The sequence below is a fragment of the Anolis carolinensis genome, chromosome 4 (assembly GCF_035594765.1).
Source record: "Anolis carolinensis isolate JA03-04 chromosome 4, rAnoCar3.1.pri, whole genome shotgun sequence".
NCBI classification, from domain to species: Eukaryota; Metazoa; Chordata; class Lepidosauria; order Squamata; family Dactyloidae; genus Anolis; species Anolis carolinensis.
Window position 1 is genome coordinate 30,441,300 of NC_085844.1, and position 117,651 is coordinate 30,558,950.

The 117,651-nt window shown below is 40.2% G+C and overlaps 3 protein-coding genes and 1 long non-coding RNA gene across 5 annotated transcripts; 2 read left to right on the top strand and 2 right to left on the bottom strand.

The window, feature by feature from the left end:
• The first annotated feature begins 3,134 nt into the window (after positions 1-3,134).
• Positions 3,135-23,509, top strand: ccne2 (cyclin E2). 2 transcript variants are annotated; one of them, XM_062980164.1, is made up of 12 exons: positions 3,135-3,231; positions 7,211-7,248; positions 7,976-8,072; positions 8,291-8,341; positions 10,379-10,530; positions 12,755-12,890; positions 14,235-14,381; positions 16,078-16,173; positions 17,066-17,200; positions 19,549-19,660; positions 21,239-21,393; positions 22,486-23,509. In XM_062980164.1, exons 2-12 carry the CDS (start codon positions 7,235-7,237, stop codon positions 22,582-22,584), a joined length of 1,194 nt encoding a protein of 397 aa, XP_062836234.1. In that variant the 5' UTR covers positions 3,135-3,231; positions 7,211-7,234; the 3' UTR covers positions 22,585-23,509. The 2 variants fall into 2 exon arrangements, with proteins under 2 accessions (XP_062836234.1, XP_062836235.1); XM_062980165.1 differs by having other exon boundaries at positions 3,163-3,231; positions 7,979-8,072.
• Positions 23,443-51,965, bottom strand: ints8 (integrator complex subunit 8). Its single transcript, XM_062980162.1, has 28 exons — positions 51,820-51,965; positions 49,187-49,388; positions 47,036-47,210; positions 46,481-46,621; positions 44,915-44,986; positions 44,746-44,797; positions 43,214-43,396; positions 42,986-43,093; positions 41,271-41,420; positions 40,543-40,643; positions 35,521-35,662; positions 34,798-34,868; positions 33,996-34,171; positions 33,572-33,705; positions 33,380-33,490; positions 32,581-32,782; positions 31,428-31,549; positions 30,877-31,061; positions 30,121-30,154; positions 28,947-29,003; positions 28,795-28,856; positions 28,509-28,627; positions 27,794-27,897; positions 25,969-26,019; positions 25,631-25,704; positions 25,490-25,554; positions 24,247-24,290; positions 23,443-23,666 (listed from the first exon to the last, which is right to left on the bottom strand). Exons 2-28 carry the CDS (start codon positions 49,314-49,316, stop codon positions 23,550-23,552), a joined length of 2,982 nt encoding a protein of 993 aa, XP_062836232.1. The 5' UTR covers positions 49,317-49,388; positions 51,820-51,965; the 3' UTR covers positions 23,443-23,549.
• LOC134298819 (uncharacterized) lies at positions 51,921-55,935 on the top strand. The gene is made up of 2 exons (XR_010005910.1): positions 51,921-52,210; positions 54,567-55,935. It is a non-coding gene; the product is annotated as an uncharacterized LOC134298819 (long non-coding RNA).
• Positions 55,936-56,383: 448 nt separating this feature from the next.
• Positions 56,384-115,600, bottom strand: LOC100561036 (neural-cadherin). Its single transcript, XM_062979330.1, has 33 exons — positions 114,649-115,600; positions 103,200-103,394; positions 102,401-102,626; positions 101,004-101,208; positions 99,522-99,633; positions 91,984-92,233; positions 91,255-91,397; positions 90,758-90,930; positions 90,031-90,199; positions 88,630-88,800; positions 86,885-87,057; positions 86,628-86,795; positions 85,863-86,112; positions 83,745-83,872; positions 81,945-82,131; positions 80,711-80,854; positions 79,900-80,183; positions 77,965-79,582; positions 77,500-77,593; positions 76,204-76,388; positions 75,297-75,529; positions 73,440-73,717; positions 71,560-71,774; positions 70,580-70,707; positions 69,624-69,751; positions 68,720-68,843; positions 68,436-68,616; positions 67,060-67,226; positions 65,997-66,261; positions 64,610-64,790; positions 62,678-62,931; positions 60,158-60,312; positions 56,384-57,933 (listed from the first exon to the last, which is right to left on the bottom strand). The coding sequence occupies exons 1-33, from the start codon at positions 115,556-115,558 to the stop codon at positions 57,532-57,534; spliced, it is 8,496 nt and encodes a 2,831-aa protein (XP_062835400.1). The 5' UTR covers positions 115,559-115,600; the 3' UTR covers positions 56,384-57,531.
• Between the last annotated feature and the right edge of the window lie 2,051 nt (positions 115,601-117,651).

The following is a 117,651-nucleotide window of genomic DNA, read 5'->3' on the forward strand; positions in this document are numbered from 1 at the left end:
GCATTTGGCGTTTGACATTATGGGGCTCCCTAAAGCGGGCCCACATTTGAGCGTGGCTTATTGTGGGGTTGTTGTGAGAGACTCAGAATAACAAATGAATTTCAGAGGAGACACATTTCTTCCCCAAAGGGAGGCATAAAGCATTATGGCGGCTGTTTCACAAAGCCACGTTTCCTTAAGCTCCAGTTTGCCTTGGCTATTAAAAACACTATTTTTTGAGAGTCCCATTGGATTATTGCTTATGAGCCCCAAAGCCATGTTGGTTTCATAGAACCATAGGATTGGAAGAGACCTCAAGGATCATCCAGTCTGACCCCATTCTGCCATACAGCGAGGCACCATCAAAACCCTCTCGACAGATGGCCATCTAGCCTCTGCTTCAAAAAACAAACAAACAAAACTGCAGAGAAAGTTTTCAATATATGCCTAGAATTTGGGGCGACATTTCCAAGCATAGGAAGAACTTGAAATCAAAGTTTTGAGTCTTTTGTTTAAACATTGGGGAGCATTGGAGTGTATTGGGGTGCATTGCAATACATTGGGGTGCACTGAAGTATATTCGAGTACATTGACACTCATTGAGATACACTGAAGTCCACTGTGATACATTGGGGTGCACTGAGATACATTGAATACATTACAGTACATTGGGGTGCATTGGAGTACATTGGGGCGCATTGAAGTACATTGGGGCGCATTGGGGTACATTGAGGAACATTGGAATGTATTGGGGTGCATTGGAATACACTGGGGTGCACTGAAGTACATTTGAGTACATTGAAGTTCATTGAGATACATTGGGGGTGCACTGAGATACATTGAATACATTACAGTACATTGGGGCACATTGGGGTACATTGAAGTACATTGGAATGTATTGGGGTGCATTGGAATACACTGGGGGGCACTGAAATACATTTGAGTACATTGAAGTTCATTGAGATACATTGGGGGGGGGGCATTGGGGCCGCATTGGAGTACATTGGGGTGCCCTGAAGTATATTGGGATGCACTTAAGTACGCTGGGAAGCATTTGGAGTCCATTGGGGTACACTCAAGTACACTGGGATACACTAAAGTATATTGGGGTGCATTGGGATGCATTGAAGTACATTGAGAGCACTGTTGGGGGGCACTGGAATACATTTCAGTATACTGAAGTTCAACGAGATACATTGGGGTGCACCGAGGTACATTGAAGTACACTGGAGTGTGTTGGGGTGCAATGGAGTACATTAGGGTGCACTGAAGTACATTTGAGTACATTGAAGTTCATTGAGATATATTGGGAGTGCCTTGGGGCTGCACTGGAGTACACTGGGGTGCCCTGAGGTATATTGGGGCACACTGAAATACATTGAAGTACACTGGGGCTTATTGGAGTACATTGGAGTGACCTGAGATACATTGGGATGCACTGAAGTAATTTGGGAAGCATTGGAGTACACTGGGATGCCCTAAAGTACATTGGGGTGTATTGGGATGCACTGAAGTACATTGAGAACATTGGAGTCCATTGGGGTGCACTCAGGTACATTGAAGTACATTGGAGTGTGCTGGGGCACATTGGAGTACATTAGAGTGCACTGAAGTATATTGGGATGCACTGAAGTACATTTGAGTGCATTGAAGTTCATTGGGGCCGCATTGGAGTACATTGGGGTGCTCTGAAGTATATCGGAGCACATTGAAGTACATTGGGGATCATTGGAGTGCCCTGAGGTACATTGGGATGCACTTAAGTTCTTTGTGGAGCATTGGAGTCCATTCGGATAACCTGAAATACACTGGGATGCACTGAAGTACATTGGAGTACACTGGAGTGTATTGGAGTACATTCAAGTGTATTGAGGTTCACTGAGATACACTGGGGTGCACTGAGGTACACTGGAGTACGCTGGAATGCTTTGGGGTGCACTGAAGTACATTACAGTACACTGAAGTTCATTGAGATGCGTTGAGGTGCACTGAAGTACATTGGAGCACACTGGAATACATTGGGGAGCACTGAAGTACATTGAAGTACATTGGGATGCATTGGGATACATTGGAGTGTATTGGGGCTCATTAAAGTGCATTGGGGTGCATTGTGATACATTGGAGTGCATTGGGGCTCATTAAAGTGCATTGGGGTGCATTGTGGTACATTGGGATGCATTGAGGCTCATTAAAGTGCATTGGGGTGCATTGTGGTACATTGGGATGCATTGAGGCTCATTAAAGTTCATTGGGGTGCATTGTGGTACATTGGGATGCATTGAAGTACATTGGGGCTCCTTGAAATGTATTGGGGTGCATTGAAATACAGTGGAGTGCATTGAGGTGAAGCACATTGGGGCAGCCTGGAATACATTGGGGAGCATTGAAGTCCATTGGGGCGCATGGGAAGGTTTTGGGGCACACTGAGGTACAGTGAGATGGATTGAGGCACATGCAAGGGAAAAGATCCCCCCTCTTTCCCTCAGGTTTCCCTCCAAATCCCCCACAGAGACCCATTATTTGCAAAGGGCACACCCACAGCGTACCCCCACATTATAAAAGGGTCTGTATCCCTTTAAAAGGCGCTTCATGCAGTCATGCCGGCCACATGACCTTGGAGGCGTCTACGGACAACGCCGGCTCTTCGGCTTAGAAATGGAGATGAGCACCAACCCCCAGAGTCGGTCATGACTGGACTTAACGTCAGGGGAAACCTTTACCTTTTTATCCCTTTAAAAGTACCGCAGTGTACTTCAATGCACCCCAATTCCTCTCTCTGGCTCTTGGGATACATTGAGATTCATGGTTGGAAAGGAAGAGGGGCCTTGAAACTCCCTTTTCCCCCCAGGCCTCCCTCCAAAACCACCACATCCCCACAGACCCACTTCCCCCTCAACAACTTGAATTTAAAAGTCATTTAAAAGGGTTGATTCCCTTTTAAACCTTTTTAAGGAACCTCTTTATTTCACAAAGTGACAGCAGAGGGGAGTACAAGAAGTGCATTGGGGCGGGAAAGACTGCTGGTTGCGGCTTTGTGATGATGAGGATGATTATTTGTCGCGGCTTGTTGTGATTTGGAGCCGTTTTGGGGTCCCGCGGTCTCTCTCTGGGCGGGAGAAATCCTCAGCCCGGGAACTGACGGGAGGGATGAGCCTGCGCATGCGCACGGGGCGCGCTATATAGCCTCTTGGCGCCGGCGCCAGCTGAGGACAGTCCTGGGTTGGGCGGCAAGCGGCAGAGGAAGAGGCTGAGGTGCGCGCTTTTGGGGTGACCTTTGGGGGGATTTGGGGAGCGTGTCAAGGGCAGAGTGGGGGGCTCCACGGAGGAGACTAAGACCCGCCTTTGACTGCAGTCTCTTCCATTATTATGGGTTGGGATAATAGGGGTACCCCCTTTATTTCTTCTTAGGGGGGATGTCTGTCTATTTAGGGGTGTTCTCCAAAGTGGGGGTGAAGGTATTAACCTGGGGTTTTTTTTTTCTTCTCTTCGGAAAAGGAAGGAAGGAAGTTGGGAGGGAAGAAGGCGGGCTGCCCGCCTTCCACTTTGCCGGCTTTTTTCATTTTGGAGGGAGAATGCCTTGAATGGGGGGAAAAGGGGGAAAATAATGGGGTCCCCAACCCCATCCACCTTTGGGGGGCTCAATGGGGGGAAATGGAAAGGATTCTAAGCGGGAAAAGGGGGTGTCTACACTGTCTTCCCCCAAAAGAGGCAGCGATTACAGTCTAACCCCATTTCCCTCCCTTGATAATTTTGGGGTTCTTTTTTGGAGCATGATGTGATTTAAGGGGCGGCAGAAGACATCTCTATATCTGTGTGAGAATTGGGGGGGGGCTTAAGACCCCAATTTGGGGGTGACTTCGGGAAGCATGAACCTATCCTTCTTCCCCCCTCAAAAAGTGGGTGGATTAGGGGGTCACATATAAGAAGGACTTATGAGGTGAAATAGAAATATAGGTAGGAGGGAATAATTATCCCCTCTTGAACTAGAAGGTTTGAGATAAGGATAGGAAATAAATTGGGTTGCTTCGTCCCCCCTCCATTCAAAATCACCCCCTTTTGGGGTCACATATAAGAAAGACTTATGTGGTGAAATAGAAATATATGTGGGAGGGAGTAATTCTCCACACTTAAAGGTGGGAGATAGGGATAGGAAGAGAATTGGGTTGCTTCCCCCCCCCCCCCAAAATTAAAACCACCCCTATATTTATGGAGGGCAGATCAACATATAAGAAGGACTTATGGGGTGAAATAGAAATATAGGTGGGAGGGAGTAATTATCCCCTCTTGAGGGGAGCTAGAAGGTGGGAGATAGGGATAGGAAGAGAATTGGGTTGCTTCCCCCCCCCCCCAAAATTAAAACCACCCCTATATTTATGGAGGGCAGATCAACATATAAGAAGGACTTATGGGGTGAAATAGAAATATAGGTGGGAGGGAGTAATTATCCCCTCTTGAGGGGAGCTAGAAGGTGGGAGATAGGGATAGGAAGAGAATTGGGTTGCTTCCCCCCCCCAAATTAAAACCACCCCTATATTTATGGAGGGCAGATCAACATATAAGAAGGACTTATGGGGTGAAATAGAAATATAGGTGGGAGGGAGTAATTCTCCATACTTGAGAGGAGCTAGAAGGTGGGAGATAGGGATAGGAAGAGAATTGAGTTGCTTCCCCTCCCCCAAATCAAAATCGCCCCCATATTTATGTGGGGCAGATCAACATATAAGAAGGACTTATGGGGTGAAATAGAAATATAGGTGGGAGGGAGTAATTCTCCACACTTGAGGGGAGCTACAAGGTGGGAGATAGAGATAGGAAGAGAATTGGGTTGCTTCCCCCCCCCCAAATCAAAATGACCCCCATATTTATGGGGGGCAGATCAACATATAAGAAGGACTTATGGGGTGAAATAGAAATATAGGTGGGAGGGAGTAATTATCCCCCCTTGAGGGGAGCTAGAAGGTGGGAGATAGAGATAGGAAGCAAATTGTGTTGCTTCTTTCCCCCCCAATTCAAAAATCACCCGCATATTTAGTGGGGGGGCAGCTCAATTTCAGGGGCACTACTAGTCCATCTGTCTTTTTGGGACAGGTTTGCTTTGCTCTCTTTGGAGGAAAACCTAAGGGAAGGAGGGAACCTGGTTTCAAGTTCCCTTCTTCTCATTCCTTTGAAATTTCCTCTATATTGGGGTGCAAATAGAGCCTGCGCCCCAATATATAGGATGTATTTTCCCTTTTAAAGGGGCTGCTTCCCTTTTGCCCTCTTCCCCCATCTACTCACCCTAAATTCCTTTGTCCAAACATCATTTTACTTTTATACTCTCCTCTGTATATTGGGGTTCAGATAGAAGTGTACCCCAATATATAGGGTGTATATATCATTGCAGTACATTGGAGTGCCCTAAGGTATATTGGGATGCACTTAAGTCCTTTGGGGAGCACTGGAGTCCATTGAGGTACACTGAAATATGCTGGGATGCACTGAAGTACATTGTGAGCATTGGGCTCTATTGGGGTGCATTGGAGTACATTTGAGTATATTGAAGTTTATTAAGATACACTGAGGTACACTGAAGTACATTGGAGTGTGTTGGGGCGCATTGGAGTACATTGGGGTGCATTGAAGTACATTCGAGTACACTGAAGTTCATTGAGGTGCACTGAGGGACACTGGGATGCATTGTGGTTCATTGGAGTGTATATGGGGCTCATTAAAGTACATTGGAATGCATTGAAATACGTTGGGGCTCCTTGGAATGTATTGCGGTGCATTGAAATACATTGGAATGTATTGAAGTGGAGCACATTAGGGCACCCTGGAATATATTGGGGAGCTAGAAGGCAGGAGATAGAGCTAGAAAGCAAATGGAGTGCCTTCCCACAATTCAAAATCACCCCCCTATTTAGGGGGGCAGCTCAGTTTGGGGGGGCACTAGTCCAACTCTCCTTTTGGCCAGGTTTGGTTTGGTCTCTTTGGAAGAAAACTGGTTTCAAGTTCCCTCCTTCCCCTTCCTTTGCAATTTCTTCTATATTGGGGTGCAAATAGAGGCTGCACCCCAATATATAGGATGTATTTTCTCATTTTTTAAAAGGGGATTGCTTCCCCTTTTCCTTCCCCCCTCTACTCACCCCAAATCCCTTTGCCCAAGCATCCTTTTACTTTTATACTCCCCTCTGTATATTGGGGTTCAGATAGAAATTGTACTCCATTATATAAGGCAGGCCTGGGCAAACTTGGGCCCTCCAGGTGTTTTGGACTTCAACTCCCACAATCCCTAACAGCCGGCAGGGATTGTGGGAGTTGAAGTCCAAAACACCTGGAGGGCCCAAGTTTGCCCAGGCCTGCCTTATATAATGGAGTACATAGGCTGTTAGAAATTGTGGGAGTTGAAGTCCAAATCACCTGGAGGGCCCAAGTTTTCTCATGCCTGGTGTACATACACTCATAGTAGTGCCTTCAGCAAGTCCTGGAAAGTGGAACAAAATGGCTACTGCCTGATATTAAGAGGCAACAGATGGAACCTGAAAGTGACCAATACAATTGGCTTTCCCTATCAATGGTTTCTGTATTCACAGATCCAACCATCCATGGCTTGAAAATATTTTTCAAAAAATCCAATATATCTAGTTTTGACTTTGCCATTTTATATAAGGAACATTATTTCACTGTGCCATTTTATATAATAGGAATTTAATACTTTGGCATACAACGGATACCAATGGTCCACTCTATGTGTCTATAATGTGGGAATGACCTTACAGTTCATGTAAATATAAATGTGCAAACAAATGCTACCTTGGAAAATATCAAGGCAGTTCATAGTTATGGCCCTAATTTGGAAGGTTGTAGTTCTCTGTATTTCTGGTTCAATACCTGTATTGTAGGTGTGCAATATTTCTTTCAGAGGCCAGAAACTGACCAATATGGTTAGTTTGCCAAGGGGACTTCCTGTTTCAAGCAAAGAATGATCAAAAGATGATAGATGCCTGCCTCTCAATGGAGTGCTGATGTGCTAGAATACATTGTTGTGCTTTGATAGGATCTTCAGAAACTCACATTTGTATTTACCCTGAGTTCATGCATCAGCCCTTTTGTTCTTGGTCTCAGATTTTCCTGGAGCATTAGATGAAGGAATATGCAGCTGGTGTGTATACACAGGGGATTTTGCATCAATAGAGCTAAATAATACTTTGTATACACTTCAAGTTAATGTAAAATATTTTCCCATTTACAGGTGAGCATCTGGGATTTTAATACAATGTCAAGACGCAGGTAACATGCTGTTTCTCAAATATATTATAGTGTGTCTAATTACATCCTCAATACTTATGCATTTAATATCCTTCTTAACTTAGTTGTATACACTTCCACCCCATTAGTATATAAATATCTTTACTTGAAAATATGGAAAATATTAAGTGGGTTGTAGTCCATGACAATACATGCTATTTTACTGGTCAACACACATTTTGGTGCCTCAAATGTTAGCCCTGTTTGTGGGTATATCTGACCTGCTGATTCTAAAAAGGGCTCCAGTTTCCCCCTATCAGCTCTAGTTTTTGAGATACAGAACATATGCCACTATCAATCGCCATCTGCTCGCCCATAGAAAGCTATGATAACATATCTGAGAAACTAGAGCTGATGCAGTTCATCCAAAGTAGTTTTCTGAATTGGCACCCTAGATAAGGTTGTTTTATAGATTGTTACATGTGTGGTTGATTTGTATTATTTTTTAAATGTTGTGAGCCTCTTTGGGTCCCGTTTAAGGAGAAAAGCGGGATAAAAATAAAGATTTATATTATTATAACCCCAGGAACAAACCTAAAAACCAAGAAATCATGAATTTTCTTTTTGTTAGGCTTTGCTATCAAGTTGTTAGTTACAGAGTGCCATGGGATTCTTGTTTTAGATAGATAGATAGATAGATAGATAGATAGATAGATAGATAGTGTACAATACAGTCTTGATGAGAGAAAATATCTTTCCCTTTCTACAGCAGCCGTTTGCAAGCTAAACTACATCAGCCTTGCCAGGATACATCTCCACAAGAACTGCCAGCATCTCTTCACAATAGAAAAAGGAAAGCAATGCAAGTGAGTAGCAATTGTAAGAAGTTTCAGGAAGAATTCAATGTATAGTTGCGATTAAGAATATAAAATGCCTGATTCATTTCTCAGCCACAAACTCACTGTGCTTCCCAAGGTAAACTTTTAATCTGTTGACTTCCTCCTTTGAAGAGAATTTTTGTCTACAGTGCTGGCAATACTAAAGCTCTTCATAATCAGTGTACATCTATTTTTGCTTTCCAAAGGACCCCATGGGAAAGGAAGAAAACAGCATGAGACATCAATATGAAATTAAGGTAGGGCTGATCTGCATAAACATTCTCCTATAATTGCGTTCTCCAAGATGGGGACGCCTAAGACCCCTCTGGTTTGTTTATTTTTGTGGCCGTCATTATTTATAGAATTTGTGGACAACTTTTTCTGCAGACCAAAAATAGTATTTCCTTGAAGTTTCTATGAGTAGCAATTCTCAACAGCCCTGTGGACTATTTAAACACTACCGTATATACCAGACATGGGCAAACTTCGGCCCTCCGGGTGTTTTTGACTTCAACTCCCACAATTCTTAACAGCCGGTAGGCTGTTAGGAATTGTGGGAGTTGAAGTCCAAAACACCCGGAGGGCCAAAGTTGCCTGCCTGCTTTCTCCATTCTCCAGCTCAAATGGAACCTACTTCACAATGTTTCCATGGCAATTCTCCGGTAATGGTGGGTAGGCACTCTTAGTGGCTCTTTATTTCTTTTCTCCATTTCACTCAACGTTTCCCTCTCTTTCTTTCCTTCCTTCTTCCATTGCTTTTCTTCATACACCTTCACTCCTCTTCTTCCTTCATTCTTTTCCTTTCTCTTCTTTTTCTTTCTTCCCTCCCTTCACCCCTTCTTTCTTCTGTTATTTTTTCTCTCTCCTTTCTTTCCTCATATCTTTTCAGCTTTCGTTTCTCTTCCTTCCTACTCTATTTTCTTTCTTCCCCCTACCTTCCTTTATCTTGGTCAGATGTTTAATACAGTGTAGTCAATAAGGATTTATGCACTTATAACATCAACTATTTTTCTTCCACTTTAGTATGTAACTTCCAAGAGGCAGTAATATTATTGATTTCCTTACAATGTATTGAAAACTTTCTCAAATACGGAATAGAGAGAATGGTGTTGAAGGCTTTCATGGCAGGAATCACTGGGTTGCTGTGAGTTTTCTGGGCTGTCTGGCCATGTTCCAGAAGCATTCTCACCTGCTGTTTCACCCACATCTGTGGTAGGCATCCTCAGAGGTTGTGAGATCTGTTGGAAACGAGGCAAATGGGGTCTATATGTCTGTGGAATGTTCAGGGTGGGAGAAAGAGCTCTTGTCTATTTGAGGCATGTGTGAATGTTGCTATTGGCCAGCTTGATTAACATTGAATAGCCTGGCAGTTTCAAAGCTTGGCTGTTTCCTGCCTGGGGGAATCCAGGGTTGGGAGGTGTTAGCTGGCCTTGATTGTTTCTTGTCTGGCATTCCCCTGGTTTTGAGTGTTCTTTATTTACTGTCCTGGTTTTAGAGTTTTTTTTAATACTGGTAGCCAGTTTTTGTTTATTTTCATGTTTTCCTCCTTTTTGTTGAAATTGTCCACATACTTGTGAATTTGAGTGGCTTCTCTGTGTAGCGCCCAAACAAGTATCAAGGAGTGTGAAAGGCACTGCAGACTAACTCAACCAGAGAAGTCAGTCATAGCAGGGCACTTGATGAACCAGCCTGGACACAGCATATTATTTGGGAATACAGAAATGCTGGACCACTCCAACAACCACAATGTCAGACTACACAGAGAAGCCATTGAAATCCACAAGCACGTGGACAGTTTCAACAGAAAGGAAACAATGAAAACGAACAAAATCTGGCTACCAGTATTAAAAAACTCTAAAACCAGGCCAGTAAATAAAGAGCAACTCTCTGAAAACAGGAGAATTCCAGACATGAATCAATCAGTGACAGCTAACACATCCCAACAAAGGATTCCCCCAGGCGGGAAGTAGCCAGGCTTTGAAATTGCAAGACTATTGTTAATCAACATGGCCAATTGCAACATTCACACTTACTTCAAACAGACAAGAGTTCTTTCTCCCACCTTGAACATTTCACAGATATATAAACCTCACTTGCCTAGTTTCCAACAGACCTCACAATCTTTGGGGATGCCTGCCATAGATGTGGGTGAAACGTAAGGAGAGAATTCTTCTGGAACATGGCCATACAGCCAGAAAACACAGCAACCCAGAGGTAATGGTATTTATCATGAAGTTATCTTGTTTCCTATGTTCTTGTCCTTAATTACTTAGCTCTCAATATCTCATTTGTAGAGCTGTTGGCCCTCCACGATATCAGGTGGCATCTCCCCTTGTATAATAATAGAAACTCCTCACAAAGAAGCAACAACCACTGACTTCTCCAGATTCAAGCAATACAGATTTAGAAACCTCTTCATAAACCCATCGCCTTTACCAGAACTTAGGTAAGCTGTAATTAAAAGCGTTTGTTGTATTGCTATGCTGCACTGTATCAGTAGGATTAATTCCTTTATCTTTTACACTTGGAAAATGCAGAGGACCAATGCAATGAATAATGCAAGTGATTTTTGAGGGGTTTGTTTTTACCCATTCACTGCAGTGCTTTAGATATTTTCAAGGACAGTGTTGAAAAGATAATATAGTTGTGAAATCTTGATGGACAAATATGTCAGAGGCTCCTTTTTTGGAGGGTTTGAAATAGGCTGGATGGCCATTTGTCAGGAGTGCTTTGATTGCGCTTTTCTTGTATGGCAGAACTGCGTGACCTGTAGTCTCTTCCAACTCTTGTGATTCTAAGTTGCATTTTAGAAGATGATACTTATACATGTGTATTCATGTAAAATATTTTAAAAGATCATGGCCGCAATTCACCAAATAATCTTTTTTATACTGGTTTTAAACCACTTTGTTGGATGTGTTGCAATAGCAGATTCCCAGATTAGTTTAGTGTTTACACCTTTTTTGTTATTTAATATTTAATGTTTATTTTACTTAAGTGATCTTTGTCTTCACTGTTCTAATGTACAAATCCTATGTAAAATCATACTACATATTTTTGACATTAGTATTGAAATCTGAAATATATACAGAAAGTCTTTACTGTTGCTGTATAGCCTGTTTGATCTGTGTAACTTTGAAGAGAGATCTGGATTAATACATTTCATATGTGGTGAGCAGGAGGAGGAACATATGGCTCTCCAGATATGGTTGGACTGCAGCATCCATTGAATGTCTGGGTGGGGAAATGATTCGTCATTAATGATTTCCCCTCTCTGTGGAATGGGCCCTCATATCGAAATCCTTAATTTTGGCCCCCAACACTGCCTTCGACTTCTACATGAGGCTGATTTATACATGCATGAGTATATAAGGCAAATGTGAAATGAGAGATCTGTGACAGACTTTCCAAATTTAAAGCAGCCCAAGCTTCTGTCTAGATCAATGATTCTCAACCTGTGGATCCCCAGGTGTTTTGGCCTACAGCTCTCAGAAAGCCAGTTTACCAGCTGTTAGGATTTCTGGAAGACCAAAACATCTGGGGACCCACAGGTTGAGAACCACTGATCTAGATGGAAGCTGTTGGAGGTGGTCAAATATTAGGGAGGTGAAGCTCCTGTCAAAATTATAGATAATTTTGATGCCTATTATCAAGAATGATGGATGGCCTATTAAAAGGATTGACACCTGACAAAATGATTGATATCTGTCAAATTGAGCAACATGTCTGGAAATTCTAAGGCATGTGGATTGTGTGATTCCCTCCCCACTAACCCAGCCAATAGGAACTGGCATAGTTTCCTCAAATCCACGTCCAATCAAAGTATGTTTCCAATGTCATGTGCCCACTGTTTGGAACATGATCCTGAGAATCATGTGGGCCAAACTGCCCAATAAGAAGGCATCCCAGAGAGAAAGGTTGTGAAGAAATAAGGAGTCCAACAGTTCAGGGACCCTGGAATAAAGCCATGTTGGAAAATGAAAGACCATGTATTTCCCTCATTTGCAATCTCAAATTTTGTATCATTTAAAATAGTTTTACCAAGAGTGTGGATACTGTATCTCAGGTAGACCTACTTCCCACTCCACTCAAAGTTCCAATGGTCTTGCTAAAAAGAAGCAGATGCCGCCCCCCCCCCCTATTTAAACATCCTAAAATGGGGTGCATTTTAGGATTGTAAGTGTATCTTATGTATGTATGTTGGTGGAGGTGGTAATGAAATTAGGGTGTATCTTACAATCAGTGGCATCTTACACTCAAAGAAATACGGTCGTATAGCTTAGAATTGTATTCTACAGAAAAACTGATGCACAGCCATTTATATTTAATGTAACATAAAATCCACTATTTCCTATTTTTCCTTTTCTCTGAATTTTATACAGGGTCACCAACTTCCACAGTTATTGTAACTTATTTTACTTGGAAGGCAGCTACCAGTTTATTAAACAATATACTTAACTGGCTGACCATTGACATGAAAATCTGCATAAGCTCTAACTAGGGCTACTTTGTAAGGTTAAGATTATATAAACTAGGAAAAATACACTGCATCCACCAGATCAAAGTTTGTCAGAACAGTAATTTTTTGCCAAGTTGGTCTTGTTACTGTTATACTGACAAACATGGTTTTTTTTCCTGTACCAAAATTTAAATATCTCTTTTGGTTTCAGTTGGGGCAGTTCTAAAGATGTCTGGCTCAATATTCTCAAAAAAGAAAGCAAATATTCGCACTGCAAGCATTTTACCTCTCTACACACGAACCTGCAGCCACACATGAGATCAATCTTACTTGACTGGCTTCTGGAGGTAAGTACTGAAATGCGAATGTGATATGAGTTATACAAGAGGCCTCCCTCGGTCTTTTGTTTTCAGGGTGCCTTGCTGTACAATTTCCTGTCAATTGCAGATTTATTTAAATAGTTATTTTATTTATTTAAATAGCTTATTTTCATGTCAGGAGTGACTTCTGGTGTGAGAGAATTGGCTGTCTGCAAGGACGTTGCCCAGGGAACACCCGGATGTTTTACCATCCTGTGGGAGGCTTCTCTCATATCCTGAATGGGAAGCTGGAGCTGACAGAGAGGAGCTCACCCCACTCTCCGGATTCGAACCTTTCAGTCAGCAGGCCTGCTGGCACAAGGGTTTAACCCATTTCACCATCGGGTCTAAACCAACTCTAAAGGACAAAGTTATGCTAAACCAATTCTAAAGGGCAAACTTAAATTGAAGATTGTGAGACATCCCTTCTTATGGAAAGAAGTGGTCACATAGTGGGATTAATACTTTGGATAAATTGATGGGTCCAGAACAAAAATGTTTACCATTTTCAATATAACAGTGTACTTATCAACTATGAGTGCACTATGGCAATATATACCATTTAGTATCTATATTGATAATCGAATCTGCTATTGCTGCTGTGCTAGAAGCATTATTTATGATAATGATAATGATAATGATAATAATAATACTTTTTTTATACCCTGCCACCATCTCCCCCAAGGGGACTCAGGGCAGCTTTCATGAGGCAAAGTCTGAACAACATGATCAAATAAAAACAGCATACCTACAATTTACAATAGAACAAAAAAAACCCAGATGTATTATAATAATTAATAATATCAGTCAACCATCTGAATTTGTAAATGTTTGTTGGGAAACACTACTAATAGAATTGGAACTGAATAGTTTGTTCTATACTAATTGACTAATAGAATAATTTATTTAGTTGGCTGTATTGATCACCATTACATCTCTAGAGAGAAATTGTGCACTTCAGCAAAAGGTCTAATGCTGATAAAGCAAACTTCTGTCTTACAATGTTTTTACTTGGATGTATTACAAGGAATCAGTTTTGTACTGGAAATAACCATTGCTATTTGTAAACTTTAATTTTTTTATATAAAGTGTGGCTTCTGAAACTGGAAACATTTTGGAAGGATCACGAGTATCTCTTATGACAGAGATACGTTTTAGAAATCCTGCTGTGTATAAGCAGCATAATTTGTTTCATTTTCTTGTATTGTGTTCAAAACATTGGTTTAAAAATGTAAGCAAAGATAAACAAAGAATGAAAATGTTTCTGCTCTGTTGTTCAGGATATTGTTTCCAGTTTAGCGACTAAATAAAATGAAGTTCATTCTGTTACAGGTGTGTGAAGTATATACGCTCCACAGGGAAACTTTTTACTTGGCGCAAGACTTTTTTGACAGGTTCATGCTGACTCAAAAAAACATAAACAAAACAATGCTTCAGCTCATAGGAATTACAACACTCTTCATTGCTGCCAAGCTTGAAGTAAGTTGCTTTTTGTGTGTGTAGCGATTTCCACTTATATATCTGGCAGTGTAACCTTTTAAACCCTGTAACTGTGTTGAATTTACTGTTTTAATTTTAAGGATGTATAAATGATACCTTCATCCAGATGGGAAAAAGGCTTTAAGGGTAGTATACGCAGAAGCTGAATATTCAGCCCAATCCAATAAAAACATTTAACTCCAATACATATTTCCCAGACGTTCATTTGATGCAGCATCTAAGAAAATGTGGGAAGTTGACTTATTATTGAGCAGAGTCTGAACTGTTTTAAATTGCAATTCCTATACTTATAGTGGTTTTTGGCAGGTTAGCCTTGATTGCCATTGGAGAGGTGCAATGATATTTACTAGCTAAGCTTTTGTTAATCTTAACTCAAGTAATACAGGTTGAGAGATGGTGACTGACCTAAAATTTTTCCATCAAGCTTAATGGCTGAGTGGGATTCATTGCAGACTGCTCCTAATTGCACAGGAACTATGCAAAACATGACTTGCTACAATGCCTACAAGATATAAATAAATACTCTTGGTAGTTTAATACACACCTAACGATCTCATCTTAGTTATATGTGCCTTTCTGATTTCCAAACTCTGTGTTGCAACGCATGTGTTGGCTGCAGTGTTTAGGTGTGTCGCGTGGCCTCTGAGTCTATGTGAAATAAGCAATAAATCATATTAAAAATATATGAATTGAAAGGTTTTAATGAGATCTGTTGTGTCCCCATCAATTTTGTATTACAATTTATGTGTATGTATATATCTCATATAAGGGGGTTGTTTTAACCCAGGCATGGGCAGACTTCAGCCAGGTGTTTTAGACTTCAACTGCCACAATTCCTAACAGCCAGAATTATGTGAGTTGAAGTCCAAACACCTGGAGGGCCGAAGTTTGTCCATGCTTAGGATAGACTGAGCTTATTACTGCAATCCTGTCTAATTGTGGTTACTATTGGCATATTTGGTCTGAACTTCACTTTGTAACATATTGTGATTTGCATGGAAGCATCATTTCTGTGAACTGGTTCATATGTTGGGCAGGGTTTGAACCTTAGTTCATGTTTCTAAATATGACCGTACAGTTAATCACATGAAGAAGGGATTATATAAGTTATATAAGGCCCGGGGCTGTGGCGCAGGCTGGAGAGCAAGCCAGCTGCAACCAGCTGCAATGAATCACTCTGACCAGGAGGTCATGAGTTCGAGGCCCACTCAGAGCCTATGTTTGTCTTGTCTTTGTTCTATGTTAAAAGGCATTGAATGTTTGCCTATATGTGTAATGTGATCCGCCCTGAGTCCCCTTTGGGGTGAGAAGGGCGGAATATAAATGCTGTAAATAAATAAATAAATATAAATGAGTGCATGTGACCCAGCTCACAATATGTCAATGAATGATTGCTTGGACCTGAAAATAACATCTGAATTGGGCATCCAGTCTCTAACGTTGAATAATAACAACAACAACAACTTTATTTTTGTATCCCGCCTTCATCTCCCCGAAGGGACTCGAGGCAGCTAACATGGGGCCAAGGCCAGGCAATTACAATAAAGCACAATAGAATACATACATGAAAGCCATAACTGAGTAGGATTGATGAGTGCTCTATTCAGCAGTTTGTACATTCACTGTACTCTGTTATTAACACTTTATTTGGTCTTTCCTTCTTTCTTTTAACAAGGAGATCTATGCACCCAAATTACAGGAATTTGCTTACGTTACTGATGGTGCTTGCAGTGAAGAAGATATTGTAAGAATGGAACTCATTGTACTGAAGGTAAAAAATAAGGTGCTATTACTAGTGTTGCTCTAGGAATTGCTCTTTTGCCTTTTTAATAGGAATAAATGGAAGGATTGCTAGAGGCAAGCTCACATAGATTTGATCAATAGTATAAACATTTCCTAGGAAACCTCTTGCATGGCTTTATGGCAAAACTATTTTTGTTTTGATCTGTTAATGGGAACAATTGACCTGGAAAGGGATTCATTCTGAGAAATCGGAGCACTTGGATAGATTTCCTGAAGCAAGGGTTTTATCTTGCAAAACAACAGATGCAGAGATTACAAGTCTGTGTTGCATAAACAAAACATGAGGCTCATGCTTCATGCAACCCCTCTTCCTTCACAGCTTTACATGAAAAATCTTAATATGCTGGAAAAGGGCAAGAGTGGAAAAATCTCTGAATTGTCACCAGCATCATACAAAAACAGGTCTATTGCACTGGCTAATACCAAAGTTCACTGGGAGGAGAATATAAAATCATTTCAATTAGTCTGGAATATCAGCTTGCAAAATAATATTGTAGTACTGTATTTTAGAGATTAACTGAGAGAATGAAGCTATTAGCAGTGTACCTGATGGAGTAGATTAAGTCTGGATTTACAGAAGCCATATCATGCAGTTTGAACTGGACTGAACTGCTTTATATAGGTCAAAACTTGACCATATACGTAATTCAGTTTCAAACTGCATTATATGACAGTGTAGATCCAGCCTTAGTCTACAAAAGTTTATGCTATCAACTTTGTCTCTAGGGAGCTACAAAACCCTTTTGTATGCTACAGTTCAGTGAGAACAAGTTAACTTGACTTTCTATGATTGTAAATATTCAGCCGCTACATGTTTAACTACTGCATTATTCTAATGCCTTGGTTACGATGTTCTGCAGGCTCTAAAGTGGGAGCTGTGTCCAGAAACAATAGTCTCTTGGTTGAACCTTTATCTCCAAGTGGATGCAGTCAAAGACGCTCCAAAGGTGCTGCTACCTCAGTATTCTCAGGAAAAGTTTATTGAAATAGCACAGGTGAGTTCCTGTTCCAGTCTATATGGTGTATCATAGCATTAAGTGAGCAATGCAGATCAAGAGGAAAAGATCTTTTCTGCTTAGATCAGCTGCCGGTCAGAGCAGAGGCAGCTTCAATTTTTTAAAAAATACAATATGGGTCTCTGGGTGACATTGCAAAGTATGCTTCCAGCCACTTGCTGGAAATATATTAGGTTCTTGCTTAGACAACTGTCTATAGCTTTTCTTCTTATCCTGCACTCACTGTACGGCTTGGACTATGCCAATTTGTCTCTTAAGAGAACACTGTAATCTCATTGTTCTCAGGAACAACTGCTTGGAGTACAAAACATGTCGGTCACATTTATGTGAAGGACGTATGTCCATTTGAGAGGGACTCAATCTTTCTGATCACTTAATGCTCTTAATGCTTCAATTTCAAAATAATTAGTGTCCCTTTTTGCCCTTTACAGAAAGAACATTGTTTATATTTTAATTGATATATCTCTCTCTATAAGAGCTGCTGTGAAAACAAGTAGGGAATTGCTTTTGTGCTTAATGGTGGTGGTGGTAGTAGTAGTAGTAGTAGTAGTAATAATATTAATAATAATAGTTTGTTACTTGCCTCTTATCATGACTCAAGGTGGGGCTCAACACAGTTAAAACATTCAGTTCATTTTAACTATGACTTTTAAATCGCATTCTATGTTTATTGTGTTGGAATTTTGTCTCATGTGTTTTAATATGTGTATGTTTTAATGCATGCTTTTGTGGTTGCATTTTAACTATGTTTTAATATGTGATTTTATAGACATATTTAACTATGTTGTGCCTCATCTCGAGCTGAAAAGAAAGGCAGATAATAAATAATAACAAGAACCACTATTAATATTATTATGTATCATTTCTATAAAATACACATACAAGTGTGAATGCTTCAATTGGCCACCTTGATTATCATTGAATAGCTTTTCAGCTATTCTTCCAGGCAGTAAGCAGCCAGATCTTGAAGCTGAAAGGCTATTCACTGCAAATCAAGGTGGCCAATTGAAACATTCACACCTGCCTCTAACAGACAAGAGTTCTTTCTCCCACCATGAACATTCCACAGATATATAAACCCCACTGGCCTAGTTTCCAACATACCTCACAACTTGTGGGGATGCCTGCCATAGATGCAGGCAAAACATCAGGAAAGAATGCTTCTGGAACATGGCTATACAACCTGGAAAACTCACAGCAACCCACTTGTTCTGGCCATGAAAGCCTTCAACAACTGTCGTTTGTCACTGGCTCTTTTGGAATTCTAATAATAATAATAATAATAATAATAATAATAATAATAATAATAATAATAATAATCCTGCAAAGGTAATGGAAAATGAACACACAAAAATACTGTGGGACTTCCGAATCCAGACTGACAAAGTTTTGGAACACAACACACCAGACCTCATGGTTGTGGAAAAGAAAAAAGTTTGGATTATTGATGTCACCATACCAGGTGACAGTCGAATTGATGAAAAACAACAGAAAAAACTCAGCCGTTATCAGGATATCAAGATCGAACTGCAAAGGCTCTGGCATAAACCAGTAATCAGCACACTGGGTGCCGTGCCAAAAGATCTCAGTCGGCATTTGGAAACAATAAACATTGATAAAATTACGATCTGTCAACTGCAAAAGTCCACCTTACTGGGATTTGCACACATCATCCAAAAATGCATCACACAGTCCTAAACACTTGGGAAGTGTTCGACTTGTGATTTTGTAATACGAAATCCAGCATATATATCTCGTTTGCTGTGTCATACTAAGTCTTTGTGTCAATAATAATAATAATAATAATAATAATAATAATAATAATCTTTCTTACCTCTCGTGGCTCGAGGCAAGTTACAGAATAATTAAAACACATAAACATTGTAACAATACCACAAATACACATATTAAAATGTATTTCTATAAAGGATACATATTACAATGTTTAAAAGAAATAGTTGATCCCACGGCTGATATCTGCCTGCCCTTGCAATAATTTGGAGATGTTTAACCTGGTTATTAAAATCTGTTAACCTGGTTATTAAAATCAAGATTTAAAATCTTTTGATTTCAGCAGTCTTCAGGATAATTCTGCTTTAAAGGCTAAGATTTGCAGACTTGTGGGGAAAGCACAGTTTAATAGTTTAGTCAGCATGAGCTTTATCTTGCAGCTGCTATTTCTAGAGTGTGTAATTGATATATTTTTTGGGACTGTGAAATAAGGCTACAATGATTAGCTGAGTTATTTGGTGTTGCACTTGTTGGGATATTTAAATGGACTGGATATAACGTAGTTTCTAACTCCTTTATGTGATTTCTTTTTACAGCTTTTAGATATCTGTATTCTGGATGTCAATTCTCTGGATTTCCAGTATAGAATATTAGCAGCAGCTGCACTGTGTTATTATACCTCAATAGTAGTAGTCAATAAAGTTACAGGTATGGTGAAATGATATTCCTTGTACATTTCAGTTCTGTTTTAGCTCTTGTAAGTATGTCTGACTTGGTAATGCATGCATAGACATAACAAATGACAATAAAGTTTTGAAAACCAATAGAAATAGACCCTAAATAAAAGAGGTAAACTGAAGACCTGTAGGCTGAACCCAGCTCTCCATGTCATTTTATGTGGCATCTATCTCCTTCTATCTCCTTCTCCTGTTCTAATCACTGGAGAGTGGGGGGAGAAGTATTGCCATTTAGGCTGCTTGATTACAAATTCCGTACGGAAGCCGTTCAGCATTTTTGATGGACACAGAATGCTTGCATTCAGTTCAGTACTGTAGATGTAAGTTGCACATGCAAAGCTAATGTAAAAGTATGTTAACTGGCCATACAGAAATGCATGCATATTGGTTTGTGCAACACTAGTGGAGCCACTGCATATCCCCATGAATGTGGAGTTACACTCAAAAGGATTAAAGCCGTATTTGTATACCTTCCACTTCCTCACCTCTTCTGCATGCTCTTGTCACCTTACCTATTAGCAACTTAGCTTTAGTAATGTCTTCATCATTACTGGCCACTTCCTGTCACCTAAATATCCCTACCCCATTTCTTTTCAAAATGCTTTAAATATTTTCTAGTAACAGACAATATTAACATTGAATTGTGTGCGGTGAGGAAGGGGGTGGCACCAATTGATTGCTTTGGTTTCACTTCTTAAAATGTCTGATCTTTCTATTTTCCTGTGCTGTTTGTGTTTTAGCTTGGATGGCTTAATCCCAAGCTATTAGTAGAGTAGCCGATCTGAACATAGTTCTTGCTGAAATTCAGTCAATACAACAATGGACTGTGATCTGTTTTTTTACTCATGAGCCTGTTTTTCTAAGTTCCTTTATCTGTTAGGCAATTTTCTAAAACTACTGTATCCTAGAAAAAAGCATTATCAATCTATTTTTTCTTCCAGCTGCAGAAAAAGAGTTTGAGCAGAAATTAAATTATTCTTATAGTTCTGATTTGGACCGTCAACAAATTATTCCTGTCCTTATGCAAAAGTCCTTCCCTCTTCTAAATGTTTTTCCAGTATGTGCTCTGATCCCAGAAATGTCCTTTTGAAAAGAAGAGCAGCATTTTCTCTTTCTAGGTAGCTTTGTTGCTGGAATGAGTTGTGGCCAAATCTTGTTACCTTCATACCAACCATAAACTGGAAACCAAGGCCCTCGTCTACACTGACATATAAAGCAGTTTAACAGCATTATATGGTGGTGTAGATGGAGCCTGAATTGAAGGAGCTGAAAGTTGTACTAGGAACATCTAAAGAAAGAGCAAGGCCATATCCATGCAGTTCTTGAACTCATGCTCCTCTAAGTTGTGTCCATAAATGGCAAAGCATATTAAATCTGAAGTGGCAAATTTTTAGAAACGAAAAATAATGGTAAAATTCTATTTTGTATTAGCTGTTTTCTCATTGGGCTTTCAGAATATGAACCTTGGTCTCCTAGCATCCACAGCCTTCGTATGCCGTATGCTTCAGTTCAAATATCAACAAATAAAATTGCATTTTTTTCCTTTTAGGCTTGGAATGGGATAGCATTGCAGAATGTGTAGAATGGATGGAGCCATTTTTTCGGGTAGCAAAAAAATACCCGGTGAAATTGAAGAACTTCAAGAAGATTGCAGCCGAAGACAGACACAATATACAGACTCACATAAATTATTTGGATATGCTGGTAAGTGCCGTTCTTATCGCTCTGGGCTCTACATGAGCTTGGTTTCCATTGAAAATAATGTTCCTCAGCGTGAAGGGAGGCCGCTATGTCTAGTCCAACCACAGTGATCTGCATAGTTATCTGCAACTTGACAAACATATTTGTAAAAACCCAGCTGGCAAACTCCTATCTCTATAGCATTGGAGTGCAATTTGAAGTACAGTAGAGTCTCAATTATCCAACACTCACTTATCCAACATTCTGGATTATCCAACGCATTTTTGTAGTCAATGTTTTCAATATATCATGATATTTTGGTGCTAAATTCATAAATACAGTAATTACTACATAGCATTACTGTGTATTGAACTACTTTTTCTGCCAAATTTGTTGTCTAACATGATGTTTTGGTGCTTAATTTGTAAAATCATAAGCTAATTTGATGTTTAATAGGCTTTTCCTTAATACCTCCTTATTATCCAACATATTCGCTTATCCAACATTCTGCCAGCCCGTTTATGTTGGATAAGTGAGACTCTACTGTAATTCCTTGTTGGTTCTGTACCTTCAAGTTGCCTCTAATTTATGACAATGCTGTTTCGGGGTTTTCTGAGACTGGGTGTGTGATTTACTCACGATCACCCTCTCAGTGGTTTTCATGGCCAAGTAATAGCTCCAACTGTGGTCTTGAGTCATAGTCCAGCGCTCAAGCCACTATGCCATACTGTGGCTCGATAAGTAACCTAGCAATCAGCCAGCTCTGGACAAAATCTTTTTTTGTTTGCAGCACATGGTTTGTGCTAGGGAAAAGTACCTAATTTTTTTTAAAAGTATTTATTAGTGACCAGGTAAAGTAAGCGATGGCTGACTTGCCTAGCATCAGCTATCTGAATTGCTCATTGGGCAGTTTGCCCAAGCTCTTAACATACGCACAGTGTTCTTGATGTGATGACCTGAAATGATTATTATTGGGCCAAGGAACAATTGCTTCAAGGGTCTATAGGTTTACTTCTCTCCAATATAAATCTGAAGCACATTATAAATTGCCAATAGAATTGCAGATGTAGCAATGCACAAGTGGTTTTGCAGCACCGATTACTTTTCATTGAACAGGATGAAGTTCATTACGAAATAGAAGTTACAGGACCAAGCCAGCGATCGCCAGTGTCTACAGGAGGAATTATTACTCCGCCAAAGAGCTCTGAGAAGTGAAATGCAAGTATTCACAGATAACATGCTCAGTCCAGGAACTGTTTTAGACTTCTGAAAAAACACACATGGAACTTTTACACGCTGAGAAATGTGGAAGACTATGAAACAAGATCCAGATGCAACCGTCCTGTTCCTTCCAGTTTGCAGCTGAACCAGCTCTTCTCCCAAACCAGAACCGTGGAGCAGTTAAATCCACAACTATGAATCTTTAATCTCTTTGATTTTGAATTTGGTAAGGGGTGTTGGTTAAGTCTTAGTGTTTTAGCTGCATTGTAAGCTAAGCAATGCGTTTCCATAACATGACAAGAGAACTGGCGACACATCGGCCCATTTCTGTGTTGAAAAAGATCTGTGCAATCTAAATGAACAAACTTCCCTTAAGAGGTCAAATCTTGGCACAAAGCCCCATTATGAAATCTATAATGTTCATGTCAACCTTCCTGTTTCAGTACACAAACTTGTGTAGCTATGGAATGGAATGAAATTGACTTTATCTGCCATTACAAATGCATGAGGAGACTCTTAATGTGAGCTATAATCTTACAGGGCAAGAACTGCTCATAAGTGAAGAAAGTTCTTCTATGATACATACTGCCTTTTCTGACATGAGGTGCTACCATATTGTCTGTATGCAAACAAACGCCAACAATGCAAGGGGGGGAAAGTAAACAGCCAGAACTAAGAGCTAAGCTCTGCTGACAGTAGATCCCTGTTAATGCTAACAGACTTCATTCCACTTTGAAATGCATTACAAAAGGTAATATTGTTGGTGAAAAATACACCTTCAATATATACCTCTGTATAGTCTTGTAAAAATGGAGGAATTTTAAGTTTTCTATATAGGAAAATGCCACACAGTATGTTTATAAATATGTATTGTAAAAAAAGTGTCATGAGTTAAATAAAATATTGGGAGTATCTTGCAGCTGGTAATGTTCCATCTCACTATGCGATAACTTAATACACTAAAAGTACAGTTTTGCCATTGCTTGAAGAAACTTCTTCTTCCGTCTCTGAGCAGCCAGCTGTAGGACTTCTTCTGGATTACTAGAATTCAGCTCAGTCTGTCCAATAGCTTTAATCTAAATACAGAAACATATCAATATGAATTTGAATCTAACATTTAGAATCTGCATACTTTAAAGCAGCAACACAACAAACTATAAAAACTCCAGCCAAAGCAGTCATCTGGGGTAATTTCCACTGTTTTGGGAGGGCCCTAAGCCAGAAACAATCAAATCATAACAAGGCATCTAAAGGAAGAGCTAACCACAGTTCTGATTTTCCATAGCTCTTTGCAATAATTGTATACAGTGCCGGATTTCCTGGTTTATTGCCACAAAAAACAAAATCCTTTGCTGTCAAGCCACGCATGAGATTTTGGATGCCTCAATGAATGCTGTTTGACATTTATAATGCATTCAAAATCTCATTAAGAAGCTATGTTTTCAGGGTAGTGATAAACAGTTGTACAAGAGCTATAATGCATGTTTCCAAATAACCAATACAGCAAAGCTCTGCTGTATTAGTCTTTAAAAGGATTTCAGCCTAATGCACATTTTCAGTTACGCTATAAATGTCAGCCCTGTCCATCAACAAAAAAATTACACGAATAGTTGAGTGAAACCATGTTAGAAGTTTCTGAAACAGTTTTAAACTTACTGCTATTTGTCTCTTGTCTGATTCACCTCGCTTATGATGGAGATCTAAAATACTGTTAAGGAAAATTAGGGCAACCAAGAAGACTTAACAGTTTTCACATTAGGTAATCAGCATGAATGTCAGGTTTTCAGATCTTTTGTCCTCACATAAAGGCTTGAATCCTAACTTTTTACTCCATGAACAAAAAGGACAACTGCTGCATCTCTCTTGTTAGAAGCTGATTGTCAGAACCATATAACATCTTTTGCTTAATGTTACTTTATATACTTAGCTAAATGAAAGAGATGCTAAGAAAGTGATATTAGTATATTGTCAAGTTGTGCACCACAATAGTGCTAAGAGGGCCCAATCTGAATTGGTGTGTGATGACATTGGGACTAATGTTCAGATTGGAGAAAGGAAGGCTGAAGGGGGACATGACAGCCATGTTTAAATACTTGAAAGGATGCCACATTGAGCAGGGGGCAAGCTGGTTTTCTGCTGCTCTGGACACCAGGACACAATGAAGCAATGGACTGAAACTGCAGGAAGAGATTCCTCCTAAGAAGACATTAAGAAGGGCAGTGGAATTTGCTGCTTTGGATGTGGTGGAATCTCCTTTTCTGGAGGCTTTTAATCAAAGGTTTGATGGCCATCTGTCAGGGATGCTTTGTGTTGTCCTGTACAGCAGAATGGGGCTGGACTGGATGACCCTTAGAGTCTCTTCCAATTCTATAATTCAATGCATATCTGACACTTTGCCAGTTCTGTTATGCAGTTACTGAACAGAAGTTCTGCACTGGATACCGAACTGGTAAAACCTGTTATCTAATTCCCGTATGTATTTTAATACCATTAACAAAGACATAAGATGCCATTAGGATTCCAAACAAAGACTGACACATTCCCAATTTTAGGGAGAAGTAGAATACCAGCATGTAAGTATTACATGTCAATGAACACAGCAGTCGTGAACAGGCCATCCTACAGAAATATGCTTCATTGAAGATTTTTTTCCCACTGAGCAAAAGGATGCCAATATATTCATATATGGATTCTACCTTCCACACACTTCAGTAGGCAAGCACTATGCAAAACGGTCTGGCATACTCCATCCACAACAGAATGCCCCATATTTCCTTCAGCAAAGTATCTAAAAGACACAAAATGATTCTGCTGCACTTGTGATACTGTTATATTTCTTCACAATATAGCCTGGAGTTTTCAAGCCAGCCCCAATATCGTTCTTTGAATAAAAGGATACATGTTAAGTATTCCAAGATGGTAATATCCCAGATGTAGTCATAATAGGAGTCCATAGCATCATGGCTGAAAAAGAGGATTTCATTGTATGCAAATGTACTTACTCCACAGTGTGTTGAGAAAATATGAAAACTTTATTTACCTGTTTTGCTCCTGAAGTGCTTTAAATGCAGTTTTATAATCAACTTCTCGAAGGAACTGGCACAAAATTGCTACCTGGAAAAGAGAGAAACATGCCAATACAAAACAAGAAGGACATGGGGGAAATTAGCACCATGAAACCACTAATGTCCAGGAACACATTTACCCTGTTGACTGAGACATACCTATCCACTGGTAAGGATACGGACAACAAAGTATTGCCACAAAGCAGGCACAAGTCCTTTTCTTATATTCTTATATATGAACTTATTTTGAAATTTCTTTTTATCCCCAGGAGTGAACCACTACAACACTGAACATATGCCCAAATGTCATTACCTGTGTATGGCAGTTGAGCAGAGAACAACACTTTATCATACGCTTTATCACCTGAAAAGAGAGATTTTAGTTATTAAACAAGCCATTCGGTATTCAGTTAGATGACACAGCCACCCAGAACCCAGGATATAATTCATGCATCTGATCTGAGGCTTTATTTCTGTCCAAAAAGGAACACAACAACTTAGGTAGCCATCAACTAACTGTTTGCTCATATGCAGGTTTCTAATCCACCTACATTTAGAACTCTTTATTCTACAACTATTAGGAACCCCCCAAAAATCTTTGTATTACGTTTCAGGTATTATACTCATGTGCCCTTTTTTTGACTAAAACTAAATGGACAAGACAATAAAACAGGGATCAGGAGCATATGATGCTTCAGGTGTTGAATTGCAACTTCTACCATCCCTAAACATCACAGCCAATGGGAAGGAATTACAAGAGCTGTAATGGTGTGCACTTAACAGCCGGAGATCCAGAAGTATTTTTAATGTATTTAATAATTTCACAAACATTGAACAACTGAATGCAAAAATTAAAATAGCTGCAGAGAAAACAGAGAAATATAGGCTCCAGGTTTCTTGGTCTAGTGCTCAGGTAAAGGTAAAGGTTTCCCCTGACGTTAAGTCTAGTTGTGTCCGACTCTGGGGGTTGGTGCTCATCTCCATTTCTAAGCTGAAGAGCCGGTGTTGTCCACAGACACCTCCAAGGTCATGTGGCCAGCATGACTGCATGGAATGCCGTTACCTTCCCACTGGAGCGGTACCTATTGATCTACGAACATTTGCATGTTTTCAAACTGCTAGGTTGGCAGAAGCTGGAGCTAACAGCGGGCCCTCACTCCGCTCCCCAGATTCAAACCTGCGACCTTTCAGTCTGCAGCCCTATTTCAAGGTTTTCTCCTCCACAATGACTGGGCTTGCTTGGCAGAGTCGAATGACATGATCAAGTTTAATACATACTCTTCTACTAGGGAGACCTAAATTGGACCCTTGTTTCTTCTCCAAGAAGTAGTAATTTCATGAGCCATGGATTGTGTATCCAAGCAGCAATGGCTGATCTGCAGGCTACACAATTCTGCCATTCATGCCTTCCCTCCATAGAAATACTTTCAGTTAATAATTCAGAATATTTTTTTAAATATTTAGATTATTTCTAGCACAACATGTCCCAAAGGCTGGGCAGTGAGATACTGATTATTTTACTTCTAGAATTTCTAACTTCTGCAGAAATTATAATCATTCCTAGGTGGACAAAGGTGAAGTCTAATGGGAGGTGCAGCCCATTAACCTCTGATGGTTCAAGTTTCCCCCTCTATACACAAAGGATGGGAGAGAACTCAAAAGTTGAGAAAGCAACAAAAACGCTTCTCTGTACTCCCTTGCAGATCCAATCTGCAGAGACAGTGCCTTTATTTAGAGCAGGCCTTCAAACTATTGCCTTCTAAGTGTTTTGGACTTCATTTCCCAGAATTCCTCACCACTGAACAAGCTGGCTAGGGCTTCTGGGAGTTAGAGACCCAAACATCTGGAGGGCTGCAGGTTGAAGAGGCCTGATTTTGAGCATTCCTGACTAATCTTAAAGGATCCTGGCCAGACCTCAAGCATTCAATCTTTTTTTCTTCCTTAGGGCTCATGACACTGTCATAGGTGAGAGGAAGTCACAGATTCAAATGTTCCATAGGTCTGGAAGTATGAATTTGAATTGAAAGAATCTTCATTAGATTTAAACTGGTCCTATTAACCTTTCTGTTTATATTTGTAAAACATCATGCAAGCCTATAGATGCTAATTGCTTACTGCCATATGACTACAGAACTCACCTGATCGGTGTAAACGTCAGGTGGCACCATCTTAGTAAAGAAATCGGAGCACACGGCACCTGCCTGGAGGTAGTAGCGAAGGGCAGCCGAGTACTGATTTGTTGCTACATCAAAGACACAAATAAAAACAAAAACTCTTAGCACCTTTAATTTAGTGAGACCTCAATCCTACCACAGCAGGGCCACCGAATCAACAGAACTTACATAAGTGTTGTTTTACATCTCTGTACCTATCTCCTTAGTTCAGTTTCTAACCCAAGGCAGACAAGGGAAAAGCAAAGGCAAACAAGTTGTATTCTTAGATAGATCTAAGAAACTCTGAAAAGGGAAATATTCAATTGCCCACTTTTGAGGCCTTAAGATGTGGTGGCCCTGGCTTTTAACAAACATGAAGGGCAAGTGAAATGCTATGGGATGTTTTCAAAATTTTCTGGCACATCTAAGAAAAGCATTTTAACTGAAAATGAAGTTGTGACAGGATAGGATAAGTTTAGGAAAGCTACTGTTTTATTACAACTCATAGAAATCCAAAAGAAATGCCAACGATGGCTGTGGAGATACTACCTTTTTTGTTAAAAAGCAACTTTTCTGGATTTTATAAGATACTAAGACAGTGGTATAGTTAAGTACAGAAATGCCAATCAATGAACAGAATAGAAATGAGATGTGGGAATAATTTTACAAATCAGTCAAGGAAATGACAGATTTTACTTACCAAAATAAATATCAGCTTGGATTATTAACCAGGAGTGATTGTTTGAATTTATAGTCAGTGCATAACTGACTAACTCTTTGATAGTAACAGATACAGCTTCAAAATCCACGGACTGTAAGCTGAAAAAGAAAATGTTTCATAATATTAGTCACTACATTTAAATGTAAAATGTAACTAACATTTGAAGTCCTCACACACAATAAAACAATTTAAAGGATCTCTCTGTATCTTTCTAGACATGTTTTTCTTTAGCACCAGAACTCGAGTTAGAAAAAACGCCACTTACTTAGGAATGGATGATGGCCAAATTGATATATGCTCTGCGGTAATATCATTCACAATGTCTTCCTGAAAGAGAGAAAGGTCTCATAAAGGAAACGTGTCAAAAAGACAGATATCAAAACCAAATTTTCTTGACAAAAGGAACATTGTACTGACCCGAACATTGTGAAGTTTCACAAACAAGGATAATATTGTTGTCAAAACCAGGGGTTCCTATAACAGAAAAATGTAAGGTTACACAAATAATGGTTTCTTTCAGTACTAGACAGATTTTCATGCTGATTCCATGACGTATGTATCCTTACTGTTTAAAATATGGCTCATTGCAGAAATTTTAAAAAGTGTTTTGGTCCTGTGAAAATAGATTGCAGTCCTTTACAACCTTATTCAGGAATCAAACCCACTGAACTCTTAACCAACAGAGCTTCCATTGAGGAATTTCTTCTCAGCCCAGCATAGCGATTTACTTACTAGAAGTATCAGTCATTTCTCTTCTTTGCAGATTCAACAATTTATCCGAACTCTGGCTGGCTGCTGCTATGAAGGAACAAATATCTCCCTTATCCTGACTAGGGCTTTCTAATGATGAGCAAAATCCTGGGAAATGTAGTTTAGGGCAGGACCTTTTGAATTCTCTGTCACAGGGCTCCTTGCCTTCCCAAATTACATTTCCCAGAATTCTGTGCTTTCTCAGTCTCTTTCCCAGTGAATTTTGCTTCCCTCTCCTAATGGCGAGAGGCCATTAATTTAAAAGGAAAGACAGCCTTTCTGGCTTTGTTTTCCTTCCTTGCACTGAAAATGAAACTGATTCTTGGAGGCTTCCGAGATTGACAAAATTCAAACAAAAAGTATTGGGTAAGTTTTGATTCTTCAGTTTTTGGCCCATGTGTTGGATATCACATCGTAAGTGCGAATTTAACGAATTTGATACAACTTATGACGATTAACAAAAAAAATGCACACCCCTAATGTGTACATGGTTTGCACTTTATGGTTTCAAGTATTTTACTCTTTGCCTGTCAATTCAATAATAAAGTAGGGGATTAATAAACAACTCAGTTTAAAAAAAAACAGACACAATTTGTTTGGGAAAATGTCATTACTCTTTAAAAAGAATTGAGTCAAAAGCTCTTCACCTCCAAAGCCTACAGAAATAGGCACCATGTAAATGGCTAACATATTACAGTGGACCAAATTTATACTAGCATTTGACAAAGTCCATCAATTTTTCTTTAAAAATTGTGCAATTTAAAAAAGTTTTTTAAAGTATATTTTTATATAATCAATACTGATTTGTAATTTTTTCAGAGATTTTAACACCAAAACTCACCCTCAGCTTTTTGATAAAAGATAGCAGTTCACTCCTAGAAAAAAAGAGAATTTGTTTATTATTAAATCATTTACAGTATTTCTACAATTGTTCTCTGCCCAAAAGTAATGGGTGACAAACAAGGTTTTAAGCAAACCACAACAGGAACAATACATAACATAAATCTATCGAGAAAAGTTGTTTCAACAACAGACAAAATTCAAACTGACTATCCTGAGTAATTAATAACTATTATTCTGGGGACTTGATAAATAATGTTAAGAATGGCCCACACTTCCCAACATGAAAATGAGCATCACTGACAGATCCAGGGTGATTTTTAAGCTCTACTCCAGCAAACTTGCCTCCTGCTACTGAAAGTTGATGGAAATGAAAATCTAAACAGGATGCATTTATACAGGATGCACTGATAGTGTGTTTGTGGATTCAAAGACCCCCTTTTCACATATCAAATCTGTCTTTTCTTTTATCTTGTAATTATCTATCTATCTATCTATCTATCTATCTATTTATTTTGCATTATGCCCTGCCCTCTCTCTTTCATTGAGGGACACAGCGCAGCTAACACTCAGCAACAATTCAATGCCATTTGAACCTAGGACAATACAAACTCGAAATACATATAATTATCTAATTATAATTACTTATTTAGAATCAATCAAGTTATTTATTAGAGTGGAGCTGTGATTATTCTAAAACATGCCTGTACAAATTTGCCTTTGAGATGTCATATAACAAGCAAATATAGAAACCTACCTGTACATTATGCCTAATGTTGACTCCCTGTGCTTTATTAAGCTCACTCTGCCATCATTTCCCCGCTTATGCTGGTTGGATACACTGCAGATCTGCACAACCACCTCCCAGAGGTCTTTCGCTGCCCGTCTGCTTTCTTTTGGACCAGGCAGATCTTTACACGTAGCTGCTAAAAGCTGTCCTAACTAAGAAGAAAAATACCACATCGATTAAGGATAAAGCTTTCAAAAAACAGTACTTCTTGCTCCAAATAGGACATTGTTTAAAACCAGGAAATCAAACCTGATGTCAAAATTGTTAGCTACAAACCAAATAATTGCTTTAGAATACTTCCCAAAAACATGTATATGGCCAAGATTTTTTTTAAAAATCTCTTCAATTGATTTAATACTCTTATGGCCCCTCTAATAACAGTTTTAGACTGTCTTTATTGGGTGTATACATTTAATTTTGGTCAACACCCAGTGTATTTGAATAATACAGAAAATAAGTCTACGGCTGTTTAAAATTCTCCAGTCTCAAATGGATCTGCTGCCCATTCTGAAACATACCTTAACATATGGATTGTTCTGAACCAGAGAAAGGGGAACTTGCATAGTTAAATACTCATTCTCTCTCCAGTTTAACAAGAAGGCAGCACATTCCTCTGCTACAACTTGCCGAAGAGGAATATCTAAAGGTAAACACACATAAAACATAACATAAAAGATCAGATTCCGGGAAGATGTGGGCAGACTTCAAACTTATGAATCTACACTGTATATGTATGTTAATATTTGTTTTGTGTTTTTTTTAATTCCAGAGGCCACTTTGAAAACAGAGAAGATGGTTACTTGAGGTGTAAAATGCTGGTTTACACAGAGTAGGAAAAATGATCTATTGGGATTCATGGGGCGACCAAGATTCATGGGGCAACCTTTGCATCTCACTAAATCAATAAAACTAGCTACAAGAGCTGGACAAAGGCCTAATGAAACATCAGTTAAATGACTAGTGTAACTGAATGAAGACCTGGACAAACGCAAGGGCTTTTAGCAATTAACACTGAGGCTTGGAAGTAAGAGGCCAGCCATGACTGTGTTTCCTTTTTTTAAAACATTTTTTGCTATTAATTTTTATTGATGGATAAGAAATACAACTATAATAAAGAGAGCAAGGACATTATAAAGTTATATTTTAAAAAACACCCTAATCTAATGACTGTGTTTTCTGTATATAAAATATCAGTTTTTTTGCAAAACCACAAAACAAAAAAAATCCACATGCATTTCTTAGGCCGAATACTTTCAAAGGCATAAAGATGCTTTCCTGTTTGTCTGATTTGCGAAGCCTGCTTAAACATTTTTCAAATATTCTTGAATACTGTTTATTATAGTAATAATAACAACTTTTATTTATAACCTGCCCTCTCTCCTCAAAGGGACTCAGGGCAGCGTACAGAGACAAAAACAAAATAGAAATAAACAGCAGTAAAAAAAATTAAAACAAGTAATTAAAAATTCACAAATAACACAACAATATGGTTAAATGGTGGCTATGAGAATAAAAGGGAGCTTGAGCAAATGAACCCCGTACATCAGCATAGATCCCTTTGCTAATGCTGAAACCTTTAATCAATGATTACAGGCAACCTGATATGACTTTGGCTGGTGCCTCATCACCGAAATAGAATTCTTGCCAGGTACTGAAGCCACAGGTTCTTACCAGGGACCCTCATTTCTAAATATCCCCGAACTCTGCTGATTAGATCGGAAGGGGGACGTTCTCCCGAAAGGCCTGCTCCTGCTTCGTGGGTATAAATGTCCAGGAGAAGCATCTCATTCAGCATCACCTGGCGGAGCTTTGGAGAAAACTCTGTCACAAGCTCAAGGCAGGCAGCAAAAAGCTGTTTGGCGTGAACAAAATCCTGTGACAAAAGAAACCATGAGGAATTTGACCAATTTTCTTTTACAAGACCATAATTTTAAAAGAGGAGTACGTAGTGGTACTAAATGTACTAAATGTGCTAAAACAAATATTTAAAATCACCATATTTAGTCTACCAAAGCTTAAATCGCAAAAGAATTGGTACTCATTAGGGGCAAAGACTGATGTCGTTACCCCAAAGAAGAGAAGGCTTAATTCATCTCAATTCCTATCTTTTTTAGCTGTAGCTGAAAAATTATCATTTTTCTTGCATCCCCTTGCTTTTAATATCCCTCCATTCCTTGCTTTAATTTGCACTAATGCTAAATATGATACATTTAAAATATTAGACATTATACAAAGGAAGCAAGTGTATGAAAAGGAGAAAATTAATAACAGATTTTCATGTAATTTATATATCTAATACAGTAATTAATCCTGGATTTACCATATATGTTTTTAAAAGTATATTTTTATGTGACAGACTATATCAGTTTCAAGGTATAATAAAGAATTATAATTGGAAAGCTATTGAGCCAGTTACATTCAAGTAAGTTAATCAGAAGCTTTCAGAATAGTCATGCAACAATTTGCTCACCTTAACTGTAATGCAATGTAGGCCTTTTGCCATCAGAATGTAGACCAAATCTCTAGTCAGGCTATCTTTAATTCCCAGGATTACATTGCCATATACGTTGGGTACTTCCCACTTAAAACAAATAAAAACAGACTCATTATTAACTGAGATATATATTCCCCATTTATGTGACTTAGATGGAAATAAAACTACCTTGTTAGAAACTGTCCAGAATTGGCGCTCTGCTGTCATGCCATGCAATTCAATTAAGATCTGGCGGATTCTCCAAGGATCCACTGATAATATGAGCTGATGTTCCAGCTGACCAATATTCACACTTGCCGAGGCTGGAAAAATATTCACATAAGAATAGTTAAACCAAGATGATAACTTAGATGAAATAATGGACAAGATCCTCTCCATGTACTTACTTTAAAAAGAAATGAGGTGGCTCAAGGTTGCAGGTATCAAGATTAATAAAAAAAGGATAAAGGCACAGTTGTGACTACTAACACTCATGGCACAGACTTATGTCCCACAGACTGGTTACTTTTCACTCAATCCAGATTTGTTAGAACTTTTTTTTTGCTTTGAGAACTTTTAAAAAACAGAGCATTTTAGGTGTGGAGAAAATTACCTGGAATATCATAAAATGAAGTTATAGGTTTAGTGCCCAAATTGACCCGAGGTGATCTTTTCCTCATTTGATCAATGAGCAATTTTCGCTCATCATCTTTCAGCAATGCCATGAAGAGCTCATGGGAAGAAATCATGAAGACCAACTGAAGATCTTCCAAACCCAAGCACAGATTCCTGTATAAAAACAAATACAGATCATGTATCTTGACAGCAAACTCCATTTCAAAATTAATTTAAAGATTGAACAAGCAGATTCTGAGTGGTCACTGCAAATAATATTTATTTCTGGCTTATCATTGAATTTTAAAGTAAGTGCAACCAATGGCCCAACCAGTTTCAGACAGGCTGAAAAGGGGGCTATTTCATCATTTATTCACTCTTTGCTACCCCTCCTTATGAGATTGTCCTAATGTCACTGATATCAAGGAGCCCCCGGTAGTGCAATGGGTTAAACCCTTGTGCCGGCAGGACTGCAGAACGACAGACTGGCGGTTCAAATCCAGGGAGCTCCCTCTGTCAGCTCCAGCTCCCCAGGCAGGGACATGAGAGAAGCTTCCCACAAGGATGGTAAAACATCACACATCTCGGCATCCCCTGGACAATTAACTAGGCAACGTCCTTGCAGATGACCAATTCTCTCAGATCAGAAGCGACTTGCAGTTTCTCAAGTCGCTCCTGACACACAACCCCCCCCCCCCCCAATATATCATAATGCAATCTAGTTAGTATTGAACTTGGAATAAAACACTGGTCTAATGTATTTAACAAGTGGCACAAGCTGCCTCGTATTACGTACTTACTTCAGAAAATAGGCCATTTTTCTTTTTGAAGATTCTGAAGCCGTTTCTACCTGTAATGATTTTGAACATACCTAGGAAGTGAAAACAAATAATTAAATGACCTTTTCCAGAAAACCTAAAATGTTCTGTAGAAGTTTTGGGGGTTTTTTTAGCATATAATTTATACGGTATCATAATACAGTCTCCCTTTCTCTGAGAAGAAGAGTTGATACTGTTCTACTTCTAAATACTCAAGACGAGTAATAAAACTATTAAAGTTAACTAGGAAAAAGTGCAGTAAAAACTGCACAAACTGTAAACAGTGATAAAAACAGGAAAAACAGGCCCTGGAAATGGTTTGTTTTTTTGTGATAAAATAAGAGGAACGTCAATGTCACTCCACAGAATATAACCATAAGTTTAATTCATTATGCAGAATCTGTTTTGCCTTCTTACATTGAGCATTCTGAAGCAAGAAGCCACACATTTGGTTCTTTGATCATTCTAACCAATACATTAAAGTTAGGTGCCAACAAATCAAGGCGGCACAAATTGAATGCTTGAACGGGTCAATAATCTGTAAGTATCACTGAGGCAACACACATTTGGAAAACAATAGTTAAAGGGCAACATTTTAAATTATGCAATTTAAAAGGGGAGTTAAGAAGAGTTGCATAAAGAAAGAAAGAAACTGTTCAAAGACAGGTTAGATGTTTATGCCTCAGATTAAAAACAATTCCTTACCTCAAGGAGAAAGTCTATTTTTTCCTTGGTGGGCCTAAGAAATAGCTGACTGAACTGGACACCAACCGGCCGACCATGCATCACATCGCAAACACTGTTGCAGGCACAAACTTTGAAACATATTTCGTCCAGGACAGCATCCCTGCAAACATACAGAAGCAGGTTTGAAAGGCACTGTGGGCAACAGAAAAAAAGATAACTAGAGCACAAATAGAAGGTTGTGTTCTCTATGTACCAGACAAGAATTTCTTAAACTTTTCCACTTCTGACCCCTTTCCGCCCAAGAAATATTTATGTGACCCTGGGTATATAGGTATATAAAATAGGTATATAAATCAAATATTTACTGCTAACAAATCAGCATCTGTAAGGCTTGCTAAACAGGCTGGTTTTCCTTTTTATGAAGTATTAGCTGTGCCCGGCCACGCGTTGCTGTGGCGAAATATGGTAGTATGGGAAATAAAGTATTGAGGAATTGGTGGTAGTTAAGGTAAAGGGTAAAGGTTTTATCTTACATTAAGTCCATTATAAATCGGTAATATAGCTGTGTGGAAGGGCCTTGAGTCTACACTGCCATATAATCCAGTAAAAATCAGATAATCTGATTTTAAACTTTGTATATTGTATTTTATGACTATTTTTTGACTATTTTATGACTGTTTTAACTGTTTTAATCATTTTAGTTTATTGTATACTAGCTGTGCCCGGCCACGCGTTGCTGTGGCGAAGTCTGGTGGTATGGGAAATAAAGTATTGAGGAATTGGTGGTAGTTAAGGTCAAGGGTAAAGGTTTTCCCCAGACATTAAGTCCAGTCGTGTCTGACTCTGGAGGTTGGTGCTCATCTCCATTTCTAAGCCGAAGAGCCAGCGTTGTCCGTAGACTCCTCCAAGGTCATGTGGGATGACTACATGGAGCGGCGTTACCTTCCCGCCGGAGCAGTACCTATTGATGCACTCACATTTGCATGTTTTCGAACTTCTGGGTTGGGAGAAGCTGGGGCTAACAGTGGGGGTTCTCTCCGCTCCCCCAATTCAAACCTGTGGCCTTTCGGTCCAGAAGTTCAGCAGCTCAGCGCTTTAACACGCTGCTCCATCAGGGGATATTATTTCCTAAAGGTTGTGAATATACAATATTTCTGATTGGTTTTTTTTGTTTGTTGGAGGCAAGTATGAATTAGGAAACATGATTAGGATGTAATGGCCTTGCAGATTTAAAGCCTGGCTGTTTCCTCCCTGAGTGAATTTTTTGTTGGGAGGTGTTAGCTGGCCCTGATTGTTTCCTGTCTGGAATTCCCTTGTTTTCAGAGTGGTGTTGTTTGCGATATTTTATGTGCTTCTACTGTCTGTGGCCCTGAGAAAACAGAGGATTTTCCAGACTTTGATGATGGGAATACTTTGTTGGGAGGTGTTAGCCGGCCCCGATTGTTTCCTGTGTGGAATTCCCCTGTTTATTTACTGTCCTGGTTTTAGAGATTATATTGTTCTGCATTATTCTATCCCAGTAATTATTTCATATTAAAGAAGAATCTCACTTATCCAACATTCGCTTATACAATGTTCTGGATTATCCAACGCAGTCTGCCTTTTCATAATCAATGTTTTTGTAGTCAGTGTTTTAAATTCATTGTGATATTTTAGTGGAAAATTTGTAAATACAGTAGAGTCTCACTTATCCAACATAAACGGGCTGACAGAACGTTGGATAAGCGAATATGTTGGATAATGAGGAATTAAGAATAACCCTATTAAACATCAAATTAAGTTATGATTTTACAAATTAAGCACCAAAACATCATGTTAGACAACAAATTTGTCAGAAAAAGTAGTTCAGTACACAGTAATGCTATATAGTAATTACTGTATTTATGAATTTAGCACCAAAATATCACGATATATTGAAAGCATTGACTACAAAAATGCGTTGGATAATCCAGAACGTTGGATAAGCGAGTGTTGGATAAGTGAGACTCTACTGTAAATACTACATAGCATTACTGTGCATGGAACTACTTTTTCTGTCAAATTTATTTTATAATATGATGTTTTGGTGCTTAATTTGTATAACGATTACCTAATTTGATGTTTAATTGGCTTTTCCTGAATCCCTTCTTATTATCCAACATATTCACTTATCCTGCCGGTGTTATGATTGAGCCTCATGGCTCTGTTACTGGCAGACGTGGGCGTAAGACTCCTCGAGAGTCAGATACTCTCGAGGAGCGAGAAAGAAAGAGACTGCGAGATATCTTTGCAGCACCATCTGACGAAGAGTCTTTTGAGGGGTTTACGGAGAGAATGGAGGAGGGGCTGGTTAGCTCGGAGGAGGATGAGATGGATTGGACTCGGGTGAGGGAGGAATTGGGTGCCACTGGCAATGATGGGATGGAAGATGAATGGGGACCTTCAGGATTAGACCCATGGACAAGCTGGAGGGATGGGACGGGATCCACAGCTGGGGATGCTGTGGGGCGTAGTCAGAGGTGTTCCAGCTCTGATGAGGAAAGTGATGAGGAAACGCCCGGGTTAAGGAGGGCAGCTGATAGTGATGAGGATTTGTAACTGGCATAAAATGAGGCTTGGGAGCAATTGCAAATTGCGTTGGGCAAGGTAATCTGGACGAACGCTTGGGATCTGTGTGGGACGCTTTCCTGAAGACTGGTGTGTTTTCGTGTGCTGATACGTAAGTTGTTTTGGAATTTGGGGTCAGACGGCGGGAGGAATTGTGTGGGCTTTTGTTTGTGCAAACTTGTGCTTAATCTCATTAGCTTTGACCTTCCGTCGTCTTCTTGACGGACGCCATCTCCTGCTTTGGATTTCGGACTGAACTGACCACGGCTTGACTTCCCCCTACTCGGACTTGGTGAAACTACAAACGTCTGCTTCTGGCTTGAACTACGGAAAGGAACTGGGTCTACTCTACTGCTTCAATCCTCGGCTGATCTGTGTGTATTGGAAATCTTGCCTGCTGTGTGGAGGAGTGACTCAAGTTACTCAAAGCACAGTGCTGGCAGCAGAGAGGAATCTGCTGCCAATTAGCTGCATTCTTTTGAACACTTTGTTCCCCGGCTTTTGTTTTGTTTATCTCCAGGCTGAAGCAAGCTGTTTGTTTTTACCCGGATTAAACTTCGGTTTAATCCGGTTTATCTTTTGAGCGTTTTTTCCTTGCCCTTTTTTGCTTTTAAAGGCTAATACTGCCTGGCCCTTGTATTTTACGGGCATTTTGAGTTCTGTAATCCAATAAACTCTGTTATCTTTGATCTTGTGGCGTTCTGTCCTTGACAGCCGGCCTGTTTATGTTGGATAAGTGAGACTCTACTGTATATTGATAATCTTAAATTATCTGCTTAGAACTGGATTATATGAGGCCCCTTCTTCACAGCTGTATAAAATGCACACTGAAGTGGATTATATGGTAGTGTGAAGTCAAGATAATCCAGTGCAAAGCAGATAATATAAGATTATAAATGGGTTATATAGCTGTGTGGAAGGGCCTTGAGTCTACACTGCCATATAATCCAGTGCAAATTAGATAATCTGTGGAAGAAGTCTAAGTGAGGCCTAAATCTGCCTGTCCCCTAACTGAAACCTGGCTGTCCCTTGGTTGCTAGGCGACCAAGTGGGCAGAGATTAGCCCTCTAAACTGGCAGCAATTGGATAAAAAAAATTATTGCTCTCCCTCTAATTAGGACTTTATTTTTCTTTTCTTTTTGTTGTATCAACCTTGAGGCGTGGATGATGGGTTGTGTTGTCAAATTTTGAGGTTGGGGGGCCTGTACTTTTGTTGTTTTGTGAATTGCCGTGATGCCATCACTCTTTTATATATATAGATAGTGGAAACAGCTTCTGCAGACTCTGCTATAAACACTGAACAGATTCATGTAAATGCCTGAAACAGACACTAGGTCATGTTCAGAAGCCCTTTACTACTGCCATATTTTTCGGGATATTAAGTGAAGGGGCTGCATTTGGGGTTGGGACCACAGTTTAAGAAGAAATGTACTAGACTACCAACCAAACATTCGGTTGCTGCCATGAGGTTCACCAATTTCTGGAAAACTCTAGCAATCGGACTGTGGATATATGTCGGAAGAGGCGAGGGTACTGCTTAGTGTAGGATCTGATTTTAGAAACCATGTGGAATATATATTTATACCCATATAAACACAATTGAAAAAAAAAAACCAGCTAACAGCATATATGCTCTTTTGAAGGAAAGATATAGTCACACATAACTGAAGTTATATACATAGTATATTATGTGTATAGATGTGTATGTGTGAGAGAGAGGGAGGGGGTGGGGAAAGAGCATGTATCTACATACATACACACATATAGAAACAATTGGCTGCTTTTTGTAAGCACATATTTTAAGCAAGTGTCAAATTGCCTTTGCATACACACAACATTACTGATACAACTCTTTTAAAATGTATGGCTCAGACATAAGAAATTAACAACATGAATAACCCTGTCTGAGTTCATATTGATCTTTACACATTGTAGACAATCAATTTCATGCCTCACTATGTATTCATATCAAATTCACAGTGGCAACTCTCCCTTGTCCCACATCATTTAATTAGCTAAAAAGTCATTCTTCAAGGAAGCAACATTAACCACAGGTTCGTAATATACATATTTCTAGAAAATTTAAGTGATGTGAATGCACTTCAAACCTAATTAGAAAAAAAATCTTAAAAGTTTCCAAGTCTGAGATGACAAAAGACATATATATTTTGACATCACTGGAGTTTTGATGATCAGCTATCTGAGATTGCTCCCTTCATGCTTTAAATCTTGTTCATATAAAAGAGTGAAAATCAAAACTTTAAAATGCTGTACAATACAGGAAACTCAGGCAAAATTACGCCGGAGTTCTAAATTGTTGCTCCTTTAGATTGAACTGGAAGGTGATGGAAAGACATCACTCAGAGATTCAAACATTTTTCCTGGCTTGTACTACAGTATCAGTTAACAAATAATATATGCTTCTGAAGGATTCATCCATTTCAGTTCTCTCACCCTTGTTGAGCTTTCTGGGAGAGCTCTCTGAGCACTGACTGCTTGAACTGAACAGGTAAAGTTGGAGTTTGGTTATCTTCAAGGAAAATCTTTACCAGCTCCTAAGTTACAAACACAGGAAAGATGTATCACTTTCATGGCAATATGGATAAAAGGGCTGCTGTTTAACCTTTAAGACTAGGGTGCAGTATCTGAATACGGGAACTATAAATTATCATATCCTTTCTTTCTCACAACATAATTATATTAAGCCACCATTCTGAGCTTCTTGCAAGTCAGACAGCATACAAATTAAATAAATAACAAAGACAAACTGACTGATGTTAGTTGGTTGCACAGAATATCAATGCACAACATGAAAATAATGTCTGAACTATGACAACATTGGTTCAAGAACTTCAACAAATACCAACAATTTTCTCAACAATGTTAAGAACAAAGCTAAAATGACTAGAAAATTCCTGGCAGCACCTTAATTGCTGGAAAACCAGAGACACAAAAGCACTTGTCACACAGCAATTAATCTATTTCAGACACAATACAACTTTTTGATTATATATATCAAGGTAATTTTAACATGAAACCCAATGAAATACCTTACACAGAAAATTTAAAGTGTAATACATTCAAGTCACCATATCAAATAATAATTCATTTTAAGGATGAAGTATATTATGATATGCTAATATCTCCTAAAATGAGCACCGCACATTTTGAAAGTAGTTTACCTGATAATTGCCAGATCTTAAGCAGCTATGGATTTGACTGTAAGGAGTTGATGGAGATGAGGTATTGTCAGAAGGGGCAAGGACTCCACAGGCCTGGCAGTAGCCAGCTAACCTCCTCTCATCTATGATGCAATGAAGCGATGAACCAATCTGCAAAAAAGCAATGTATCAGATTTGTATCAATGACATAAACAGTTCAAAAACACACTTAGGGATTTAACATCAATTTAAATATTCATGTATATTAATTCTGCCTAAGAGTAATATGAGTTCCTGTGGCTTTAATTTTACTAAACACAAAGGACTGAGTAATCTGAGTGATTCATTTGAAATCAATAAAGTGTTGAATCAATGTTGGCAATTAGGTCACATTGGGAAGACAGGCGGGCAAATTCAGCGTGCTGGAAGAAGCAAAGACCACCAGCATTGAAGTGAAGATCCTCCGCCATCAACTCCGTTGGACTGGTCACATTGTCCGAATGCCCGATCACCATCTCCCAAAGCAGTTACTCTACTCCCAACTGAAGAATGGAAAATGGAAGGTTGGTGGACAGGAAAAGTGATTTAAAGATGAGCTTAAAGCCAACCTTAAAAACTGTGGCATAGACATTGAGAACTGGGAAGCCCTGGCCCTTGAGCACTCTAACTGGAGATCAGCTGTGACCAACAGTGATGTGGAATTTGAAGAGGCATGGAGGGCAAAAGGGAGAAACACATCAAGAGGAAAGTGTGTCAAGCCAACCCTGACCAGGACAGACTTCCATTTGGAAACTGATGTCTTCACTGTGGAAGAACATGCCGGCCAAGAATAGGTCTCTGCAGTCACCTACCGACTCACCACTAAGACCCTACGCTTGGAAGCCCATCCTACTTGGATACGAGTGATTATGATTATTCTTTTTAAAGGACTTTAGCCCAGCCCAGCCTTGTTGTCATGCTTGCCTATTCTCTATCAGCTGGATAGTTTTTAGGAATGTTGATATTGAGGAGATAGCAAAGGAAGATTGGAGAAAGACAAACTTTTAGTGTTGGATGACAGCAGTGTATCATTGCAGTGTATTATTGCAGTCAATAATGCAATAAAGCTTGACCTGGAAAAGAATGGATTTAAAAAATCATTTGAGTGTTCTCTAGAATGTTTTCTTTTACCTCTGCAACTGGCCTGGATGTTTCATTTCACATGTGTATAATGTTAGTCTCTGAATAAAACATCTGTTGAAATATGATGAACTGTTATTTTTTGTGGTATAAAAACCTGTTGGACTGTGCTACACACACAATTGCACTCCACGAAGTAACATATATACTCGAGCATAAGCCGACCCGAATACAAGCTGAGGCACCTAATTTTACCACAAAAAACTGGGAAAACTTCTTGACTCAAGTATAGGACGAGGGTGGGAAATGCAGGTACTGCTACATTTCAAAAATAAAAATAGATACCAATAAAATTACATTAATTGAGGCATCAGTAGGTTAAATGTTTTGAATAGTTACATAACACTGTAATTTAAGATAAGACTGTCCAATTCTGATTACCATATATACTCAAGAATAAGTCGACCCAAATATAAGCCGGCCAGGATTCTCACTCAAGTATAAACTGAGGGACACTTTTTTCAGCCTTAAAAAGGGATTAAAAACTCAGTGTATACTCGAGTATATACGATACTTGGTTATACTTGTACAAATCATAATGCATTTGAACAACTCACCTTTGAAATCAGTTCTTTTGTTCTAAAAAATTTCTCTCTGGCATTTACATACAGCTCAAAGTTCATGGAACCCTGCTGAAAGTAGATGGCCCCTAAATCATAGCAGACCTGAAACAAGCATGATTAAAATGTTAGGAAAATATTTATGCATTTGTCACCATCTTGACAAATGATGACACTATTACATAATTTCAAAAATTAATTTTTCAATTACAGCGTAAGACAAACCTGACACTGCATTTCCTCGGAGCTGATGATGAATCCAGCTGCAGAACTCTCTGTTTCTCCATTAACCATCCCAGGTTCCATGGCCAGCAAGTCAAGAGTTCTTATGGTGTGAATGTAAAGATCTTTATTCAATTTGAGAGCTCCTTCTAGCACCAGAATGGAATCGTCAGCCTGCTCTTTCAGCTACAACAACCCAAAGAAATATATATCCGGTAATTTACTCAAAAGAAGTATTTTAAAGATATTAGAAAGAGAGCTCTCCTTTTTTTCTGTTCTAGTAGGAACAGAATAGGGTCAGCCACCAAACTAATAAATGTTAGCTACTCCCATCCCTAGTTATTCTAAGGGGAGAGGTTAAGATTTGTTTGTATACTGAAAAAATACAACAGGATAATGAAAAGGAATGAGAAGGAAAACTAAATCACCTCAGGCCCACTTTGAAACAAGAAACTGGCCATAAAATCATCATAAATAAATTCACTTAGGAGGCAGTAGGGGAATAGTTTGAAAAAGAAACATATTGCTAGTCACCACTTCTTTATTTGTAATGGTGAGGTAAATGGCAGTCGGATGCATATAATCCATCTCCAGGTAAAGAACTGTGTTTTAGAACAGAGCTATGCTGTTTGTTTCAAAGTGGCCAGTGAGCAATATAGAAACATGTACATAAACTCTTTTTGCCATATCTAAAATTGGACACCTTTCTCCCATTCTCACTCATCCACAACACTCCCCAGCCACCTTCTCTCACTACAAAGAAAACTTAAGATTTTCAAAATTAAACATCAGATGCAACTAAAATAATCTGCTCTTTTCTTATGCTGCCTTCACGTGCCCAGAGGGAGGGAGAATATAAATTAGAAAACTGTCCTCCTCAGTGGTTGAAGGTACTGTATGGTTTGGTAACATCGTAAGAAATAAATCTAAAGTCTACTGAATTTGGCTTTATGCTTTCACTTGTTGGCTCTAGTTCCTTACACCATTCAAATGCCCAACTTGAGAAAATCTCCTTATTTCTTACCCAGCATGGAACTGAAAACTGATCCAAAACAGGATAGCATTGTTGTTAACAGGAAACTTACAAGGGAACTTATTTAAACAGGAAGGATCTAAATTTGGCTCATGTTACACACTGAACCAAATTTTACACACTGATAACACATGTAACACACTAATAACACTATGTAACAAAATTTGAAAAACTATATATGTTTCTGGTGTGAAAGTGTTATTCCTGTTTAATTGTGTGGAACTTATTTTGAAAGTAGTTGTTAAACTCCAGAACAACTATGGCTGTCTCAAACTATGTTGAATTGGTTGAGACTCGATAAGATATACACTGTAATACTATAGCAAAATGTACTGCAGGATGTCCCTCCCTCAAATACAAAGTTTGTGCAGTTTAATAAACTTTCCCCATGTTTTTATGATAGAATGAATTAGAAAATGACATTTATAACTCAGGAACAAAAATTGTGTTACCTAGTGTAATTTTGTCTTGCCATTTCATTCAAATTTAACAAAACACTTACCACTTTTAAAATGTTTTCTGTTACTTCTTTTTCTTGTTGGACCTGATTCATTCTAAACAAAAGGGGAAAAAGAATTCTAAATTTACCATTCAAATATTAAAAAGGTGTGTTTATATTTTGCTGAATAGATAAATGTGATGTCAGTAAAGATCAAAAAAGATAATCTTACACATTTAACTGAGGTGGACCAGGTTTTGCCTGCTTGACAGGAAAACTACTTTTGACAATGGTTCTAATAGCCCTATTGTAATAAAGAAAAAATGATTAGGGAACAATCACTTACATTTTGTGAACAGCCAGATCTTATAGACATTGTGTTTTAAACTAAGAGTCTCTGCTACTGTAACAAAAGCAGAATCACACTACCTGGACACGTAATAACAAAAACATCTCAGGTAATAAAAATATCACAGACAAGTTGGCAAACTTTATTTTTTAATGATAAAAATATAGGCATATAGATGAAGCCAAGATAATGAAAATGCAACACATTAAAATGCAATAAAATCATGAAACAGTGTAATACTTTAAATCACCAGCATATAAGTGATTAAATAGGCAAGATTAAAAAGACTTGAGAGAGCAAAGGTTTCCCAATTAACACTACAGCAAAAGCACATTAACAGCAGAAAAAGTTTCATAAGGACATTAATTTAGGAAAACGTTTAAAATAGGAGCATGACTAAGAAGCATTCACATAATTAAAAATCAAGGAGAATTAAGCAGCAACAGCTCACCTATTGATTTAACTAGCTTCAACTGCTTTCTTATTGTGGAAGAAACCATGTTCCAAGTTCACAGGGAAAGGAGCACCCCCTCACTATAGCCTTCTCTCTCTAAAAACTGGATGATATCTTCAAAATCATAATCTAATCTACCAGGGTCTACAGGTAAACAGGAAAATGAGCCAAAATGATGGCCTTCTCAAGCACAATGCTTTGTGTGTCATTGATGTGTGGCAAGGGAAAATGAGTGACACTTCCATGAGTCATCTGGATGGTGCAGCATAGATGCCCAGTTCGCAAAATGGCAATAATAGATCTTGTATTATGGTTGGGGATATTTTATATAATTTTATTTATTTGTGACTATTGGCTTAAATGTGAAAGAAAACATCACTGAATTAGAATTATTGATTTTCTGAAAGCTCGTACAGTAGAGTCTCACTTATCCAAGCCTTGCTTATCCAAGCTTCTGGATTATCCAAGCCATTTTTGTAGTCAATGTCTTCAATATATCATGATATTTTGGTGCTAAATTCGTAAATACAGTAATTACAACATAACATTACTGTGTATTGAACTACTTTTTCTGTCAAAGTTGTTGTCTAACATGATGTTTTGATGCTTAATTTGTAAAATCATAACCTAATTTGATGTTTAATTTGTTGTATAGCATGATATTTTGGTGCTAAATTCGTAAATACAGTAATTACAACATAACATTACTGTGTATTGAACTACTTTTTCTGTCAAATTTGTTGTATAGCATGATGTTTTGATGCTTAATTTGTAAAATCATAACCTAATTTGATGTTTAATAGGCTTTTCCTTAATCCCTCCTTATTATCCAAGATATTCGCTTATCCAAGCTTCTGCCGGCCCGTTTAGCTTGGATAAGTGAGACTCTACTGTATTTATACATTACAGTATAAATGATTAAGGATTTATTTAATCTTAATATTTCCAACTCGGCTGACCTACTGTGACTACAGTCAAAATGATAAAGGCCTCACCATCTATTATAGAGCAGTATAGCCATTGCAGTGGTTGGAGGTACACTTGCGAGGTCCACATCCACATGTTTGGTTCCTGGGGGGACTTTGCTAATACACAGCAATTCGTTCAGCAGCATGTTCAATACAGGGACAGACAAGCTAAAAGGGGAAAAAGCAAGGTGGTGATGAGTTTGTAATTCAAAACAGTTTCACTTTTTTTTCCTACAACCACACCTGTCTCAAAAATACAAGTCTCAGCATTCAGATTTTAATATCCCCATTCTTCCAGTTCCTTATTTCCATTCTTCGTGCATTCCTTATTCCCATTTTCTCTTATTTTTTAAATCAACACATCATTTCTAGAAACAGTAAAGTTAAAAAAACAAAGAAACACACATCTATAATTGTAACTGAGTTTTATTTTAAGTATTGAAAGCGTAATTTTAAATTATTCACTTTTACAAATTACTGCCCCAAAGTCTCCCATGTTTTCATAGGAACTCTCTAAGGTTTTCTATCACATTTTTCATCTCTTTCATAATTTATAGTAATGACCAAGAAAGTGATCCATACCTTTTCTCCAGGATATCCAAATCCCACTTTAAATGTGCAGCAACCTTCAAGGCAAGTAATTTCAAAATACGGTTTCTCTTGTTATCTGGGGGAGGCTGAACCTGGTTCTGCTCATTCACTAAAGGTTTGGAAGCCTGTTCCAAAAACTGAACAATCAGTTGAACAGGTGACGGATCTAATAGGCAGAAGAGAGAGATCGTAACATTTGCATTCTCAGTGAAAATGTCACACAGGATGAAGTCAAAGCAATATAAGCAAGGAACATTTTTTTATGTTATGCAAAGCAATTCTATTTGCTTAAAAAATCTTCACAAAAAGACATGTTTAATCTTCAATGAAATTTATGGCCACAATGTTCAAAAGAACACCCATGTATGTAATCCAATGTATGTTCAACAGGGAGAGAAATATGATACGTATGTTTCTGAAAACATACCATATATAGGGTTGTTGTATGTTTTCCGGGCTGTATGGCCATGTTCTAGAAGTGTTCTCTCCTGACGTTTTGTCCACATCTATGGCAGGTGTCCTCAGAGGTTGTGAGGATGCCTGCCATAAATGTGGACGAAATGTCAGGAGAGAATACTTCTAGAACATGGCCATACAGCCCGGAAAACATACAACAACCCTGTGGTCCCGGCCATGAAAACCTTCGACAACATACCATATACGAGGGCTATTCAGAAAGTAGGCTACGTTTTGGATTTTAAAAAGGACAAAGTATAGGAGAAATCATTTACCATATGCAGCTGAAAGACACATCCCAAAACTACAATCTCATGTAATCCCCATTTAAATTTAGCCACGTTTCTTATAGATAAATGAGTTTGAAAAGTACTGCACCAGTAAATTCCCCGCCTGTGTCCCCGGCTCTTCCTCCTTCTCCCTTCCTGCAGCGTAGCCAAAACGCTGCGCTGCCAGCCACGCCCCCATTGTTGGAAATGGAGGAGAGAGGCAGCAAATTTACTGGTGCAGTACTTTTCAAACTCATTTATCTATAAAAAACGTGGCTAAATTTAAATGGGGATTACATGAGATTGTAGTTTTGGGATGTGTCTTCCAGCTGCATATGGTAAAGGATTTATCCTATACTTGGCCCTTTTTAAAATCCAAAACATAGCCTATTTTCTGGATAGCCCTCGTATATACAAGTATAAGCCGGGGTTTTCAGCTCTTTTTAGGACTGAAAAAGCCCCTTCGTCTTATACTTGAGTAAGGGTCCTGGTCGGCTTATACTTCAGTATATAGGTAATCAGAGCTGGAAAATCTTATCTTATTAAAGTCTTACTATCTTAAATTAGAATTTTATGTAAATACTCAAAAACATTTAACCTACTGATGCCTCAATTAATGTAATTTTATTGGTATTTATTTTCATTTTTGAAATTTATCAATAGCTGCTGCATTCCCCACCCTCGTCTTATGCTCGAGTCAATAAGTTTTCCCAGTTTTTAATGGAAAAATTAGGTGCCCCTGCTTATATTCAGGTTGTCGTATACTGGAGTATATACAGTATATTAAGATGTAAATTGTAAATTAAATATTCAGTCTATGTACCTATTACATACTAAACACATGTAATTTTTATATGCCCCTTCAGCTACAATCCAATAAATTTCAACCATGTTTTAGAAATTTAATTGTATAAGAGATTGCAGTTTTCTACACCTGAAGAATAGCAGACAATAAACATTTGTTCAAAATGGTACAATAAAAGACTCCTAATAATTTTTAAGATTCAAAGGTGTACAAATTACATACTGTCTCACCTACCCATGGAAGGCAGATGAAGTCAACCTGACTTCCCCTGGGAAGAATACATCCACAATACCAGTTTCAACTTTGTGAAGGGGTCTTTACATACTACACAAATATAGTGCTGTGATTCCACTTAAATTGGTATAGTTCCATCACATCAAATCCTGGGATTTGATTTTTCAAGAGGCATATTTAGAATTCTCAGACTGAAAGCTCAAGCACATCACCAAATTATAATCCTAGGATTCCATAGGAAGTTGCCATGATGGTTAAAGTAAAATCAGAATGCTATAACTGTGTAGTGCAAAAGAGTCCCAATCCAGCTCTCTCCTCCTTTGCAGTCATTAATGACTGCAAATTTAAAATAAGATCTTAGATCACAATATTACTGACCTGGAGAAACCTTTTTCAGATGTTTCTCTAGAAGAGACTCTTCCAGCAAAAACTCAAACCAGGAGGTCTGTGGTGGAGTGCAGGGTCGGCTAGAGGTGACGGCCTCTCGGTCAGCAGCTTCTGCACTCATTTTCCTCTTTTAAATTGCTTCTTGTTTCTTTGAAATGCTTGTTGAGTCAGTAACAGATGTCCTTGACTTTTGCTAGAAAGAAAAAGTCCATGGAACACAACTTATTCTTCTTACAGAATCAAAGAACTGTAGAACTGCAAAGGATCTCCTATCCAGTAGAAACGCGGGACAGTTAAAACAACCCAAACAGATAGCCATCTAATCTCCGTTTGTGGAATTTGTTTATAAAAGGTACCAAATCTCTAAAATTAGTTATAGGTGGCAGCATATTGTTGGCCAGAAGTAGAATATTACATAGAGATCAAAACTATCAAAATATATAAAATCACTTTAGTACTGGGAAAAATGAATTTTAGCACAAAAGAATGCACATCGTAAAGATATATATTTTTTCGATTCCTGTAAAATCTTGTTCAGATGTTCCATTTAGAAACAATCTCCACATTTAAAAACGCCCAACACAGCTTCTGATTTTCACTGAGCTCTTAAGACGACAACAACAACAACAGCAGCAGCAGCAGAATGGGAATGGGTTGAAGTACATTCCAAATTTGGCACTTTGGTTGAGACAACCTTATAGCAAAACAATAAAGCAACATCAATGTCAACATCAATGAAAAGTTATTTTTCTTCCTCCCCTATGTCTTTTGGTATGTTCAAGACTTTATTGTTTGTTGGTGTTGACTGCCATCAAGTAGACTTTGACATAAGGCGACCCCTGCCTCTATCATCAACCACCCAGTTGCAGACTCAGGGCTGTGGCTTCCTTGAATGATAACAATATGTAACAAAATTGGAAAATGTTTCTGTTTCTGGCCTGAAAGTGTTATTCCTGTTTAATTGTGCGATACTTACTTTGTGATACTCCAGAAATTTCACTTTTGTGGTGGCCACAAACTATGTTGAATTTGTTGAGACTCTATTAAATATTCATCAAAAAACTATAGCAAAATGGACAAAGTTTTTGCAGTTTAATAAATGTTTCCCATGTTTTTATGACAGAACCAATTAGGAAATAACATTTACAACCCAGGGATAAAAATCATGTTACATAGTTTAATGTGCTCTACCTCTTATCCTGATACCTTCTACCCTACTAATTGTTTCATGATATGGACAAACTACAGTAGAGTCTCACTTATCCAAGCCTCGCTTATCCAAGCTTCTGGATTATCCAAGCCATTTTGTAATCAATGTTTTCAATATATCATGATATTTTGGTGCTAAATTCGTAAATACAGTAATTACAACATAACATTACTGCGTATTGAACTACCTTTTCTGTCAAATTTGTTGTATAACATGATGTTTTGGTGCTTAATTTGTAAAATCATAACCTAATTTGATGTGTAATAGGCTTTTCCTTAATCCCTCCTTATTATCCAAGATATTTGCTTATCCAAGCTTCTGCCGGCCCGTTTAGCTTGGATAAGTGAGACTCTACTGTATGTTTAGTCTACAGATATTATTGAACTATATGTTTATGCGTTATATATGGAAGATATCAAAGATATTTGGTGGATTGGGAATTGGCTGACTGGACAAATCCAAAAGGTGCTGGCCAATGAGCTGGGCCCAACTAACAAAATTAATTTTGACAGGGAGAAATGTGTGGTTCTCCGCTTTGGCACTGGGATTTATAGTTCACCTGCAATCTAAGAGCACTCTGAACTCCACCAACGATGGAATTAACTTGGCACACAGAACCCCCATGACCAAGAAAAAGTACTGGAGGTCTTTGGGGAAAATTCACCTTGATTTGGGGGAGTTGGCAGGAAAAGGGTTTCCACCTAAACATTAGGAAGAATTTCCTGATAGTTCAAGAATGGAATATGCTGCCTTAGATGTGGCTGGAGTCTCCTTCTCTGGGGGCTTTTAAGCAGGAACTGGATGGCCATCTGTCGGGAGTGTTTTGATTGTGTATTTCTGCATGGCAGAAGGGGATTGGACTGGATGGCCTTTGTGGTCTCTTCTGACATGGATGGACAAAGTGCAAACTGTGGGCCACAAGGTATAAACCATAATTTATAATGGATCTGGTAACTGATTAAATAATTAGTATAACATAGATTCTTCAAAATAAATATATTTACTTAGCCTTCAAACTGCATCAACACTGGAGAATTAATGCAGTTCTACGCCGCTTTAACTTCCAAGGCTCTAGGCCAGGCCCTGCAGGTGTTTTGGACTTCAACTCACACATTTCCTAAACGCCCAAGTTTGCCCATGCCTGCTTTAGGCTATGGGATGCTGGGATTTGTAGTTTGGTGGGGCACCAGCACTCTCTGGCAGAGAAGGCTGAAGACCCTGCAAAACTGAAACTCCCAGGATTCATAGTACTGAGTCATGGCGGTCAAAGTGGTGTCAAACCGCGTTAATTCTGCAGTTTAGATGCCCCCACCACACTCGTAGCAGTACCATCACCACTTTTAACGTCTATGTTTAAAACACCTCGCTCCCACAACCTTCTCCGTCCCAAATGAATGCCAGATAAAAGAAATACCTCCAATTCATTCACCTTCTCGTTTCCCAGCTTCCAGTTCCCTTCCGCGCATGTGCCAATCGCGCCCAGCCTTCTCCGCCTTGCCCCTCCCAAAATGGCCGCCGTCGACGCCCCTTTCCCTTCTGTTCCTGTCTCTGCTCAGATGAAATGAATGGAACAGGGCTAACTTTTGCCCCGCCTCTTTGCCAGATTCCGACCAATGATGAGGAGAATAGCAAGCCAAGGACTCATGTGATTGGTCGAAGGGGCTGGGACCGGCTTGTTTCTTTTTCCTCTCAGCGGGAGAACATGCAGATCAAGAATAGGTCTCTTCAGCCATCTACGGATCCATCCCCAAGACAACAGAAATGTAGGACCATCATCCTCGAACTACGAGGGATCGCCTAAGTAAGTAAGTATACTTTCTGGTCATCTATAGCATAATGGCTATGGCCATTATCCTTGAGCCATGGCAGTTCAAGTGGTATCAAACTGCTATAATTCTATAGTGTAGATCAGGCATGGGCAAACTTGGGCCCTCCGGGTGTTTTGGACTCCAACTCCCACAATTCCTAACAGCCGGTAGGCTGTTAGGAATTGTGGGAGTTGGAGTCCAAAACACCCGGAGGGCCCAAGTTTGCCCATGCCTGATAGATATGATACACTTTTCAAAAGGGGTATATGGGTATTTGCAGTAATTTGAAAGAAAACCTATATAAAATAACTAGCTGTGCCCGGCCACGCGTTGCTGTGGCGAAGTCTGGTGGTATGGGAAATAAAGTATTGAGGAATTGGTGGTAGTTAAGGTAAAGGGTAAACGTTTTCCCCTGACATTAAGCCCAGTCATGTATGATTCTGGGGGTTGGTGCTTATCTCCATTTCTAAGCAGAAAAGCCGGTGTTGTCCGTAGACTCCTCCAAGGTCATGTGGGATGACTGCATGTAGCGGCGTTACCTTCCCACCGGAGCAGTACCTATTGATGCACTCACATTTGCATGTTTTTGAACTTCTGGGTTGGCAGAAGCTGGGGCTAACAGTGGGGGCTCTCTCTGCTCCCCCAATTCAAACCTGTGGCCTTTCGGTCCAGAAGTTCAGCAGCTCAGCGCTTTAACACGCTGCGCCATCAGGGGATATTATTTCCTAAAGGTTGTGAATATACAATATTTCTGATTGGGTTTTTTTGTCTGTTGGAGGCAAGTATGAATGCTGCAATTAGGAAACATGATTAGGATGTAATGGCCTTGCAGCTTTAAAGCCTGGCTGTTTCCTCCGAGTGAATTTTTTGTTGGGAGGTGTTAGCTGGCCCTGATTGTTTCCTGTCTGGAATTCCCTTGTTTTCAGAGTGGTGTTGTTTGCAATATTTTATGTGCTTCTACTGTCTGCGGCCCTGAGAAAACAGAGGATTTGCCAGACTTTGATGATGGGAATACTTTGTTGGGAGGTGTTAGCTGGCCCTGATTGTTTCCTGTGTGGAATTCCCCTGTTTATTTACTGTCCTGGTTTTAGAGATTATACTGTTCTGCATTATTCTATCCCAGTAATTATTTCATATTAAAGTAGAATCTCACATATCCAACATTCGCTTATACAATGTTCTGGATTATCCAACGCAGTCTGCCTTTTCATAATCAATGTTTTTGTAGTCAGTGTTTTAAATTCATTGTGATATTTTTGTTGTAAATTTGTAAATACAGTACAGTAGAGTCTCACTTATCCAACATAAACGGGCTGGCAGAATATTGGATAAGCGAATATGTTGGATAATAAGGAGGGATTAAGGATAAGCCTATTAAACATCAAATTAGGTTATGATTTTACAAATTAAGCACCAAAACATCATGTTAGACAACAAACTTGGCAGAAAAGGTAGTTCAATACACAGTAATGCTATGTAGTAATTACTGTATTTATGAATTTAGCACCAAAATATCACGATATATTGAAAGCATTGACTACAAAAATGTGTTGGATAATCCAGAACGTTGAATAAGCGAGACTCTACTGTAATTACTACATAGCATTACTGCGCATGGAACTACTTTTTCTGTCAAATTTGTTGTATAGCATGATGTTTTGATGCTTAATTTGTAAAATCATAACCTAATTTGATGTTTAATAGGCTTATCCTTAATCCCTCCTTATTATCCAACATATTCGCTTATCCTGCCGGCCCGTTTATATGTTGGATAAGTGAGAGTCTACTGTTTATTGATAATCTTATATTATCTGCTTAGAACTGGATTATATGAGGCCCCTTCTTCACAGCTGTATAAAATGCACACTGAAGTGGATGATATGGTAGTGTGGAGTCATGATAATCCAGTGCAAAGCAGATAATATAAGATTATAAATGGGTTATATAGCTGTGTGGAAGGGCCTTGAGTCTACATTGCCATATAATTCAGTGCAAATTAGATAATCTGTGGAAGAAGTCTAAGTGAGGCCTAAATCTGCCTGTCCCCTAACTGAGCCCTGGCTGTCCCTTGGTTGCTAGGCAACCAAGTGGGCAGAGATTAGCCCTCTAAAGTGGCAGCAATTGGATAAAAAAAATTATTGCTCTCCCTCTAATTAGGACTTTATTTTTCTTTTCTTTTTGTTGTATCAACCTGGAGGCATGGATGATGGGTTGTGTTGTCAAATTTCGAGGTTGGGGGGCCTGTACTTTTGTTGTTTTGTGAGTCGCCGTGATGCCATCACTCTTTTATATATATAGATAAGTTTATAAACAACACCTAAATAAAACTGTTGAAAATGTCTTAATGTTTCAGATCAAAGTTACAGTGGACTTATAAGAAGACAGTAGGTCGTTGGTCTGAAATGTTCATGTTAATCCAAAAGAAATATTTGAAAATAGATTTTGTAAAGACTTCACAATAGTTTCTGCTGGGCATTATGGAGAATTGGGTAATAAATATGGATTATTTCTTCAATACATCATAACAGCAGCAAGACCATTGTTTACTTCAGTTTGGACATGGATTGAAGCGCCAATGACAAAAGAATGTATCGCTAAGTTTATTACTATCTTGTTTTGTTGCCATACGTTCTTGTATTGTTTATCGGTTTTAGTTTGGTGGTTTATTGGTTATTGTTCATCTTTGGCATTGAATATTCGCTATTTTTCTGTTGGAAACCGCTCTGAGTCCCCTCGGGAAGATAGGGCTGGTTACAATTTTATTATTATTATTATTATTATTATTATTATTACTACTACTACTACAGTAGAGTCTCACTTATCCAACATAAACGGGCCGGCAGAACGTTCAATAAGCAAAAATGTTGGAAAATAAGGAGGGATTAAGGAAAAGCTTATTAAATGTCAAATTACGTTATTATTTTATAAATTAAGCACCAAAAACATGTTTTACAACAAATCGACAGAAAAAGCAGTCCAAAACATGGTAACGTTATGTAGTAATTACTGTATTTATGAATTTAGCACCAAAACATCACAATATATTGAAAACATTTGACTACAAAAGCATTGGCTACTAACAAATTGACTACAAATAAAGACAGAATTGCATAAAATGAATTTACAGTAGCAACGTTGTTGGAAATTAAATCCATAAAAAGTTCAATCCTTGCTGCGTAGAGAAACAGCTGTGGATCAGGGTGGGAGGCAAACTGCATTGGGTAATCCAGAACACTGGATAAGCGGATGTTGGATAAGTGAGACTCTACCGTATTATTATTATTGGGGCCATGGTGGTGCAATGCGCCAAGCCCTTGTGCTGTTGAACTGCTGACCTGAAGGTCAGCAATTTGAATCCGTGGGACAGGGCGAGCTCCTACTGTTAGCCCTAGCTCCTGCCAGCCTAGCAGTTTGAAAACATGCAAATGTGAGTAGATAAATAGGTACCGCTTCAGTGGGAAAAAGGGAAAAAGATGCTCCAAGCAATCATGGCAGCCACACGACCAGGAGGTAACAACGCAGGCTTCCCGGCTTGAAAATGGAGAAGAGTACGTCCCACAGAGCCAGAGATGGATACTGCCTCCAGAGCTGGAAATGAAATAAGTTTTTGCCTTTGTCTGCATTGCGCGTCTTGTGTGTGATTATCTGCATTATATATACTGTAATCTGCTCTGAGTCCCTTCAGGGAGAAGGGTGGACTATAAAGTGCATTATTATTATTATTATGTTTTCAAAAGCTTTCATGGCCAGAATCACTAGGTTGTTGTGAGTTTTCCAGGTTGTATGGCCATGTTCCAGAAGCATTATCTCCTGACGTTTTGCCCACATTTATGGCAGCCTTCCTCAGAGGTTGGGGGGTTTGTTGGAAACTAAGTAAGTGATGTTTGCCCAAATATAAGTTTTAAATGATAAGACAAGTGATGCTTTTAAAGACTGGAAATGGAGTTTATGGTTTTTTAAAAAAACAAGAAATCTAACACTAATCTGTAGTCATGGTTTCTAGTAACTCTAGTAGGATTTTCTGGATCTGCAATGTTAGAATATTTTAATGTTCATTACATTTAGGATTGATGGAGTCAGAGCGCAGGGATTATTTGGTGTCAACATCAAGCTGAGTAGCCACTGCAATAAGAACTTGTAGTAGGAAAGAGGAGAGAAACACTCAAGAGGTAAAGTTTTAAAAAATCAAAATGTACATTTAATGTTTCAGGAGAAATCCATTTTGGGTAGAAAAGGAGACAGACAAAAGAAAATTACCTATACAGGTTAAGTATGCCTTATCCAAAATGCTTGGTACCAGACGAGTTTTGAAAAAGCTGAATATACAGTAGAATCATAGAATCATAAAGTTGGAAGAGACCTCATGGGCCATCCAGTCTAACCCCCTGCCAAGAAGCAGGAAAATCACATTCAAAGCAATACATAATGAGATTTCTTGGAGATGGGATCCAAGTCTAAACATGAAATTCATTTATGTTTTATATACACCTTATTACACAGAGCTTGAAAGTAATTGTATACACAGTAATACTACTCTGCACACATCCCTCGCAGTGTAAACTCTGCCAAATATATCCGTAAGGTTGACTGTGAAATAAGCATGAAACATTAATCTGAACTATGAAAACTGAGACAGCCAATTAAACAAGTACAGTATAAAAAGTATTTTACAGTAGTTACAGAAAAAATAGATGTAATCAGCGTAAGTAAGACAAAATAGCAAGAATATTACTACAGATTCACATATTAGAAATAATTTCAGAACTACATTTTCCCCCAAAGCTACTTCGAAACACGGTGACAAATATCCCTCTAGCTTTATTTATTTAATACACATAAAAACCTTATATTTGTATCATTCAAGGGAAGGCAAAATATACTGGTTCCAAATGGCCATAATGGCCAACTCACATTTTGGTGTCTCAAAGGTTAGCCCTGTTTCTGGGTTTATATTTAATCTATTGATTATAAAAAAAATGGCACCAGTTTCCCCCTATCAGCTCTAATTTTTGAGATACAGAACAAATGCCATTACCAGTTGCTCACCCATAAGAAACCATGATAACCCCATCTAAGAAACTAGAGCCGATGTGGTCTATCCAATGCAATTTTCTGAACCAGCATCCCACATAACCCCAGGAACAGGTCGAAAAACCAAGACACTAAGAAAAAAAATATTGGGCTGTGCCATTTTTAATAGATAGGGTAATGTGTTTGATGCTGTCAAATGTATTAAAAACGTCTTTTCTCAGTAACTTAAACATGGTTTCCAAGGAGGAGGTTCCATCTCACAAGCAGAAATGTCATGACTCCATATTCTACAATTGTTCAGTTCGAAGTTCATGTAACTGTTTTAACTTCACAAACTCTGATCCCCATTCATTGAGGTTTTCATAATTTAAGTCTTGCTCTACACTAGACGTCTCTAAGGAACTCAGGCTTCCAGCAGGAGAGCCCTGGCCCTCCAAGCAATAGAAATGCATGCTGTCTGTCGGAAGATGTTTCTGATTGCTGTCTGCATTCTGTATTCTTTGAGACATGCAATGCTTGAAGTCTGGGAGACTGGTATCCAATGAAGGAGTTTCTCTCAGGCATGCGGGGTTCCCATGAGGGTTTATTTGTGATCCAGAATACGATCTGAGGACTGGAGCAGCCGTTCCCGAGGAAAACGGAGGTATGATTTGTACGGGTTTCTTTAGCGTGTCTAAATTATATGCACTCTGAGTATGGGGAATGGGAAGAAGAAAAAGAAAAGAATCAACCATGTTGTATCAATCATAAAAATACAATTTCATTATCTTAGCATTTCAAAAATAATTTTATAGCACCTCTCTTTTCAAATGCACCTGAGTGCCCTGAAGGAAAGCCAATCTCCATCTTGTTTTGCAAGGCATAGAAATGACAATTTCCCATACAGAAGAAATGAATACCCTTACCATGTCACATTTAGCAATGAAGGGATTTTAACCTGACTCTACCAGGTACAAGTTCAATCCTCTATTTGTTGAACGAGTCATTTTCACCAACAGATAATCATAAAGATGGTAAATTATCCCCTTTCACCACTTGCCATCAATGTCACTTCATACAAACAATTTCACAGATATTTTTCCTACTGAAAGTTCCCAGAGTTTCCAGCCATTGGCATACAACCTGCTCTAATAGTAGGAGGGAAAATCAGAATGAAAACTCGTACATTACAATGTATTTTTTTCCTTCACAAAAGGAAATAAAGTTCTTAGAAATGTTATTATAAGAAAAGGTTTTCCAAGATCCCTTGTGAGGGATTGATTTTTGAAACTCCATGCCTGCAACAAAACTCTGGGCAGATTTCAGAGGACAAGGACAAGGAAAAACTACACACTCGAAATGCACAAAAAGTCAGTGTAAAAATCACATCAAAACTGATATCACATGCCACAAGACAGGAGGGGTAGTTAAGTACCTTGTCTACTCAGTGTTGGTTTAGCCTCAGCTGAAAGCACTGTATTCAGTTTTATCTCCTCCTTTATATGTGGCGACCAATAAAAATTGCGAGTAGTCCAGGCCTGGCTGTTGGATGTGGGGGGCTTCTTGGATAAGGCAACCTTAACCCTCTTAACCTGGAAGAAGCAGGTCATGCAAATTGAGAACCCACTTTTGGGAATTGGGGAAGGGGGGCAGATTGTTCCACGCAAAAAGCAAATGTTGGAGTGGTAGACCCTTTGCCGCTCTACGTCACCACCTCCCAGAGCCAAGCCTGGAGTACTCAAAGGGATGAGACAAGGATCCGTTTTTTAAAAAAGGAAGATAAATAACGTGACACAAGGAAAGGTGCTGGAATTGCACTACTTGGAAAGGGTTCAAAGAACTACAGCTCGTGTGATTCCATAGCATTAAGCCATAGCAGTTAAAGTGGTGTCAAACTGCATTAATCCTACAGTGTATATGCACCACAAGTCTGCTATGGGGCCAGAGTCTGGAAGACTAGAAGGGAATGTTACTGAGGGCATAAGATTTATGAAGTCAAGGAAAACGGATTTATTCTTTTCTGCCCTAATTCTAGAAACAACGATTATTTCTTCCTCCCACTATCATCCCCACCAAATTTGAATTTAAACCAGGAGTCAACCACACAGTTCCTACTGAGCAAGTGATTCATACCAGTGCCTTAGAAATCCCTTGATCGGTTCTCTCATAAGGACTACATAATAGAGCATTTGAATGATCACGGACAGGGCCATAGCCAGAAAAACATTTCGGGGGAGTGGGGGTGTGTGTGTGAAACTTTTTGTTTAGCGAAACATGAAGAGTAGTTCCATAACGCAAAATAATTTAGAAATCAGGCTCCATCAATAAACTTCAGTGGACACTCAAGACAGATAAACTTCAGTGGACACTCATGGGGATTTAGTTAATCAGTTAAAATTCACGAGTAAACCAGTTTAAAAAAAAACTGAAATTTTTTTTGGGGGGGGGGGTGAGCCCCTAACCCCCCCCCCCCCTTGGCTACAGCCCTGATCACGGATAAGGTAAGCTGCATGATGTAGTTTGGGGGCTGTGAATGTGACATGAGTTATGTCAATAAAGACAATTGGGGTTTCAGTCCTAAGTACGTTAGCAGCAGAGCAAACACCAAAGAATATATTGCAATGCAGCTTATTTCCCATAGCATACAGCAGGGGTGAACAGTTTTGGCTCTTCAGATGTTGGGCTGCCACTTCCAGCATTACTTATCACTAGCTGTAGTGGTTAAGCTTGTATTACAACAATATCCAAAATGACAGAGTTGTCCACCTCTAATTAAAAGGATTGGCTTGTTAATTTCTGCAAATGATTTCACTTTCCCCCACTTTTCCCTGGTAAAAAGGGAATCTTTCATAATCTTTGATGCATAACTGAATCTGGGTTTTTGTGAATTTAAAATGCTGTACTGATGCCATACCAGGTCATGCAAAACCATACCAGGTCATGCTCCCCTCCTCCTTCCTCATTATAATTGAAGACATTTTCTCTAACATCGTCCCAACTTTCATGTTCCTCGGGAATGTGGTAAATTCCTCCTTTTCGAAACCTTGATCTCCCCCATTGACTCCACACTGTATAAGAAACTAATAAACCTGACAAAGAAAAACAAGAAAGACATTTGTTATGAGCTACATTTGATAAGACATATTTGTTATGATCTGCAAAGCACATCAACATCTTTTCTCTAATATAAAAGCAACCTGAGTAAAATAAGTTAGCATTTAATAATTATATCTCTAAGGAGAAATGCCATGTTAAGTTAAAGGACTGAAAAACAAAGGTACACTCTTCAGGAAGGTAATGAATCATCTATATCTTAAAAGCAAGCTTCATTAAAAGGGTATTTTACTTACCTACAGGAATCCACTAGGACATTTAAATAGAAGGCATTTTGGCCATTCTCTGGCCTTTCACCAATCCTGAGTAAATAAGATACCCAAAGTAAGTAAAACACTGTTTTAATGAAGATTAAAATGGTTTTTTATAAATTAATTGAGTCATTACTTTTCTGAGACATGTACACTCTTTGAAGGAAGGGTTTTTGCTTCCTTCCCAAACAAGTCAAGAATTCAATTAAAGCAATTTCAGTTTTGAACCATAGTTTTCAAAGCCTTCCAAGCAAAGTTAAAGTACTGAGGCTGCACAGATACGTGAGACAGCAAGTGGATGGGTACAGCTCCAGATCTCGGTCAAAATGCAGACATTTTCAAAAGATTTACAGAAGATAGGGAATCCTTGTGTTAATGTACATAATTACGAAGAACAGAACTAAACCTGACCTTGTACATTTGTGTAAGAGGACAGAAAGTTGAGGGCGGGAGTTTCAGTTTCATGGGATACAATATAAACTCTGGCTTTTATAAACCAAAGAGTAGAATGAAGGTATACAGTGATATTGTCCTCTGCTAAGGCCAAACAAATTTTACTTTGGAGATTGATTACCAGGTGGTTTTGAGTGAGACAACGATCAAACATACCACACCAAACTGGTGAAAGAGCTGATCTTTGTGTAACAGTTGATCCTCCACATTTATGGGTTTCTCTTCTGGGTTTAGTTATTTGCTTAATTTTCTCTAGGAATCGCTAGGACTTTCAATGTGACTCTATGGCTAACTTCCACCAGAAGTTGACCACAGAGTTATGCTAGAGGACTTAGAGATTTCTAAAACGAACACTTCACTGGGCATTTGTAGGTCCTTCTGTGTGATTGTATGGCTGATTTCTATTGGACGTTGACCTAGAGATTCTCAAGAGAGGTATTTACTCAAGTACAAAAAACAACAACTGGTTTCTCCATAATCATTAGGGTCCTGTGTCCCTAATCCCAGATAATGCGGATGGATAATTGAAACTTAAATGAAGGAAATACATCTAATAGCTATTTTGCAACTTCAGGAAATGGCTCACAGTCCAAATGGACATAAAGGGGCAGGGCATACCCAAGACAAAGCAAAAACACAAAAACGTGTGTAGTAGAGCCAGCTCCATGTGTTCCACATCTTTAAAATACCGGTGACCCCCATATATAGATAATTTGCAGTGCCCTGCTCTGTTGACCAGGGCAGGCAATAACAGTACTTTGCTCGATCTTACACTCTTAAGTCTGGTAGTTACCATTTTAATTATTCACTGTGCCTGCCCAATACTTTCTTGGAGTGTTGTCGGCAATTTAAATGATGATTCATAGAGGTGGACAACCACTGTTAATTGGAGTGTTAAGAAATGCTCAGGAGGGCAGTGTGACCCATGAATTGCCTAATATATTCAAGGCACTATGGACAATCTTCTCTTTTGTCTAATGCAGGGTTTCTCAATCAAGATTTCTTGTGACTCTGGGCTTCCATGACAGGTTGCTAGAGATTCCACGGGAGATCATGACTGGGAAGAAATGAAGCTTTTTTATGCTGTATATGTAATAATTTTATGCAGGGTATCTTTGAACCCTCAAAATTATGTCAAAAGTTTTTCCAGGGTAAAAAGATGGAGAAATTCTGTGTGTAAGTCTGCTTCATTAGGAAATAATGAAGAAGTATGCATTGGAGAATACATTTGAGAGGGCAAAGAAAGAATAAATACATCTAGGAAAATATATGGTTTTGTGTGTTGTCGAAGGCTTTAATTGCTGGAATCACAGGATTGTTGTATGTTTTTCGGGCTGTATGGCCATGTTCCAGAAGAATTCTCTCCCCACATCTATGTCAGAAGAGAATGCTTCTGGAACATGGCCATACAGCCTGAAAAACACACAACAACCCTATATGGTTTTGGATGCTCACTCCCAGAATTGCCATAGTGGGCCATAAGATTCAGAGAGCTGTTGTCTGAAACAGGAATTCTTTGGACAACGTCTTTTGGAGTGTCTTTAATAGCACTTTGGGAACCCAGAGGCATTGATGTGGAATATTTCAAGGGTATAGCATGCAGTAACATAACATGAGCAAAGTCAAATGTTCCTACCTAAAAAAACAAGTAGGCACATGCTGATGGCCAAGATGGAACCAGAGCTGAGTCCTACTGGTCTTCCTGCTTTTACAGGGCTGACTTCACACCACTTTCCTTTATAACCTTCAGGACACTGGCAGACATATTTGTCCCGAGACTGAGCCACGCAGGTGCCACCGTTCCTACAGTTCCAGTGGCCACAGGGTGATGAGGTGCACTGCTTCAGGCCTGTCAGATTATCTGTCACTTCTACTTTGCCGGCTGGGCATCTGAATGAAGAAAGCCACCAGTTGAAAAATATAATATAATATAATAATATAATATAATCTCTATATTTTGTCAAATGAGAAGGATTTTAAAGCCTTCCCCAAAGCAGGAATCAAAGTACACACAGATCTTAACTGCATTGAGGAAAGGTCTAGTGAACAATGACAGATAAGTTTAGCATAGTACTTGGCAGTACTAAGATATTAGGTATAGCCCCATCTGAACCTCTTCCTTCTCTGTGCTAAAGCAATCCTGGACTGATCTGACATAGTGGAAACCCAGAAGGAAATGATTCACCCAGTGCCCCCTTTGAGGCGTTCAAGACCATGCTTTCTCTACTGTGTAACAAGGGTTTCTTGATCTTGATGCCCTCAATGAGGTGTGGACACAGTGGCATCACCTGAGTTGGCGTCACCCAATGTGGTAACTCATGATGTCACTTGCACAGACCCTGCCCATACCAGACCACACCACAATATTGTAGCAAAAATACTAGAAAAAAAGTTCAGCAGCAACAGAGGATAAAGCACGTGCTTAGAATGCATGCAAATGAAACCACATGATTCAAAGTGTTATTGTAATTGAGGTGAACAAGAAAATCAATTTCTGTTTGACGAAAAGGCATCTCCTGTGCTTAAAATGATCAGGAAGAAAACAGCAAAAGTGCTCCAGCACCCCTTTAAGTGGAATTTTGCAAATATAATCCTAGAGCAGTGGTTTTCAACCTGTGGGTCCCCAGATGTTTTGGCCTTCAATTCCCAGAAATCCTAACAGCTGGTAAACTGGCTGGGATTTCTGAGAGTTGTAGGCCAAAACACCTGGAGACCCACAGGTTGAGAATCACTGCCCTAGAGCCATAAAATGGCCTTGTGGATCCATCAGCAGGCAATGGTCCACACTTTCCCCAATCTTGCCCTAGAATCAGCTCAAATCTTCCCCACTGTGTTATCCAGATATGTCCGGCTACAACTACCATGTGGGCTAGGGATAGTTTGTATTATAACCCAAAACATCTGGAGGATTTCAGGTTGGGAAGGGATTCGACATAGCCACAGGGTTCACCCCAGTTTATGCTCTTATAGCACCTTAACTTCCTTCATGTTTACAAGTTTCACTCAGTGCACTTTGCCCAATTCATTTTATGATTTTATTGCTGTGTTTTAACATGTGTCTAACAATGGTTGTGATTTTATTTTATGCCTTTTAATTTTATTTGTGTATTTTTGTATTTTATACCATTGTATGCTTGTTTTATATCTGTAAGCCGCCCCGAGTCCCTCTGGGGAGATGGTGGCGGGGTATAAAAATAAATAAAATAATAATAATGAGGGCTGGGCAACATCCAAAGAAAATGTCTTTCAAGCTCAAGCACAGTGTACCACCATAGGGGAGTATCTGTGCTAAGTATGGAGATATGAGATTACTTTTCTCTTTCTAAAATCCTCATTGTGGATCCAAAGTAGAGTAGTCTTCTGGTAAACATTGAACACCTAAAAATTAAAACACAATTTATACAAGCAAAATTAATTACAGACCCTAACACCATCAGTGATATTTAAGACAATTGAATATGTTTGTTTGTTTGTACTTGTTTGTTTGCCTTGGGAAATGGAAGGTATTTCCTTTGGAAAAGCTGAATTCTAAACAAAAAGGAAACTAAGTCCACACAAAGGTGCTTACCTGCATTCATACTTCCTCCATAGATCTACGCAGTGGAAAGGGTTGTAACAGGGCTGGTTGCTGCAGGAGTTGGAATGGCAGCCGATGGTGATGCCCTCCTGTTCCACAATGAAGCTGTATTCCGTGCTTTCCCCATTTACAAGAAGGGGCTGCCCATTTAGACGGACATCCCTCATGCAGCCTGCAGGAGACACAAGGCAGATCTATCTCACTGTCATAATCTTCCACTGATTGATTTTACTCATTCACTTTATACTCTAGTTGCCTCCCATAATTAGAGATTGCCATTTATCTGAACAAATAAAATTAACTGCTCCTTCCCTTGTTGTTTTAAATTCTTTTTCGTTAACTTTACAGAAAGATTTTCCACTTTTATTTGCAATGCTAATCAGACAACAGACTCAAGAATATAAACCCCAAGCATTCATATAGGGAAGGATGCACTTGGTTAAATTAGCTATTGACTCTGGAGATTAGATTAAACACTAAACATTGTATTAATACTTTGCAATTGTATTAGTTCATTTGTGGACTAGATTGTGTATCATAGATTGTGTTTTATGTTCATTTTTTCTGTAAAAGTTTTTTTAAACCTCATTTGCCAGTTTTATGCCTTCTTTAATGAATAAACCTAGTTCTACTACTTCCTTTATAATTTCCTCACAGATCTGCAGAGAGACTTTCCTTCTCCCATAGGTAAAGGTAAAGGTTTTCTCCTGACATTAAGTCTAATCGTGTCCGACTCTGGGGGTTGGTGCTCATCTCCATTTCTAAGCCAAAGAGCCAGCGTTGTCCATCGACACCTCCAAGGTCATGTGGCCAGCATGACTGCATGGAGCACTGTTACTTTCCCACCAGAGTGGAACCTATTGATCTACTCACATTTGCATGTTTTTGAACTGCTAGGTTGGCAGAAGCTGGGGCTAACAGAAGGAGCTCACCCCACTCTCCTGATTCGAACCACTGACTTTTTGGTCAGCAAGTTCAGCAGCTCAGTGGTTTAACCCTCTGCACCACCGGTGGCTCCCCTCCCCCATAACTCCAGGAAAAATTAGAAATCCGGGTCGAGTGAATCAAGGATCCAATTTTATTTAAAGAAAGAAAAGGATTTGTTTCCTTTTACAGACTGGAGTCTGAACAAAATGAGAGTCTTGAATCACAAAGGTTCACAATTGTAAGATAGTTTGTCAAGTGACTACTACAAAACAGATGTGTTAGAAAACCTCCGTAAGCTAACAAATTTGATAGATGTACTGGCTGGAGTAGAGGCATTAGTTGGTCATGTACAGGTACATTTCAGATAAACCACCTTTCCATAAGCTTGTTACATAACTCATTCTCCAGTCCCCCCCCTTTTTTTTCTGAGTCTTTGATCACAAGCCCATACCTTGGAAGTCACTTTCCGAATGATTAACCAGGCGGTTTCCTAGCACAATCCTTGCTAGATTTATTTTGAACTGTCCTCCTGATCCAAGAATGGCTGACACCTCATGATCCCCTCCACCATCGTTAATAAGCAGGGAAAATTCATTGTGATAGCGCTCCAGGGTTAGTTCAATCCACTGGCCATTGTCTATGCGCACAGTGCTCAACTGAAGCACATGATCTTTGCCTCCAAAATTGAAACTCACACCAAAATATCCACCAATAATCTGTAGAAAGACAGAAGACCACAAACTGTATATCTGATGTTAGAAAAGACATATACAACTAAATATCTTTTAAAATAAAAATGTTTCAAGAATGCAACTCAAATGAATCTCAAAGTGCAGTATAAAGAGTTGCCCAACCCCACTCTTGAGTTGCCCAACCATAGTCTAGTCTACATCCAGGACAACCACTGGTTTTTAAGTCAAATGGGATGGTGAATCTGCTTCAGGGTTTAATCTGAACTTTACAAGAACTATCGAATGTGCCTATATCCAAAATGAAACTTTGAGCAGATCCATGCACACCCTGAGGTGGAAGCCACAAGCTGCTGCTGTCTCATACATGTGTATGACCTTTTCATTTGTTCGCCTGCTGGCTGGCCAAATCTTAATAAAAATGGGGAAGAAGGGCTCTACTTCACTTCCCACCTAAGGCTTCCCGGGGTCAGACCTTAAAGAATATGGAAGACTGCAGGCATGTAAAATGAATATATCCTCCAATGTATCAGTATCATTTTACTTTTCATCAGAAAGTAGGAAAACCCTTTTCAATTCTGGTGAACCCAGCTGTTCTGTTGCTTGGGCAACCACTTTTTCATAAAAATAGTATTGTTCTCATCCACCCACTCCAGCTCTCTTACTGTTCAGGTTTAATAGAGGCTTCAATATTTTTTTTCAAGTTTTGTTTTGATTCAGGAGAATAATATTTTTCCTTTTCATTTTATTTCAGGTTTCACCTTGGACTGGCCCCTTGTATGAATCATCATCATAACAGAAAAAATAACCCTATTCATTGTTTACCTCCAGTCTGATGAATCCATTTCCAACGGAGGATGCCAGACTGAGAAGGGTACTAGATGACGTTCTGGTGCGGACGGAGAGGCGGACGTGTGTGTTGTAAGCACTGAATACATTTTTCAGATCATAAAGAATCCAACTATCCTTTCCAAAATTCCATTCTAGTAGAGCTGGATGTAAAGAGCACACCAAAAATAAAACAGTTGCATAATACTTCCTCTATTTCCTATTTCCCTACTATGCATTTACTTGGAGGGTGGCCAGAGGCACTGATCCAGGGGACAGTTCTCTTTTAGCTGGGGGAGACATTTGACTCCCAAGAATACCAAAATACAAAAAAAAAGTAAGTTCACAAAAGTCTACTTCTGTTTTTGAAAAATAGGAGTTATACACTGTTTAAAACATTGCAGGGGGAAATTCAATACATTTAAAAAGTGAGCTGCTGCTCCAACAAACTTTCAGCAGCATTTTTGACCAGAAAATGGTGATCCAAAGTCTGAAGGGGAGAATTCTTCATTTGCCCCCACAGTGATGATTTCTGCTCAGACAAAATAAATACAAAAGGATCCTGCTAGTCCAGGATTTGGATTTGTGATGACACTTAAATTTACTGACTGAGATCAAGTTGGTGGGACAATAGCAGGAGCAGTCTTCCTTTGGGTTGTACAGAGCTTGAAAGAATGTGTTGCAAAAGAATTTGTTAACTGTAACTCCTTACTTTTGGGGGTAACAAAGGTACCCCCAAATTGTTTAATTTGATTTTATGAATCAAATAATGATGACTTGTTACTTTGAAAATTGTTTTGGGTGATCAATTTAGAGGGTTTGGAGCCACTTTGGGACTTCACATTTCAAAATATTATTAAAAAATCATACTACAGTACTTAATTTGTAAGCAATTAAATAACATATATGTGCTAAGTAAGTAGTACAAGTTATCCTTAAAGTAATGTGATATGATAAAAGAAACAATGTAACTGTAACACATTTACTTTATGTTCCAAGTTTCTGAATTCTTACTTTTAAAAAATCTGATTGCTTTGCATGCTTTTCCACTTCTTCATCTAACCCTTTTGCTCTTGAAAACCAAAGTAATAAAAACAGAAGTACCAGTATATATGTTATTTCGCTCCTACTGGTTACAACCAAATAGAGTAGACCCATTCATTCAATATCACCACTGATAGTAAGATCTAACAGGATTTTGGCCTTTTTTCTGAAAAATTTCATCTGCAGAATCTTGACTGGATCATCAAGAAAGATGCAAAAATACACCATAGTTGTAAAATGAACTAGTCATTATCCCAGTTTCACAATGAATCTTCTGCCACATTGCCAAAGCCTTTCTTCTGGGTTTCTCCCTTCACTGCCAACTATACCTTTGTCACATCTTGCTCCCATGTAGCCAGTGAAACAATCACAGTTAAAGGAGCCCCAGTCACCAATGCATTTGCCATGGACACCACAGGAGGGTATTCCACTTTTTTGACACAGTCCATCGGTCAGAGAACAGCCTGGGGCACTGTTTAAGGACTCTGCAGGTTGCTCCAAATTGTATACCTGCGGATAAAGAAGAGAAAAGAATCAAGGTAAATACAACTGCAGTTCAATTTAGCTAAGAAGTGAGGTGGAGAAACAGAGCATGCATTTTTTGTGCTCTCACCTGGCTATCAATGATGACATTCCGAATGCAACCCACGAACCCTTTGAAGTGCTTCTGAGATGTATGGTAGGGCTGGGCCTTCTTGACCCCACCCAGCTGGAGAGGTTGGTGGACGTCTAGATTTCTACCAACAGAAAGAAAAGTGGGGAACAAAACTTAATGTGCAGTTGAAGCTAGATGTACAATGCTAGCTTTTGATGGCAGCATTGTACATGCTACCCACATTGTTCTATTTTTACTAGAGTTATCAATCATTTTAATAATTCTTGTAAGAATATTTATTGCCTAGATCCAACCTGCATACCCAGGATAGTCAAGAATGTGGCCCAATACAAAATCGAACATTTACTTTATACCTGGGGTTTTTTTTCCACAAGGCAATACGAGATTCATTTTCTGATTTTTTAAAAACCTGATTGCATGGTTCTCAAATGCGAGCTTTGTAGACAACAGAACAGAATGGAATAATCACAGTATGCTACATCTACAAATACTGCAGCATTAACCATAATTCACATTATAATTGCAAACAGTCTGGCCAGAAGACCTGCTCAATGATTATAAGATCTGCTCAATGGTTTACATTACTACTTTAGAAGTTGAATATAATTTCTACTAACTAAAGATGCTCCAGGGTCAGACAAAATTCATACTTAACGTTAATCTAGAATAGCAGGTATGAACCCAGGAAGGAACAGTGTGGTAGAGGGAGAGTTGCAATTTAAGCAACACAATGTCTGTCCTGAACCTTTAAACAGAGTCATTTTTTGCATAGTTCAAATCCAACAAATAAAGTATACTTATTTGGAGACACAGCCATTTCAATTGAGCCCCTCATGGATTAATTAACCCAAAATTTGAGTTGACTAATTTACACATTAAAGCTTTCATTTACATCGTTTACCTATCACTTCCTGGAGTTTCAGAAGATACTTTACAGACAGAATGATCCACCTTTGAAACATCCTCTTGGGCATCATCATTGTTTGTAAAAGAGACATTTGCACAGTGGTCCAAGATCAGCTGTACTTTCTAAAGTGGAAAATATATGTATTTTGACTGAGATTGGAGTATCATCATCATCACCATCACCATCACCATCAACAACATACTTATTAATATCCTGCCTTTTCCCCAGGCTTGGGATATAGGGTGGATTACATGTTTAAAAGACTGCATTTTAAAAATACAAAACATGAAAATGAAACAAAACTATTAATCATATGAAAATATTATTAAAAGATTTTAAAATGGTCAAGAATTTAAAATAATACAGCTCTAACAGCTCTTGCCTTCAAAACCTTCAATTCTAAAAAGGTGTCTGAATTTTTTAAAAAGTATTTGTGTGTCAATAGAAAGAAAACAAGGAGAAGGTAATTTTAACTTTCCTAGAAAGAGAATTCCACAAAGTGTAGAGGCAGCTACAAAAAAGGCCCTCTTAAGGATCTCAAGTTCTGAGCAGCTCACATGGGAAGATATAGCTTGTCACTTAGCCTGGACTAAGCCATATAGGGCTTTGCAGGTCATAAACAACCCTGAAAACAATTAAATTGTGCCCAGAAACAGTTCCAAATTGTATACATAGAAAGGGAGATCTCCCTCTCTGCCCATGTCTCTTTTCAATTTAAACCTATCCTTCTTCCCAGGAAAAATACAAGGGCTCATGAAGGATCCAATTACAGATCTCTTGGCTATGCTGCATGGCAAAGTTAGAGAACTGTAATCCAAAAAGGTAACCTTCTCAAGCTTATTTAATTGTTAGGTATGTTTTCAATTTAGAAAAATATATAGATACAATGAAAATCTATATGCTAAAATTCAAAACATTGAGAGCAATTTTGTGGTAGATTTTACACTTGCCTTTCCATCACTTATTATGTTTATATTGTGCCAGCGACGATCAGCCACATTCACTTTTTTCAGCATCCGTAAGAACAGTGCTCCTGAGCCATGGTTTATTGTTACTGATGGAACACCTTCTAAGAGCTCTGTTTACAAGGAGAAACAAGGAAAAAAACCTAGCTTGCTTGGCTTCCCCTCCTGATATAGCTATTACCATTTTCATATCCTAAAACTTTCATATGGTATTAACTTCATGTATTTTAAATCATCCAGCAAAATTCCAATTGGCAGAGGAATATGCACTAGATATGCACACCAAAGTTAAATGGAACTGCCATAGTTCAGAAACATTTATCTTGGCTGATGTGGACCCAGCGAGGTTTCTCCTACATTAGAAAATGGTTAAATTTCATGTTTTGGAAAAGTTAAAGAGATCTGGACTGCAGCTCCAAGAATGCTCTCAGCCAGCATGACTACTCACTGTGCTGGCTGGAGGCTTCTAGAAGTTAACATCCCAAAACCAACTTTGCCAAACTTTGGAAACTTCCCTGTGTTTTCCAAAATTGCTAACCATACCTTATATCACACTGTATATAATATGTGGGAGAGAGAGAGAAAGAGAGATCACAGGCATGTGGAGGCTCCTTCTTTGGAGGCTTTTAAGCAGAGGCTGGATGGCCATCTGTCGGGGTGCTTTGAATGCGATTTCCTGCTTCTTAGTGGGGGGTTGGACTAGATGGCCCATGAGGTCTCTTCCAACTCTACTATTCTATGATTCTATGATGAACTGGTAGTTAGGTAAATAGCAACACTGAAAAGCCCTACTAAAATACTGTTTATTACACAGTCGTAGAATACTCTGCATTTGTGGCTGCTGAGTTTTGTGTGTCTCCATTTCAATCCTGCAACAGTTCTTTAAGATACAGCTATGCACTTCTCAAAAGGAACATGATAGGTTAAGAAAACACATGCCAGCAAAAGAAGGCTAAGAATTCAACCTAGTGCAATGAAGTCCTCTACTTCTCCTGGCTTCACGCGTGCTACTGGTCCATTGTAAAGCAAAAGGCCATCTGCCACTTCAGTAATGAAATCCAGGGAGATTCGACTCTGGAAGCATGGCTTGATGGGTGGAAACCAAGCATATCCATGTCCTCGGAAGGTATGCTGGGTCTGTTGGCATTCTGGTCCATGGAAAGTATTTGGGCACTTGCAGCTGCAGAAATAAATGGAAAGCATTGCTGTAATTAGTTTCCATCTTTTATCAGAACATGATTGCATTATGAGACTGGAAATACAGCTATGACTGGGAAGACCAAGATCCAAATCCTCACTTGCCTATGAAGATCAGTGGATTACTTTCTTTGTAAAGTCCCAATTACTCAATCTGACCACGTTTTAAGAGTAAAATTATATAAGAGAAAGAAACCATATCTGTTTTCTTGAGCTCATGGAGAAGTGCAGTATATCTATGTCTATCGATATCTCTAGGTAAAGGTTTTTCCCTGACATTAAGTCTAGTTGTGTCCAATTCTGTGCGTCGGTGGTGCTCATCTCCATTTCTAAGCCGAAGAGCTGGCGTTGTCCGTAGAGTCCTCCAAGGTCATGTGACCGGCATGACTGCATGGAGCGCCTATATATATATATATACACACACATACACACACACACTGTCACACATGCATGAGCACATATACATGCATATCATTATCTCTACAAAAAATAAACAATAGATTTTTAATATAATGGAAGGTTATCCACATTCTCTCATCATCTTGGCAGTTTCTAAAGACTACAAGTGACACACAGTGGGCCCTTGGAATCGGTTGGGGTCTGGTTCCAGAATACCTTGTAGATACCAAAATCCATGGATGCCCAAGTCCCACATATACAATGGCATAGTAAAATAGAGTCCTTTATATAAAATGGCAAAATTAAGTCTTTTGGGATTTTTTTTGAGGGGGGTGATATTTTCAAGCTGTGGGTGGTTACATTCATGAATGCAAAATCCATGGGTACAGAGGGACAACTGTAAAAAATAAAAACTGAATTTTAGGGGAAATAATGTGCTGAGGTTAACAGGAATGCTTATGTTAAGGTTTCTAGTCTGGCAAGAAAACGTTAGTATAGTTATGACAAAGAATCAGCCCTGGGAGGAAAACTATTTCTTGTTTGGCTCTTAGATGTCATGTGTGTCAATTTAAACAGTGGAGATTTCATTTAGGAAGGCTAGCACTGCCATCTAGTGTTCCAGAGAAAAATATGATTTCAGCTGTACGGTTAACATTGATATATACCTACTATATTAGCATGCCTTTGAAAACTTGGCTCCATGTGGCAAATAACATGATCCTTCATAGCAACTTTGTTGTTATCATCATGTGCCTTCAAGTCAACTCTGATTTATAGCAATTTTATTCTAGGGCTTTCTTTGCAAGATTTACTCAGAGAAGGCTTGTGATTGTCTTCCTTTAAGGCTAAGAGGATGCAACTTGCCTAAGGCCAGCTAGTGGATTTCTTTGCTGAGTAAGATCTGAACCTTGGTCACCTGAAGACCCAATACAACACTCTCCATAGCAGCTGGCCAAATGTAAATGCTTCTTAGGTACAGAACAAAGTACAATCTATCCAACGTAAGGCCAGCAGTGTAATTTTACAACCCATTGACCCAAATGTCACTACTGGTCTCTTCTGACTCTGATCCCATAACCTTATTTCCTGTTAGCCAGCTATACCAGTTACCAGAATTGTAAATATGCTCTGAATAAATCTTACCAAGAAAACCATATGCAAGGGTCATGGTAAATTAAGGTTAGTTTGAAGGCTTATAACACCATCACCACCTTTAGGAAGCAAATTAGCTGGGAATTTCTTGAATTACCTGTAACCCAGGTCAGTGTCCGTGCAGGTGCCACCATTAAAACAAGGATTTATCCTGTAGGAGGAACAGGAATGGTGCTTCCTCTCCCGGGCTTCACAAGTGCATTGTGCATTGCTGAAAACCGTAACAGAGGCCAGCAAAACATTTCCAGATGTAGTTATTGTGGGAAGAGGGCTGAATTCATTTTTGCTGATGCATCCAGTACTATGAGAACAGTTTGCAGTCACACACTCATCAATGCCAATCTGAGTGATGTTGATGTTTAAGACAGTTTCCAGCTGTGGATAAGATCAAGTTTTAATATCTGCTTATTTTCAAGGAACCAAAAATATCTATATTAACTTGAACATCAAATAAGCTGCCTTGGAGTGTGATAGAATCTCTTTCTCTGGAGGTTTTAAAGTAGAGATTGAATGGCCATCTATGGCTTTGATTGCATGTTCTTGAATGACATAAAGATGGACTGGATGGCCCTTGTGGTCTCTTCCAATTCTATGATCCTATGAAACAACACCTGATGGTGTCTCCCATGTTATTGGGGTGATGGATCCACTCTGAGTCTGAATTTTACCCAAAACACTTAACCCATTTTTGAGGACAGGGGTCAGGACTTTGGATAATTCCTTTAAAGTCTGGGCTGGAGCTGATTTACAGCTTCACTTACATGGGAATCACCAGCCCCCACTAGATTGAAAACTACTGAAATATAAATTATACTAAAGGCATTTTGTTTTGTTTACTAAAACAAATACAATAATAAATGAAAGTAGCTTTTAAACAATGCTGTTGTCATTAAAACAACTGCTGTTGTACCTTTTCTGAACAAATGTATATTGAATTGCTATAAGGCTGGATCCAATGCTATCTGCCTGTCAGTAAATACAAATAGTTAGTGAATTCTCCTCACTCCTGGACATCCCAAACAGTCTAGCTCTGGTTTTGAGGATTGGGAAACACTCTGGGGCAACAGATTTGAAAAATGGATGAGGCTTGCAAAAGAGACAAAATGTAGAGAGAGTTCAATCATATGATTGAAGGTCTGTTCTCATAATGGTGGATGTAGCCATAGGATATGTAGGTACTCTTGTGACCAAATGAAAATATACCAGAACTTCCATTGTGTGTGCATGTTCTTTCAGATCACCTGTTGACCTATAGTTACCCAATGCATTTCATACATTTTCTTAAACAAGGAATACTGAGAAGTATTTTTGCCAGTTCCTTATTCTGAAATATAGCTGACAGAACCTGATATTAGTTGGCAGTCTCCCACCCAATTACTAGCCGGGTCTGAGCCTGCATAGCTTCAAATGTAAGATGTTATTGGGTGCCTTTGGAGTGTTTATGTTCTTCATCAGACACAATTCATTTTTCCACATCAGTTTAATAGGAATGGCAGAGGAAACTAACTTAGCCTAGATCCAAATCCAGGTTTATTTAAAACAGTGAAAATGTGGAGAAGGAGAACAGTATCTGTTCACCAGCAACTCTGGAACAAGAGCCATTTGGCACCTTCCAATACACTCATGCAGCCGAAGTCCTGGTAATAATAGATTTGCTCACTGGATTGAATATCACTTTTCCCCAGAAACTAAACTGAATCACTAGTACGGTGAGAACTACAATCTCATTTCAGCATTTCCTTGGGGAAATGTTATCTCAGTCCTATTTAATTATGTAGTAACTGCTGTTCATGCAAAACTAGACCATCTGGAAAAGAGTAGTGGATAAGAGTTCTATATTAGACATAAAATAATTGAACGAACAAAGATTCAATCACATATATTAATTAAAAAAACATTAAAAATGTTATCCAGAACAGTAATTCCAAATGGAAAAAAATGGGAAAATACATACCCGTGCCTTGGAGACAGCAATATTGCCATTCAGTTTTTCTGCTTTGTAATAGGGTGAGCCATGAATTGCAAACCAAATATCTACTCCTTGCGTTTCACCTGGACTATTCAAGACACTGAAGATGTGGACATTTTCGAGCTGGGCTGATATGATTTCTGAGAAAAGCATCTTCATTTGATTGTACTTACTTTCACTCTCAGATGATTGATATATAAAATCTTCTGCAGTGATATCTGTTTTCAAAGAGACAGTTAGTCTGTTGCAGCACAGAAAGGAAACCTAATGGTGAAGAAATCTAGCATCTTGTTGGATACTAACAAGGGTTTCCTTAGCGAGAGCTTTCATAAATTTTCATTTTTCCATGGATTCAAATCTAAGAAAGCTCATGCAAAATAAGCCCATTAACTCTTAAAATATAATGCTAGATTACTTCTGACCTCCTTTCCTTTTTTATGCAGTGATATCTAGTCTTGGTCAACAATCCATCTGGAATCAAGAGAGATGGTAACCCATTGAGTCTGTCAAACTACAGCCCTCAATGCCATAAGCTATTGCTCATTGGTCATAAGTTATTGCTCACTCAATTGTGGGACTGCCAACCTTCACCGGTCTAGTCAACATTAAGAACATAGAAAGCTGCCTTGCACCAAATCAGACCAGTGGTCAACCAAGCCTAGTACTGTCATATCTAACTAAAAATTGTTCTCCAAAATTTCATCAGGATTCTAGGATATTCCTGGTCCCTTCTAGGGATCCATGACAGTACTTGGTGGTCTTCAATCCAAGCATTAGACAGGCCTGAAGCTGCTTAGCTTCAGAAATAAGATGAGACCAGAGTGTTCATCATGACAGAGAAAAATAAGCATTAACAAGTATCCAGAAAGCATTCAATGTACTCATTCTTTACCTCTTATTCTGACAGACCCTGCATTGTGAGCAGCTTCTTCTTTGATTTCCTTTACAACCACCTTTACAGTTGAGACCACATCAGGCCAGATACCATCTGTAACCTTAACCCTGAGGTCGTATATTCCTGCTGGAGTTCCTTCCTTTATACTTAATAAACCAGAGTTATCATTGAGGATAAAATGCCTGGAAGAACAATTGACATAACAGTTCAAATTCTAGCTAAATATGGATACTCAGATCTCTAGCTTAATTTTTATTGATGCATTTACTCACTGCATCTGATTTGCATCTTCTTCAAATCATTCCCTTCCTAACCAGAACTACAAGTGTATTTGTTGATCCTTATAACAAAGACGCTTATTACTATCATGACATCCAAAATCTCATACAGATCTTGAGTAGTATTTTGTCTGGTAGATTATTTGTCAGCATTGATCTGGATTTGTTTATTTACGTATATCAGAAATTGGCAAATTTTGGCCCTCTGGATATTACTGCTCCCATGGACTATCCTGACCTCGACTCATGGACGTTACAATCCAACAATCCAACACCCAGAAAGCTAAAATTATTCATCCCTGATTTATATATTTGTCGATGACAACCACAAGGAGGGAGACTATAGTAATTTGGAGATTTCTCAAACAAACTATCTTGCAACTAAATAATTCATAACTGGTATGATTTAAACTGACCATTAAGTATTAAAAAATACATATTTCTTAGTGATAACTCTTTAAGAGGTACAGTGTGGGAACTAATGTCTTTGTTTTCATCGTTTTATACTGACAAACTAAAAAGCCTGATCAAATATTTTATTCATATGGCCTTGTTGACATAACAACATAATGTCTCCTGGATTGAGAGGCAGATCAGAAAGACTGGACTACAGCATGGATTACATTCAGCAGCTCCAAACTAGTATGGCTGGCAGGGGATGCTGTCAATCATAATCCAAAAATTAACTGTACTAACTGTAATAGTACATATTTGTATTATGTGTATTTGATTATCTTTAGATGTTTTCTTTTTCACATTCTATATGCCATTAACACACTCAATAAAAACTTTTTTTAAAAAAACTTAAATTAACTTTTCAAGCTCTGAATTGAAACATATCTTTGCCCTGAAAAATCTGCAGTACAATGAACATGTTAAACAACAAGAGAAAAAAAGTTCTTTCTGCTAGAAGATTACACTGCTTTAATATTTAGAATGATTACCAGTTAATAATTACACATACATTGGTATGGGTGGCTTTTGGGATAAAAAGGAACTTTAAAATAGACATTACCTGGGTGCTTTTTCTTCAAAGTGATATGTCTTATGATCCCAGTCATCATTATCTGGGGCATGAATCTTACCCAGGACTGTTGTAGGTAGAATACCTTTAAAAAGAAAGTTAAACATGTATATGTTCCTGCAAGCAAGAAGACACAACTACAGACACATTAAGCCTTTAAGATGGTCTATAGATGCAAGTCTATTCTTGGAGTTACAAGAGCTATGAGAAGTGGAAAAGTGACTTGTACATCAAAATGCATAAGACTGTGCCCATGAAATCTATATACATATGTGAATTTAACTTTTGCAATTTGATTATTCATAGATTTGATCAATATGTTATCTCTAGGAATCTCTAGGTCTTCCAACATGAAGAAGAAGAAGAAGAAGAAGAAGTCAACTTCCAATGGAGATATGCTCCTGCCCTCATAACTGAAAGCATGCACACAGTCAAGTTTCATCCCTATCTGCTTACCATTGTAGCTGTAGATGAGACACTCCATGTAGCCAGCAGCATGAGGATGGTCATTTCGGTCTCCAATATTAACAGTTAATGTGTTGGTTGAGCTCATGGGAGGGTTCCCACTATCAGCAATCAGAATCCGCAAATGAAATACCTTATGCACCTCCCGGTCAAATGTATGCAGTGCAATCAGCATTGCACTTCCATTGCTGAAGTCTTGCAAATTAAAATATGTCACACTGCCAAAGTCACTCAGTAAGTGAAAAGAGAAAGGTGCCCCATTGGCTGGGCTGTCCCTGTCTTTAGCATACAGAAGTGTTGAAGTATCATTCATCTGGACAACCTGAGGAGAAGGAGTGTTTTCCCAAACTACTGGATTATACAGAGCATCAAACTCAGGGCCATTATCATTCACATCCTGAAGAGCTACCAAAACAGTGGCACTGCTGCTCAGGGCAGGCTGTCCCATATCCGTTGCAATGACTACAAGCTGATACTGTGCCACAGTCTCATAATCTAGCTCTCCAGCCACTATGACCCAGCCATCGTTGGCCACAGAGAACCTCCCACTTGGGTCTGACTTATTTAGTAATCGGTAAGAGAACCGTCCATTCAGCCCAGAATCCAAATCAATGCCAATCACTTGAACCACTTTAGTACCAAGGGAGACATCTTCAGCCAGCCCTGCCACTTCATAGAACTGTGGATAAAACAGAGGAGCATGATCGTTGTAGTCCTCCACATAGATGACACAGTGAGCTATGCTGAAGAAATCCAGGTCCTCTGCTTTCACTGTCAAGTTAAAAACCCTTTCGTGGGGTTTCTCAAAGTCTATCTCTTTTCTCAGTCGAATCACACCACACTTATTAGCTTTGTCCGTCTCGATGTAGAACTTGTGGTCATCATCTCCATCAAGGATGCTGAAAGTCACCACAGCATTTTCTCCTTCATCTTCATCAGTAGCCGACACCTCAGCAACCAAAGTATTGACACTCGCTCCCTCAGAGACAAAGGCTGTGTAAATCTTTTGCGTAAAAGCTGGAGCATGGTCATTGATGTCAGTCACCAAAATTGTGGCAGTCCCCGTACCGGTAAGACCCCCTCCATCCTTTGCCTCAACAACTACCAAGTATTTGTCTCTTTTCTCCCTGTCTAAGGTACTTAACACAGTATAGATAGTGCCGGTGACTGGATTAACTGAAAACAAGTTGAGATTAATCTCATTTTTGACGTTCTGAATAATATTGTAAGTTAACACAGCATTCTTCCCAGCTGCAGGGTCATCCAGGTCTATTGCCAACATCTCCATCACGGTGGAGTCAGCAGGAGAATCCTCTGGAATTTGCCCCATGAAACAGCCATCAGAGGCACAAAGGAAAAGCGGCGCGTTGTCATTCACATCCAATACTTCTATGATGACGTCAGCAAACCCAGTGAGACCTTCACCGTCTTCATCAGTGGCAAGGACAAGGAAACGCCACATGGACCGTTTCTCTCTATCCAACCTCTCATTTGCAGTGATCTCCCCTGTGAGCTCATTGATACTGAACTCACTTTGGGCTCCTTGTCCATGCAACGAGTAGCAAAAGCCACCCTGCTTGGTTTCCTGGTCAGGGTCTGTTGCAGAAACCTATAAGTAAACACAAAGACTGGCTGACCCTTATGAAAATGGCTGCCAAATCTAGAAATTCCTAGGGAAAATAGTTTAGCTACTATTCTGATGACTTTTCATTTAATTTATTTCACTTCATTTCATTTATTGTGGCAGAGCTCTCAAGATGATATTTTCCTCTGCCCTGCTGGTTTTAACAGGTTTTTCTCCTAAATTATTTTCATGAGCTTGTTTTATATGCCTTTTATATGCTCAATGTAGTTTTATACAGTTTGCACTTTAGAAGGTTGGTGCACACATAACCATAACATCAGAGTCAAAGCTATATGGCTTACTTGTAAAACAAGCACAGGTAGGTCAGCAAGCTCTTCTAAAACACTGCCATGGTATTCATCCTGAGAGAAGACAGGTGCTTCATCGTTTATATTGATTACATTAATTACAACAAGTGTGTGGTTCTCCCATTTTCCATCAGAAGTCACTAACTGGAGCTTATAGTGCCGCTCTTGTTCGTAATCGAGATGCTGGGCAATCAAAATGGTGCCCTTCTCAGGTTCCACATAAAAATCTCCTTGCTCATTTCCTGAAGTTATCTGATATCTCAGTTTGGCATTAGATCCTAAAAAACAAAAACAAACATGGCTGTCCTTTTAGTACACAGGAGAAATGGTCTGTATTAGTAGGAACAGTAATGCTCAGAGATTATTTGGGGCAAAGACAATATGTGGCCCTAAAGAACAGTTGGATTTCAACTTCCATCAATGTTGACCAGCACTAAGGATAATGGGAGATGCAGTCCAATATCATCTAGAAGATCATAAGTTATCCACCATACCTGAGATTAAAAGTGGCTCTGAGGAAATGTCCATTTTTGTTAATAATCCTAGTATTTATTCTTCCAAAAGGATGCAAATACAGGTGGAATGAAGTCCATGTCTTAAGGATATTCATTTTGTAAAGTGCTGAATGTGTAGCTTTTAAATTAGTATTGCCATATACCATACTCCATAACTCCATTAGTATTATATCAGATATGTAAAATGTTTCCTTCCCAACATGCCATTCTCAATATTCTTATCACTGCTTCCAAATGAAAGAAGCCACTTATGTCAAAACTGCACAGAAAAGAAAGATGCATACACTGACCTTCATCTTTATCAGTTGCAGTTGCTGTCAAAACAGCATAGCCAACATCCTGGTCTTCATCCACATCAGTTTCATACACCAAATGTGGGAAAGCAGGACAATTGTCATTTACATCGCTAATAAATATCCTCACATATGCAGTATCTGAAATATAAGCCGTCCATTATTAGCTTCTAGGGTTTGAATAAGACTACCTCTCCACCTCATTTTGGGCCTTATATTAATATTACATATTATTCCTAAGGGAATATTCCTAATTCCTAAGGGAATATGTAATGTAAAAAACTTCCCATAAAAACTTTGCTATCCATGTAGCACTAGCAAATAACTGGAGAAACAAAAGATCACCTCTGTCCCAGGGAACCTCTCATCAACAAGCAGAAATCATTACCAATTTTTGGTTTTAAGACTGAAAGTAGTGATTTGTTTCCAAAAATCAAGCAGCACGTTAACCAAGAGATAAAGTCAAAATAGCTCAATTCAGGTGGTTCAGATTGTATGGGAGAATATATATGCAAGTGAGTTTACTGGCTCTCTCCGACTCTTATTGCTGTCTACAAACTGGGGGAAAATATCTGTAATAGGGATCATTCTCTAGCCATTTAGTTTGTCCATACAGTTTAATACCCTGGAAAATCATGGTTTTTAGGATCAAACTACATCAAAGAGTGAAAAATCGCTGTTTTAATTTCCAAAAAGTACAGCCTTGATTTGAATTGAGACCAATGTGCATCGACGGCAGACCAAAAGCTTTCCTCTCCCTACTTTTCAACTAACAATCCATCTCCTGTAGTTGGGAGGTTACAAAAGAGATCAGAAGCCTCCATTGGTGCCCTATTTTTTAATTCCCCAAACAATGGTATGCGGGGACTTTAAAATAAAAAAATATGGACAGGAGGTTTAAACTTCCCATACTATTGCTTGATCTGTAAGTGAGACCACATGTGTTTTACTTGAAAGTAACAACAAGGGATCATTAGCTGCATGTTTAATAGCTCATATAGTTTTGCCCCTAAATTGTTCACAGAGATGACGCAAACAAATAAGGCCTCCTACTTGATATATTTGTGTCTGATTTGTAGAAGATGATGAGGATGAAGGTAGAAAAGAGCCAGTAGACTCTATTCTCCCCCACTGCATGACTAAGGACAGCATGTGAACAGAGCTTCTGTTGGTTAGTGGATTCGTTCTTTATTTCCAGGGCTTGGTTGATCTTCATGACTGCTATGATTACCTGTGTTAGGTTGTCCATATATACCAGGCCTGGCTGATTCAGAAGAATCCTGAGACTGGACTTCAATTAAGTAAGATGCTCTCTTCTCCCTATCAAACGATGCCAATGTGGAAATGACTCCTGATGTGGAGTCGATGGTGAAGTACTGATAATCTCCACTAGAATCCTTTAGTATGGAATAGTGTACCTGCAATGGAGGAATATTTCAAGTGAGTCATGCTTTCTAATCCATATGTCATCCATTTTCAATGCAAAGGACTTCAAAAAGTTATATTTGGAGCCTTCTAGAGCAGTGGTTCCCAACCTTTTTTTGACCAGGGACCACTTTGACCAGGGATCACTCTCCAACATTAGTATCAAAAGGGTTATGAATCAGTTTTTGGTCAACTTTAGATTTGGTTTGGTTATTTGGGGTACTGATTCAGAAAACTGCATTGGATAGATCACATCAGCTCTAGTTTCTGATACAGAACATATGCCATTCAGTAGTCACAATCTGCTTGAACACAGAAAACCATATTTAATAAGCCTCAGCATTATAAGAGGGTTTCATGAGACCAGTTGCAACAGTGTAGTAACAGTGAGGCCGCGGACCATATTTTAGTTATTGTGGACCACTGGTGGTCTACGGATCACAGGTTGGGAACCACTGCTCTAGGGAAACCAGCACTGGAATCAATACTGACAATTTAAATCCACTCTTAAATTTCCCACAATGTTTTCAAAGTAATGCTGTTTTAGTGGCATCACAGTTGCCTCTAAAATAGCATTCAGTTGGAGTTATTTAAATGAAGATTTTCAGACTCAGCAACTTGGGGTTTAGGAAAGGTGGAGAGACCCTGGGTAGCTGTCTGTACAGTAATGAGCCCCACCAGAGTGTTGCAGTCTCCAGAATACTAAAGGACTGAGTTGGAGTGAACTGAGTACAGGGAAGGTGGCCAGGCTAATTAAATGAAGAACTCAATAGATACAATGCTTGTACATTCATTATTAAATACACCGCACATTCCCACATTCCCAGTCTGGTGAGATCAATATCAACTCTTAAAGAACCCTAAAAGGTTAGTCAAGTCTATCATTTTCCACCCTATTTGCCCCAGTTCCTCAAACTTCTTCCCTGAAAATACGATCACATTTACTTAAGGATTGAATTGCTTGCTCTGTACCTTCTTCAAGGAAAACAAATTGCCACTCTTTATTCTCATTCACTACTTGCTGCCATTAAATCATCCAACTATTTCTCTAGACAATTTTCTGCTCCTGATGTACTGAAACAGTCTTTCTTGTCGGTCATCTACTCTGATTAACATGATATTATGCTATTAATACTGTATCGAAATATAGTCTTTCTTGTTGATCATTTGCTATTATTAATATTATATTATATAATTAATTATTTTATTTATTATATAGTATTTGTTTTTATTTTTAGCATCTCTTATTGCTTCTTACAAATTTCTTGTGCATGTTTGTGTTACTTTTTGTTTTACTTGTTTGGTAAGACCTCTAGTTCCTGAAGCAAATATTTTTCTCAACAATCTTGTTAACTACATTGGTAATGTGTTGCATGCTTTTCCTAACCTGGTTCATACACTTTAGATGAAGTCTTATCATTGTACTTTTGAGCAAATCAGGCATTTTGAAGAAATTTTAACTGTTTTACTTATCAGTCTTTTTAATCAGTTCTATCCTTTTAGAAAGATCCTGAAGCTAAAAACAACTATTAAGAGTTCCCTGGAACAGATTCTATAAAAAATTCAGTTCAATAGCACTGTTTCCAGCTACTTTAGTCACACTCACCTCTCCATTGAGACCTGAGTCTGCATCGGTAGCCAGAACCTGCATAACAGAGGTACCGATACCTGCTCCTTCAGGTACAGAAACTTCGTAAGTAGAAGAAGTGAAGAATGGGACATTATCATTCACATCTGCAGAACAAAGAGATATTTACCATCCTGCAGTCTGTGTCATCAAATGTTCCTACATTTTAATACTAGACAACAGTGTTTTTATTAAATTTGTGTTATGGTTGAGCCTTATGGCTCCAATACTGGGAGACGTGGTCGTAAGACTCCTCGAGAGTCAGACTCTCTTGAGGAGCGAGAGAGGAAACGGCTGCGGGATATCTTTGCAGAACCATCTGACGAAGACTCCTTTGAGGGTTTTACTGAGAGAATGGAGGAAGAGGTGGTTAGCTCAGAGGAGGATGACATGGAATGGACTCGTGTGAGGGAGGATTTGGGTGTTCCTGGTAATGATAGCATGGGAAGCGACTGGCGGGTTGCAGGATCAGACCTGTGGACGAGTTGGAGGGATGGGATGGGATCCACAGCTGGGGATGCTGTGGGGCGTAGTCAAAGATGTTTTAGTTCTGATGAGGATGATGATGATGAGGCACCTGGAATTAGGGTAACACCTGATAGCGATGAGGAGTTGTAACTGGCATAAAATGGGGTCTTGAATCCAGGGCTAATTGCGTTGGGCAAGGTAATCTGGACGGACGCTTGGGATCTTGTTTGGGAAATTCCTGAAGACGGGTGTGTTTCGTTTGCTGAATACGTAAGTTACCAAGGACACTGGGCATAGGCGGCGGGAGGAACTGTGTGGGCTTTTGTTGTGCAACCTGTGTTTAATCTTATTAGCTTGGACCTCCGTCGTCTTCTTGATGGACATTATTTACCTACTCGGAATTGACGCTGGACTGGCTGACTGACTACGACCTGGGACTACCCTTTCTTGACTATCGTTGGAATTCGTGGAATCTAAGACGCCTGCACCTGGTAATCGACCTCGGACCGGATTGGGACCCCGCTGACCGCTGCAACCCTTGATTGATGTGTTTGGACCCGGAGTTCGCCCGCTGCACGGAGGAGTAACAACTTAGTTGCTCAACCACAGCTGTTGAGTAGCAGAGAGGAATCTGCTGCCAGTATTTATGTTCTATTGAATCTTTGTTTACTAGCTTTTGTTTGTTTATAGTCCCAGGCTGAAGTAAGCATTTTTGGTTTAACCCGGATTAAACTCCTGTTTAATCCGGTTTATCTTTTGAACCATTTTTGTGTGACTTTTCATATTGAAGGCGAGTGTTTGCCTAGCTCTTTGTTTTTTACGAGCATTTTTGGTTCTGTATCTTTAATAAACTGTGTTGAATCTTATCTACTGGCGTTCTGTCCTTGACAATTTGTGTTTTCATTTAGCAACTCATAAAGCAAATGATGAATATCTTCCTCTTGCTGTCAGCAGTTTTACACATGCTGTCCCATAGGTATCATTTATCATTTCCCCCTTTGACCCACCTGACAAAGCCATGTCCAATGTACTGTGTTATTATCAAAGTCAAGTCAAGCCCAATCCTTGAAACACAGGGCCCAAACAGGACACATTGGCTGATTACCTGTTAGTAGCACATGCAGGCATTAAGTCCACTATATTTCTGCACAGGTCTTCTTTTGGCTGTTGTAGAAGTAGATGTTCTCTTCCAGTCTTAACAATGACCAATCCCTCCCATAGACTCACCATTCAGCAGCTGCACCCCCCACCCCCCAATTGTCACTCAGTAGTCGGTGAAAAAAGGGGGATCAAAGAAGCAACCCACAAACAGAATAATTGTATCATCTATCCAGGTCCTCTGGAAGACATTGGCAAATTTCAGTAAATGATGTACTCATTCTTGCTACAGACACCGACCATATTATCTAGCAGCCATACAAGCACCATGGGGAACTGCAGCAGTTCAGTAGTAAGTTGGGAAATTGAGTGGGTCATTGTAGCCAAATTTCAAATGCAGATTTATTGTGCTGCACTGATCCTAAAGCTCATCAGGTTGTAGATTCTGAGTAGAATGCAATGTTCTAAAACTTGTAATGAAAGTGTCATAAACAACCACATACCTACTGTCTTTCCATAAAGAGGACTGACCTGTTATATTAACGTAAACAGTAGTGAAGGATGCCAAAGGGATGGTCGCTACATTCTGAGCCTTGATGCTCAGTGTGAAGAGCTTAGTGGTCTCAAAGTCAAGGGGTTCGGCGACCAGAAGTGAAGCAGACCCATCGGCTCTGTTTGGTTTGAGGTAGAAACGGACAGGCATATTAGTCTCTGGAACCTGTCCCTCCTCTAGGTGATATGTAACTCTTGGATCGCCCAGTGGTGACGTGGCTTTGACAGTCTGGAAACAAGCAAACCAAACAACACACACAAACTGTGAAGCGCATCAGTATGGGAAGGAATGTTTCAAAATGAAAATTTTGAGATCAGACTGTTAAAAACAAATTAACTGAAAGAACGATCCTGTTAAATCCCTATCCCAGAAACCCTCCTATGGGTAATTTTGGAAACTGTATTCTACAAAAATAAATGTTACTTTTATCTATTTGTCTTATTTATAGCCAGCCTTTCTCCCAATGTGAGTCAAATTTGATTGATATTCTAAGCTCTGATCCCAAAACCCTTCCAGATTACATAATTATACCACTATGATTCCACTTTAACTGCCACATAGCAGCATCCTATGGAATTATAGCTGAGATTTCTAACTACTTTTCCTTAACTGCAAATCCCAGGATTCTATAGGATGGAATCCTGCTAGTTAATGTGGGATCATAATGCCATAATTATTTAGTGTGGAAGGAGTGCTATGGCCAAGATGTTAATGAGAGGGAGGCAGGAGAAATCACAGCATACCACTATCTTGGTGTCACGGGCAGTGCTCTCTGGGATTGTGATCGAATATGAACTTTCATCCCATTGTGGTGACTGGTTAAGCACATCAGTAATAGTGACTGTCAATTCCACGGTGCTGCTCCGATTGCCTCCATCAGTGGCTGTGATGTATCTGTTTATCTGAAATGTCTACAAAACAATTTGTAACAGCCACTGACAAAAGTAGAAACAGTGATATAATATAATCAGAAGTGATATAATATAATCAGAGCAGGTACCTGAGAGATGACATGATTCACATATACCCAGCCTGTGCTGGGGTTGATTTTGAAATATTCTGGCTCCTGCTGCACCATGGAGTAGGTGATGGCAGCATTCGCCCCCTGGTCATCATCATGAGCTGTAGCACAAAGGAAACTTGTTCCCACTGGGGTATCTTCACGGAGGAAATCTTTCAAAAGAGAAATATAGAGTACCTTTTGAGTATATCCTGGTGTAGTCCACTGATGGATTAAGCAATGGAAGACATAAACCTCATCTTGCTGATTGAATTACAGTACCTCTCGTGGCAATGTTTGCCATGTTTTGGGTTGGAGCTTCTTGCGCTGTCCCACTCCCTGTTCAGCAGTAAGAACATAAAAAGTCCCTTGCATACCTTCATCCTATCCACTGTTATGACTCCAACAAAGAGTTTAAAAGCACCCAGGTTCAATCCCTGGCATCCTGAAGGAGGGCTGGTAAGGACTTCTATGTTAAACCCTGGAAGTAATGCTGCCTGGCAGTCTTAAAAACACTGATTTAAATGAACCAACAATCAGACTCTGTGTAAGATAGGTGTTATAGTGGGTTCTTTGTTGTTTGCCACAGTTCATGGTTTGCCTTTGAAAAAGCTGGTCTTTCAGCCATTGTCATCACACCATTCCAATGATTTATACTATTCCTTTGCCATCTGGTGAATAATGTATGCCATACAGGCTGCACAGCAGCAATCTCACCTTCCCCATGACATATGTGTAGAAAATATCTTGGAGTCTTCGTAGACAACAAGTTAAACATGAGCCAACAATGTGATGCAGCGGCAAAAAAAGCCAATGGGATTTTGGCCAGCATAAATAGGAGTATAGTGTCTAGATTTGGGGAAGTCATGCTACCCCTCTATTCTGCCTTGGTCAGACCACACCTGGAATACTGTGTCCAATTCTGGGCACCACAATTGAAAGGAGATGTTGACAAGCTGGAAAGCGTCCAGAGGAGAGCGACTAAAATGATTAAGGGTCTGGAGAACAAGCCCCATGAGGAGCAGCTTAAAGAGCTGGGCATGTTTAGCCTGCAGAAGAGAAGGCTGAGAGGAGACATGATAGCCATGTACAAATACGTGAAGGGAAGTCATAGGGAGGAGGAAGCATGCTTGTTTTCTGCTGCCCTACAGACTAGGACACGGAACAATGGCTTCAAACTACAGGAAAGGAGATTCCACCTGAACATCAGGAAGAACTTCCTCACCGTGAGAGCTGTTCAGCAGTGGAACTCTCTGTGGTGGGGGCTCCTTCTTTGGAGGCTTTTAAGCAGAGGCTGGATGGCCATCTGTCAGGGGTGCTTTGATTGCGATTCTCCTGCTTCTTGGCAGGAGGCTGGACAGGATGGCCCATGAGGTCTCTTCCAACCCTATGATTCTATCCTTGTTTTTATACTGCTATCTGTACATGTCAATTGAAAATAATCTGTCTGCTGTATCTACAGATTCTGTATCTAAAGCTTCAACCATCCATGGCTTTAAAACACATTTAAACATTTCAAAACCTTGATTTTTCCATTTTATATAAGGGACGCCATTTTACCACACAATGTATATAATTGGACTTGATCATCCATGGATTTTGGAACAACACCCCAACAAATACCAAGATCCCAATGTATAAGAAATTACTTGTGATAGAACTTGAAAGGGCACTCTATATATTCAATGATCTATCATGAGGGTGCATTCATTCTCATAAACAACAGCCTGTAGCAGTTTACTTACATTGATACCGGCTGTTTTCAAACTTTGGATCATTGTCATTTTCATCAGCAATGTAGATAGTAATCTGACACATTCCAATCAGTGGCTCCTGGGCTTGATCCGTAGCAATCACAGAGAGCATATACTCCCTCTGTTTCTCTCGGTCAAAACTCCGAGTTGTAGTGATGACACCTAAACAGAAACAAAGCTGTAAAAGAGACCAGCTGTAAAAGTGGTCTCAGACCTGGTTATCAGTGAATTTTTTCCACAAATTGCATCCTCACTGATCCACAATGTTCAAACATACTAAAATCTTTTACCTTGCCAACTTTGTCAGGATCCTTTTCTTATCCCACTATTCCATTTTGGGTACTGTTCCATTATCTGGGAGAAGGCCACTAGGGGGCACTAGAGAGAGAAGGATACTTCGTTTTATCGGGTGGAGGGTGGGTTGAAGGAGGAAAACCATTTCCCCCTGTTTTTCTGGTATTCCCTCCACCACTGTCCCCATTGTGGAAACAACCCTCATTTATGACATGGGAAGGGAGGAAAGGGAATAACCAGCAAAAATGGGGGAAACGTTTTTTTGTTCTTCTCTCCCCGCCCCACATAAAATGAAGTATCCTTCTCTCTCTAGCTCCCCCTTGTGGCCTCCATCTGGATAATGGAACAGTATCCAATTTTTGTTTTCTTGTATTATCTCAAATTATTTAGAGTTGCACACATTAGGAAGTTTAATGTGTTTTTGTCTTTTCCTAGGAAAGGGCTGATCTCAAAAAGTTGAAAATGATAGGAAGCATCATAATGTCTCATGAAATAACCAAAGATGAATAGTTAGCTTGAAATGTATTGAGAGTCTTAAATGTGGAGCAGACCACGTGTTATCTTTCATATGTTGCTGGCCTGCAGTTCCTATAAGTTCTAACCAGCATAACCAATGGTGGGGGATGATGGAAGTTACAGCTCATTAACATCTAAAGAGCCATACCTTTCCAGTGTGTGTTTGTGTCTGTGCCTTCACATCATCTGATGACTTTTGGAAGTCTATTATTGTTATTATTATTGTTGCCCAGAAAACCCTCTAATAGGGTTTGCCTTAGGATCATTATATGTCAGAGACAAATTGAAGGCCCACAATAACATCATAGAGTGTGATTTGCCCAAGGTCACCCACTGGGTCTCCAAATAAGATTAAAACCCTGATTTCAGGGCTCTACTTCAAGACCCAAACCACTACATCACACTGGCTCTGCTCCCATTCCCCACCAATGTACCTGTGGCAATGGTGGGAACGAAGAGAAGGACCATCAAGATAAAGCATAAAGAAATAGACTAAGAACTGGAGAGAGGCATTCGTGAGATATTCTGATGCAATAACAACTGGCAGCTCCCTGATAGGACAAGTACAACATTTCTTCTTACCTGAGTCAGGATCAATGCTGAAGCCTGGCAAAGACCCATCCCTGTGCATGAGGCTGTACTTCACTTCTCCATTCTGGCCAAGGTCTGCGTCATAGGCTTCCACCCGCAAAACATAGGTGCCTGGTGGCTGGTTTTCTAGAACCCAGGTGTTGTCACTATAGTAAGCACACTGTAATAGAAATCTGTTAGCAAGCCTTCCAAAAAGCAGTCTTCCTCAGCCTTAGGGTATGCCAAACATCATACATGCAAGACACCTTTTAGGTAGGTTGGACTACAACTCCAATCAACCCCAATCAACACAATCAATCATATGGAGCAAAAAAAATGGATCATTGCCTTCAACACTTCATAGGTAGATGAGTAGCCAAGCAACATTGGTATGTGGGTAACAAGAGCATGGATGTTATTAATGAGGAAGACTACCCAAATCTGTCATTTGGTAGCTTTTGGAAGCAGAATACTTCATTTATTTAGGTGTTTTTTTCAGTTTGGGGAGTTTCTTGGGGTTTGGGGTGGAGAGTGGATAACACAGTTCTCATGCCTGATTTGGGAAAATAGTATATTGTCAAGATTTCATTAAGGCTGATCAGAATTTTATAGAGTTGGGTTTTTTCACTATTGAGCACAAAAGAGAACAAACATTGCCCCACATTAACCAATCAACTCTCAAATTACTGCTAACAAAATAATCTTGAAAACCAGCAACGTTTGCAGCCGATTGCCTCACCTCTCTGAATATAGGCTTGTTGTTGTTGATGTCATTAATCCCCACCACAACTTCAGCAAAGCTGCAAAGAGATCTTGGCCCACCAGAGGTATTGTCATCTATAGCAGAGATATTTAAAACATATTCTGGTCCCTTCAGTTTAGGTACAGGGTTTCTACGAAGTCGAAGGATTCCTAGATTTAGAAGAAAGCCGAGATACGGAGGTTATTGCACAGGATCAGATTTAACATCCAGATGCAAGTCTTCTTAGTCTACTATGGAAATCCATAAACCAGCTTTCCCTACCCTGGTGTCTCCCACAGCATGCAGCCAAGCATATCTGGAGGTATGTGGAGTTTTGAAACTTGAGATCTTCTGCGAAACCCTTTATTTCCATTTTAACACCTTGAAAAAGGATACCTGGGGAAAAGGTCTTCTCCATGGGTGCTCCCAGGCTCTAGAACTCCCTTCCAAGAGAGGTTTCCCTTCCTATTTTCCTCACCCAGGAATTGGCTCACCTTTGCGGCTATCCAGTTCAAAATTGCCTTCTTCATTACCACCACTGATTAAGTACATCACTCCATCTCCATCAGGATCTTTTGCAAGGATAGTGGCTACTAATGTACCAGGTCCAGCATCTTCTGAGAGGAAAGTTTCATAGCTGATGCAAGGAAAAAAGAATTACCTTCTAAGTACTAACTTAATTAACAACATCCTGCTAAACAGATCTATGTATTTTTTTAAAAAAAAAATAAGGACTGATTCAGTAAGTCTTCTTATGCAAGCTCACTGAACAAAGTTTCACTAATATGAATATATTGAATACCATAGCATTGCTCTGAAGGACCTAGAAAATGTCGAGAGAAAATCTCTAGGCCTCCACTGAGAACTTTTAGTAGAAGTTGACCTTTGAATTGCTCTGTAGACCTAGAGAGAACATTTCTCTAGGCATTTTCTAGGCCATCCACAAGATATTGTGCATTTCGGGTAAGAAAAATCAGCATCAATACTATACAAAAATAACTCCAACATGCCTATGCATCTGGTTTCTAGTTTCCCATAATATTTTTAAGTATGCTTTGTCATGAGACCACTGATTTAGAATTTTCTCCTTTTTGCAAAGTAAGTTCTGAACTAATCAGCTATTTTGGTGTTTTCAAGTAGTACCTATGGCATAATACTGACGACACCAGATTAGCACAGGCAGTTGGGAAGAAAGCATGTGAAAATATAAACATTCTCCTTACACAGACTGAGAGAACACCGGAGATTCGTCGTTCACATTTGCCATGCGGATGCGCACCGAGGCAGTCCCTGTCCGAGCTGGATGCCCCTGGTCAACAGCAATGACAACAAATTCATACATGTGGTTTGATTGCTCAAAGTCCAGTTGCTGGTTGGAACTGATGACACCCTCAGGTGTGATGGAAAAATCAGCAGTTTGAAGGAAATAGATGATCTCAGAGTTGGAGCCAGAGTCACAGTCTGTTGCAAGAACTAAAGTCGGGATCATTGGGAAAAATAAAGCCAAAAGGAGAAATGGACTGAATTACACAGTGTTGCAACAACAGTGTTTTTCAAGCTGTCTGAAATAGAGGGCAGTCAACTTTTATCCTCAATGTGCCAGGGATGGGTACTTTACCTGTGCCCACTGGCAACAATTATTTCTTTCCTTCTTGGAAGCATTACAGAAACTGGTGGCAAATTATTCAGAAATCCATACCAGTCCAGAAATCCATACCAGTAGTACTAGCATATAAAAATGATTAACTGTGATTATATATGACTTTACATACAGAGAATGTCCTGTTCAAAAGCACCAAAGGAAATTGCACTGGAACTTCAGTGTCTGTATTAATCAAAACTGCACCCAGGTTGAGTATCAATTATCCAAAATACTTGGGACCAGTGTTTTGGATTTTAGGTGTTGGAATGCCTGCATTTTCATATATGTACATCATGAGATATCTTGGATATGGGGCCCAAGTCTAAACACAAAATCTATTTCCATTTCATATACTGTTATGATTGAGCCTCATGGCTCTGTTACTGACAGACGTGGGCGTAAGACTCCTCGAGAGTCAGATACTCTCGAGGAGCGAGAGAGAAAAAGACTGCGAGACATATTTGCAGCACCATCTGACGAGGAGTCTTTCGAAGGGTTTACGGAGAGAATGGAGGAGGGGCTGGTTAGCTCAGAGGAGGATGAGATGGATTGGACTCGGGTAAGGGAGGAAGTGGGTGCCACTGGCCATGATGGGACAGAAGATGAATGGGGACCTTCAGGATTAGACCCATGGTTTAGCTGGAGGGATGGGACGGGATCCACAGCTGGAGATGCTGTTGGGCGTAGTCAGAGGTGTTCCAGCTCTGACGAGGAAAGTGATGAGGAAACGCCCGGGTTAAGGAGGACAGCTGACAGTGATGAAGATTTGTAACTGGCATAAAATGGGGCTTGAGAGCAATTGCAAATTGCGTTGGGCAAGGTAATCTGGGCAAACGCTTGGGATCCGTGTGTGTGTGGGACGCTTCCCTGAAGACTTGTGTGCTTTCCTGTGCTGTGACGTAAGTTGATTGGAATCCAGGGTCAGACGGCGGGAGGGATTGTGTGGGCATTTGTTTGTGCAAACCTGTGCTTACTCTTATTAGCTTGACCTTCCGTCGTCTTCTTGACGGACGCCATCTCCTGCTTTGAGAACTCGGACTGAACTGACCACGGCTTGTCTTCCCCCCTTCTTGGACTTGGAAAAACTACAAACGTCTGCTTCTGGCTTTGATCTACGGAACGGAACTGGTCTACTCAACTGCTACAATCCTTGGCTGATTTACTCGTGTTGGAGATCCTGTCTGCTGTGTGTGTGTGGGGGAGCGACGCAAGTTACTCTAAGCACAGTGTTGGCAGCAGAGAGGAATCTGCTGCCAATTAGTTGCATTCTTTGTATCTTTTGTTCCTTGGCTTTCGTTTCGTTTATACCCAGGCTGAAGTAAGCAGTTTGTTTTTACCCGGATTAAACTCCGGTTTAATCCGGTTTATCTTTTGAACATTTACTTTTGCCCCTTTTTGCTCCTAAAGGCAAAAACTGCCTGGCCCTTGTGTTTTACGGGCATTTTTGAGTTCTGTAATCTAATAAACTCTGTTACTTTGAATCTTGTGGCGTTCTGTCCTTGACAGATTGCCCAACGCCCATAAAAAGTTTATTGCAGCAATAAACCCGTCAGGAAGACGATGGATGAGTTACGGGCCAAAGTAGACCAATTGCAAACGGCTTTTACCGTTAGCCAAACAGCTCAGGCTGTGAAAGGACATGTTTTGACTCCTGAACGCTTTGACGGAACCAGGTGCAAGTTGCCAACCTTTTTGGCACAAGTGGAGCTTTATTTTTCTCAGCTCAGTGCTCATGCTTTTCCTACAGACACTAGCAAGGTGGCCTTTATTTTGAGTTTGTTGACCGGTCCCGCAGGACAATGGGCCACTAATTTAATTTTGGGAAATGACCCAGTCAAGGACAATTTGAATAATTTCAAAAAGTTGTTAACTGATACTTTTGGGGATCCTCTCCGCACGGAGAACGCTGGGTGGGCTCTGTATCGGTTGAAACAGGGAAAGGGGACTGTTTTGGATTACTTAAATAAGTTTAACCTGTATCGCCACCAGCTGGATTGGGGGGAAAATGCATTCATGCTTTTATTTACTGCCGGGTTAAGTGATATGCTCCAGGATGAATTAGCACGCTTGGAGCCGGCTGAAAGCTGGGACGCCTTAGTAGCTAAGGTGCTGCGTTTAGACGCAAGGTTCGAGGCTCGTAAACACTCAAAAGCAATGTGTGCGCCACCCATGCATGTAACCAGGGCACCTGTGGTGATGGGGGAAGAGCCCATGGAGCTTGGGGTCTTTAAAAAGCTGTCTACAGAGGAAAAGAGCCGTAGGAGGCAGCTGGGCTTGTGTTTGTACTGTGGGAATGCTGGGCATTTTGCCAAAAATTGTAATGTGAAACCTTCCCAGCTTTCGGGAAAAGGCCAGCCCTAGTGCGACGTGAGTCCAACGCACTAGGGCTCCTCAAGCAGTCAACTGAGGGGAGGAAGCATGTTTTCGTACCCATTACATTATCTGTTGGGGGAAGGGAACTTGTTTCTACTTTGGCACTGCTGGACTCAGGGGCTACGGTCTCCTATGTAGATATTGAGTTTGCTAAGAAGCATGGCATTCCTAGAGTGCGCAAGGCATGCGACGTGTGGGTGGAAGGAGCAGATGGGAGACTGCTGGAGACTGGGGTGGTTAACCATGAAACCTCAGCAGTAACGTGGGAGGTGCAGGGAGTAACGGGAACGTTTGTGTGGGATATTACGAGCTTGCCTAGATATGATGTGATCCTGGGGATGGATTGGCTAGCTGTAGTAAACCCACAAGTAGATTGGGCAACACGTAAAGTGATCTTAAAGAGGCAGGATTGTTGCACTCTAAATGTTACTCATTCTGATATGGAGGGAGTGCCTGCTGAGTATGGGGAGTTCTCGGATGTATTTTGTAAAAGAGAAGCGGACAAATTACCACCGCACAGGCCATATGATTGCGCCATCAAGTTGGCAGAAGGTGCGAAACTGCCAGCAGGGAGGCTGTATGCCTTGACTGTACCGGAAAGGCAAGCTTTGCGGGAGTTTCTAGATGAAAATTTAGCCAAGGGGTTTATTCGCCCATCTAGTTCTCCAACTGCGGCACCAGTATTCTTTGTAGCCAAAAAGACTGGGGAACTTAGGCTGGTCTGTGACTATCGGATCCTAAACAAATACACCATTCGGGATAGGTACCCGCTCCCTTTAATCTCGGAACTGTTATCAAGGGTGCAAGGGGCTAAGGTCTTTACCAAGCTTGACCTGCGGGGGGCCTATAACTTAATCCGTATACGGGAAGGGGATGAATGGAAGACGGCATTTAACACGTGTTTCGGATGCCACGAGTTCCGAGTCATGCCTTTTGGGCTTTGTAATGCTCCTGCGGTATTCCAGAGGTTCATGAACGATGTGTTCAGGGACCTAATTGATCAATTTTTAGTGATTTATTTGGATGATATCTTGATTTTTTCTAAGGACGAGAAAGAACATCGTCAACATGTCAAGCAGGTTCTGCACCGACTGCGGGCTAATGGGCTTTTCGCCAAGGCTTCCAAGTGCGTCTTTCATGTGCCTGAAGTGGAGTTCCTAGGTCATGTAGTGTCAGGTAGGGAACTTAAAATGGACCCACATAAGGTTGACGCCGTCAACTCATGGCAGGAGCTGAAGACTAAGAAGGATGTACAAAGGTTCTTGGGTTTCGCTAATTACTACCGGGAGTTTATTCCGAATTTTGCAAAGCTCACGGTACCTTTGACGCAGCTTCTGCGCAAGAAACAGCCATTTGTGTGGGGGCGGGAAGCTCACGAGGCGTTTCTACAACTAAAGTCTAGTTTTCAATCGGACAACATACTAACCCATCCTGATGTTGACAGACCGTTCGTGGTAGAAGCGGACGCTTCTAGCTACGCGTTGGGGGCTGTATTGTCTCAGAAGGATTCCTCAGGGACCTTGCGTCCCTGTGGATTTTACTCGCGGCAACTAACACCCTTCGAGCAGAACTATACCATATGGGAGAAGGAGTTGTTGGCGATTAAGGTGGCGTTTGAGGTGTGGCGGCACTGGCTTGAAGGGGCACGGCACCAGATCGTGGTCAGATCTGATCACAAGAACTTAGAGCACTTGCAAACAGCAAAGAAGTTAAACCAGCGTCAGATCCGCTGGGCTTTGTTTTTCTCCAGGTTTAACTTCAAGGTGCAGTTCGTGGAGGGGAAGGCAAACTTGCGGGCCGATGCTTTATCCCGCAAGCCGGAATTTAAGACCAATGAGCAGGTAGTATGTCAGACCATCTTGCCTACTGCCTCTCTGTGTGTTGTAGATAATGAGCTTGGGTTACATGACCAGATCCTTGAGGCTCAGAAGGATGATGTGTGGACTCAGGAGCAACTGATGCTGCTCTCTGCAGGTAACCGTACCATACTGCCGCATCTCCAGGATCAAGACGGGGTATTGGTGCGTAGGGGGCAGGTTTACGTACCAGTAGGGACCCTCAGGTTGGAGGTGATTAGAGCCCACCATGACGAACCCATGGCTGGGCACTTTGGCAGGTTCAAGACCGTACAGCTTATCACCAGGAGCTACTGGTGGCCAAAGATGCGGCAAGACATTCTGCGCTTTTGTGACAGCTGCGCCGTTTGTCAGCAGAGTAAGACGCCTGTTGGGCGCCCTAGAGGGTTGTTATCGTCTTTACCTGTTCCGGAGAGGCCATGGCAAATCATTTCCATGGATTTTATTTCAGATTTGCCTAAGTCTGGGGGTTATACTTGTATTTGGGTGGTGGTGGATTTATTTAGTAAACTGGCTCATTTTATTCCTTGTTCAACCATTCCGGCGGCCCCTACGTTGGCCTTACTATTTACAAAGCACATCTATCGTTTGCACGGAGCACCCGAGGTGATTATTTCAGATAGGGCTCCGCAATTTGTGTCACGCTTTTGGAAACATTTCCATGAGTGTTTGGGGACTAAGTTAAACGTGTCTTCAGCTTTCCATCCGCAAACGGATGGACAGTCGGAACGGGTTAATGGGCTCTTAGAGCAGTATCTGCGTTGTTTTTGTTTAGATCAACCCACGGCTTGGGTAAAGTGGTTACCGGTGGCGGAATTTGCTTACAACAATGCGGTGCACACGTCTAGTCAGCATACGCCATTTGAGCTAACTTATGGTTTTCACCCACGGGGAGGTGTGGCGCCGTCGACCAATGTGGTCTCTTCGGACCCTGTGTACCGCTCTTCGGAAATGGCTGCATTGCATGATGTTGCCCGTCGCTTACTGTTGGAAGCTAAGGCAACGCAGAAGACTCAGGCTGACCGCCACAGGCAGGCAGGGGAGGAGTTGGAAGAAGGGGATTTGGTGTGGTTATCTTCCAAACATATTAAACAGGCTGGGGGAAAGTTTGCGCCTCGGTATTTGGGTCCCTTTCCTATCGTTAAAAAGATTTCTTCTGTTGCGTTTCGTTTGCGTTTACCGTCTAGTTTAAAGGTCCATCCAGTCTTTCATCGTTCGCTGTTGAAACTTGATACCTCTAGTCGTCGTGGTGCTATAGCGGAGGGTATCACTGCCACTTCTCCGCCATCGGGGGAGGAGGCCTTTGTGAGAGGGGATAGTGTTATGATTGAGCCTCATGGCTCTGTTACTGACAGACGTGGGCGTAAGACTCCTCGAGAGTCAGATACTCTCGAGGAGCGAGAGAGAAAAAGACTGCGAGACATATTTGCAGCACCATCTGACGAGGAGTCTTTCGAAGGGTTTACGGAGAGAATGGAGGAGGGGCTGGTTAGCTCAGAGGAGGATGAGATGGATTGGACTCGGGTAAGGGAGGAAGTGGGTGCCACTGGCCATGATGGGACAGAAGATGAATGGGGACCTTCAGGATTAGACCCATGGTTTAGCTGGAGGGATGGGACGGGATCCACAGCTGGAGATGCTGTTGGGCGTAGTCAGAGGTGTTCCAGCTCTGACGAGGAAAGTGATGAGGAAACGCCCGGGTTAAGGAGGACAGCTGACAGTGATGAAGATTTGTAACTGGCATAAAATGGGGCTTGAGAGCAATTGCAAATTGCGTTGGGCAAGGTAATCTGGGCAAACGCTTGGGATCCGTGTGTGTGTGGGACGCTTCCCTGAAGACTTGTGTGCTTTCCTGTGCTGTGACGTAAGTTGATTGGAATCCAGGGTCAGACGGCGGGAGGGATTGTGTGGGCATTTGTTTGTGCAAACCTGTGCTTACTCTTATTAGCTTGACCTTCCGTCGTCTTCTTGACGGACGCCATCTCCTGCTTTGAGAACTCGGACTGAACTGACCACGGCTTGTCTTCCCCCCTTCTTGGACTTGGAAAAACTACAAACGTCTGCTTCTGGCTTTGATCTACGGAACGGAACTGGTCTACTCAACTGCTACAATCCTTGGCTGATTTACTCGTGTTGGAGATCCTGTCTGCTGTGTGTGTGTGGGGGAGCGACGCAAGTTACTCTAAGCACAGTGTTGGCAGCAGAGAGGAATCTGCTGCCAATTAGTTGCATTCTTTGTATCTTTTGTTCCTTGGCTTTCGTTTCGTTTATACCCAGGCTGAAGTAAGCAGTTTGTTTTTACCCGGATTAAACTCCGGTTTAATCCGGTTTATCTTTTGAACATTTACTTTTGCCCCTTTTTGCTCCTAAAGGCAAAAACTGCCTGGCCCTTGTGTTTTACGGGCATTTTTGAGTTCTGTAATCTAATAAACTCTGTTACTTTGAATCTTGTGGCGTTCTGTCCTTGACATATACATCTTAGACACATAGCCTGAAGGTACTTTATGTGCAATATTTTAAATGATTTGGTACATTAAATGAATTTTATGTGTGCAGAAGTATCATAAAGCAAATCTCAAACACCCAAATGGACAATTTTGGATTCTGGAGTATTCTGGATTTCAGAAACCATATATAGAATAGTCAACGTAGAGTTGTTTTTGGATACTTGACTAGCTCTCTAATTAAAAAGAAAAAAGTAAAATTGATTGATTTTTTAATCACATTTGTATACTGCTCCATAGCACACTAAAAAAAGCTCAGTGTAAATCAACCATATTCATTCGTCTCCCACAGACAGAATGCAAAGACCAATATTACCAGGAATTTTTCAAGAACAAAAATGGCCTCACTGCAGTGTTTGCAAAAGCAAGTAAATGTGTTTACTTACCTTGCAGTAAAGATGTCCCTATAGGAATGGATTCTAAAATATTTTCCCGACTATAAATGGATTGCTGAAATTCTGGAAAGCAGTCATTTTCATCTGTGATATGAACAATAACCTGCATAAGAAAGGAAAGGGAAATTATTTTACTGATACATAAAACAGAAAACATTCATTTTATATAGTAGAATATCTAATAGCTCACCCTTTTGATTCAGAAGAGAACGTCAATGAAAATTATAAAGTTCATTTAATTTCAGATTTAAACATGAGTAAACATAAACTGCAATAAATCAACAAGAAACAGTAATGGGAGGTACTTTGCTGTGTTTATTGGATCTTTTTTTGTGGCACACAGAAGCAGAGCTGGCATTCTGGGGCATCTGAAGTGATGTCATGTTACTTCTGCTCACCACTTTCAGCCCCAAAAGGAATACCGGGGTGTTCTGGGCATGGTTTTAGATCAGAAAACATACTAAAAATCACACAAAGTTTTGAAAAAATGAAGAGAGAGGTTTCGGGTTTCTTTGGGAAACTGCCAGGTACCTCTGATTTTGCAAAAGTGGGGTCCTTACCCCTGCAGTACCCCAGTTGCCCTTCCCTCTTTTCACTAAAATAAGGAAAACTTTTAACAAAACCCCTCTGGGTGGAGGGCAGGGAGACAAATTTAATCACAAAGATAATGGAAAATCTAAGCTCCTGATTAAATGGCAGGGCTTATATAGGTTTGGCCCCTATATGATGACTTCAGAATTTCCAAAAAGAAAGTAAAGTCCAGCTACATGCTATAGGTTTAACACGATGGGCCAATGGCTTGTTAGTGACATATGCAGCTAAACGTTGCAATACTGTATGTGTGCAAGTTTTTGTTCATTTGTTTTGTTTTTTGTATGGACAATAAACAACAGCCATATTGAGAAGGCAGAAGGAGAATTCCACATATAGTACCACTGTGAATATTACTGTTGATTGACATTTGGAAAGCAGTGTGCAAAAGTGCATCAAGCCACAAATTGACAGCCTTTAAATGCACATTTCTTGTGGCTATCCAATATAGTAAGTTCAAAATGGAAACAGAATGTAACTCGATTGTTAGTTATTTACACTACATGGCACTGATGTAGTTTTCAGACAGTGTGTGGTTTAATCCTAAGGAGAATACCAAAAGGAACAGAACTTTGGGGTGCCATAAAGTGAAAGTTTTCTTCTTTTATTTCTTAATGTATGGCTGATCATCCATCAAAACCCACCCTGCTATTAAGGGCAGCTTCATGCAACCATCTTAACATGCATACTGCCATATTGCCATGAACAGATAACCAGGGTTTGATTTCCTGCTCAGTTATGGAAACCCACTGGATGACCTTCGGTAAGTCACACATTCTCAGCCCCAGAATACCCCATGATAGGTTCAACTTTGGATCACTTTAAGTCATCAACAAATTGAAGACATACAAAAACAACAAAAGTGTTAAAAACAAACTATACCTCAGTTACACTGCTGAGCAAACTTTCTCTTTCCATAGCCTTCACTAAGAAATGGTAGAGATGATGTTCACTCTCATAATCCACTGCATGAGTCAAGCTGAGCTCACCGGTTTCTTGGTCCAGGATGAACAGGCCACTGGGATTCATCAGCAGCGTGTAACAGATAGGCTGGCTCTGGAAAGAAACTGCTTCAACGTCCGCCACTCTGAGAAGGAGAAAAAAACCCCCACAAACCTACTTGTTATGTTGGGACATGAATAAGAGTTAGAAGATGCAAAGTAGGTTTCTCTCCTAAGGAACTAGCCATGTTGCAACTTCCAAATCTTGGAAAACTTACATATTGCAATACTACTCCCAGAATCCATCAATTAGAAGCTATTGTAGGCTAAGAAGTCCAAGTTTTACAGAAGTTATTTTTAAAAAAACAGATTCTTCATTTTTGCTCATCATTTTCATACCTCCCATTTCTAGATTTAATGGAATATGTAAATAATGCAAATTTCATATTTCTGCAGCGGCTGATTGTGCCTGAAAGGGAGAGGAAACCAATGCAACCACTGAATACATGAGGCCGCTGGTGGCTCCCATACCAGAGGAGAGATGAATCCATTCCAGGTTTTAATTGGAACTCTGAAAGAGATAGCCATATCTGGACCAACATGTGGAATACATTCATTAACACAGAAGCCACCAGCCATTACTGTTGTAAGGTAAACGTTTCCCCATGACATTAAGTCTAGTCGAGTCTGACTCTGGGGAGTGGTGCTCATCTCAATTTCTAAACTGAAGAGCCGGCGTTGTCCGTAGACACCTCCAAGGTCATGTGGCTGGCATGACTGCATGGAGCGCTGTTACCTTCCCGCCGGAGCGGTACCTATTGATCTACTCACATTGGCATGTTTTCAAACTGCTAGGTTGGCAAAAGCTGGAGCTAACAGCGGGCGCTCACTCCACTCTCGGGATTTGAGCCTGCGACCTTTCGGTCTGCAAATTCAGCAGCTCAGTGCTTTAACACACTTTGCCACTGGGGCTTAACCCCCTGATAAGAAGCAGGAAATTACATTCAAAGTATTAATGCTTAATACTTCAATGTCAATGTGCAAGAGAACACAAAAAGAAGGGTGCTGTTGAATGCATATCTTGCAGCTGTTTGGTCATGGTGGGATAAGATCACTAGTCTGGTCCAGCTTAGCTCTTCACATTCAGTCTCATATTAATAGCCTAAATAGCCCAGAAGAAGAATCACATTTAAAATGGAAGACAGCAAGGTAAACCAAATACGTATTCTGCTCCCACAATGCGTACTTCCTGCATTTTAACAATGGACTTAAATGAGTAATCCTTTTAGAAGTGCTGGACAATGGTTTGCTTGCCCCCTTTTTTTTGTCACCACTCACCTCTCATTTGGAGGAGTATTCTCTGGGATAAACACACTGTAGGACATATTTGTGAATTGTGGAGGCCTGGATCCAGCCAGGATGGAAATGAAGGCATAGGGACTTTTGCTGCCATATTCATCAATGGCCAACACGGTGACCACATACTCCTGATTCAAAGTTAAAGGCAAGCCAGTGGTCAATAGGGCACCTGTATCCGTATCTATATCAAAGCGTTCTTCACCACCTGTTGAGTGAAAAGTTAACAAAAGAGAAGTCACAAATTATGGGAAAGTGTTTGTCATCACCTTTTATAATTTTTAGAATATCCCACCTTTCCTCTGCTTGATTTGTTTCCTCATTCTGTTGCTCTTATCACATACATCTCACCATCGAGTGCAAAGATGGGAAATGTGTGCCAACCAAGATATTGGTAGACTATAGTTCCCATTAATCCCTCCCAATTGGCGATGCTATCAGAGTTCATGGGAATTGTTGTCCAATAGCATCTGGAGACCATACTCCAGGAATAGTGAATTTTCTAGGTAATGATTAGACTTTTTAAAAGAAAGATCTTAATTTTTCCTACAACAGGTTGAGCATTCCTTATCCAGAATCCTATTATCTGAAATATTTCCAAATCCGAAACTGTCCAATGGGTGACTGAGATAGTAACAGCCTTGCATTCTAATGATTCAGTGAACACAAACTTTGTTTCAAATTATTACATTTTTAACGTTTAAAAAAAATAAACACCCAAAAATACTTCTGAAAGTAAAAAAGTACAGTATCATTTAGGCAGGACAGAGTGTTTGCTTACCTGCAATCAGGGCATATGATATCCCAGTACTGGAATTTTCATTGTTACTGTAATGCGCAGCAAGTTGATAGACCAAAGTGCCTGCTCGAGCTTCAGGATCAATGCGTGCCAGATAGGGGTATGGAAACATTCCCCAAGAGATGGGCTCCTCTTCAACTGCAATGACCACCACCCGACATATGTACCAGTCACTCTCTATAAAATGTACAAAAAATGTTTAAAATAAATAGATGTTAGACTGAAGACTTCTGAAAAACCAAGAACTTGAGATTCTTGAATAAGATTTTAACATTCTAGGAAAGAAGACTTTGAAAAAGTTACTTTTTTTGATTGTAACTCCCTGAATCCCCTAGCTATGCTGGCAACTATGTTCTATGTTGGAAGAATGATAGAATATAAATAAAATGAAATCTTAAATTAAATTAAAATTCTGAGAACTATAGCCAAACCAAGCAACTTGATCAAGCTCTGCTAATACCATATTAAGCTGAATCAGCACTAATGCAGGCCATTCCGGTAGGCTATATGCCCATTTCCCGAGGCTTTGGAGACCAGAGTTGAATTCCCCACTTGCCCACAGAACCCCCACTTTGTAACTCTGGGCATGTCACACATTCTCAGCCCCAGAAAATCCCATGATAGGATTGCCATACGGTTGCCACAAGTCAGAAACAACCTGAAGACATACAGCAACAAATCAGTGCCCAGGGATTCTGAGAGCCAAAGCATTTTGGCCCAAATTATAATTCCTTGGCCATGAAGGGGTGAAATAGTGAGGCCAAACTGCAAATCATATAACATGCTTGAGAAAATGTGTGGAAATTTATATCTCTGCATCTATGTACCACTTAAGAGAGCCAGCATATATGGCAGTTTGAGTACTGGGCTGTGACTCTGGAAAAAAGGTAAAGGTAAAGGTTTTCCCCTGACGTTAAGTCCAGTCATGTCTGACTCTGGGGGTTGGTGTTCATCTCCATTTCTAAGCCGAAGAGCCGGCATTGTCCGTAGACACCTCCAAGGTCATGTGGCCGGCATGACTGCATGGAGCGCCGTTACCTTCCCGCTGGAGCGGTACCTATTGATCTACTCACTTTGGAGCTAACAGCGGCTGCTCACACCACTCCCGGGGTTTGAACCTGGGACCTTTCGGTTTCCAGCTCAGTGCTTTAACACACTGGAGTGACCTTTGTCCAGTCACACTCCCTCAGCCTGAGATGAAGGCAAGAACAAACACTCTCCAAACAAATTTTGCCCCAAAACACACCCTGAATGGGTTATATGAGTACTGGTTTAAGAAAGCTTACCAATTGTACTACCGGTAAGTTTGAAAGGATGTAATACTTCAGAATATTGGTAACAGATCTGATCTCTGAGTTTTGGTCAACTTTGTGTTTTCATCACCATTTTGCCTTTCTGCATATACTGCTAGTCTGCCATCTGCATATTTACTCATCTTGCTTAGGCAGATGGCAGACTACATTAATACTGAATGTGTCATATCATTGCCATACCTACACATTTTGCATTTCTCTGGCTATTCACACACAGCCTGCTTATAAAGGTCTCATCCTAGGCACTTCAATCCATGCATCTGAGGAAGTAGACTCAGTCCATGAAAGCTTATGCTACCAATTTCATTCCCTCAGAGGTGCTATATAAGAACCCTTTCCATACTCTTTTTTCCAGGCTAACAAGGTGACTTGGAATACATACGTGCAAGTAACTAATTAAGCATGACATCTTCAATGTGGGACTGAGTTAAGATTTTCCTGATTCTTCCCCTTGCTCCCTATTTTTTTACTATTAAGAACTCAGAGGCCTGCACGCTTCTGTGGCATTTTGGTTTGTTCCAAAAATACACTCTCGACATTCATTTTCTTGTCGTCCCTCATCCCATTTCTCACAAGACAAATATGGCTACTACCCTTCTATTTATTTGTTTTTATTATTTCAAAATGTCTTCCTATCATGTCACAAAAGGCACTGTGGTCCTCATTGCAGCATGAGACTAAACTCACAGAAACCACTCTTCGAGCTGATTTACTAATTATACACAAGTCACTTCATAGCCAGAGGACAACAGCAATCACGACTGATGCTAGCTGGCATGTGCCTGGGCTTCAGCTTTTATGAAACCCAGTGAGCTCCAAACCCCAGGAACAAAAGGCAACAACAAAAACCACTTTCTGAACCTTGAACAGTTTTATTCTTTTCATAAATGCAGCTCACTTTTAGGTGTGGCATAAAGCCTGACCATTATTTCCTTTCCGCATAACATGAATATGTAGTTACGTTACACAATTTTAGAAATTTGGCGACTATATAACTCACATCATTCAGTAGATATCTTCACATAGCAATGTGCATTGCTTTTGTTAGTTCCAACTAGGGTAGATGTGTTCAATACATTGTTGAATAAGGAGCCAACATATAAATAAATCCCATTGATTCAGTGGGTCTTCTGTAGTCAGTCCTCCATAGTGACTGGTGGCTGGCTACACACACCACAGACAACCTCAGATTACATCTCCCAGCTAAGAGGATCTTCTCATGGTTTGAGCTTCGAGATACAACCAAGGAAGATTTTGAAAATATATTCCCATGTTTTTTGTTTGTTTATAGCACGCAACCCCAAAATGTTGCATATTGTACAATTAATTGAAATCTGGATGCTTAATTCCATAGTTTCAACAGATGGACACTTCTTAAACTTTAGGAGTATGCTGAGAGATTGTAAGTACAGTATGACCCAGGCTGGATCTACACTGCCATATAATCCAAATTATCAAAGCAGATAATATAGATTATCTACTTTGAACTGGATTATATGAGTCCTCACTACAAAATAATACGCAAGTCACTTCTGGTATAAGAGAATTGGCCGTCTGCAAGGATATAGCCCAGGGGATGCCGTAATGTTTTGATGTTTTACCATCCTTGCAGGAGGCTCCTCTCATGTCCTCACATGGAGAGCTGGAACTGACAAAAAGAGCTCATCCATGCTCTCCCCAGATTTGAATTGGCAACCTTCAGGTCAGCAACCCAACCTTCAAGTCAGCTGTCCTGTCGGCACAAGGATTAACTTTAACCGGGTTGTATGTTTTCCACTCTGTATGGCCATGTTCCAGAAGTATTTTCTCCTGTTTCGCCCACATCTATGGCAGGCATCCTCAGAGGTTGTGAGGTACATTAACTTTAACCCATTGTGCCACTGGGGCAATGCAGTTTCTCAAGTCACTGACACAAAACAAAAAAGAAAACATATAATCCAGTTCAAGGCAGATAATCTGGATTTTATATGGAAGTGTAGATCCATCCCCACTTATTTCTGGGACTGGTTCCTGCTGTATCATTTATCATGTCTGACAAAATATATCCTCTCTAGGCATTTTCTAGGTCAGTGGTTCTCAACTTGTGGGTCCCAGATATTTTGGCCTTCAACTCCCAGAAGTCCTAACCACTGGTAAACTGGCTGGGATTTCTGATAGTTGTAGGCCAAAAGACCTGGGGACTCACAGGCTGAGAACCATTGTTCTAAGTTCTCCAGTGCAACCCCATGGTATGTTTCAGAAGAAGACACCTGTTCAATAGGATTCACTATGACCCATGATTTCACATACCATATCTATGTGAAATCCTGGAACGTATCCCCCTTGGACATGGGGAGTAGTACTGTTGGGACATTATTAATAAAGTACTGTATAAAGCAGGAATTGGTGAAAAGCGCATTCAATTAACCTTTTGATTAACTCCTGAGCAAATTTAGTTCACAAAGGAATTTGCAGTCAGAAATGTGAATGCTTTCAAGCACCCAAGGATACTGTACAACTACTTGAAAATCTGCTTAAATTTACTTGAAGACACTCACCATTTTGGGAAAATGCTTTGAAATGGGAGAATATGGACATTTCAGATATAAACATGTGTACATCTTCAAAACACATGCTTAGAAAACGTAAGTACAAAGAAAATAAAAGACTGGCAGCTAAAAAATGAAAAACCTTCCATAGATCTGCACATCCTAAGTTAAAACTCGACTAGCAGTTACAGGCTTCCCGCTCTGCCTCCTGCTTCATCAGAAAAGCAAGCCAAACCTCTTCAAAAAGAGAGAGAGAGAGAGAGAGAGAGAGAGAGAGAGAGAGAGAGAACGAACCCAAACCCACAACCAACCAAGCATTGCAAACTGCACAATCAATATTGTCATGTGTTGTTTTCTTCCACTGAAACAAACAGTTTGATGTTGTGGCCAGGCTATTTATCAATATCGCTCAGGCACACATCACATTCCCAAAATGTCAGAGTTGCAAAGTCGGTGTGGTTTTTTGAACTAAATGTTACAGTGGTAGAAACCAGGCTGCCTCCTTACATCACAGAGGATGTGTTCAAGTCTCCTTTTTTAGAAGGGCAAACTTCTAAGTTGTGAAACAGTGTGATTTTCCTAGGCAGTTAATTCAGCTCAAAATAAGAGTGAAATAAGAGAACAAGAGAATGAAATAGAATGCACAGAAACAGCTTTTTCATCTATTTTGTTCACAGCTTTATTGCCACAGACAGAAAAATTGACAGCAACAATAAATGCAGTCAGCCTTCCACATTCACTGGGGTTTGGGGTACAAGACTTCCATAAAAATGAAAAATCAGAGCTCTCAGAGGAATGGCAGTTACCTTGAGGGCTCTACAAAGCCCTGCTGGGAGAGTTTAATATTTCAGTCTTTCACACATTTCAAGTAGGTTTTAAAAGTTAGATTAGGAAGATACATATGGGGTCAGTCTTATGGTGCAGCTGCTACTGAATTTGAATTGGTTTTTTATCCCTACTCCAAGCAAATTCCCCATATTCTCACAGTTTTTTACAACAACAGCCTCCCAATACACAGAGCAACACAATAACCCAAATCGAGGAACATGTTGCTTTGTCTAATGATTTGCAGCTATTAAACAGGCTCATGCTTTGACTATGTAAGCAGCACTTGAGTTCAAGGGCATGCCCCTGACCCTTGGGGATTTTGAACTTAGTTGTTAGTGAGAGACAAAGCAAGAGGGAATAGAAAGTTGTGATCCTTTGATGTAGGGATTCTTCTACAGTAGGTTGTTTCTACTGAAAGAAACATCACTGGTGCACTGCCTACAGTCATAGACTTGGGCCACTACAAACAAATTAAGCAGCAACATTGAACCCACTATTGTCACCTGCAAAACTGACACTGGAAAGAAGCAAAGTGTGCACACACAAGTCCAAAACAGTCTTGAATTTTTGCTCATTTGTAAGGTATAGTGTATTTTTAGCATCTTTGAACTCTTCTGTTCCAACTTGGCTGTTAGGTGGTTAGGCCATTAAACTAAAACCAGTTGCATAGAAGAGCCGGGATCAACTTATATAGGAAATCCTATCATGGAAACTTGAAATGAAGACTTTCAGAGACATGCCAAGCTTGACACTCCTAAAAAAATAAGTCTGCGATGCCTTGGACCACTAAAGGTTTATATATCCTGTCATCCCATTGCTTTCAATCTTAGCTGGTAGAGTTCGTAGTTAACAGTATATGTATGGAGCCAATGACATATGCTGCACCAAAACATTTCAACTGTAATAAATAAATATGTGGTCATTCATAGTCCTGTAATGTATGCATGTGTTTTCTTAATCTCTAATGCATTTTTCTTCATAGTGAAATTCACAAATATGCAGTTATTTTGGAGACAGAGTCCTCCCTAATCATTAACATATCTCTTCATAAAATATTATACCACAACAATGTTATTAAGAGTCCACAACAGATTTTCATATCCTAATTTCTAGAATCCTAAGAGATTCTATGAGCTGTCCACCCTCCCCCAAAAATTGATTTTCCATGCTTTGGCTGGACATCAATCAGACTTTCACAGTGCATTTACAAATAGTTTCTTCCTTAACTTTTCCACTGGGTTTTGTACAGCAGGCTAAGAATTTGACAGCATCATCATTAATTAAGCAATTACAGAAATCAAATTGGTATTTTGAAGCACTCTTTATTTTGTAGGCATTTTCAAACCTCTATTGTTATTTTTTTTAACAGTTGCCCTAGAAGAAGTGCAGCAATGACCTTGTCCTACATGATCACTCGATTTATTTCCACCCGGAGGCTTTTGTCTTGTCAATACATTATTGGGCTCAGGATGAAGCAGCTTGGTTGGGATGAACATGGTGAAGTCATAACAGAATGCTCCTTTTCAGAAAGATATATAATTATATAAAGATATATACCTGCACCACTGGCTTCACAAGCAAAATCAGCATAGTCTTCATAATAATAAAACATCTCAGATGGTCTAACTCGTTCATAGTTCCTGCCTAAAAAAGGGCTTCCTGTGGATTGACTTAAATGTGGGAACCCCTGCTCAGCTTTCCACACTGGGAATACAAGATGGATTATCCAGGATTATGGTATTACTAGTACACAAGAAATTGGTAGCATTAGTTATTTATCAATCTATGGTAAAGTCAGGCAAGAACAGCCATGCCTTGATTGGAGGATGCCACTTGATTGAGGAAGAGGAAGGCCAAGAGGAGAGCACCCATTGCTTTCTAAACTGAAGAATTCAGTGCTGTGGCTCAATGCTATAGAATCATAGAAGTCATTGTTTCTCTGCCAAATAGTGTCTTTACCTTACCAATCTACAACTCCCAGGATTCTATAGCATTAAGCCATGACAATTAAAGTAGTGTCAGACTGCATTCATTCTACAGCAGAGGTATCAAACCTGTTCAGTTTTCCAACTCACAATTTGCCCAATGGCCAGGGATTCTGGGAGCTGAAGTCACAGAATCCCAGATAGCACCTGCAGATTAAGGGGGTAGCAATGGAGGCGCCATACAGTAGTTAAACTCTGAGGAATAAAACACCAGAGATGCTCTCCACTGCTTTACGTACATTTTTTGCAATAATGAAGCCAGCTGGGCTAATTTATCACTGTCTAAATCAGCACAGACAAGGGTGCTCTGCCCAATGGCATGGAAACCTCCAGCCACCAGTGATCCATGGACTATTTTCCAAACATGACCTATATTATTCTGGGTTGCACCAGTCCTTCCAGGGGGGGAAAGAAATGATTGCATATAGTCTTTAAAAGAAGTGGGCTCCACCCCCCTATGAATTTGGAAATACAGTAGAGTCTCACTTATCCAACACTCGCTTATCCAACGTTCTGGTTTATTCATCTCATTTTTGTAGTCAATGTTTTCAATACATCGTGATATTTTGGTGCTAAATTCGTAAATACAGTAATTACTACATAGCATTACTGCGTATTGAACTACTTTTTCTGTCAAATTTGTTGTATAACATGATGGTTTGGTGCTTAATTTGTAAAATCATAACCTAATTTGATGTTTAATAGGCTTTTCCGTATCCCTTCTTATCATCCAACATATTCGCTTATCCAACATTCTGCCAGCCCGTTAAGTTTCTGGTATTGTTGTTATATTCATATCTTGCTTTCCCCCAGAATTGGGACCCAAGGTGGTTTACAATTTAAAAGCACTACAGTAAAATGGGAGTACCACTTTTGACACTACTAAAATGATTTAAATCAGGCATGATCAAACTTTGACCCTTCAGGTGCTTTGGACTTCAACTCCCACAATTCCTAGGCTGTTAGGAATTGTGGGAGTTGAAATCCAAAACACCTGAAGGGCCGAAGTTTGCCGATGCCCGATTTAAAACCACATCTGATACTACAAAATAGGTAAATGGGCAAGATTGCATTATTTCATATAGTCTAGAGAACTGTAGTCACTCCTTTGCTTTAACTAGCCCTAAAGAAATTGTTTTATGTTGATTTTAAACAATAGTTTTATCTGTTCCGTTTATATTTTGTGTTTTACATCATGCTTTCAAATATTGCACATTGTCTGGGGTTATGAGGTGAGAAACAAATGCTTTAAACAAACAAATATTTCAATTACCATCTTCCTCTCAAAATGGAGACACGAAGCAATGAATGAAATTACAGACACCAGTGAAATTATTTCTGTTTTCAAAAAACAAAGCAGTGGAGAGTTTTCAATTAGATTAAAGTTTTGTACAAATAAGCCATCGTTTTCCTCCTATTGTAAACCTGCACACTGTTGACTGACACTAATAGGATCCAGTTCTTGGAGCATTTCCCTCATTTGCTTGTGAATCTTTGCACCGGATGTCAACATTCCCTGTCTTCTTCAACCTCTTGAAACCTTACTCAAGGCAAACTGAAATCTGACAAATGTAAAGACTGGAGAAAATCGCAACCCTTTGTAATCTGGGACCAAAACCTGGAGGATAATTACTATTGGGGGGATTCCCCTTGAGCTATAACTTTTCCAAATTAGTTTTTCCTGGGAGAAATCTGTTCTTAACGATGAGTTGTTTGTAACGCAGGGAATGCCTGTTCTGGACACTTTCCTCTCTGGCCATTTTTCTGCTCAAAGATAGTTCAGTAAAGGTTTGTTTCCTAGTGGGACATATTACTTCCACCAAGCTGCCCCCAGAAGATAGCAACTGGAAAAGAAATGGCCAAAGGAAAAAGGCTTAAACCCATGGTTCCCAACCTTTTCTTGGCCATGCCCCACCTAAGCACCTTTGAAATCTTGATCCCCCCTCCCCCCCCCCACATATATGGTAATTCTTAGCATTTGAATAGTGAACTCTTATTTATTCATGTGGAGGAAACCTAAATGGCATTGATTTGGTTTAAACAAGCTTTCAATTAACATGGAATCAGTGAAAGAGATAAATAAAAGAATGAATTGATTTGTGTAATCTGCATTGAATCCGGGGTAACTTAAGTGTCCAACTTCATTGTGTGCATTTGGTGAGAATGTGCGAGACTATCCTGTCACCTGACATTAATTTTCTAGCGGCTGATAATCTTTTTTAAAAAATATTTTATTCAAAAGCCCCCGATGGCACAGCAGTTTAAACTGCTGAGCTGCTGAACTTGCTGACTAAAAGTGTCAGTTCGAATCCGGGGAGCGGAGTGAGCTCCTGCTGTTAGCCCCACCTTATGCCAATCTAGCAGTTTGAAAACATGCAAATGTGAGTAGATCAATAGGTACCACTCTGGTGGGAAAGTAACGGCGCTCCATGCAGTCATGCTGGCCAAATGACCTTGGAGGTGTCTACGGACAATGCCAGCTCTTTGGCCTAAAAATGGATATGAGCACCAACCCCAAAGCCGGACATGACTAGACTTAATGTCTGGGGAAAACCTTTACCTTTACCTTCATTCAAAAATATTGACTTACCTACATTCATATGCAGAGCGAAAATACATTTTTATATATTTTATATATTTTGTAATGTTAAAAGAGCACTGAGAGGAGTGGGGTGTTTGGAAGGAAAGCTGCCTCTTTTCTCTGTGCTCATGTGCTCTCTCGGTCACTCTATTCTCTCCCCGCTCCTTCCTCTCTATTAGTGGGATTTCCCCTTCTCTGTTGTCACCAGCTCACCACCTTGAACATCCTGATTTTAATTTTTAAAATGTGTATATCACAATATATATTTATATACTGAATATGAGGCCCTTAGAACCACAAGAAAAGCAAACAGCTTGTCCTAATTTTTAGGTGGGCCCTTTTCCCTGCTATATGAATCCAGTGCTCGGTCTCCTAAACTCCATCTCCATCAGAACTTTCCAAACTTTTCATATTGGCGACACACTTTTGAAACATGCATTGTTTCGTAACTCAACAATTGTGTTTTTACTAGAAAACCTGAGGTTAACCCAGGCATGGGCAAGCTTCGGCCCTCTAGGTGTTTTGGACTTCTGATATTTACCCTTGCCTGGGTAAAACCAATCCCCTGACATAGATTGTAATAATGAAATGTATGGACACACAATGTATCAATGATGATTTTAAGATCAACGATGCAAGTCCCCAGATGCGTCTCAAACGCCATCCTGCGTTTAGAAACAGGCCTCGTGAGAGTGGAGGCGAGAGCATGGATAGCCACTCTCAATTACTGGCTGCATCTGTCTCACTCGCCATGTGGCCTTGCCCCGCTAACTCTGAGAGATGAGTTTCAATCCACATGGAACAAGGTAGTAGCAACTAAAATCGCAACTCTAGGCTTCTCTCAAAAACATCTACTAAGCATGGGATGGGACCAAGCTAAGGTCCACATCAGACAACGGATCCTGGATACAGAGCGACAATCTGATTTAGCTTGCTCTCCAGTCTTTAACATTAGTGCAGACAACAGATATACCATCACTCCCATGGCTTATTTAACAAACCTGGAGGTGCCTAATCATCGTAAAGCCTTCACTCTTGCAAGATGTCACGCCCTCCCATCAGCAGTACTGGAGGGGAGGTACCGGAAGACCCCTGCTCTGGAAAGACTATGCCCTTGTGAGTCTGGCCATATCGAAACTATCGAGCACGTGCTCCTCCAGTGTATGTTTTATAGAGATATTAGAATCAATTTCATCACTCCTTGGCTTTTAAAACATCCAGGCCGCACTGAAAGATACTACACCTCTCTGCTGCTCTCAGACTCCTGTTCTGCAATAACCTATAGTGTCGCCAGGTTCTGTGCGGCAGCAATTTCCATCAGACGGACGATGACTGACCCCACAGGGCCTGTAGCCAGAGCAATCTGTTATAACTGAAAGACTGCAAATGCTCCCTCTATCCCCCTCCAGAGGATCGATATTTACTATTAGCTGACCCTGCTAATAGTCTGCTTTTAATTTGTTTTTATTATAGCATGTTTTTAACTTGCTCTTTTATCTGACTTTTATGGGAACTGCGATTCCCCTTTCGGGCATCTGTGCCCATTTCTATATATTCTGGTCATAGACCGTAATAAATTGCTACTACTACTACACAATGTATCAACATTGAAGGCTCTCGAACTCCTTGCCTCAGGAAGCCTGAATGGCCCCCTCCCTGCTGTCCTTCAGACTTCAGGCTAAAACTTTTCTTTTCAGGCAAGACCAAACCAGGAGTGCTGTTTTTTATGTAGTTTAACAGCAGCCTCCCAGTGGCGCAATAGGTTAAACCCTTGTGCCGGCAGGGCTGCTGACCGACAGGTCAGTGGTTCGAATCTGATGAGAGCGGGTGAGCTCCCCTTGTCAGCTCCAGCTGACAAGGAGAGGAGGGTGAAGAAGAAGAAGAGAGGAAGAGAAAAAAGAAGGGGAGAAAGAGGAGGAGGAGGAGAAGAAGAGGAGATGGGGAGATGAGGAAGGAGAAGAAAAAGGAGAAGAAAAGGCGATGGAGGGAGAAGGAGGAAGAGAAGAAAGAAAACGAGGAGAGGGAAAAGAAGAGGAGGAAAGCGACACATAAAAGCCCTCCCGACAGATGACCATCCAGCCTCTCCTAGAGTTGGAGATCCCCAAGGGCCATCAGTCCGACCCGCTTCTGCCACGCAGGGGACCCCGCCAGAGCCCTCCCGACAGATGGCTATCCATCCATCCCGTGCGGACTGACCTTCCCCGTGGGCGCGGTGCACTTTGACGCGCACCTCGGCGCGGCCTCCCCTGTCGAGGGCGCTGCTGAGCGAGAGGCGCCCGGTGCCGGGGTCGAGCTGGAGCGGGAAGGAGGCTCCGGGGCTGGCGGGCGCGTCCATCTCGAACCAGCTGCCCTCCTCCTCGAAGCCGGGCACGGTGAAGATGGGCTCCCCGGGCGGCGCCCCCACGGGCACGCGCACCTTGTAGACGGGCCCGCGGGGCTGGGCCAGGGCGCGCGCCTGCCTCCGACCCGCCTTCCTTCCCTTCCGACGGCTGGGCTTGACGGCCACGTCCCAGCGGCGCAGGCGCACTGGCCTCCCCCGGCCGCGCGCGGAGGCCCAGAGGCTGAGGCGCCGCAAGCCCAGCAAGGAGCCCACGGCCAGCACTTGCCCGCTGCCGGGAACCACGAAGAGGCGCCTCTGCCGGGGCGCCCAGTACGTCAGGCGAGCCGTGGCCCCGGCGCCGGCCTCCCTCGCCCGCAGGCGCGCCACCTCCGAGCCCAGCGGGGCCATCTCGTCCACCTCCAGGGCCCCGCCGGACACCCGCACCTCCAGCACGGCCCTCGGAGCACGCTCAGGCGGGGAGCGCAAGGAGAGGCGGTAGAGCGGACGGTCCAAGCGCTCCGACGTGCACAGCTGCAGGAACGCCGACGGGGCGAAGTGGAGGGAGAAGCTGGAGGAGCCCTCGCCTTCCAGAGACCAGCGGCGGCTCGGAAAGGGCGAGAGGAGCCGCAAAGGGACGCGGAGGCCCTGGACGAGGGTCCCCGGGGGGCTGTTCTCGGGAACCCGCCCCGAGAAGCACAAAGGACGGGGCGGGAGGGGTGAAAGGCTCACTTCGGAGCAAAGGACAAAGAGGAGGAGGAGGAGCAGAGACTGGCTCGAGTCCCTCATCGTCCCCAAAGCGGAGACGCGCGTTCCTGTAGAGAGGCAACGCGACTGAGGAAATCCGACGGCTCGCATTGATTCCACGTGGAGGGCGTGGCCAGAAGTACAATCCACGCCCCCTTTCTGCACAGCGCGCCAATCAGAAGAAGGGGGCGGGGTCAGTGACAAGAATAACATGATCCCCAAATGTATTCCAGGGATCCTGGAAAGTTAATATTATAATAATATTAATTATTAAATAATATAATAATTATAAGGCCCCTGGTGGTGGCGCAGTGTGTTAAAGCGTTGAGCTGCTGAACTTGCAGACCGAACGGTCCCAGGTTCAAACCCCGGGAGCGGCGTGAGCGGCCGCTGTTAGCCCCAGCTTCTGCCAACCTAGCAGTTCGAAAACATGCCAATGTGAGTAGATCAATAGGTACCGCCCCGGCGGGAAGGTAACGGCTCTCCATGCTGTCACGCCGGCCACATGACCTTGGAGGTGTCTACGGACAACGCCGGCTCTTCGGCTTAGAAATGGAGATGAGCACCAACCTCCAGAGTCGGTCAGGACTGGACTTAACCAGGGGAAACCTTTTTCTTTACTATATTGATATAGTACAATATAGTAATTTATTGCCAGTATTGTACTATGCTAATAATATAATATTGCATGTAAATTTAATTTGTAAGCTGCTCTGAGTCCCCTTCAGGGTGAGAAGGGCAGGATATAAACATAGTTAATTAATTAATTAATCTACCAGAGATCAGAAGTTTTGATGACAAAAAAATAGATTTCAGTATTATCAAGAGGACAGCAGAGACAGGCTAGGAAGCGTTAGCTAAGGCTTTCTGTTTTCCAGTTCTCAACTTTTCTATCTCCTTTGTGTTACAATACTCTATACCAGGCATGGGCAAACTTGGGCCCTCCAGGTGTTTTGGACTTCAACTCCCACAATTCCTAACAGCTGTTAGGAATTGTGGAAGTTGAAGTCCAAAACACCTGGAGGGCCCAAGTTTGCCCAGGCCTGTTCTATAGCCAAGCTTGTGGCAAATTCTTGATGGTATGGGGATACCAAAACACCTTATCTGTCTCCTGAGGAATCTGTATAACAACCAAGTAGCAACAGACTGGTTCAAAATTGGGAAAGGAGTACAGCAGAGCTGTATACTCTCACCCGACCTATTCAGCTTGTATGCAGAACACATTCTGTGACGTGCGAGGCTTGATGAATCCAAGGCTGGAGTTAAAATTGCTGGAGGAAACATCAACAACCTTATATATGCAGATGATACTACTTTGATGACCAAAGGTGAGGTGGAGCTGAGGAGTCTTCTAACCAAGGTGAAAGAAGAAAATGCAAAAGCTAGGTTGCAGTTAAACATAAAAAAACCAAGATGATGGCAACTAGACTGATTGTTCAATGGCAAATAGAGGGAAAAAACGTGGAGGCCATGACAGACTTTGTATTTCTAGGTGCGAAGATTATTGCAGGTGTGGAGTGCATCCAGGAAATCAGAAGACATTTACTTCTTGGGAGGAAAGCAATGACCAATCTCGAAAAAATAGTGAAGAGTAGAGACATCACACTGGTAATGAAGGTCCACATAGTTAAAGCAATGGTATTCTCTGTAGTAAACTATGGATGCAAGAGCTGGACCATTAGTAAGGCTGAGCGAAGGAAAATAGACACTTTTGAGGAAAAGTCTGAGAGTGCCTTGGACCGCAAGCAGATCCAACCAGTCCATCCTCCAGGGAATAATGCCAGGCTGCTCACTGGAAGGAAGGATACTAGAGGCAAAGATGAAGTACTTTGGCCACATAATGAGAAGACAAGAAAGCTTGGAGAAGAGAATGATGCTGGGGAAAATGGAAGGAAAAAGGAAGACCGGAGACCAAAGGCATGATGGATGGTATCCTTGAAGTGACGTGCTTGACCTTGAAGGAGCTGGGGGTGGCAACGGCTGACAGGAAGCTCTGGTGCGAACTGGTCCATGAAGTCCTGAAGAGTTGGAAACGACTGAACGAATAAACAATAGATTTTTATATGCCTCTTTCCCATTCTATGTGGGCCTGAATTCTGACTTTCCGTTGTTCAGTACTGTAAGCTGCTTGTTCT

What these genes read in the sequence shown, in the direction of transcription:
- ccne2 (XM_062980164.1), top strand. An exon ending in GAAAAAGGAAAGCAATGCAA is followed by an intron (nt 8,073 to 8,290) that starts GTGAGTAGCAAT and finishes TGCTTTCCAAAG; the next exon opens with GACCCCATGGGAAAGGAAGA. An exon ending in TAAATTATTTGGATATGCTG is followed by an intron (nt 21,394 to 22,485) that starts GTAAGTGCCGTT and finishes TTCATTGAACAG; the next exon opens with GATGAAGTTCATTACGAAAT.
- ints8 (XM_062980162.1), bottom strand. Translation starts at nt 49,316, where the DNA reads ATGAGTGCAGAAGCTGCTGACCGAGAGGCCGTCACCTCTAGCCGACCC. An exon ending in TTCATTTTATGATATTCCAG is followed by an intron (nt 33,706 to 33,995) that starts GTAATTTTCTCC and finishes ATATTTTTCCAG; the next exon opens with CCTCGGCAAGTGTGAATATT. An exon ending in TGGCCATCATCCATTCCTAA is followed by an intron (nt 28,628 to 28,794) that starts GTAAGTGGCGTT and finishes TTTCTTTTTCAG; the next exon opens with CTTACAGTCCGTGGATTTTG.
- LOC100561036 (XM_062979330.1), bottom strand. Translation starts at nt 115,558, where the DNA reads ATGAGGGACTCGAGCCAGTCTCTGCTCCTCCTCCTCCTCTTTGTCCTT. An exon ending in CCCGTGACACCAAGATAGTG is followed by an intron (nt 86,113 to 86,627) that starts GTATGCTGTGAT and finishes GCTTGTTTCCAG; the next exon opens with ACTGTCAAAGCCACGTCACC. An exon ending in AGAGGACTTCATTGCACTAG is followed by an intron (nt 70,708 to 71,559) that starts GTTGAATTCTTA and finishes CCTTGTAAACAG; the next exon opens with AGCTCTTAGAAGGTGTTCCA.